Here is a 144,179-nt window from a genome sequence, read left to right on the forward strand (position 1 = left end):
GCTTACTTTAATATGACTGCTGTAACAAAAAACACATTTGGATGCAATTTTTCTTGATACACCATGTCGAGTTTTCTTTCTTAGCTTCACAGGTATACTTTAACGAAGCTTCTGAAATCCTTCAAGGGGGAAAAATGATCACTCCTTCACATTTATTGTTTCTTGTAAATGTAAATACAAGAAAAATATTTTATAACAGAGGCCATTCCCTCCTCATCAAGCCTATTACAAAGTTGTCATGCTCAGCCGGCCACGGTTCCATACCGTTGTTTCGCATGCATATGTTGGAAGCTCCCGAGGGAGTTTTCTCAGAGGAGTTTAATTAAAGCAAGAGGCTTATCGGTGCCTGGGTGAAATGTTTTCCGCGTATCAGTATCTGCAAATTACGTTGCTCTAAACACCTTCTGAATAATTAGAATTGTTACTTAAAAAAGCAAGTGTTGGTTAAACCACATTGCAGCCATGTGAAACCTCATTCCAATTAGATGCAACTCATTAAATGTTCTCACGCATCGCAGCAAAAAGAATCACCTTTTGTTAGCAGCTGTTTGCTTCAATTATACAACAATGCAAGTTTGACTTGACAGGTATCGCTTGAATCAGCGATAAAGAGTTGAATTGAGGCGCAGCGAGGAAAAAGGTGTGCAATTGTGAAAGACTATCAAGTAATTATATTAACATTATATTAATAGCCACTATAATATACATTCTAAATAGACTATGTAAATAAATGTAACTATCTAACTGAAATTTCGTTAAATTGTCTACTTTAAATATTTCAGCATATATTCCAGATTAATTTTCAGACTTGCTCTGCGAACCAACCAAAATTTGACTAAGAAAAGTTTAATTCAGTTTGAAATTCCTCTATCATGTTGAAAACCCATTTAAAGGCCTCTGTGATGCTAGTTGGCTCTTTTCGCTGTTAAATTGTGCTATTTTGTTTTATCTCCTTGCCTGTGGAAACAATGTAGCAATTGGACTACACAAATACAAAAACTGATAACGCAGTCAGAATAGAAAGTGTGGCATAATCGCAATTATATGATACTGGAAAGAGTGGAGTGCTTTCAATAATCAAGCGGTGTCTTTGTGTGGGAGGTAGCTCTTATTAGGAGATACGATTGGGTAATCACACGTTGAAAAAGCCAATGCACGCACAATTTCATGTGGTTTGAAATCCCCGCTGTCGCTGGCTGAGTCCCCCGTGATGCCGCCTCAAGGATTTAATATTCTGTTGGCATAATGGCAAGAGAATATTTTTGTATTGGCGCCGAGATTGCCTCTCTTTTTAAATATACGTAAGATGTACTGACCCTAGAGAGTGAAAAGACTGATTGACTGCTGCCGTTTCAGCTGGATAGCTTCAATCATTGTAAATGGATTTTCTTAATGCCCAAGTAGCTAGTTCATAGATTTGGCTTCCGAGAAGGCGCAGCAATCCCATTTAGCCGAAATGTTGCTGACTGCCAAGACACCTCCATGCATTAACACGCAATTTCCTCTCGCCTATGAACCGGCAATCTTTGACATATTATTTCAGAGCCGCGTTGCTGCAGCTCAATTACCATCATTGTAAACGTATTCGTGGTTTCCCTGAACTTCAACGCGCCACCTTTCTCATGTAGAGGGAAAGGTGATTGCGCCACATGTTGCATTTTGATTTCATGCAGCTCACCACAATGGATGGCAGTAGAGTATAATTTACTCATTCCATATATTTTCTAACTAGTTCCTTTGCTATCCATGTTTTCATCCGTCCATTCATCAATGCAACCCTTCAACCAACTAATCTTAGGCATTCATTCAAACATTTGACTGTGTCACGAGTTTGAATAGGCCCTAAATGACAGTACCGTATTTTCCGCACTATAAGGCGCACCTAAAAACCTCCAATTTTCTTAAAAGCCGACAGTGCGCCTTATAATCAGGTGTGCCTTATATATGGACCAATATGGATTCGTGGATGAGGACTAACTCATTAACGTAAGCTTTACGTGTTTATTTTGTGTGTTGTGTGATATTAACATTCGAGCAACGTTGAGTTATTGATATATTGTTATTGTTTTCACTATTTCGAGTGTTACTATATTGTGATTGCATTAGCGTTTGAGCAACGTTGCGTTATTTATTCTATGCGCCTTATAATCCGGTGCGCTTTATGTATGAACAAAGTTTTAAAATGGGCCATTCATTGAAGGTGCACCTTATAATCCGGCGCGCTTTATATTGCGGAAAATACGGTAATCGTTGGCGATAAGTTTTAGCTTTCTAGTTTCGTATTCTATTTTTGCTTTATTTTGTATTTCAGCGCATGCTGTATCTTGATTTTTTTCATGCAGGTGCAACACTTGCTGCGCCTCTTTTTCAATTTGGCAGAGTGCTCTTCGCCATGCTGTGCGTTCCGGAGTAGTTTGATTTTGTCCTTGAAGACGTATCTGGCAAAATGACAATTTGGTGGCAGAAAGTCAGTCTATGTACCATGTTTAAATAGTAGCGCAGCTGATCTGAGTTGATTTTTGGGGTGGATTTATTCAGATTATGAGATAGCACACTGTACATGTATTATTGTATTTTATTCATGGCCATGACAACAGCAAGAACCAAACATCTGAATTATTGTAGGAATTCATTCACTGAACGCAGAGGGTGGACATTGACTTGCGCATGTGCAAGAGAGGAAAAAAAACAAAAACGCAGTGTGACAATGCACACACGGTACTTTATCATTATTTAATGGCAATGACCGTGGGTCCGCATGGACCTTGACTGGGTCTGGACTCAGACAGTACGTGTTCCGCCATTTGAAGATAGGTGATCGAGCCATTAAGTGTCTGACCGTTTATCCAGCTATACTTCATCCAACAGTACGTGTCTGTTCATCTGCAATAATACAAAGGAAGAAATAGAAAAATAAATTGTCTAAATTACAGTGTGTCGTGTGTTGGTAAAGTGTACGGGTGGCATGGGCAATTTTTTTTTTTTAAAAGGGACTAATGGTCTTTAATGCTCCTCAAGTGTTTGCTCCTCTACTGTGATGTATGATTTGTCTATTATGCATTTAACACAATTAAATTGCATCTTTGGCAGCTCCAAAGTGGAAAATAATGCTTTAGTAAGGTTAATATGTCTTCTTTATTAGGCACTAAAGAATTTGCTGCAGACCACCCACCAGCATCGCCTTGTGTGATTTATCGCGGTGTGATGCAACCCGTACATTTTTCTTCTGATGTTCTCTTATTTTTGGCACAATTAGTTTTCATTGTTCCGAAGACAAACATGAGAGTCAATTGCATCACATTATTTTTTTCTCTTGTCATAAGTCAAGGCTAGGCAGGACCCTGTAAACATGAATAATAAAATGACTTAGATTGTCAAGCAGCGTTCCTTTTTACGTTTCCAAACAATCTTTGTTAGTGCACTCAGCTTTATTGATTAAAATGTTAGCGAGAGTCTACCTTTCCCACTCTGGGCGGATTGGTGACAAACTAGCTGCACTCATGAATTGGTCGGCCCATTTTCTCCATCCATTAAGAATGATGGCGGCATGTGTTTGCACAATATGTTTGAGCCAGAAACAACAAACCTTGTGCGACTCTCAGGAAGCACTCGCAACGCAGCCATTTCTCAAGTGCAATTTCCTCTTAATAGCGTCAGCCTCTCTGATATCTGGGGAGAGGCAAACATCATTTTAGGGCAGCTCAGTTACACTTGATTAATTGTTATGGGAAGGGGTAGTGATATGACAATCTCCCAGTGCGGGAACAGGCGAGGTTTATTTTTAGAGCAGGCAGCTGCCAGGAGTCACATTTTACAGAGACTCAGCGACTAGGTGGCAGATGTTGTCAATGATATATTTTAATCCAGCGCACCTCCAGAGTCGCACAAGCCTGTTGAGGAAGGGTCAGCGGATGCGGCGGGCTCTCATTAATACACAATCAGAAGTATCGCCTTATAATGACGGTATCCAGACAATTAGATACCAATATGGTAAGTGCCAATAGGAGATTCTCAAATTATGTAAATAAGCCTGACGGGTTGAAAGTTTTTTTTCTGCAGTTTGCCCACTAAATGACTCCTGGGACAGAATTTCACGTCGCAGTAGGTATTAAATGCAAACGTACCGATTTGTTCTGACACTTTTGATAGATGTTAACTGCAGCAGATTAAACACCTAAAACAGCCGAATAGATCATTGGATAGACATCGATGAGATACAAGAGCTATAGTATATCTTTCGTTCCCTACAAAATGTAGCTCTGGCTCAGCGGAATGTTGTCTGCAAGTGAGACATTTCCACACGGGTGCTTCACTTTAGATTGGGATCATCAAAACAATGCAAATTAAACACAAATGAACACATCTTTGACAAAATTAGGACACAATCCAGACACACACACACCTCCAAAAAATCTTCAACAGATACATTTTTTTTTTTTGCCAGGCCTGTGTGCAATGTTTATTTTGACACATTTTTAAATTCTCATCTGTGGTGCCTCCTCAATGCTCCTTCTTTATCCCCGAAATGAGGTTTGGACTTTTTCTTTTCCCGTTTGGGCTTTTTGGAATATGGGATGTCGCTAGTCATTGTCAACTGCCTGTCTGTAAAGCCTCTTGAGGCTCTTTTGTGAGAAAGGGCAATACAAATAAAATGAAGTGATTTAACTTTCTTCTTGTATTTGCTGTAGCCTTTAGCTCCTATATAGCTTTGCTCTGTAACAAACACAAACCCATGTGAATTAATCTTTCATATACAATATCTACGGCTGCACATCTGCATAAACTATCTGTGCAAGAGCACAGCTTTAAATATCGCCATGGCAACAAAAGTTTTTCTTTTTTTTAAAAACATTTGTTTTTATTTCAATTTTTCCTTCTTTAGTTTTGAGTAAAATGCACAAAACTATAATAACCTCGCTCCACTCTGCTTCTTGGCTGGCCTTGTAGCCAAAGCATGTAGTTACATTACGAAACGGTACATTATCGTAATTGCTTTTAACGTCTGTTAAAGTAGGTTGCGACCTACAATATAGGAAAATGCAAGTCTCCATGTGACGACAATTGAGAACCGGCGATGTACAGTGTAGCCATGAATTATAGACCCTCTTTCACACGGGCCCATCACTATATTGAGATACCCCCCCCTCAAGGGCATACATTCATGGTGACAGATGAAAGCTGGTCATGATTAGGCGCGTGTTGTTTAGAGGCCTTCGGAGCTCCCGGCAGGCCGTCAAGATGTGAGCTGCGTCTTGTCTGGTGCCAGCCACATGCAGCCCATCGGCCATCAGGCCCGTCTTTTTACGAGGGCTCCTCCTTTTCTTCCTCCTTAGGCTCATGAAGGAGGAGTACATTTGTGCTGCAGTCACTATTGTTGGCTCTTTCAATTGAATGGAGAGGCGAACAGTTATTATATCTCTCCGGCTTGATACATTCAAGTGTTTTTCAAAGGAAGACAAGTAGACTATATTTAAGCAATTTCTGAGCCAAGATGGACAAATTTAAAAGTCAAACATTACAAAGTTTCTTGTCAGTGCTGTTCTCCGCTTAACCAATATTCCTTAAACTCCATGTTTAATTTTTCTTTCATTTGCTTAATTATAGAATTTCAATTGTTTTTGGTTTAACCCTAATAATCAGCTGAGTGAGTTGCGGGCATTTATTTATTTATTTATTTATTTATTTATTTATTTATTTATTTATTTATTTATTTGGGGGTGTGAAATGCCACCCGTGCATTGTATTGCTACTTTGTCCATTTGCCTTTTATAACGCATTGTATGGACTTTTGTTTGGGTTTTTTTTTGCAGGCTTTATTTATAAAGCTCAAGTGCAAATAGAATAATTCTATCTGTGTGCACAATAAATGCCCTTTGACCAAATAGACAATGACTTCATAATAATAACACGCTGCTGCTTTGTTTTTGCCACCAGCCTTAAAAAAATATCTACTCAAAGTGCACTTATATGCAAAATTAATTTTCATTTAAATTGTTTTTTGTTGTTGTTGTTGCAAAAGAATATACTTCGCAAGCAAATAGAGCTTATTTAGTCCAAATGATGTAGTTTAAACATCGGAAATAACATTAACGGCATATCAGCCTGTAGCTTTTCTGTGGTCAAATGTAGCCATGTATTTTTTTCTCTCCTAATCTCCTAATGCTACATTTTGTTTTGTGTTTCCTTTGTGCTGGCATATCGGATTTTCATGCTGGGTTTGAGTCACTGAGAGTGAAGTGGTTCAATTGCCTGACTTCTATGTAGTCAGCATGAGTTCTGTACCCACGCATTGTTGTGTGTGCGTGTTGTCTGTCGCTCCACTGTATCTGCCCAATGATTGACAAGCAGCCAATCGTGGGCGCAGTGTGCCTTTTGCCCCAAGTCAATCGGGATAAGCGCTATAGAAAATCAATAGAAAGATGCAGGTTGGTTTTTTTTTGTCATGCAAAAATATTTATTTCATTTCAAGCCAGGTGTTCGGTTTTATGAAATATTCTCAGAAAAATCTAACTTTTTTTTTTTTTTGCATGTGATTTCTGTCATTGCCTAAAACGTTTTCTGTTAGTTAGTTAGTTAGTTAGTTAGTTAGTTAGTTAGTTAGTTAGTTAGTTCGTTCGTTCGTTCGTTTGTTCGTTGCTTGATCTCGCTGATTGTTCCTGATTTGCATGTGTGTGATGTTTATTTTATTATTATTATTATTATTATTATTATTATTATTATTATTATTATATTTTTTATTATTATTTTATTTATGATTTTATTTTCTTGTTTATTTTATTATTTTATTTTATTTTATTTTCCCTGTCGGTCACTTTAGTGCACAGTGATCTGTATTAGGTCTCTTCTCCTCCACATTTTTTCGGGGTAGAAAAGCAAGGAGTCAATGCAATTCCATGTCACCCATTCACCATAGATTTTTTTCAGCAAAGAAAAGAATTTTAAATTAAACTCTTAATGCACTCGAATCCAGCAGAGCCCGGCAGAATATGTGATGTCAGTCTCTTTCTTTTCCCGTTTTGCCGCGGCCGACGTCTCAAAGGGTGTTTCATCAAGAGCGAGCATGAATAATGTATTCATTGGGTACAATTGACGCCGCTGATTGGAGTGAAGGCATGAACCATTTTTTGCATTCTTCCTGGTCACTGAAGGTCAAAGCGTATGAAAGCCAAGCATTTTGTTTCGTCATTTGGCTGATGAGCTCGGCAAAGTCAAATGAACTGACAGATTATGTCGCTTTTCATGGCAAACAAAAGCATTTTTTTTTTCACGCTCGTCTTCCCGCCACAAATTGCTTTTCCGATAATAATGAAGTATGAACGCCAGCCGAAAAACCATCAATAGGGCGATGGAAAGTGGCAAATTTGCGTTGAGTTATCGGGGCTGATAATTGCTCACTTTGAGTTTTATTACTCTCGGACCCGATTCATTTGTATTTGTCACAATATTTGCTGGCCCAATGCAAAAGTTCTTATTTGCTAGTCAAGTCAAGTCAAGTCAAGTTTATTTGTATAGCCCTAAATCACAAACAGTCTCAAAGGGCTTCACATAGCCAAAATTGACAATTATTCTCAACGCATCCCCTGATCATAAGCTCCCAAAAGGGCAAGGAAAAACTCAAAAAACCCCTACCAGGGGAAAATGAGAAACCTTGAGAAGGGACCACAGATGGAAGGATCCCCCTTTCAGGATCACCAGGTTATAATGGATGCAGAGAGTACACAAGTAATACATGATATGAAAATCAATGAAAAAAAAAATGGATGTCGGAGGTGTCCTCGATTGTCCTGGCAGTGTCCTCAAGGGGGCCGAGCCGCAGCTCCCCCATCCCGAACTGGTCCCCGAGAATCCAGCCAGCCGCTAACCGCTTTCGAGCCACCTAACCCCCTCCCCAGCCGGGGAGGAGGTGGGCAGAGAGAACAGAACAAACTCCGGCCAAATCGGCCATCACAAGTTAGTTAAAGGCCATCTCATAGAAATGTGTCTTTAAACGTGTCTTAAATGTTTCTACTGAGGTAGTAGTTCTAATATCCATTGGTAGGGCATTCCAAAGCTCTGGAGCCCGAATAGAGAATGCTCTAGACCCTGCAGACATTTTCTTGGCCCTCGGTATAACTAAAAGACTAGCGTTTTGCGAACGAAGGTTACGAGACGGAACATAAGGAACGACTAGGTCGACGAGATATGAAGGCGCTAAGCCATGCAGTGCTTTATAGGTTAGTAGAAGAACCTTGAAGTCACATCTTAAATGGACCGGGAGCCAATGTAATTCGGCTAATATTGGGGTAATGTGATCAAATTTTCTTGACCGTGAGAGCAGCCTCGCAGCGGCATTTTGGACTAACTGTAGACTTTTAATACTGGATTTAGGAAGACCAGAGAACAATACATTACAGTAGTCCAGGCGCGACGTGACGAACGCATGTATAATAGTTTCCGCATCCCCAGTCGAGAGGATAGGACGAATCTTAGCAATATTACGAAGGTGAAAAAACGCAATCCTGGTTATATTCTTAATGTGTTTTTGAAAGGAGAGCGTTTGGTCAAATATTACCCCGAGATTAGTTGCTGTATCACTCTGAGTGATAGTACGGTTATCTATAGTTATAGTGGTTTGCTTAAATAAATGTTGATAACGAGTAGGACCAATTATCAACATCTCAGTTTTATCCGGGTTAAGACGAAGGAAATTGAGAGACATCCATTGCTTAATCTCCGCAAGGCACGCCTCGAGATTACAGCAGTCCTGTGGATCTGTCATCGATAACGGCATATATAATTGGGTGTCATCCGCGTAGCATTGAAAACTAATATTATATTTACGTATTATGCCCCCAAGCGGAATCATATAAATATTAAATAAAATCGGTCCGAGTACCGATCCCTGTGGGACACCACAAGTAACATTATAAAGCTCAGAGGACGTATTACCATGGACCACTCGGTGCGTCCTGCCTGATAGATAGGAATTGAACCAGCTTAGTGCTGACCCTGAGATACCAACACAACTTTTAAGACGCCCTAATAAAATATCGAAGTCTACAGTGTCAAAGGCAGCACTAAGATCAAGTAGTAACAATACAGACGCCGTATTTGAATCCATAGCTATGAGGAGATCATTAGTCACTTTAGCAAGTGCTGTCTCTGTAGAATGATTGGCTCTAAAACCAGACTGAAAAGAGTCATATCGATTATTATCGACCATGTAATCAATAAGCTGCTGTGCTACTACTTTTTCGAGAAGTTTTGCTATGAATGGGAGGTTTGAAACTGGCCTATAATTACTGAGACAGTCCGGGTCAAGATTTGCTCGCTTAAGTAGTGGTTTAATAATAGCGGTTTTAAAGGCCATTGGCACTATCCCAGAGGAAACAGACAGATTGATTATATTTAAGATGGACGGTCCTAAAATTGGAAATAATTCTTTAAGTAGTTTGGCTGGAAGCGGGTCGAGTAAACATGTTGTTTGTTTAGCCGTACTAACCAATTTTGTAAGCATTTCAAGGGACACGCTTTTAAAATTTGAGAGGGTTATTGCATGATCCCCAGCGCTAGTAACCGGCGGAGCGATTGGCATGGTATTCTTGATCTCGTCCCTAATGGACTCAATCTTTTGAGCAAAAAATTTCATAAACTCGTCAGCTGAGTGGAAGGAGCTATCGGGGGTCGGCTGGCGCAGAGTTAGCTTTGCCACTGTATCAAATAAGTATTTAGGATTATTTTTATTAAGATTAATGACTTGCGAAAAATAACGAGTTTTTGCTAAAATAAGCGCATCTTTATATTTCAGGAGGCTGTCCTTCCATGCCTGATGGAAAACCTCAAGTTTGGTTAAACGCCATCTGCGCTCATGCTTTCTACATAATTGTTTAAACGTACGTGTTTCATCTGTGAACCACGGAGTTGGCCATCTACGGCGAGTTTTCAGACGTAGCGGTGCCACAGAGTCGATGGCTTTTAATAATGTCGCATTGAATTCATTTGTAAGATTATTTGCTACAAATTGACAATACGAATTTGGGCAGAAAGTGTTGATGGACTGAGTCCACTTTGACATATAATGGGTTTCCATGGAAACCAGTCATCCAATTATTTGCAAATGAAATCGTATTTCCATGATGCCCTGATATATCACTTGCCCTTTTTGCCTTTGTGAAGTGTTTGGTAGTAATGAATGGAGAAATGTTAGATTCAAATATAACCCCACAAGTTTTACAAATAATTTCAACAACATATTTTATTTTTATGATATATTTACCACTTTTGTCAGAAAATTGTATTTTGCTGTTGCTCTTGTCAACGCGCACTCATCTATTATCTGATCTCAAGTTTGAATCGTCTGCTTGACTGAGACTTGTTATAAATCCAAGGATGTTTTGCTACTTTGCTACCAAAGAAACCCATTCTCGGCCTTCAGCTCATTCGAGCAGCTCTTCAAATTAATAGATCAACTTGCAGCTATCCACCAAAGTACATTTATCTTGACCTCGGCACAAGTCTGGACATGAGCAGGGTGTGCAAAAGTCGTGCGCAGGTGTACATGTACATTAAGAATATTAAAAGCATTCAGGGGTGTCAATCTATTTTTTCTTTTTCATGAACAGAGTAGGCAAAGCTACGTCGTTTGCTTTATGGGCTTCTCTGGATCGCTGCGCAGCGGCGAAGATGGTGGTACTTCAAAATATGTTAGTCCATTGTGTTAAAAAGAATGGGGACTGCTGAGCTAGAGAACTGTGCCGTATCAGCTGAACGTGCAGTCCAATATGATAAGTCTGGGCTAGGCGCACATAGATTTGGGGTAGACCTTGTTTTGCTCCTTTTCTAGTCACGTGCAAGTGGCAGATTGTTAAAAAAAAAAAAAGGATGTTTGCGCCATTGTGGGCGTTAACACAGTTCTCTTTATTGGCTGCAAATTGAAGCTACTCCTCTCATAGGCACAGTAGACATTGACAAGAGAGAAGATTCTGATTTGCTTGGCAAGTCAAAGTGCACAAAGGAATTGAAAAGCAATCTGTCGGATAGCACCACTTTCAATTGGCCGTGAGAACACTCGATGTGTGTCTTCATTCTAACCAGTCAGCATCCAGCACCTCAGTCACTTACGTAAGAGAGACTGTAACAAATCCACCAGGAGCTGACTCTGAGGTGCAGTCACCATCTGGCTCCATCAGGAAACTGTTGGGTTAAGCCAGGAAGTGACCTTCACGTGTGAAGCTCTACTGCACTTGAATCCGGTGGTGGCTCCTGGATGTCAGCCAGAGAAGTCTTGTCAGCCTCCAGCGGCTCCATCATGGCCGTTGGGCGGGTCGTCCTGTCATGTCCCCCATGGCGGCATGTCTGCTAGCATCAGAGGGCGGGGTCAGCTGCCTCTCTGACCCTCCCACTCAACTCAGGGGAGAAAATGACAGTGAATATGGCAAAGACCCTGCACACGATATGTGCTTCATTGCGGGTCACATTTAACTCAAATGGTGGCCTCTGCTCCGCGGCTGGAATGGGACTCATTTTTAGCATTGAAGTGTCATGGCTCAGACTAGCCCAGTTTAGTTCACAGCGCACCTCCAACAAATGTTCAAACTTTTTCTATCTCTGAGTTACTTTAGCGCTACAAATATGTTGCACCGAAAATATACAAATATATACAAATGTACATATATCTTGGGGAGCTGGAGCTGATTAATTGCCTTTCTATTCATTTTAATAGCTAATATTGATTTGCTATACAAGTACATTGAGTTACGAGCTTGGTAGCTGAAAGAAATTAAAAGATGTAAATCAAGGTACTGAAAGGAAATATTAAACTGAGCAGTCGTATGTCACCTTTGCTTGTCGTCTTGTCATAATCCCACTTTTCCTCTTCGCCATCACGGTTACTCTTCTGTAGTGGCATCATCAAATAAATAAATAAATAAATAAATAAATAAATAAATAAATAAAATAAATAAAATAAAAATAAGTTTTAATCCTTTAGGACCTATTTTCCTGATAATACTGGTTGATGAAAAGTATCATTTTTAATTTTGCAACCTTAATAAAATAAATGTCCACACCCACCCTCTGCATTTAAAACAAACAACCCTAACCATTTGAGCAAAAATATGTAAAACAATGCATGCAAAATACAATAAATGATTCAAAGTTAAGCATAATTTAACTGTGGAATCAGCACAACTATCGCCCATCCCAGAGTTTTTTTTTTTTTTTTTGGGGTAATTTGCAGGGACAAGCCTGCAGTTAAAAGAGCATTAATCATAGCCAAAGCCTAACTCGCTTCAAGTCCAATCAGGCTCAACCAAACCTTCCTTGTACGATTACATAATAAAATTGCATATTTAATTCAATTTCAGCTTCAGATGACAACAGATCGCATCAAAACTCAGTTTGGTTCGATCTTCGTCAATATTCAAGCTAATTAGCATTGCATATGTTCCCCGTCACCTCTTTGCTCCACACGATCACAAAAGAAAGAGAACATAATTTCGAGATCATATATCTCCTTGAAAAGTCCGACATGGCTCGAATGGGCAACCAGGCTGAACGGGGTGTACTTGAAGTTGCCAAAAGTGCCCACGGGTGTGTGCTCCAATTATTGCTGTTGCTAAAATAGTTTTGTCCAATTAGTTCAAGAGGAAACACTGCTTACTTGCATTACTGCAATATATGTTATAATATACTTGGAACCTGTTAGATGAAATATTTATATTTACTTGTATGGAGAAGGAACATCATGAGTCTTCTTCAAGGCTTTGGTGTTTTCATCTGTAAATATAGCCCATACAAAAATGTGCAGTGATTATTTTGCATTCAATGTCACATTCTGCATACGAGCGTTTTGATTGTGTCAAAAGCATGTCAAACTCTTCATGAAAATATGCAATGTGCCTATAGGCTGCTCCATTTACAAAGAAAAAACTGATTTGTCTGTTTTTCCTTATACAACATCTCAACTTATTGTAGTTAGACATAGCTTATAAGAGACATCATTTTTTCTGAGGTCAGGACTTTCATTTTCCAAAACATGCCAGGTCAAGCTGTTTTTTCCATCTCAAGCGATTGATGTCACACAGTCACACAACACATAGAGGGGTTCATTCAGGTGTTGTTTGTTCACACTTCTGGAAGTGAACACTTGCAGTGCAGTGATACACCCAACATACAAAAAAATATCTGTGGACTTAGCGTCACATGACCCCTGGAGTACCTTGGAGTTGGGACAAGTCGCAATCAAACTATGAGTGGCCAAACAAAAGTGTTGTCCCGATGTTGTAATTTTCACAGTTAAGCTTTTTTATTTTTCTTGGCACTCTTACTCATCTCCTTCTCTTGGCGTGAACTCTTATGCTTGGCTGCCTGGGGAAAGTAAGCGAGGAGAAGTTGAAGGGAATTAGAATATATTTTAGCAAGAACGAGGCAATGCACACTTGGAGCAAACCTGGCAATCCGGACAAAGCAGACTGGAGCCGCCGTGCCAAGTGGGAGGGCACAGCCTCATACACAGACACACAGAGTTGCATCTTTAAAGGTTTAAAGGACCGATGAGCTTGCCAAAGTCGACCGAAAGACAAATTCCATTTTTAAATGGAGTGAGGGGAGAGATTGCCATAGAAACAACGTATTGGCCGCAGGGAATAGAATGGCATAATTCACGTTTAAAAACGACTCCATTTCTGAAGTACTTTTTAGCACTCTGATCACGAAAACTTTACCAAATCCAAGGAGCATTTTCTACCAGTCACCTCTTTCACATTGACAACCTATATGTTTTTTTGATTTTTTTTTTTCTGCTTTGTTACATGTGCCAAAATTTCAATTATAAGTGAGATTCAGCGCTTTATGATTGTAAAAAATAGTTTTAGCTGATGTTCAATTCCCAAATGCTTTGTGTTTGCGATAGTGTTGCCGTTGTCTCTGGGCTATGTCTACATGAATATAAAACATTACAAAAGATAAAAAATATTCTTTTCTCTTTTTTTTTTCTCTAAACATGTAATTGTTTTGGCAGCATGGTGGTCGACTGGTTAACACATCTGTCCCACAGGTCAGGGTTTGATTTCGGCTCCAGCCTCTTGCATGTTCTCCTTGCTCCTGCGATGGCTTCCTCCCACATTCCAAAATGTGCACGGTAGGCCAATTAACCGCTCCAAACTGTCCGTAGGTGTGAGTGTGGTACAAATGGTTGTTCATTTGAGAACCCCTGTGATTGGCTGTCAACCAGTTCAAGGTGTCTTCCGCCTACTGCCCGAAGTTAGCTGAGATAGGCTCCAGCACGCCTACGACCCTGGTGAGGAAAAGCGGTTCGGAAAATGGATGGATGTAATTGTTTTAAGAAATGTATGTGTCCAAACAAACAGTGAGGAGACACAGAAAGTCACCAAAAACAGAGAAGAACAAATCCGTGTGATGTAAATGCACTCAAAACTGGGACTACCATGTCATCATCTCTGTGCAGATTCGTTGACCACACAGAAATGCAAATGTCTTCACTCAGGAACCCAAGTCCACAAATGATAGCATGGCTTCCAAATTTTATAAATTGCTGAACAGATGTATGATGAGGGGCCACTGGGTGTTGCGTTGGCTTGCCGGTGGACTATAGATGGTTGTTTTCACGAATGTTGTGCTGCTAATATGAAGATGCTGGAGGGGCTAGCACCTGGAGGGGCTAACAGCTGGAGGGCCCAACAGCTCGGGAGCTACAGTATTACACCACAACACACATGGAATGGATCACAGCCTTTTGTCATCACCAACTGCCTTTCTTGAGCAGTGCGGTGTAAACTTTAGTAGTCACAGATTGGATGTTTTTTTTTTCTCCATCTTTCCATTCATAGCAGACGAGAACAATAACAAGCGCCTGCAACATTATAATCACCTGAATAGTACGAACTGTCACTTCCTGAGCTTATTTGAAGTAAAAGATTTCAGTGAGTTTGACAGCACAGTTGTTCACTCATCAAAACGCTAACTTAGCTTCGGGTGCAATAAAATGACGCACAGCAAGTACACACATAGAACTAATATCACACACACAAACGCAAACGGCAATAACAAAGATGATTAGCTACAACTGCTGCATTTACAAATGCCATTAAGCATCAACTTCCCCAAGCTGCACTTATCAGTATGCCTCGCAGCATTCCGCAAAATATTTGATCACATTAGCTGTTGTTTATTATTGCCCTGTGGAAGTAGCAATTGCGTGTTTCACCTGATACATGTGCTGTCCTTTTTTTTTTTTTTTTTTACCCTGTGGCAAATGTAGGAACCACTCATCACATTCTCTCATAAACTGAGGCGACGCCGCACCAAGTATGGAAACAGACGACGTCGACACAAAGAGCTATAAACTCCTCAAACAGGTACAGGTAGTGCCATTTTGACAGGTCATCATAATCTTGCCAACATCAGCACATTTTGGGGGAAACATAAAAACAGGAAAAAGCATTGGGGGATATATTTCATGATGCACATGAAACCCACGGGACAGGGGTGAAACAATTACATTAATACCAAAAATAATTAATAAATACTATAAATACTAAAATTAGAACATCTTACATTAGGATTTTTTTTTTAAATAAACTACAATTTAAATAATTAATTGCACATTTCGTAGCCTATACAATTTCACATTAGCCTTTCGTGCCCATGTTCAAGTACTCACTGTTAGGTAGCAAAAAATGATTAACTATCGAATAAGAATTTTAAAGTACAATTGATGAACATGTCTATTACATTCTTAAATTGTATTTCACCAAGCAGACGGCAACCTAATTTTGTACCTGAAAGCACAATGGCTTATGACCAGCTTGAAAATGACCAGAGAAACTTGCCAGCTGTGTTGAAAATGTGGTTTTCTTCTGTTTCACAGCCAACCATCTTGTGTATAAATTATTTAAAGAGTACAGACAAACAGTACGAAACAACCACAAAGACTACGATGTGATCTTGTGTTGTAAAAAGACAGAAACACCAACACATGCACACACGCATGTATATATATTTTGTGTATTCAACTTTTAGTGACTTTGGTGTCACCCTTAGGAACAAAATGTATAAATAGCAGTCAGTGCTATAGGTGCCAGTAGAGCGAGGTTTAATGAAAGCATTTATGAAATGAACTTGTGGGCTATAAGAATTGGCTTCTGGGCCCCCGAGCAGTCCATAAAGCAGACAACCGGGATTTCTTCCGGTGATCCGGATTGGCCACTCCATGCCTATCAACCAAAGTCATTGTGCTTCTGTTTATGTTAGTCCATATATCACATTTCAATGCCCTGCAGAATTGATCATTTTTTGTAATCTGTGTTGGGATGGTTTTTTTTAATACTATACAGAGATTGTTGTCTGGTGTCACGCTTGTGCATTAATCCTCGGTGTTAATCCATGAACGTATCCACCGTAAATTTTTGATACAGTATTGATAAACTAGGATCAAATATTGATCTATGGTCACTAACTCGATGATAAACGTGGTAGCTATCGAGCAGTCACTCAACCTTATCACGCAATGATCTGTTATGATACTGTATTTGTGGATGTATTGCATTCTTGCGGTTGATATTAATGATATTGATCGTGATATATGTCCCGTATGAAATATAGTGCATATCAAAAATGCAATATGATTGATCTGATATGGACGGCGGTACTAAACTAACTATCTACAGTATCCATCTATATGAGGGTCTTCAAAAAAAGTATGTGCTGCAGCCAGGCATCGCCCCCTCCTCCTGGTGGGCGGGTGTGTTTCATGGTGGGAGGAGGCAGGAGGAGGATGGAGGGAGGAGAGGAATGCAGGGATGCTGCCGAGTGAGTGAGTGAGTGGGTGAGTGAGTGAGTGAGTGAGAGCGGATGTTGGCTGCCTCGCATCGCCGTCGTTGTTGTGGAGGAAGAGGGAGGAGGAGGGCGCAGCCTGTCGTCGTCGTGGGAGCGGTTTGCTCTCTAACGTCACACTCCTTCTCTCCGTAGACAGAGGAAGATGAGGAGCTTCTCTGCTCTTCCTTGCCAATCGCTCGTCAACTTGCAGAGGATAAAATAACATTTCAAAAAAGAGGAAAGGACAACAGAAGAACAAGGAAAGATGACCGGGCTGGCGCACATGCTTGCCTTCTGCGTGACTTTCTGCGCCTTGCGCGGAGCGTCTGCCGCCAACAACTGTGAGTAATTGACTGCTTTTAAAAAGGGAGGGAGGGAGGGAAGAGTTCACCTGTGAGTTACAGCGCATTGCCAAGTCTCCCAAAAAGGGGGTCTTTGATGTGGGATATAGTGTCATTGTGGTGAGAGCATCATCCGGAATGCAGCCTGATGCTGCAGCAGCAGGAGATCAACTTTAAAAAGGAGCACATGAATAAGTTATTTTAATCTTGCTGGGAGAGATGTTGATTAAGATGAGGAGGAGGGAACAGGTGGAAGATAAAATACGGCCATGCATGTTGCTTTGCAATACATGTGTTAAGATGGCCTGGGGGAGTTTCTTTGTGTGTGGGTGGGTGGGTGGGGGTCATTAAGGCTGCATGTGAGAGTCAATGTGTGCAGGGCTCATGTTGAGGAACTGCTGAGTGGCCACAAACCCTGCAGAAGGTTACCGTTATTGGTCGGGCTAATGATGCTCCCGCGGCAATGCCCCATTGTTTCCCGCTTTTATTTATCCCGTCTGCATGACTATGTCCTTTTTTTCCCCCCTGTCGCCGAGACCAAGCTCAATTTCATTTCGAAGCCACTTTTTTTTCCTCATTTACACATAGATCCAGGTGTAATGAATCCCACAGAGCCAGGTGAACACTTCCTTGCCATTAATAAAGAGTGTGCAGATGCATCATAGAACACAGTGCCAAATTTTAATCAAGCATTACCTTGGTGTGAGAAATTGGATCAATAAATAAACAGCACAGTAAAGTACAAGCCCTAAAACATCCTATAAAAATGAATCCGCTCCTCTATACAATGGCTGCAAAAAACAATAAAACCTTTATTACTTCTGTCCAAAAAGATTATATTTATGGTGTGCGCGTGGAGCTGTCAGACTTGCTGCAAAACACTCCAAAATTAAGAATCTTCAAAAATCAGACATTGCATCTGTATTCATCCATTTATTTCAGGGTCATTTCATTTTAACATGTGTACAGGTGTAAAAATAAGTTAATCGTTGTTATTGATAAAATGTTTTAAAATAGAGAACAATGGTGAATGCATAATGAGTCAAACATCTTTGTAGAAGCTTCATGGTCACGCACTTCAACCATCTATCTATCTATCTATCTATCTATCTATCTATCTATCTATCTATCTATCTATCTATCTATCTATCTATCTATCTATCTATCTATCTATCTATCTATCTATCTATCTATCTATCTATCTATCTATCTATCTATCTATCTATCTATCTATCTATCTATCTATCTATCTATCTATCTATCTATCTATCTATCTATCTATCTATCTATCTATCTATCTATCTATCTATCTATCTATCTATCTATCTATCTATCTATCTATCTATCCATCTCCATTTCAAAAATATATAATTCAACAAAAAATATTCACCTAATTTAATTTGACCTGTTTGTTTCTTTCTTATTTCATTCTCACACGTTCAAAATTAAGAAGCACCACATTGTAGCGTCCCATCATCGCATCACCTTGTAGCACCACCTTCTCACTTGACCTTGTCATGTCAGCTGTTAGTGGCACTTTGTGTGAATATTCTTCTGTAAAAAAAAAAAAAAAAAAGCTAAAGAAAAGAAATGCACAATTGCAGTTGATCTCGTGATGCTTGCTGGACTGATGAGCCATGAGGCAGTTTTGTCTGTCTTAATTGGCCTGTTTTTTTTTCCATGTAATCTTGGCTGAATAATTAAATATGACCTGGATTTAGATCTTCTGCACTTTACATTTTGGAAGCACTCACGTCATACATATTAGTGCCAGCAGGGGCACTGTTGTTGAACGCGAGAAAAAAAAAAAAAAATACACTGGCTTTACCTTACTTGTGATTCAGATAAGTTGACTTCGCTGCATTTAGGACAACCTGCAAATGTGTAACTCACTTGAAAGCAATAAGGCAACTGAGGCAAATTTCTTTGAAATGAGATTTAGGGTGACCAATTTATGACATAAGAGCACTCATAAACACAGCACGGGCATATGAAGCTATTCATCCACTTTCTGGACTGCTTAGCCTTCTTTGTGTCACGGATGTGCTGGAGCCCATCTGAACAAAATGGTAAATGGCCTTTCACTGTCACTTGTACAGCACTTTTCTACCTTCAAGGCTTCAATACTTTCTCCTCATGTCTCCCCTGATGATGCAGCATCAGGAGCAACTGGGGGTTCTGTAACTTGCCCAAGGACACGTTGACATGGTCACAAGAGTTGATGATCAAACTCACAACTTTAGATTGTGGAGACACTGAGACATGCCATCTTTGGGCTGTATTTGAGCGAGACATTTTTGGATTGGCTGCAAGCAAATTGTGGAAGAGAACCACCTCTCCAGCTCATCCGCGACCTAACAGATGGATAGATATTGGGAAGAATCAACGTTGTCAAACAAATATTATTTCCGATGATGCATTTGTGTGGGTGGAAGTCGGAAAAGAGCAATCAGCACAGTTATATAAGCGTATATTTTCATCAAAGGCTGCAACTTTGACCATGAAAACTTAGTGAGGCTAAGATGACTTTAAAATACCATGATATAAATATTCTTGGCGAGAGTCACTCTCACTGAAAACAGTTACAAACGGACGTTTGCGCCATTGTGGGTGTGAACACAGTCGATTTGCTTCCCAGTCAATGAAAGCGGCTCTTTTCATTTCTTTTAAATTCAGCACAGGGGAGAAGCACGGTCTACATGGCAGGAACAGAAACTAACTCGCTGGAGTCCATGTAGGAGCGTGACAACGTTTCTAAGGAACTACAAGAAAATCTCCACTTGATGCACTGAGTGACCAGCAGTTTGTCACCATGGCATAAAAGAGCAATAGTGCCACCTAGGTGGTCATTGTCCATGCTTAATTTTTAAATTTCTATGCATTTATACATAAACTCACTTCTACATGAGCTATATTCTTAAAATATATTGTTTTAACCAACATGTTTAGAATGACTTTGTGATGAAACTGATCTTTCACAAACAAAAAGACCCCTAAAAATAGTTGGTTTCCATTTCTTGTCCAGATCCCTCTGCAGCATATATGATCTTAAGTTATGTGAAGCGGATGCTTTCTTTTAGTCACATTTAACAAGATGGTCACTCCACAATTTCACGTGTGCATCCATGCTTATATTACAGTACGTGACTTGCTCGTTCCACCCAGTCTGCCTCCACCAGACAAGTCTGGAACGATCCGATGATTTGCATTTGTTTGTTTCCTGAAAACAATCCCTTGTTTCCCACAATTCCCCGGTGTCATTAGTTTCCATACGTAGAAGCATCCTGTTGGAGGGAACAATGGCCCTCCAGACGACAAATGGCGTGGCCACATATTGCATTTATAGAGGATATTTTCATACAAAATCTGCAATAATATGATGGATGGATTGCCAATTTTCCTAAGGTCATTTTCTCAGAGTAGAATCACGCTTCACACCATTTCTAACAAGCTCTGTGTTTGTGAAAAATACCAACACAACGCCCACGATGTAATCTAATTTGGAATTGTAATCTTGTCATTGGCAGCTTCTTGCATGATACCCGGGGCAGAGATTCTCCAACCGAGGTGCATGAGTGAATTCCAGGGGACGTGCGAGATTAAAAGCGTAATGGCGGTGGAGGATAACAAAAAGGGTTGGCCATTGGGAACCGGGAATCGAGTGGAACCAGGACCATTATTCCGTTGGTGATAATGAAAAAATGAGTAGGGTCTGCAATCCTGCTTCAGCCGTCATCTAGTTATTGATCGACTAAGTACGTTTATTTGCAACATTGAGTTAAGTTAAACTAAAACAGTGAGTTGATCGAGGCCTTGCTTGCTTTTCGCTCAAGTTCAGGAGAGGATCTTGAACAAAGCTAGTCAATTTGGCGAGCGGCGGTATTACTTTGACGAATGCTAAATGCTATCTCGTTCGACAAGTCACCATTACCCACCATTACCCAACTTTTTTGTTCTGACAAAAAGACGGGAGATTGTTGCCAGTACTTGTCAGTTAATGTTGTTGTTAGCCTCTTGGCAGTCTTCCTGACCAATTTTATTCTCATCTTTTCATCCATTTTGGAGGGACATCAAGTTTTTGGTTATGTCACTGTAGTTTGTCCATTATCTTGCACTGCGCTTTGGAAATTCTTTTGTACCCTTCCTCTCGCTGATAGCTTTGAAAGCTGAAATCCCTCTGATGCTGCGAAAGCTTTCTGTAGATCATAGTTTGTGCCGTAAGATGTGACTGCAAAGCTGTCAGGGAAAGAAAAAAAAAAAAAAACTTCTAGAAAAGCTGGAATTTCTTTCGGGTTAACTTGAAATGATGGCAGGTGTTCTGACTTCCATTTAATCCGATTTTGAATGCGACTGGTTCATTCTAAGCACAGCAACATCACATCGCATACTTGCGCCGCCATCTTATCAAAGTTGTTCATTTTGTCTTCCCTCGCTAAAAGATTTCTTTTTCATTGAGTTGCAAAGGTTTAAGGTCACATTAATGGTGGAAAAAGTTTTAAAAGCATTTACCTTGGTTTCTGTTTACATTTCACAAAGCCTGACATTTGAATGGATGTGCGTAGCCTTTTTTTATTCGCTGTACATGGATCTAGTGAGTTGATACTAAATTGTGTTGGTGTGTGCTTCACATTTCACACTAGCTTTTTTTTTTTTTTTTTTTTTTAACACTCAGGGCCCTGAGCTCTTCAACATGATAATGTAAGTTATACTGAGCATTAGCCTCAGTATATAGAGGTTGAGGTGAGAAAGGGTTCATTTACCTGTTCTGTTCTTGATATTTTGACAAAAAAAACACATTGCACAAATTTAATTAATACACCAGGGAACTGCTTTAAATTATGGCGCGGAAATGACATATTATGGCTTCTTGAATTCATCTGATGAACTGTTCACTTGCTTTAATGTCTCTGAAAAGACATGGCAATTATTTCTCCCGAGTTGAAAATAAGAAGGCAGAGACAAAAAAGTGAAATTCTGCATAGTGGCTAGAATAAACAAACCAAAAATAAGGTTGCTTTGGCTTTTTTTTTTGGTGACCTTTCTTGTCACTGGCAAATCCCAAAGGTCCATCTATGAATACTCCCAATGTGACAGCACATGTTATGTGATATGACATCAGTGATATGTTGAACCATCGCTGATGTGTGGACAGGAACATGACTCCTGCTAAGGAGTGCGAATTTGGCAAGGAACTGACCGCTACTCGCTCATTTCTGACAGCCGGCTGCTTCTCAAATGTGACTCGTGATGGCGTCTGACACGACACCGCCGTGATGAATCGCTACAATGCCTCAAAGAGGTGGCGTGCCCTCAGAGTTGCCGGGCTGCAAAACAACATAGGAAGGAGCAGCGAGGTGTGGAAGATGGGTCGGAGGCTTAGACATGCGTCACGTCCTATCCGTGCCGTCTCTCCGATATTTCGGCCTTTACAAAAATTGCAGCTAAAAGAAAGCAGCAGTGCATACATCAGCATCTGACAGAGGAGCAGATCATTAACACCCTACTGGACTGACCTTTACTGTAATTGACGAGGAGCCAGAGAGTTATTAGACTATGTAGTCAATCAATAATTTCTCCCGTTACTGTCCGCTAAAGTGGAAATTGATTTCTGTTAGTGGGGCGGAACGTCGTCAAGACATGATGTTTTAAGTTAACACTTTGAGCAAACACTTTGAGCTAGGACCGTAGTACAGACTGTTTATTATTCTTCAAAACAGACATCTGTTTCAATATTATTTACAGATCTGTTTAGATTGTTGCTAAACAAATCTCGTACAGGTAGGATAATTATTTTCCCATGCGAGCCTAATTAAAAAAGCAAAATGACTTACTTTGCACGTTAATTAGGCACAAGGAGGGAAAAGGAAGCTACAAAGCGTTGAGTAAATACAATGCCTTGTAAAAAGGATTTAAAAATGGACATTTAAAAAAAAATACATCAAACTATTACAACCATTTAAGACCAATCATTTTTAAAAAGTCAGGAACAAGATTTTGTGCCAGAAAAATCCATGGTGTTGGAAGAACAGCACTTTCAAGCCACAGATGAGTAGCAAGCAAGTATTTGAAGCTGCCGGTGTCGCTGGAGTCTCAGAACCTCTCAATGCACGAACCTCCAAAGGCATGCAGTCATGCTTTAAGCTTTTTCAACCACCCCTAACTAATCCCGGGGTTGGGCTGGAATAATAGCGAGTAAAATGATGGGCCCACTTCGAGCAATAATGCAAAGTTTCTAATTGAACATTTTATGCCATTATAAAAAAAAAATGAATAATCAACAAGCGCTAACATTATTTGATACTATTCATATTCTTACATCAAAAGACACCCACCCAATTCCGCAGTTGAGGATTAACTAAACCCGTCCCTCGTCATTATTCGTGGAAATATGATGGATTAAATGCGTTGTTAATCTTACTTTCCAGAAGTGAAGATGTAACATATGGCACATGGACAAAAGTAGTGCACCTTTTTTCTCTTTTGCATCACAATGAAACCGTTAGAACAGAAGGCGTAATGGAATGTGAACAAGATAAATTCAAGTCAGACAAATTTCGGAGAGGATCTGATTGATTTCGTACCTGGAAAGGTTAAATGTGACTTTTACAAGGCTGCTTACTGCGGATCTACTGCCATCCATAATTCAAATTTAATTTAATGCATCCCTGATTTAATTTTCACTGGGTGCATCCCTAATTTAATATCCACAGCAAAGTCATTGTTGTGAAAATCTCAGGCTACCGCGTCATTTACACATGATTGGTCTTTTTGTACGCTCCCTCTTTTGAGCACGCATTATCATTCTTTGCACAAATTAGCCAGTTATTTTTACTTGAAAGAAAACTTCCAGGTCAAGTTTATGGATATGATTTCCGTGTGGCAGAAATGTGTGGCATATTTACACACTTGAAGTCCTGTTTTTCATAATTGCATTAATTTTTGATGAGTGTGATTTGTTTGGAAGAATAATTGGTCTAACAATCAGCCCACACGAGGAGGATGTGACAAGCGCAAGCAACATCAACTGTTAAAAAATGAATCAACATTAGCATATTGAGTAACTTGTCGTGTTTAATGAGGAAAAAGACAGCAGGTTGAGCTATTTTCTTCCTATTGATTTCACACTTGCGTCGATATTTTAGTGGCATTTGAGCTAGCGAAGAATTCCTTACGTGATTCTTGGTGTTTAAAAAGTTTGAGAACCACCGTGGCGTTCTTGTTAGGTGCGTCGACACACTTCTTGGTTGGACTTAAAAATTGACCAGTGCATCTTTTTCTCATTTGTAGCCTCATTAAAATGTGTGTAGCGTGAAATCAGACGCTTCAACTCGTGCAACATCTGTTTTTATTGCTGCTAATCGTCAGCTTGTTATCCCCCAGCAGACCTCCCTTCCTCACTGCAATTTGTCAAAAATATCACAAGATGTGCGGAACATCCTGGAAGTCTTTTGGCAGACGCACTCGGTCGCTTATAAGCTCTTTGGTACTTCAGTCAAATATCCCACAGGCTTCCCAGAACGCTCAGTGTCAGAAGAGGGATCGGCTGTGGGAGATAAATGAGTCGCGACAGTTGAATGGGCGGCATTTCTCAAATAAGCTGTATTGACGTGGAAGTGCTTCCTTGAATTCTGCCGCTAATTGTCAGCCGATACCTCGGTTGGCTCGCTCGAGCAGAGGTCACCCAACAACGAAGCTTGATAGTTCACGCAAAGTAGGCTCGTATCAGTTGCACGTGAGGGTCCGGGGGCTGCCGTGTTACGTGATACTGTTGCTGTGTCCTTTGATATTATCGATGCTGCGGTTGGGAGGCCCACGGAGCGCGTGCACGCCGATGCTTGCTTGTTGTAGTTGAGATGGTGACGTTGTTATTTTGATTAGCACAAGTGAGGTCAGATAATCAAAGCTGGAGAGTTGTGACATTTTGTGGATTCTGGTGGTTTGCAAATAAAGAATCCTTTCAAGCGTTATTTGCGATTTTCAAATGTAGCGGGCATCGTGACGCTTACTTTGCATGATCAAAAGTATTTTTTTTCCGACGGATAATTTGTTGCTTTCTTTGTGCAAAGCGGCAGCTGCCACATTGATTCTATGATGCATAGCGTACATTTTGTGCCTATTCCATGACTCTGTGGATCGTTTCCTTTTTTTTTTTTCTTATTTCTATTATGCCAATTGATTGCTATCATTCATAACTGCCAAGGGGAGCCTTTGTATTGATTATATGAAACGTACAAATCCATTAAGTTCCTGATAGTAATCTGTATCCTGTGCAGGTATACAATAGTTGTACAGCCTTGACAGACATCTGCACCCCATGGTCATTCGTAATTATTTTTCCTCAATTATTCACAAGTCCACAGCGCCTCACAGTGCAGAGGCCGTGGGTTCGATTCCGGCTCTGGCCTTCCTGTTGGGATGTTCTCCCCGTGCCTGCGTGGGTTTTCTCTCATTAGCCCAAAAAGTGCATGGTAGGCTGACTGAGCACTCCAAATAGTCCGTAGGTGTGATTGTGAGTGTAAACGGTTGTACCCCGCCTCCTGCTCAGAGACCGCTGAGATAACCTCCAGCACAACAGCGACGTTTGTGAGAATGAAGGGTTCAGAAAAGGGATGGATAGATATACACAACCTTAAAGAACATGGTGTTCAGACAGTTGTTGGTAATGGATTAAGTGACAAGGTCTTATGTGGACTGAAAGCACACAAAAGGTTGAGAAAAACAGTCCATTTAATCTAGTTGCTACACAAAAGGCTGCTCAGCAAAGCGAATGAAACCAAGAAACCAAAGAAAAGAATCCCAGAGAGCATGACAGGAACAGAAAAGCTATAGTACATCTGTGTCTTTTTATATATATATATAATTTGGTTTCATTCTATCAATAGTTGAATAAAGCAAGACAAAATAACACCTGAAGTCACAGCATCAACATGAAATGTAACTAACAATCCCAAAAAGTCAATGACCATTAGAATTTACTCATGCGTGAACTGACATTTTTAGCAGCGGCAATCTGCCACATTGTAAAAGTATACTGTCACAAGTCATTCACATTTAAAAGAAACATACTTCCATATATAAGCACGCTGCAAGGAGACGGTAAGGGGCCGTAATTATGAGAAACGATCATTTTCATGTGCTTTAGAGAAAAGTATGCCCGATAAAACCTTGACTGAAACCATTATGAGAAGATGTAAAACGTCTCCGATTCAAGCGGTGTTTGTTTTCCTCACATTGAATGTCTCCCGGGTTGTGTAATTCGATGCACAAAGAAGTGAGGGGGAAAAAAAGAGAAAAGGGAAAAGCATATCTTTGGGTCACTTAGAGGTTATTGTTATTTTCTTGGTTCAATAAAGGACTGCGCTGAAAAATGGCTTGAAGCGAACTTTATGGGCGCACCTGTGCATTTAAGACACAAAATTGATCCGTAGGATTAGCCAGCTCCTCGCTTGTAGACCGTCTCTATTTTTAGTTATTTTTTCATACAATAAAAGTAAGTTTCTGGAGACTTAATATCTATGTGGAAACAAACGCTTCCTTCTATCTGGCAAAGTATAAGCGTGTTTATCTGATTGCTAGCCTGGCTTTAAATATTCATTCTATGTGGGCAACGAGAAGCGTGCACTTGGGGCAATGCGGTGGCGAGAGCGTTCAAGATGAATATCCACGCTCTGTGACTGACTGACTGCTCACAAACTCATCATGCCTGCCACAATTAAGGGAAATGAGTGGGTCGTCTCTTAAAAGCCCGAGAATATTTCTGCACATAGCTGCTGCCAAGAAGAAAAAAAAAAACATTAGCCGAATGCACAGAAATGCAAACGCCGGCCGAGGCTTTATTAATTGCAAAACCATCCAGTCAATATCTACCATAACAAGATCTCAGGAGTTCGGGTTAACAATTTTATTTGATTGCGTGGAATTGAATGTTGATCAATTTTATCTTGAAGGAAGCTGCCGTTGATTCAACTACATTTCTAAATTTTTTTTATTTGGGGAAGTTATTAATAGGTTTTTGAAAAGTATTTTGATTAGTTTTTCTTGAATACAATTTAAATATGCAATGATGAAAAAGATTTTTCTGCTGTTGGTTGAGTGCTATAGTAATTCAAATTTTGGATATTTCAGGAAAATTATCATGATGATTAAATATACATATAAATATAAACTTGGATATGGATGGAGTTTTTAAATGGTTGATGTCTGGACAACAACACACCATCCAACACCGCAAAAGATACAATTTCTGCTATGGCTATGAAAGGAGCAGAACGTATGGGTCCATCATCCGCTCATCTCAGTCCAATTGAGAATCTGTAGCTCATCCCTAAAAGAAATATAAATAACAGTGCAGCAATTCTCAGGAAGGCAATTCTTCCATCCTCAAATGAGATACAGGCAGGAAACTATCCATGGACTTGGAAGTAGAATGGATGAGAGATTTGCTCAGGTGCAATCGAAGAGAGGCCGCATTTTGATGGTTAAAATTGTTGTTTTTGTTTGTTTTTAATCTCGAGGCACTGACAGAAATATAAGAGATGTTTTTTTTCCTCTGAGTTCTTTACAGTTGAGCATTTGGAACACTCGATTTGAAGTAATATTGCACCCAAAAACACCATCAACGGTTGCACAACAATCATCAGAGAATAATCTCATGCTGGAAAGAATATCATCTTTGGTTGCTGTGGACATAAAAGGAAAGATGCTCATGTTGTAGCCCCCCCCCCATTCCTCCCTTGACCTCAACCCTGTTTAGAACCTTGGGAATATCCTCAAGCAAGATATCAAAGAGGGTGGGAGCCACATTCATATGAAAACAGCAGCTCTGGGAGGCAATTCAAACAAGAAATTCAAACAGAAACAACTGAAAACTGCAGCTCATAAGATTACTGGATGCAAGAATTGTGAAGCTCCTATCAAGACGTTCAAATGTAACTTGAAGTATTAAAATGTTTTGGATTGAAATAACCTTTGAAAATGCTGCAAATTCAACAAATATCTATTTTTAATCCATTAAAACAAATGTTTTCAAAGTAGGTCGCCTGTATGATATATTTTGTCGGAATATATTTAACTCAACGACTGAATCTTCTTTGCTGTCAGTCACATATTTTGTCGGTCACATTGTGTGCTGTAAACCAAAAAGCAACTGTATTTCTCTCAGAGACGCTAACTCACTGATTTTTTTTTTTTTTAATGAAGCTTCATTTGGCCCGATCTTGAATGCAGTCAGGAAAAAATGCGTTTTTCCAAAAGCAACTGCAGATATAAAAGCCAGTATAGTGAATTTTGCAGCATTTGGAGTCGTCCGTACATTTATGCTAGGTTTCACTTGGTTACAAGATTTGAAGAAAATGTGGGGGTCAGCCTCAGAGGATTTTCTGTTATCCCCGAGGCTGAAGAGCAGCTTTGCAGGCAAATCGCCTTCATTTGAGCCATGTTTGGCATACCACCATGTCTGCAGATTGGAATGGTCTTTGATCCACACAAATGTCCACTCGGTGACTTGTGCTTCAATATAGTTCGAAGTTCGACCGCAATACCGTTCTTGAAGTCAGATGATAGTCCTTAAACGCGTAAAATAGAAGTCACCATACTGTGTGGACTCCACTTTTTAAGTCTACTCACTGACTTTCAGTTAGTTAAACAATACATCTTAAAGTGCTAATACGAGTCCACCAATCACTAAATGGTTTAGGCCCTGGAGACGTCACTAGTATGTGTAAAGAATATAAACAAAGAAAGAGCTATTGACTAGGCTGGCCGAGAGAGCCCCGAGTGCAAACTAAACATGTTGAAGTGGTATTTATTAGACTTGATACAGCACACGAATTAAGAATCAACTGCCGATGCATGCTGCATTTCAGGCTGCTACGCTGGAGCTTGACTTCAAAGCCTTCCAGCCAAGCGTAAACAACAAAACATGGCTGCCGACTATGATAAGCTACTATTTGTTTTGTTGGTGACCTTTTTTAGGAATGATCAAAAAGGAGTTTTCATCATATTTTTATATAGACTATTTTGTGGAACCAACACAGCAATCTCCATGAAGAGCCTCTTGAGATGAATGATGATTTGTTGTATAACTAAAAATACTGATAAATATAGTGTGTATAAGTCTTTTCATGTTCAGCGGCAATCCAATGCTGTTTTCTCGGTCAGAAGTTGAATTTCAATTTTCTGGAATACAACGCAAGCTTTGCTTAACCAAAGAATGTAGATAATTGTTCTTTCATGATTGAACTTTTATTCTCATTGTGCCAAAAGTTTATTCATATTTTATAATAATAGTCTTTATTGAAATTTTCCCCCATTCCATATTTTTTATTTATTTCCCGTGTACGTGAGTTAATTATGTATCATTATATTAAATATTTAATTTCATTTTTCTTATTTTGCTCTTTTATTTCATTTGTGTAAAGCACACAGAGTTGCCTTTGAAATTGAAATGTGCTATGCAAATAACCTTGCCTATAGCACTCCCTGCCAGTGCCCTACGTGGACGAAAGTATTGGAACAGGAAGTAGAAAATGCAGAGGTATTCTCCGTTTTGATGTTGTCCTTTCAAGGATAAAGAATAATCAAACATCAAAACATTCACAATGTGAAACTCTAAATCACCTGTGATTGTTATCTTAGATCAATTGTGCAGCCCTGTTATGCAAAATTATATGTACGCTAATATGGACAAACATGGAGTAAGTAGGTCAACCGTTCAAGTTAACCTTTCTCTCCTTAACATCCTTGTTTTCAAAATGCCAACATGTGAAAACAAACCAACAGAGACTTTCTAAATACCAAAGACCGCACACAATAGTTTACATGAATATTGACCATGAAAGAAGAAATCAACCTTAATAAATGCGCAGAGAAATTGTTAATTAAAAAAAAAAAAAAACTTTTGGAGAAGGTAACTAGATCAGGGTCATGTAAACATTTGCGTTGCTCAATTTTTATCCAGTCTTCATGATTGTGTTTGCTTTAAAGCTGTGCACATGAATTTCATGTGAACGTCTTATAAGAAGAGGTTCAACAAAGTTTCTTGAACCTTGGGTTATTTTAATCAAAGCATGTCACACAGAGCAGCGGCTCATTTTGGTGGGCTGTAAAAAAAGTGAAAAAGTGTGTATCAGCCAGGACAGACCTCCAAATACCATCTGTTGGCTGCAATGTCATTTTTGATCCTTGGGTTATTTTATTTCACACACAGAGCGGTGGCTCATTTGCATGACTACCCCCCTGCGTGCCACTGCACGCCTCTAAAAATTATTTATCCTCCATTCTATTAGGCCGTGTGGATAAGTATTAATAGTGCAAATACCACAAGCATCTGATTTTTGGGATTACAGGAAATGGCCCAAAATGTCCAATATGGCGTTGTACAGTGTATGACAGTATTTTAATACTTAATCGTCTTAAAAAAAATCACACGGCATTGATATTTGCACTATTAATGTTGATGCACACTGCCAAATAGAATGACGGTCTCCTGCAAAAACAAAAAATGGGAAAACACTGCAGCTGCAGGTTACAAAAACATTTTGAACTCCGATGCTTCGTTGACGGTTTCTTTTAGATAAAAGGGTCAATGTCCTTGTGAATCCTCCACGTATTCATCTAAATTATTTCCCAAACTGCTGCTCGGTCATCATATTGCTGTCGAGCATGCGCTCAGCTGTTGAATCCAAAGAGACGATTTCACGTCCTATATGTTCCCCTTTTTAAGGTATTAGCCATAGCAGCACAGACATGAAGCTCAGCCAAGACTTTAGGAAGAGTTGAAAACAAATGGAAAGCGAGATAAGACAGAGAGGCTATTCCAGCAGGAGGATCAAAAGTGGGACCCAGGATACTTTTGACAGATTACCAGCCCAGCGCTTGCATAATAACCCCGGCTGTGCTGTGTCAAGATGCCATGCCAGCGTTCTCATTTCTCCCCCTCGCCAATGAACATCTGCGAGTGCGCTTGCCGCCCCGCCAACAATTTGAGTCCTGGGATAAGACGGCTTGATCCACTTTAGTCACACTTGGAAATCAGGATTAGCGGTAAAATCTCTCGGCGAGCGCGCGCAATCAAACCGGGTCAGCCGGAATGCGGCAGGACGCTCCAAAATGCAACGGAGCCACACGCTGTCCACGTTGTTCATCAGATGGACGGCCTGTTGCTGGGAAGGAAATAAAAAAAATGAAATGAACTTGACCAAGACTAATACGGCTTTTTGTAGCCCAGAGGCAAAGGCCTCTCAGGCACGCTGTGATGGAGCGATGATTGTAATCAAACTGGCGCCAGTTTTCATTACACTCTGCCAGTCTGGGCTTGAATGCAACAACTCAGTTAATCCGAGCTGGGAAGTGGCTGCTGTTGTTCGACTGGCTCCTCTCATCATGATGGGAGGTTGGGTGGGGGGGTTGGGGTAGGAAGCATCATGAGGGCGGTAAATGCGGGTGGGATTGACAGGTTTGAATGGCCAGACTGAAACAGCTCCCCGCCTGTTGCATTGCAACATGGGACGCTAATGTGCACACTCGCGCGCACACACGTATACTCAGAGGGAGCGTTCTGTGTCTCGTTTGAAGGGTCACTGCATGGGTTAATAGACTGTTTGAAGCATCTGAGAGCTGGATAAGTGAGGCAGCCTTGTCATTTTCTCTAATCCTCGCTTTCAAAGCTGCAATGCCGACAGGTAAAGACGCACTTTGCACCGACGTGTTCCAGCGCTCGCAACTTCCTGCATTTTCTACCCTCAAGCTCCAAAGTGGAGGAATCTGCAGTCAGGGGGAAAAATGGCAGGGAAAACAGTGCGGCTCGACACGGAGGGAGGACTGATGCATGGATGCAAAAATCAATAACAGTGGAAGCTGTAACATTGAACTCTGTGTTTTCCGGAATGCTGGTTTGGAAAGTTTTTTTTTCCCCCCTTCATGACCTAAGGAAAATCTGTCACCGTTGTTAACTTTTTTTGTTGTACAAGTCAAGATGTGAGCGTGTTCGCCATTGTTGGGGGATGTTGACAAAAAACAGAGCAAAGTTGCTCGTCTCACGTAATAAGGGCATCATTGTCATGAGCGTGATTAAAATCTCAGTGTTGTGCAGTCCATATATGGAAATGGGCCAGGAAAAAAATAAATCAAAGCTTTATTCTAATACAGCCAAATTGGGAAGTTTTTTTGCATCTCATTAGTTCCATCCCAGCTCATTTGCATTGTTTACATGTGACTAAAAATAAAAGTCACTGTTGTCACTCTCTTGTTGTTGTTCCCCGGCAGATAATTGCAACGGCCCTTTGGTGTCCGCACTCCCGCGCTCATCCTTTCAGAGCTCATCGCAGTCGTCAGTCAGCTACGCCGCCCATCACGCCAAGTTGCACAGGAGAGACGGTGAGTGGCTGTGCTGTGACCAGATGTTAGAAAAAAAAAAAATCAGCTGTTTAAACACAAAATTGTCACTTTATCTCTCTATCCCTTTCTTCATGCGAAAATGTTTTCTGTGAAGGCATGCATTGACTTGAACGTCGCTCCATCAAGCTTTCATTACAGAAGAGCAGGCGTGTCAAACTCATTTTCGTCACGGACCACTTTGTAATTACGGCTTCCCTCATTGGGCAGTTATGACTGTGAACCCAAATAAATGTTTAATTGTCCCATGGTATTAAATTGTTGGCCACATAGCACAAGTTCCTAACTCGTGTTTGGGGAAACAACATTTTTAGAACACAAATTGATATTGTAACAAAAAAGTATACCCATAATGTGGTCATGTTTTGAACGGCTCGCTGCTTTCTTATATCAAACCATTTGAAAGTTCCATCTGATTTCCCACACGTGAGGACGTGAAACAACTGCAACACAATGCGAGCAGTGACTCAGCTTAAAACCACAAGAGTTGACCAAATCAATGTTTCCATTGATTTTTACCGTCAGGGGCCGGCGGCTGGTCTCCAATGGCGAGCGACAAGGAACCGTGGCTCCAGCTGGACCTCAGGGAGCAGATGGAGGTGACAGCGGTGGCCACGCAAGGATGCTATGACAGTTGGGACTGGGTCCGAACGTACATGCTCTTCTATAGCGACACGGGGCGAGCGTGGAGGCGCTATCGCTATGACGATGGCACTGAGGTCAGTGATTGGAAAATGATCTTGCATATTGTTATCTGTTCTCATACAGCATTAAATAGCGTTATTAGCTCTGTTTGCTAATGATAATAAGAATAGATTTATTTACATTGGAAGGCAAATCTCAAAGTGTCCATTACAGCAATAAAAGTCAACAAAATATCAATAGAAATAAAATTGTGAGAATTATATGACACCAGAGGGTCAGAGGATATTAGCTTTTAAGATTACGCCTACGTGTCTCAGGGTACATTTTAAGGTTCCATTAGTAGGTTTTTTTTTAATGTCTTAAGATCATCTGACATACTTCTTTCATATCAAGCCTCGCGGGTACTGAGGTCCTCTGGCACCGGCCTTTTAATCGTTCCTAGAGCTAGAAAAAAACAACAACTTGCATCTGGAACAAATGCCAGAGGGCATTGGAAACATAGAGACAGCTTTTAAAGGAAAGCTCAAGATTCACTTCTTTGGTTAGCTTTTAACAGATTTATTTATTTATGTATGTATGTTTTTATTTATTCATTTATTTCCAGCTTTTAACTGATTTCTGTTTTATTTATTTGGACATGTCTCTGTTCATTTATTTATTCATATTTCTATTATTTCATTTATTCATTTTTTAAATCCAATTTTATTGTATTTTTTATTGCCTTTTAGTCTTTCTAATTTTAACTCCAGCGTTTCCTTTTTGGAGCTTCGCTGAGAGGTTTGGTCTGCCCGTGGGGATGTCATGTTGCAGTTACCCCAGAAGCGGGGATCTGGCGGGTGTCCCCGGTCCACCTCAGTGGTGGTGGTCTCTGTGGCAGCATGTGTGGACGGCTCCCAAAAGTTGTGTATGTGTGTGTGTGTGTTAATCAAAACACATTTGAAATGGTTATTTATGTAATTTATAATTGAATATGGTTATTTATGTTTTATCAAACAAAAAAGTGTATTAACGCCTGTGCCAGTGTGAAACTAAATCAATCCGTTGCGGGTTTTGTTGGCAAACGAAAGAAAGATGACATTTAGATAGCAAGCCTATTTTAGTTGCTAACCTAAATCAAGCTACTTTTAATCCATAAACACTTGGAAAATAATCCTTTGTGCTAACGACGCCATGTGGCACAGCTAATTGAGAGTCACCATTATGAGAGGCGTTACAATCACTCCAAATCAGTTCCACAAAACGTATTGACAAGATCGAAAAATCAAACCCTGATCTGTCTGACAAAGGAGAGAGGTCTTGGCTAATTTCGCCATGGCGCCATTGGGCAATTACACACTCTGATAATTAGATTGACAGGTAGAAAAAAAGTCACAGGAGAACAATTTACCAGCCTGTTAACAGCTTTTGACATAACTGGGACGAATACAATGAAGACTGGATGACATATGCCAACAGTCGGGCTATTTTCTGAGGCCATTTACACCATTCAGAGCAGCACCACGAAACCTGCGAAAAAAAGGGACATGCATAAAGCCGCTTTGCACATATCTGTAAATAGCTGTTGCATCATCAGCCAGACAATGACAGGATTTTACAAGTTTTCCTACGACTTTTTCCTCACGTGTGGGTAGTATGCTAATTGGTCGTTTGCAAGGCACAACAATCAACCAACGTAACATAATCATATTTTATGAAAATATTTGTAGGTAAGAATTTTAGCGTTTTCAGAACAAATCGTATGGATGGAGTGGAATGGGATCAGCCCTACTAAGTCAGAAAATGTCCATAATTGTCTTGTCAACTGTTCATTCTCTTGCCTTAGTTCTAAATTGACACCAGGGAATGGTAACTGTCAATCAAATGTGGCTATCCAAACACTCGATAAATCCCAGAATAGAACAGTGCATCGGCTTCCGATGCGTTTCGTCACGGGAAAACTCTCTGTGTGTTACATCACAGCACGATCACAGCAGAGCTGCCTACCTCGCTATCTCTTTTATGAGAGGTGATAGCGGGTCATGACGGCCGTAACCATGCAACACGTCAGGCTTCTTTTGCCGTTAGCGCCACTAATGATATGAGATGCGACAATGTGGCCAAGAAGCTGTGACTGCTCACGACGATTTCTCAGCGTGTCGCTCATCGGGGCACCAAAAGCCTTGCCAGCCTTGCCAACATGAATCGTACGCACAGGCTTCTTTCCGTCACGGTCTCACTTTGAGGGAACAGACTGAAAAGTGGTTAAGCGGATTAGATGTTTTTTTTTGTGTGTGTTTTCGAGCCCTCCTCTGATAGAATCACTTTAGAGAACAAACTGTGACAAATGAACATGTAAATTTGTGGATCAGTCATTCTTTCCGTTTTCAATTGGCCATTAAAAAGTCAAAATGTTACTGCAAGCCACAAAATTGAAAAAGAGCAGACGGATGGATGTAATGGAAATGGATGTTTGCGCACGAGTCTTGTTAAATGTTTGTGTAATGCGTGTGAAAAATGAACAACACATCGTTTGCTACCTAAAATCCATTCAACACCCACGCTGGACTTCTCGGAGACCTTTTTGGCCGACGCCAACTCGTGTCTGTCCATCTGGCATTTTAAGCAAGGCGCTCAAAGGTAAAGAGGCTGCCAGCCAGAAAGTGAACGGCAGGGCACTAATGAGAGCGCCCGAGCTTATCAATTATTCTACGCTAATGCCGAGCCAAATTATCTCTGTGGAAAATTAGCTCCATAAAAAGGCTAAAGGTCGAACCTTCTGCATGCGTCGCCGGCACATTTTAAAAACTGAAAGCAAGGACATGGAAAATTTGCTATTTCACTGCTTGATTGATTGATTAAGTTTGTCCTGAGGGGGGCACCAGAGAGAAAAAGTCAAGGCGCTTAATATGATCCATCCTCCTGAGTGCACAAAAGTTGATGAATAATCTATTTTGCTTCACACACAAAAAAATCATATGTAGGTGACACATTCAGGGCAGATTTGACAAGTTATTGAAATATATTATATATATAAGTTGAGTATCCATCCGTATCTTTTTTGTTTAAGTTATATATTTTGAATTCCAAATAGTTCAAGAGAGACCACTATGCAAACATAATTCCAAAGTTTAATCAACCAGACAATAATGGCACAGCATTTTGTTTTAAGTCTTTTTTTTTTCCTCAACCGAAATCGTGTATCGTGAATAGCGTTTCTGTGAAACATGCTAATATTTTGGAATTCATAAAAAATGAATTTAACAGAGGCTAAGGAAGAATAGAATGACTTCAGTCGTAAACTTGTTTTTATGGAACACACTCAAAGAGAAGAACATTTTTTTTCCTAATAGCAAAACATTAAGCAGCAATTGCAATTTCGGTGAAAAAAAAACCCAAAACAAAAACATAAAAGCAATTAAAGAGAATAAGCGTGATGTCAGGTAGGTAGGCTGAATGTTTCCCTCCTCCTCTGTGTCTTCTTATTATTGGAGTAATTATTAAGCCTGTCTTTTCCACTCTTCTCCCCAATGGGAAATGTAAAAAACCTAATGAACCACTCTGTTGGAATAACTGCAATGCAGGCACCAAACTATTGCACTTAACAACAATGAGTCATTAGCATTTTACTGCAACACAAGCACACCCCAGACAAGTCCATCTGAGTATAAGTCGCCTCTTTTTTTTTGGTGTAAAATGCTGGTAACATTTTAAATTTAACAGCATCTTTATTTTTACTAAACTGTCTAATTATGTAGAACAATAATTCCCCAATTAGCAGATGTTTAATGTACAACATCCATCTTTTTGGCCACTTCCTGTCGGCACTAGGTGGCGCTGCAACCGATAATAGAAGTTGTTTGAAGCGTAAAAGAGTTTTGATTGATATGAAATTGACCATATTCGAAGTTATTAACATATTATATTATTATAGTATCAAATTTACGGTTATTTGTACATGTTAGCTAAATTGGATAATAATAATTTAACTCTCTTTATGAAGATCAAATATTGCAGGTAATTTTGCATTGATAGCTGATTTGGAACTTTAGTTGACAATTTGGTTTAGGTATGATGCCCGGAACCAAAATCTGTAGTGTACGTTTCACAAATAGCATTTTTATGAATCCTGTAATAATGAATATATGCCGGATTTTAAATCGGTCAAACTTATGGCCAAAGACAAATATTTCTGCCCTTAATAAAACATACTTGCCCGAATACAATACATGTTCTTCCCAAATTTGTATTGTTTCAAAGCCAGACAAAAGGGAACAAAGCTGTTTTCACAGAATGGGTTCCTGATGCCTCCATACATGCAGTCTGGTTGCTGCGGCCAAGTGTGAAAAAATACAAAACGGAAGACGGCCAAATATTTTTCCACAGAATTGGGGTGCATAAACAGACGTAACCCCGCAGTGACTTCATTATTTCTATTTGTGCGTGTGTCACTGTGGGACAGCTTCCATCCTCATTAACAGCCCCCTTCTCTCCCTCTCTGGAGATGAGCTCTCAAGTGTCCCGTTTTCCAGTTTTTATTTATTTGGACAAATTCTTCCGGGAGCGAACCCCGTCTGCGGGCTGTGATTGACGCCAGACTATGTTCCAACACGTCACTGGCCACTTAAAAGAGCCGGAGGGAGCTCGAGAGCTGGGATTTCACGACCTTGCCGAGAGTCAAATCACTACGTGCACACATTTCCCTAGAGAACCTCTATACAGTAGCTAACACTAAACCACCATTAGAGTGAAAACTTCAAATAAGGCTTTTGAAATATACTGTGCTGTTTCCAATGCATTGCTGGAGGGAAATAAGCCACAGCAGAGGATTTAAGGTCAAACACAATCCATTTCATTTGTGTAGATTCCGAAGCTTTATTTCCCATTGGAAATATAATTAAAAAAGGAAATCGAAGTAATCAATTTGAAGGTCAAACTTCCCTTTATGAAATGTAGAAGCAATGTATTCAAATATACAAGTGTAAAAGGAAGTTAACCGTTCCGACGGAGAAGTCAAGACCAAAATGCTCTTTACAATATATTCTGTACGCCTTTGTTCGTCTAAAAACAACATTTTAATTAATAGTGCGCATGTGGAATATGAATTGAGGTAAAAAATCCACCCGTTTTTATTCATATACGGGGGCGGCCATTTTGCAATTTGTTGACTAAAAATGGCATCACTGCGCCTATGATCAGGATAACTGTCACTGTTTTCTGGGTTTGGTCTTGTTATGCTCGCAAACTGAGCCCTTAGGCACTGTGATGTATTTTTTAAACTAAATCCCAAACTGGTCGCCAGCCAGTCACCTTTTAAAAACAACTAACCAGTCTTAATTGAATGACAAAGGTCACACGTGGAGCACAGGTCTAAAAAGAACTTAACTACTGCAAATGGTCGCACTGAAAACAATAAATCAGCCTGTCGCAACTTGTGATAAATTACTAAGACGATAGTAATGCATCACGTCAGTACCATGATGTGACCTGAATAGGAAAGAATGGAGCACAAAATAAAATCCAGGGGGGCACATAATAACATTAGTCATAACATAAGTCGTAATTGGCTATCACCAGCGGTACCCGGGCGGCGGTGTGTGATTTCACACGTTCTTTGTGTTCTCAAAAAGGAATCTACTGAAAAGACACCCACACGCAAGGCGACCACTTGCAGGAACAGATGGCGCTATCACTGCGAAATGACAAATATAGCATAACACATTGAAGCGAATCATTAAAGTTGGTTGAATGTGCGCATCGTCGGAAAGCGAGATATTTTCAACATTGGTCGGAAAAAAATAGTTACAGCGTGGTCTGTATATTTGTCTGTTGAATTCATGCATCACCAAACTTTTTCTCCCCATTGAACTCTTCAACTGCCTTTTATCTTTCTCATTGTTTCACACCTACACCAGAGACACAATAAACAATTCAATATGGACCCAACACACTCAGGCTCCCCTTGGAACAAAAAAAGGTTATGAGGTTGTTTATTGCCTTGCTGTCGTCCGACATATGACTTCGGACCCCAAGGACAAATGCTAACTGCTGCAACAATGATTTTTCCACACTAGCTTGGTCTTTTTCTTCAGTGGTTTTCAGTCTGGCTTGGGTCTTAGATTGCTTAGCCAATGGCGAGAACTCATCTTGATTTTCCAGAGGCAAGGGCCTAGATTGTTTCTCAAGCAGGCTTTCTAGACGTTAGACTTCAGATGTTTTGTTCAGTGGCATGACCTTTGTATGCTGCTTGAGGGGTCCCACTTCAAATGGTTGAGTTGGTTCCAAGGGAGGGCCTGGCTTGGTAGCTTTGCTGTTAGTTTTTGTTCAGAAAACCTGCCTTGGTTTTACAAAGATTAAGGCTAGTGAGGTTTTCTTCTTAGTAAGGGTCTTGCTTTCTCCAGTGTAGGTCCTTGGTCTCTTCATGACGCAACCCTTCATGGTTTTCTATTGAGGTTAAGATTTGCCTTTGTGGTACAGGATACAACCATTGTTGGTTATGTTCTGAATTTTCAATTTTGGGATGTTTGGCTATGCCGTCCTTGTTTAGTGACTCTCATTATGATTTTGTATCCACATGTTCTTGGTCCCTTATGTCCTCCAATCAGCTCCATCAGCGACTTGTCTCTTGGCTTGTATTTAGTTCACTGCTTTCGTTCAGTCATTGTCCTCCAGCAGCTTTTGAGATAGGCACGAAAGTACACTGCTGATTTTCATCTGACATATAATGATAAAAAGAGGAGGATCGTTAGAAGTAGAGAAGCCAGACAATCAACCTTTCCCGAGATCAATTTGCCTGCCAATGCATCCAGTGAGTGCTGCCAAATAACATAGTATTTGGGTCTATTATTGCAAATATAAGCAGTCTATAGGCAGTGTCGGAAACTGTACCGTCAAGCAAATACATTTTGCCGTGAGTGTAGGATGTGCTCGTATTTGTCAAGAGCTCACTCTATAGTATTTTATGTGTTTTTATATGCTGCCCAGCTGTAGTGTTGTTATGAGCAAGGAAATAGCAGAAAACTCCAAGTGGTTTATAATGACAGCACGAGGCTGTTACAGAAATCCTCGAGAAGCTCCAGTGCAAGTCACATGTTTGTTAGTGTCGTCATGCCTACCTGCTCCACTGCTTTTTGTAATTTGATGCTTAGATTTATGTGCAGTGCATCTGGATCAGAGAATGACTTGATCAATGTTTCAGTTAATCCAGTGCGCACTTCTGTCAGATGGATTCCAGAGACTGATCATATGTTGGACATCACTATTAAAGGCTTGTTATTCTTCTTCCTCTTTTTTCATTATTTTTATTTATTTATTGACTTATTTATTTTTTTATTCATTTTATTGATGTTTTTATTTTTTTTTACTTTGCCGTTCTGTCTTAAAACAATTGTACAATGCATATTGAGTATTTCTGCTACCCTTTAGCGCTTTACTATACTGAAGTGAACCTGCTGGGGTTGATACGCTCTCACCTGTTTTCAAGCAGACTTATTATACGCTGACTTATTCCCTGTCATAAATGTAATGGTGCCGGGGGCTGCGGGAAAAAAGATAAGCGCTATGAAAGTGTTTGTGTTTTGACAGAGGATGAAATGAGCAGCCAAGCTTTTCGGAGCATTTTGCCAAATTAAACGACAGTGTAGCGGTACAAATCAACACATTAGGTCTCCGTTTTAAGAAAAGACTTATTCCTCCTTGGCCAAAGTGCCAGTCTCACCCTTAACGGATGCACACGGGCCCAAGATTATCTTCCGAGAAGCAGCCGTCGAGTTTAATGATGCAGCGTCCCGCAGGCGGCCTGCGTCTGTGTTTGCAAACCAAGCCAACATTTCTGGCCATATCTTGACTGTGAACTCGTTACAAATGCCACGAGTAAAGATCTATCCTTTGCGACTCTTTGCTTTGCGGCATGATTCCTTTTTGATTGAATATGTCACCTGGCTAGAATCACTTAGCAGCATCATTAGTCTTTGGAGAGACTCCATTGTTTCTCTCTCTCTCAGTCGCTCTCTGTTTGCCAGTCTACCGCATCTCCCTTTGGCTTTGTTGGGAGCTGAAAATGAAAATGACAAATGATGCTTCACAAATACGCTCTGACGTGTTTCGCTACCCAATGTGAGAATGCCTTTTTTTTTTTTTTTCCGGTGGACACACATGATAAGCTATTTCCGTCCACATGATGATTCTTATGTTTTTATGTCGTTCAAAGACAGGAGGAAAGACCTCTTCCTCTGGTTAGTCTCGGTGTCTGTTAATATTTGAGCTTTATTTAACATATTCATCCTCTGCTGCCTCGTCGCCGATACATGATGTGATTAGTGACACATTTAGAATTTTGTATATAAACATTAAATATGGTGTAAATATGCTACGGCTTTAAAGACCGTTAAATATTATGTGTACATGGCAAATGAGAACATTAAATACGATGTTAATATGGAATATAAAATATGATGTAAATATGCTACATTGAAGTTGCATAGATGATTAAATATCGTAAAATGTTTAACACTAGAAGTGTATTGAACATTAAATGTGTAGGTATATTAGTTGTGTAAAAACAAGAAATATTATGTATAAATAATATCAATTATAAATGTGTGGATCACTACACTGGAGGTGTCAAATGTTATTTATTGTACATTACAATGATTGCCATCTTTAATATTGATAATTTGTCACATCTTGTTTCTGATTCCCACAGACATTTGTCGGGAATATCAATTCGGAAGGTGTCATCCAGAACAAACTCTCCCACGCTGTAAGAGCCCGTTTCCTTCGATTCGTCCCCCTCGACTGGAATCCGAGCGGCTGGATAGGCCTCAGAGTGGAAGTCTATGGCTGTTCCTATAGTAAGTACCATTTGCTGTTGATCTGTCTGCATACCAAAAACAACATTTCCTTGCCCAGCCAAAACACCCAGCATGGCACAGAGCCATCTGCCAATTCTGCAAACACACGAAACGATTCCTTTTTAATCAATTATTAGGCACATTTAATCAATCCGCCTAATGCCCTCCAGTGAGATGTTCTCCGACGCTGAAATCCGCTGCTCAACCAGCAACTATGCTAATGCTTGCCTTTTAATTCTGTATTTTAAAACTCTCATCTTATCTTTGCTGGAAGTTACAAGATAGCAAGGAACTGGAAACAACGCAATTAACGCCTCACCCTGAAATCATCTTGAGAGTTCCTTCAGCCTGCATTGCGTCAGGCGCCACATACTATTGACATACCTGACACGCTTTAAACAAATGAGGTCTGCTGTGTGACAGGAGATTGATAAACTCCTCGAGGAAGTGCACTGTGCATGTTAACTTCAGCCTGCTGTGCTATGCAACGGATTATTTAATATTTTACTTCCTTTGTTTATGTACAATGAAAAGCCTTCAGCGTGATGCAGCATAACCATAAACTCCGACCGATGATGTTAAATTAGTATCTAAAATTTGCCATTAGAATCCCAGTGAAGGCATTTCTGCCTGTTATGAATGCAGGTATACTTAATGAAGTATCCCATGAGTTCACATGATAACAGTTTTCCACAGTTGTTAAAAAAAACACTTCCTAGGGATTCACTCGAAAATGGGGCAATTAAAAGCAGTGAGCGTGGCGGACAATGTCACAATGAGCAGTTTTATGGCGTCCGGCTGCTTCGCACACACATCGCCGTCAGTGTTAGACAAACATAAACGCTGTCTCGCCATTGTTGCCGCCGCCGTCGTATTCTTCAGATGATCAGGTTCAGCCTTCAAAGGAAAATAAGAACGGTCGGTTTAGCAGAGCTCATCCGCAGTCACATTGTCATGCGTGGCTCGCGTTGCCACGTTAGAGCGTGACGTTTCTCATAAGAAGGATTATGTAAAGGTGACGGCCAAAATGCTGCTTCGCCACCAATCGATTGTACACTCTATGAACGATGAGGCGTACAAATGATGAGAGAGGATGAGATGCTCTTCTCACCCGACACGACGTGAGGGAAGACATTTGTGAATTGAAATGTCATTTTCATCGTGAGCGCTTTGCTTTTTTTGTGTGGAGCGATCACACTTATTGTTGTTATTATTGAACACCCCGCGGTGGGCTCAACTGCAGAGACCGTTATCAAACAAAGACCAACAGCGGTTGGCATCAGATTACCTGTAAAGGGAACAAAAAAAAATAAAAAAAGAGACTTCAATTGCTTGTATACAAACAGTTGGGCCTCCTGAAAACAAACCCATCAAGTGTGATATTAAACAACCAAGTCAAACTGTTGTTATAAGACCTGTTTCTGAAAATGTTTCAAGGAATGTGTTGTAATTGCTTCCACAAGGAAAAATAGAATCCAGGTTGTCGTGTGTGCTCGTTTGAAGATTTGGGGCAGTCCCTCCTGTGCCCCCTCTACTCGTCAGAGTAATGAAATTTGTCTTTTTGTAATTGAAATATGGTGTGTACAGAGTAGAATAATGAATAATTATATTTGAATGAATTTATTCCACAAATGGAGATGTTATAAAATTATGTGCAAATGCATAATAACTCCTTCAGGTAAAATGAAGGATTATTTTTTTTTTCAAATTTTGATCTTTTTCATTATAGATTGTAAATGTAATTACTCCAAGACTTTGAAAGTACCAACTGAATATTTTGGAAATACTAACATTAGAGATGCATAAAGTTGCTTTTTAAATGCAGACGTGTCAACTTCAAGTCCATAAAGTAGAAACCCTGACACAGTTTGGCTGTTTCTAGTGTTTCCCCCTCTGCTTAAATAACAGCAATATTAAAAAAAATAAAAATACTGTGCTATATTCAATAAAAAAAATCTGCTGACCATCAGGAAGGCTGGTATTCCCAATGCATATACTTTTTTAAAAAACTGTTGAAAGAGAAAAAAAAGATGAAAAATGAGTTACCCCGATTTATCATCATTACTGTAGCAAGTAAACATAAACACTCAAACTCATTAAAAATTGTTCACACCGGATTTTAGAAACTACAAACACTACAATCGCAAGCCCCCAATGTATTTTGGTGACCAATCTCACAATCCTTCGGGCTGTACTCCAGCTTCGCTGCAACCCTGAACAGAATAAATGAAATAAAATTGACGTTTATATTGCACTATTAATATTTCGTCCCTGGCTACACTACACAAGTGGGCTAAAATGGCGCATCTACTTTTTGGCCTGGCAATCAATCCGGAATGTTGTCCGCCCACAGTCATCTGGGATAGACTCCAGTTTTCCCGCAACACTGAGCAGCATAAACAGTAGAAACTTGATGTCTGTATCAAGATATTGATGTTAGGTGTACCTGTGCAGTCATGCGGTCCTGTTTTTTATTTGATTCATCGTAATTGTTGTAATTAGGACTCCCCTGGAAGCGGGACTAACTTCATCCAAGCCAGTTACTCTGATTAGTTCCTTTGGACGTGTGAAGAAACAGCTTGTTAGAAAATATAATGTTTGTTGCATTTTTTTGAGTGTATGTTTTTACTCTCGCGCCTCTGCGGAGAAAGCCGACTGTGGCGAGCTACAGGCGCAGTCGCTTGCATAGCATTAGTTTGTATTTATGGAGCACACCGTAGTGCTCCGGGCAACACAAAGTGCTTCACAGATCACAAAACAAACAGGAGTGGTATAAAACAAACAAGGGGCCTGCAGAGTTAAAGCACACGGTTGAGGAACAAGTTGTGCTTTTTCGCTATGTGTGTCATGTTGCTTTCCGCGCCATTGTGCCCCTTCAGGAGATAAGCGGCGGGTCCTGCGACTGCATGCCCCCCGCCTCAAGGGAGACATGAACATTAACGCAGATAATGACCGATTCGTTTGCCCCACAGCCACTGCATATTGGAATCATTTTTCACAGGCCACACTGTAGTGGACCATGCGGGCATTCTGACACTAAAATAGATTTTTTTTTTCTCTGAGACAATAGGAAAGTTTTGCACAGATAACACAACTATTTTCCACCCTGTTAAGACTAAACGCCATAAAAATGGGCCTTCTCATATTGAATTCTTAAAATTGTTAATGAGCTTTAAAAATAATGTCTGGATGAATTTCCAACTGAGATCATTTTGACTGCAGGCGCAGTCCACATCTCATTGTCATGTTTTTGTGAGCCGTCACACTGATGCAAGCATTGCTCTGTTCTCCCCCATCTCTCAGAATCCTACGTGGCTGACTTTGATGGCAGAAGCTCCTTGCTGTATCGATTTAACCAAAAGTCCATGTCCACCGTGAAAGATGTCATCTCGCTGCTGTTTAAGAGTCAGCAGGCTAACGGGGTTTTGCTGCACGGAGAGGGCCAGAGAGGCGACTACATCACTCTGGAGCTCCATCGGGGGAAACTGGACCTCTACCTCAACTTAGGTGATGCATGTTTTGTGCTTTAAACTGAAAGAAAGACTTGAATACCATTTGCCACCTGCTGTATGGAGACATATTCTGTTTTTTACATTTCGTTAGCAAAGTGGAAGTTTTGTGTTTTCCTTGGGGAGCTTCCAATGTGAAGTAAAAAAATGTTGATTGGAAAATACGTTCCAACATACTCGAAAACACATTAAAACATATTTAAATACGCTCGAATGTACTCTGATGGAATGGTAACCCATACCGAAACATTAACTCATCCCCAGCACAAATCTTTCTACTCTCGTCAATGGGAGTGAATGATTTACTAATAACCGTGCATTTGCTTATTGCTAATGCTGTTGACTTAAATCACTGGATCAATTTGTTAAGCACTATATGTATTCTGTCTTTTTATAAAGCTCCATAAGGCAAAAGTGGCATATTTGTGATATGAGAATTGCAAGGTAACTCTGGATATGATATTGTCATGATGTTTTGACCAGCGGCGACAGCACTATCCTGTCTCATCTGGAAGGATTTGCGCTTTGGAACCGTAGGGTTTAAGTCGAGTCTCACTGCGGTCCAAAAAAATTGCACCTATATGTTTGATAGATGGGAGTGTGCTTCCTAGATATTGCCGAGGTGCCCTTGAGCAAGGCACTGTTTGTGCACCTCTTCATTCTGATATTCCCCCTCGCATGCTTGCATGTCAGATTTGATTCTCTGAGTGGAGTGCAACACAAATTAAACAGCAGCGTATATTGGATTAAATTGGATTAATATTTCTACATCAATTTATATATTTACATATATACTTCATTAATTGATATAGACTGCAATAGGCTGGCAAACTGTTTTGCCCAAATTCAACTGGGATAAGCTCCAACTCACCAATCATTTTCGAAATTGGCTTGATGGCTTAATCAATGCGTATCGTACAGTGCAATTTGTCAAGTTAACATTTTTTGGGATGGGCCAAATAAACATCGCGTTGATAGGGCTATGTCCCAAACACAGACACTATTGATCCATCACAATTTTGACAATTTGTCTCACATCACAGCAGGCAAGTGTACAATTAACATTTTTTTGTTCTCATCCATATACTTGGATGAACACACTATTAAGAAATGAAATAAAATCAAAAAAAAAAAAAAACAATTGGACAGTAAGTGTCTCACCGCAGGGAGCTTTCTCTGTAAAACCAGAAATAATTTGTAACCCTAATTAATACCAACACTGTACGTCCTACCACCTGTGAAAAAGGTCATTAAAACAACAAATCTTTTAGAATGTTTGTTTCTACATGATCTAATTGCTCACGTATAGTTCTCGAGTTGGTGTCATGGGGGCTCCCGACCTCACTCGCACATTTTGGACTTACCCCCTGCCGTTTTCCCAGACGACAGCCGTCCGAGGTTGAGCGCCCCCCGCATTGCCGTCACGGTGGGCAGTCTTTTGGATGACCAGCATTGGCACGCCGTGCACGTGGAGCGCTTCAACAAGCACGTCAACCTCACAGTGGACGCCCACACTCACCACTTCCAAACCCAAGGGGAGGCCTACTCGCTGGAGGTGGACTATGAGGTGAGCAAATTAGCATCAAGTGGCCCGAATCGGTTTGTAAAATGGAGTGCACTTGATGCATTTATCCCGTAAGCAGAGCAGTGGAAACACCACGCATGTGAGAAGTGCTTGGTCTTACCTCTCTAGCACCGCAGAGGCAAAAAAAAAACATTTAATAGTGGAGGAAATGTATAAAGTATGGATTGAACACCTCCATGCTCCTTCTGCATTATGCATGCGGCCGGCCGAGTGCATATTCAGGATCCCTTTAAAGCCTCCTCCTTTTAAAAGTAGTCAGCCGGACATAATGCTTTCAACTCGTGCAGCTAGCATTAATTAGCGGGCCAAAGCTGATAAAATCTCAACTGTTAAAAAGAGACGTTTCAACCGGGCACGCCGCGCAAGAACTGGCGGGCATAAGTAATGGCTCAATTCCTGAAAACCTTACCTTTTAATGACCACATACTCCATCCCATTAATAATCAGACGCTGGAACGGGAACAGCCTTCCCGGAAAGCCTTTGCCAAACGGCCGTGGGATTTGTTTTGCAAGGAGCCGCAACGTCTAAGTGAGCTTGGCTTGCATTCCGCAGTTTTAGAGATATGAGTTCGGAAGTGTTGAGCTTTCAGTTAAGTTCTTGGAAAGCCTTTTCGGGTGTTCTCTTTGGGGGAAAGCGACTTGTAATAACTCGGAAAATCTTAAAAGTGAGTTTTTAAACATGCATGTGATCAGTCTGAGGATCCTCCGCCTCTTCTGTGAAACCCTTCTCTCCAGTTTTGCCCTCAACCCCAGAGGCCCGAATGAAAGCATTTCTTTACCATATCTTTGTCACAGCTGAGCTTCGGTGGAATCCCGCTTCCTGGAAAACCCGGCACGTTCCTCAGGAAGAACTTCCATGGATGCATGGAGAACCTTTACTACAATGGTATCAATATCATCGATCTGGCCAAACGACGCAAACCACAGATACACACCGTGGTAAGTTTGGGAAAAAAATTTTCCTGCAAATATTTTGTTGTTTTTGTTGTTCCCATTATTATTGTCATCATTATTATTATTATTATTATTATTATTACAAACTCATTTGCCAAACATCGATTTGTGATGGTGAAGATTTGTCATTAAAGAAATTCTAGGAAGAAAATTGGATGGAGGAATCCATAAAGCGGCCATCATTTCCAACACGATGAAGAGATTTGGAGTGTCCGATAATCAGACAGTAACCCCTGCAAACCTTCGCACAGCATCTCGCCCTCACCAACCCTCGCCCTTTAAAGTGTGATTGGGGCATTAAAAGTCCTTTACTGACAACAAAAGCAGGGAGGCGGAGAGAGAGAGAGAGCAGCTGCCATGATGGGAGCTGTAATGGAATTTCAATGGGACAATCTCCCTGAGGTTGATGGAGGGGAATCTCATTGCGAGTCAAGGAGCTGTGATTGCTCTGCACTGCCCTGCGGGCGCCGATAAGGCCTCGGCCCACTCCACGGCCGCCGCTCGCCCTGTCCCGAACATGATGCCTTTCCTGCACTGTGCAGGTTGAACCCCAGTTTAAATTTAACTCATTTGACTCCATGGGCAATAAATGAAGTCATTTCTGGCCCATCTGGAGGGATTTTAGAGTCACTTCTGCCAGGTTTTTCATGAAATTGTCTAGAGTTTTACTGATATCATTCAGGTGACTTTCTGGGAAGTGCTAATCAGAATGCAACCTTGACGCCACTTGACATGTGAGTGTGCATTTAATATCACTTTTTTTTTTTTTATTACAAAAATTCTTGAAAAACAAGGATAAACCACCAACAAGCGTTTTCCTGGTTTAACTCCACCCACACACTCAAAGATGTAAAAAATTGGAAGAGTTTGAGTATCTTGGGATTTTTATCACAAGTGATGGATTGATTGGTGGGTTGCTGCAGCATCTGCAGTGATGTGGATTCTGTATCAGATTGTCATGATGAAAAAGGAGCTGAAAGGCGAGTTTCTGCATTTACTGGTTGATCTTTGTTCCTACCCTCACCAGTCTTTACGAGCTGGTGGCCATGGCCGAAAGAACAAGATCACTGATACAAGCAGCCGAAATGAGTTTCCTCCACGGGGTTACCGCGCTCTCCCTTAGGGATAGGTTGAGACGCTTGATCACGTGGGCGGGGCTTTGAGTTGTACCGCTGCTCTTCCATATCAACGTGAGCTGGATATGGTGGCTTGGTCACCCAGTCACCCTAACCCAAGGATGCATTGGAGAATTTGTACTTGTGTGTTACAGGCTTTACATCACGCTGTTAAAAAAAAACTTATTTTGGTGTGTTAGTAATTAATACTCAACATGCATTGCTGTTATCGCAATTATCACTTTTGGCTTTTTGCTATCCATGTCTCATGTGTCATTGAAAACTGCTAATTGCAGAGCTTGGCTTGATTCGTTCAAACATGTTTAGTGGGTTGATTTCATGCTATTTATCTTTTTTTTTTACGTAGAGGCGTGAAAATTGCGTAGAGGCCTCTGGACCGGGAATTTGACATGCTATAGATCCTTGGAATGTTTTGACCAAAATGTTACACGGGAACTGTTTAAAATTGGAATTGCAAAAACACATCTTTTTAGAAGTTACCTGCTGAGGAGCATTTCAATTCTTGCTAGCCAAAACAGCAGCACCTACAGGTTGGGTTTTATATTAATCAAAAAAAAACTCTCCATATTCTTATTTTCAGAAGGGAAAAAAAACAAAACAGACAAATATAATTTTCTCACTTTTATAGATGCTATTGTTAATACATGGTCATTAGAGATTGTTCTGATGAGTCCATTAAACACAACAGCAGCAGGCTAGGGAAAAAAAAGAAAATCTCTGAGATGAATCAAAGTGTGGAGACTCACTTGGTGCTGTAAACGACTTCCCTGAACAGCATTACAGATGATCTTACGTTATGTGAAGATGGCTTCTTTGATGATGATTACCGTTTCAGTAGACTGACGTTGCGATGTTATGTGCGTCCATGTTTATGCTCCGGGGAACTATGTGACTTTTACGTCTCTCCCAGTTGACTCGTTTCTCTGTATGGCCAAAAATATAGTTTTATTTGTATTTTACAATTGAAGGCTTCTTCCTGACGCCCAATACGCAGTTGAGTAAAGGAAGTTCCCCGGCCGCAATGTAATGATAGCTAGAATGTCACTCTGAACAAAAATATCATGTCTCGGTGTATTTGTGTGTTTTTTTTTTTTTTTGTCTATCTAGCTAGTAGACAACTTTCCGGTTCATCAACAAAGAGTGCTCTTATGATTTCAATACGAGGTTACTTGGTTTGTGTTCTGCTCCGTTAGCAGCAATTATATAGAGGCCTCTGCTTACCGTGAAATTATTTGCTAGATATTTTCCACCCCAACTTGGAGGATAATATTGGCTCCAATTAGCACGTTCTGAGAATAACAAAGGTGTTGTGGTTGTGAGTGTTGCGCCTGGACAAACCATTTTGACAAAATTAGCGGGAGATGTGACAGCTTTAAATGAGATGGTGTTACCGGAAAAGATCAGAGTTGGATTAGTCAAACCAATTAACTACATTAGAGAACAAGAGATGTGTCAAAATGTCAGCTTTTACAAAGATAATCATGCTTCAGTCTTGATGGACAATTAAAATGAATTCTTCATAAAGTTCTTTAATTTCATTTGAATGTTTTATCCATCACTTGGGAAATGAGTTAGTACCATCAGAGCCTTTTATCTATATTTGGTAGCTATAAAAAAAAAAAAAATGTACCTGTTCTTTGGATGGCGGAAAAACATCACATTGGGAGGTGAACAAATGTTGAAAAAAAATATTTCAAGCAAATTTTGTGTCATTTTTGAGTATATGAAATGTCGACCTGGCTGCTGTAGCACTAGCATGCAGTGAATACAGCCCACTGAGTACGCTGCGTATCCACCAGACTTGACAAAAGGGAATAATAATATTCCACAATAAGTCTTAGATTTATGATGACATAAAAGTGTCACGATTTTCCATCAAAGGCGTACAACTCTACGATCCGCTATTGCACCGCAACAGTTGGATCTTAATTATATGGAGAGTGAGAGAAATCCAACTGACTTCCCAAATGGGAATAAGACTACCCCGGCAAAAGTCTTGGATTCATGATGTTTCAAATGTGTCAGACCTTGTATCAAAGCTGATTCACTGAAACGGTTGGAGTTTAATTATTTTGGTCCGGGTGAGAGAAAGGTTTCACAGGCGGTTCTTTAGCCATATGTTCCGTGCCTGAGCATGTCAACTTGATTTCCATACAAATAGAATTCATTCTCACATGAGACACGCTGTCCTAAAAAGCGGCGTAAATTGGTGCCTGTGTCACACTCCAGGGCAACGTGACCTTCTCGTGCTCACAGCCCCAGCTGGCGGCTTGTACCTTCCTGAGCGCCAACAGCAGCTTCCTGACACTTCCGTCAGCGGCAACGGGGGCGTCTGCCACCGGGGGCTTCTCCGCCCGCTTCCACTTCCGCACGTGGAACACCGAGGGGCTGCTGCTGTCGGCGCCGCTCGGCTCGAGGCCCCGGAGATCAGAGTTGCGGATCCACGATGGCCGGCTGCAGCTGACCCTGCACGACTCCGGGCGCGAGTCAGAGGAGGTCTCGCCAGGTGAGCGGAAAGGTGACACGCAAACAGAATTTAATCAGCTTGTAAAAGAGAGCCCTGGAAATAACATCAATTGCCGTACGCTCGTTGCCGCCTTGAGGAGCGGAAAGACAGAACAAATAACTCTTTGGCTGTCATCTCATTGGTTCCCTTGCAGATTACACAGTCAATGATGGATTGTGGCATTCCGTGAGTCTGGAGACGAGCAATTTCCTCATTCGTCTGACGGTGGACAGCGAGCCGCCGTCTGAGATCGAACTGTCGGCCGCGCTTGAATCCAGAGGCAACTTTTACTTTGGAGGTTGGTGTGCATGAGGCTTTTTTTTTAACCCCCCCTCTGCATAGACCTTTTCAAAACATTAGTCAACAAAAAGCTCCAAGGTACCTTTGTTGTGAGTGACTGCTACTGACCTTGGGGCTCTTAGAGCAAAATAAGAGTCAGAAAAATGGAACAAAAGATCATTGGAGGCAAACTAGTATGGAGCACATGCAGCATTACAAAAACTGACAAAAAATTGTAGGCAGTGGTGAGTCAAAGTCAGAGGAGTTGACTTGGAGCTTCGCCAGTGGTTAGCGGTTTACGTTTATCATGAAAAAAGACAACTGCCATTAATCCCAGCTAAAAATCAATTTACCTGCTGAAATGTAAATTAAAGCTTCCATTCCAAGAAAGTTGTATCTCATCTGACATGTCACATTCAAAGTAACATGAGAGAGAAGAAAGCTAAAATCATTCAAGGCTCCATCTTCTACTACCCGGAAGTAGGCCTCCATGTGATATTATGATGAAAATGTCTTTTCCTTCCAGGCTGTCCCACTGCCGACTGTCCGTCTCCGAACTTCCAGGGCTGCATGCAGCTCATCTTCATCAACGGCCAGCCAGTGAACCTCAGCCATGTGCAGCAAGGCATGCTGGGAAACTTCAACCACCTTCACTTTGACACGTGTGCCATCACAGACAGGTAGGGGACTCGTTTTAATTTCTCAAATAATGACCTCCACTCGCCATCCACTTGGAACAAATAAACATAGGCACCTCCTCCTTTTCCCCACAGGAACGTGAAAACGAGTCTTTAGTCTAATTACCGATTTTTCACACACTGTTAACTAAGCCCATTTCCACTCCAATCAAAACACCCGCACCTACTGAGGAACCTAAACAGACCCTGACATGAGTATTATCTTGCCACATGTTGCGGATTGAGTTAAATGTACACTATTATTACTTAGGATCTGCCTTCATGTCGAGACAGCTTCTTAAACGAGAATCAGCATTCCATTAGACTTTAATGTGTGGTTGTGCAGTCATGTTGTGTGTGTCCGTGTTTATGTCCTGGGGAATCTGCCCCTGGCCAGTGCAGAGTCTTGCTGGGTTTTTTTTTTTAACTTTGGTCTTGTGTAATAAATAGGATGGGCACTGCAATGTTTTCTCTATGATTAAGATCATTTGACTTTAATCCTACAGTATCTTTGGTTCATTTTTTTTCAGGCCTATAATTGTCTAAAAAAAAGAGTTTGATGCTAAATGTTGCTTTGGCATACATGTTTGGTACCTGATCCTTCAGTGGGGATTTTCCTGATTGAATCCACCTTAAACCACCACTAACATGTTGCAATTATGAAATATATCATATAACCACAAGCAACCATGTCCAGTACATCAGGAGCAGTTGACAATCAATAAACCAACATGAGATGAATACAAGAAATATAAATTCTTCATAGGCAACAGAAATATTGATTGATGTGTACAAGATCGCTACAGACGTGTTTTGCGAGTCAAAGTTGACTCGAAGCTTTCTGAACAACCAAACAGAAGATCAAAAAATGGCCCTGGTTGGCACTGTAGGGGTTAATTGGTCATCTGATTGGTGAAAGAAAACGAACCCATGGCCAATAGAGTTTAAATTACATTGGTCAGCACTACAGGTTCTGAAGGGCAAATGAGACTGACAGGGCAGCACATACTGAAATAAATAAATAAATAAATAAATATACAAATAGTGTTGCGCCTCAACACACCTCCCCAAAATCATGTTCCAACGGCTAATTTAATCCACTGAAAACGTGCAAATGTAATTAATTTTGCTCTCATTGATTAGATGGCACAGACATAAACGTCCCCGCTGCCAGCGGTGCCCATCAAACCGTATGACGCCAGTGTTCGTAGACACTGTTCCCCCTAAATGAGTTACTGCAGCCACCCTAACTGCCCCTGATCCCTGCGGGGTAGCATTTCCGTGCCAAATGTCATTATTTTTTTTTAGATCTACGAGTAAAGACACTCACAGTGCGCTTAAAGTTCGAAAATACATACTGTCACATCCTTTGTTGTTTAAGTAACACTCTCCTGTGCACTCACTTTTGAACTTGGCCTACTACTCACCGTTTCCACTACAACGTGCAAGAATAGATGGTCCATTTCAAGACAAATGCTCAAAGTGTTCAAATAACTGTGGATTTAAACAAATGGTACAATGCAATATGGCAGCAAATGTATGCCAAGTGCAGTGTGGGAGTCGACGAGCAAACCACTGCCCGATGGCGGCGGCGGCGGCGGCAAGCGCAGTGACAGGAACATCCAATTAAGCAGCAACAAAAAGCGGGCGGCAGTCTTCCCTGGCAGAGGTCTATGCTAACGAGCTTGCTACTCACCGCCCGGCGTGTGCTGCGTCATCGCTCATTAGCTCGCTCAGCTGCAGGGCTGCTGAAACAGGTGCGACGGGCCGACCACCTTTCGTGAAGGTCCGGATATGGCTGGGAATATTCGTAAAGCTGCTGTTTTTCCTCCTCATTAATTCTCTGGGGAATGTTGCTCCTTTCCAGCTTTTTTCCCTTTGGACATAGTGACTACCAACAGATAGAAATGCACGCATACTGATTTCAAACTGTCTTTGTTTTCTCAGCCATACCTTTGATTTACTGAGAAATTTGAATACAAGGTTTCAAAATATCGGCCCCATTAAAATTGAAGATTATAATGGTATATACACAGTTGGGTTCAGAATAATTTAAGTGCACTTTAAAGTTGCCTATTGTGTGTGTGTGTGTCTCTCTGTCCGTCTGTCTGTGTGTCTGCGTGTGTTTTGAGATAACCTTTTCAGTAGCTGCGCTATTATTAGCTTCAACAACGCAATCTTTTCATTTAATAATGTTGCATTCATTCTTTCAATTTTTCTCGAAAGCATTTATGTTTTTAAATGTCACCTGGAATTCACTTGGAAGAGTTGAGTAGATTAATGTGTTTTTTTTTTAAACTGTGCATCTTTTATTAACCTAGAATTTGAAATGAACAATAGAATTGAATTTAATTTACTTGAAGTTTTTATTTCCATCCAAACAAATGGATACTGCGCATGTTATTCCAAACTAAGGACATAAAGAAAGTTCTTATAATATTGAAATATTTCTTATTCAATGGTACTAAGCCTATTCATGCCAGACAATTTTAGTTTGAATACATGGGACTACTTGACAAGGTCATGTTGCCTTATGCTGAAAAGAAAATTGCCTCTGAAATGGGCCTTTCAACAAGACAGTGGCACAGATTCACCATTTCGTAATGCATCCAGCCTCATTATTAAAAAGTATTGTTATCGCCGATACTGGCCCTTTACTTTGGCCTACCACAGTTCAAATAATCCAAATCGAGGACTCATACGTTTTCATTTTTTTTCTTCATGTGTTGATTTGGACGAGATGTGCAGTGTTTCCAGTTCATGCATGGAAATATCTTTTTTTTTTAATCCCTCTCTGCTATTTTTCTGAACCTTGGTGGGAGATGCACAATATATTTTAGCCGACCAGGCAGGACATGTGCCGTCCTTCACAACAATGAACGTGTACCTTTTAACGACGGAAAAGTGGAGAGATAATCAAATTTAATAACAGCAAGCGCGCGCTTTACAGCTTTTAAGGCTATTGCAAAGTTTACGGCCCATTATGCAGCAAGAAACCGAGGGCCAAAAGTAGCACTTAACATAAATAACTATTATGTCGTCTTCCATTAAGGCTTATTTTTAGCTACGGCTGAGGCTACCTGTGGGGTCGGACCGCACTGCAGGTGTTCCTAATGATTTGGTGAACTTATTGCGCAGCATAAAACAATAGAAACAACTGTCAGCAGGATGCAGTGCAGTTCTATCCAGCGATAATGGAGGCAATGTGTCTTGCAGGAGATAAAACACGTAGCATTAATCAAGCCTGGCTGCTAATGTAATGCTAATATTTCCGCTGCGGATAAGATATCCTTTGTTAATCATGTATGGGAATTTAATGAAAAACGATTTGGTTCCTCTGGGGATTGAACCCACTACCTTGTGTGTGTAGTAAACCTGCACACATACCGTGTTAATGTATAATTTGGGGAAAAGATTATGGGCGGCAACTGGTTAGCACAGAATCCTTGGAGTTCAGAGGTCATGGGTTCTTACCCGCTTTCCTGTGTGGGTTTTGCATGTTCTCCCCATGCTTGAATCATGAGTGTTCCAAATTTTCCTTAACGTGTGTGAATTGTTGATATCTATATATGTCATGTGATGGATGGATGGACGGGCGGATAGATGGAAAAGTTGAGTGGACTACTTGAAAAACAATTTATCTGAATTTGTTTTTAAATGTTGAAAAAAAAAAGAAATGTTTTATTCTATTGGCTACCAAAGACACGACTTCCAAATTCCAAACAAAGGTATTGTCACTTTGAGCATTTCGATGGAAGAAAATAGTTTTTTAGTCTTATAAGTCTTATCATGACCCAGAGATTTGAAAGAACATTAAGGAGCAGATGTGACCCTTTGAGAAATGTTGGTCCACCATCGGGCGTCTGAATAGGGGAAAACGGTGCCTCAACATCAGCACCGTGTATACTCGAGTTGGGGACGCTGCTGACCTCGACTCGGTATGTTGTGAATTGGTCACAAGAATTCTTTGAATACCTACTTAATCCCACTAACACACCATGAGGACTCACAGTCTGGAGCCTCTGAGATAGGCTCTTCTATCTCTTGGGTTGAGGTTGCTATGGTGGTCAGAAAGCTCCTCTGTGGCACATCCCTGAGGGTGGATAAGATCAGTCTGTGGTTCTTAAAGTTCTGAATGTTGTGAGCGCTGTCTTGGTTGATATGGCTTTTCAACATCTGGGTCAGTCCCTCTGGATTGGCAGATCAGCATCTGCACTGAAGTAGACTCTCCGTTGATGTGAAGAGGGAGTTTGTCCAACGTGACAGGACCCGAAAAACGATTCAGAGTAATTATGTTGATTTTTCCGATTCAGTCGCGGAATGGATCATTTATGTAGCGTGTAAAATATGTCATCATTTTTCTATCTTTAAAACACTTCGGCGGTCAGAGGAAGTTCTGTTATTAATTTGGTATGTTCACGAAACATTGTGATCTACAATGCATGTTGGGTTTTGCAGAGAATAGCACACTCAATCCATCTGCGTCTCCCGAGAAAAGGACATGAATAGCCCGTGATTAAGCCGCAATTGGATAGCCACGTCGTTTCTGACGCCTCACTCAATGGAAAGTGGCTGAAAAGTGTTTGAAATTACAGATGTGGGATTTAAAATCAAAGATGGTGTCAATGAAGATGATATGTGACTTCTTTGTGCTGAAATCCAATAAGCGGCTGTCGTGGTGTCAAAGCGAGAGGAATTCCTTCAACAAGCCTCAACCTTTTACCAGAACCGGACAAGGACACTGTGAATTATTTTTTCAGAAGGGGTGGCTATGAGAGAATAATGAATGATAGTCAAGAGTGATCCAGTGGATTTGGTTCCAGGGCCAATTTTTATTTCCAGTAATTATACAGGTGTCAAACTCAAGGCCCGGGGGGCAGATTACAGCCTGCCACATCATTTTATGTGGCCCGCGAAGACAAATTGTGCATCAAATTTGTGTGTCATTACTAGAATTGCAAATTGTCTTCACTTTTGATAATATATATGTATATTTTTTTAAATATTTGACCAGTTTTTAGTCATCTGATTTGAAAACGAGTTAATTGTCAGTTTGTTTTGTAGCTTTTACTGTATATAATATGAGGTGCTCATACATTTATTTGTGTTGACAGTCATAATGGCCCTCCGAAAGAAGCTATGACTACAATGCGGCCCGCCAAAAAATTTAGTTTGACACCCCTGAGTTATAATATTGTTTTGTGGACTGTATCATTGAGACAAAAGGTGTTGGCCCAATTCAAAATAATCAAATAATTACGATGTAAGCGATTTAAGTAACAACTAGCAGCCTGCAATTGAGGTTATTCACTATTGTTGTGTTTATTTGTACTAGTTTTAATGTTATGTGAGTCAAAAGTTGAATATTATACTGAAAGAGGTGTTCTGGATTGTCTGAGAATGAATAATACATTTTATGCGATCTGTAATTGCCCTGAGCAACTTTACATCATCCATAAGTGGACATCTGCATGTAGCTCCTTACAAACATAATTTGTGCTCGTTAATCTCCTGCAAGAACTTCACCCAGCTAAACTATGCACCTCTCTCATGTGCTGAATGTAAAGGGGATGAAAGGAGCCGCCTCCAAACAAGTTGGCTGTGATTTTGCCCACAACGTTGCCAAAGCCTGATTCTAACTTTGTGTGTCTGCAAAAATAGAAAAAGGGAAGGAAACTCAAAGGAAAGAAAACTCTCCCTCGTGCATAGCTAGACCGTGGCGCTGTGCCCCCTGTGACTACGCCCCCGTAACATATGGGATTACGTCAAGGCAAACTTAGTTTTTTTTATACACCAGAATGCCTTATATTAGTAGAAGTGTCAAAATGAATATCTGGGTGACCTCAAACTTTTGAATGGTAGTGTGTGTGTAAGTAGAAATATTTTCAAAGAAACATAACTAATGCAAAAAAATGTAGGACTTAAGAATTGCTGACATTTTAAAAGCCATTGTGATTGTGCTCCATATGAATCAAAACCATATTTACTTTGAATTAGGAGATGTATTATGAACTTCACATTCTACCTTAATGTCAAGTGCTCATTTTAATCCAAACTGTAAAGTACTTGAGCAAGTGTTTAATCTGAAGATGAATTATTCATAAAGGATAAAACATGAGGCGCATAATAATAGTGATGATCTGTATTTTTGTTTACATTTAGGATATGATGGCAATAATATGTTGCTTTCATATTATGTGCTATCTATTCATGCAATGTTTTCATCACATTCACATGAAGTTACATACTTTGTGGTTTTATGTATCTAAATTTAATTAACTTGAGTAGCTAAAAAGAATAACTAAAATCACTCACCCTTAAGTCATGGACAGTAAAAAGACATGTCATCTTGCCTTCTGCTTTTTATGTCAGCTTCTGCTTTACAAGTATAAACTGTTAGTCTTCAAATACGTTAACCGCTGTTAATTGTAAAATGCTTTCACACTCATAAATAGCGCCTAACCCGGCAATAAATCTTGTTGCCGATACACTTTTTTTTAATTTACATGAATAATTCTCGTATGTTATGAGGTGTATTTTTCAGAAAAGCTGCTCAAATTCCCAAATGTTGTGTGTTAGGTGTTATCAACATTTGCCAATGTGTTGCTGTGATATTGTGTGGCAGATGTGTCCCCAACAAGTGCGAGCATGGCGGCCTTTGTTCGCAGACGTGGAGCACCTTTTCTTGCGACTGCTCCGGAACAGGTTACTCGGGAGCGACCTGTCACGATTGTGAGTTATTTTTGATTTTTTTTCCCCTTCATAGCTGTCTGCTCATGCTGACATTCCCCTTAATAAATATAAATAATATAAATATAAGGGGAAACAAGTTTTGATTGTACCTGATGATCATGCGGGCAATAAACAGCATGGACATATTTTTTAACATTATTTATATATTAATATCCTGTATCATCACCTTGACATTTGCCATGCAAATGTCTCTATCTCTTTCACCGGAATACTGATTTACTTATTTTCTATGCTGGCAAACTCAAACCTCTTTTTGTGTGTGTGTGTGTGTGTAAGATAGAACATGACAGACGGGAGCATCCCTTGAATTAAAAATAGGCAGAAATGAGTATGTATTAAAAGCACGGCCGCCGTAGATGACAGGGTAGAAGAAGGATCTTACTTTGAGGCACATATAGTTTACATTTTTCAAATCTTGATACTTCCACTCTTATCTACTGCTGACTTAGGAAGTGTAAACTCAAGTAACCCCTAAAAGCACAACTTTTCCCACACTAGTCAGGAACATTGCTAAATTAATGCGGGGGCAAAATAATTACATTTGAAAAATCCCACACAAGTGTCATAAGGTTATACTTTAATAATATTTTACGCTCTTAACCAGTACATTGAAGCATGTTTTACCCACGAAGTTTGAACGTTATCAATTTATATAAATTACGTTCAAAACAAACAACAAAGAGACAATAAACAGCGTTATTTTGTGAAACCTACCATCTCTCATCTTGGAGTAAAACCAAAAAAAACTCCTGGATCAACATCAAAAATCACCTCAAGTGTTCCCTGGCTCAATGCCACAGGCTTTCATCCTAATCCGCTCAGAACTTTGTGGATATATCTTGTTCAAACAACAAACAAAAAGCTCATTGCCAAAGAAATATGAATGTAAAATGCTTTTTTGATGTTGAAGCTTCCCAGCAGAGCCATCACAAGTGAACATCAACATTATCCATGACAGGGCTCCTATTTTCCATTAGTATGATCATTCTCCAGAAGGAATGAGAACGCATTTAAGTGGCAGTAGCAGCATTAGGTAGTGAATGGGTGAGGCGGCCGTGTAAAAATACGAAAAATGGCTCTCAGAATGGTGCAATGTATTTCTACACCACAGCGATCTTCAATTGAAATGGATGGATGGATGGATGGATGGATGGATGGATGGATGGATGGATGGATGGATGGATGGATGGATGGATGGATGGATGGATGGATGGATGGATGGATGGATGGATGGATGGATGGATGGATGGATGGATGGATGGATGGATGGATGGATGGAGTACAGTATCTAAAAGCCATCTTCTGGCCCTGCCCTCTTTAAACCTGCTGCACAAAGACAGAGGTCAGCCACAAAGTAGCTGCGGAAAAAATAGATAAGGAAACGGTCGATGAAATCTCATCAGGGTCATAAAGTCCTTGTATTATTTTTCATTTCGAGTTAATGGGACTATTAGAGTTGAAAATTGTTCTTCCCCCTTTGCAGCCATCTACGAGTCATCCTGCGAAGCCTACAAGCTGACCGGCGGCTCCTCGGGCTTTTATTCCATTGACCCAGATGGCAGCGGCCCCCTAGGGGCCACGCAGGTGTACTGTAACATGACAGGTGAGCCCATGATTTCGCTTCGTGGTATACTAAACCGAGGCCAAATATGCGCAGTTATCAATATTTGAATCGATCCTTTGAACACACAAATGCTTGCTTTTGACGCCGCCCAGAAAAATTTCAACTTTGCAAAGTTAGACGCACCACAGGAGGTGGGACGCTATTGTCTATTGTGTTTTTTTTTTTTTTATCTGTTTTTTTTTTTTCCCGCCTTAGCTTTACATAAAGATCCCACGACTTGACCTCAATTACAAAATACATCCGAGATGCAAATAGCTCTCAGCATGACGACCTGTCATGCATAATCATGACGTGAGCGGGGATTTTCTCAAAGGAAGTGTAAACATGAAGACACGGTGTACTGCAAGCTCAGTTAAGATAGAGTCCTCATCTAATTTCACTTGACAAACAAAGGATCAGCTAGTTGGAAATATTGTTTGTTTGCTATTTTCTTTCTTCGTTTTCGTGCGGAGGGGGTGGCTGGCAGGTGCAGAGGGGAATTAATTAGGTTTTGCACGGATGGTAAATGTCAGCGAATGCACAGATGGGCCTCGTCTGTGATGTTGAGATATGTCTGCATTACAAGCGAGTGTCATCCTCCAGCCTGGAGAGCAAACCACTTTATGGTGACATTCACTAAATATATCCAGGGTGATTTACAGATTTGTATTTATTATTGCAAAACACATAATTCAATCCTGTACATGAATGAGAAAAGGAGCACAAGGGTGCATTTTCATTTTTTTTTAAATTGGAAAATAAAGATGCCAGGTTCTTTTGTTTGGAGATAACCAACCTGTGCAATGTAATATGCACCCCAGCTGTCAGTTCACTCCACACCTCTCTCTGCCGGCAGTCGTTTCAAGATTCATGACCAATTAATTTATGAGCGGACTGCAGAATTAGATGGTGCAACTGAGCCGAGTAATCACATTTGAAGCGTAGCATTATAAAACACACAGCTGCACTGAGCGCAGGTTTAACTAACACTGGATGGGAAGGTTAATTATTTAATAGAAGTGACTTGGTGAGTCAGACCTGCAGCAGTAATTTAATTGTTGTTCCGGAACACAAACCTGCTTGCAAATGTATCTTTTTATGTGTGGGTAAATTGGGGGAAGTTGTTTGAAATAGGTTGGTGAAGTCAGATGAACTTGTTTTTTGGTAGAAGAGAAAGTTTGGACCGTGTTGAGCCACAACAGCACCGCTCCGGTCCAAGTCCAGGCTTCATCACTGCAGAGGCCTCACATCATGGTGCTTGACTACGGCGCCTCGCCGGAACAACTCCAAACGATTGTGTCAAGGTCAGAGCACTGCCAGCAAGAAGTGGTTTACAACTGCAAGAGGTCCCGTCTCTTCAACACAAAAGGTGATGCCTGTTTTGTTAATCTCATTATTATACTGCACGAACAACCTAACCTACTTCTTTTAACACCATCCGGCAGTACATTACTTCCTTTATCCCAATCGGGAAGCACCTTACTTAGTCTAACCCAGTGGTTCCCAAACTTTTTCAGACTAGCGCCCGCTTGGCTCCCCAGTGAATTCCTAGCGCCTTATAGTGCGGAAAATACGGTAACTGAATCAGTAGCATTTACCTTTCTGTATTACTGTCCAAAACCAATCAAGTAGTACTTGCTCTTTCACCAGGCCAATCAGGCAGCGATTTGTTCAAGAATAGCTTGAATCAAGCATGTATTGAAATCGAAACCAATCCTTCCTAGTTTTGATTGTGAGCTATGGGGCTTGAATCAGAAGAGAAAGTTCTAGCTCCGTCAAAACAGTCGCTTAGTTGTAAGTAAAGATGTTTTGCTTCAAAATCTCCCGTGCAGCGATTCCAGAATGTGTTATTGTGTTTTGCTTGATTGAAACTTAAAGACACAAAGAACATTTGTGTGCCAGGTAAACACTCTCCCGACGACAGCATCAAGCGACTTTATGGACATTTATCGTGTTAATTTACAGGAAAGACAATCAACGACAGCTGTTGCAACCAGCCTGCCGGGTTTACAGATGCCTTCTTGTGCCAACAACAGATGAGCTCGCATCCAGGAAAACTCGCCTTGCCTAGTCGAGGAGGCTGGATTACGTGACCTCCTTCTGCCAGCTTTCCCGTCAGCCTCTGCTGTTCACTTAAGATGCAGATGTTGTTCAGGCATTTAATGTCCGTGTTGCGTGTTGCGATGCTCGACCGTAGATGATTCGAGTAGCAGGTGTTCCTCGCTTCGTCTGACTGATGTTCGTCGCCATGCGGTCGTCATTAAGACAACAGTGAAGAAGTAATTACGTTCCAGAATTCCGCCAACGTCCTGCTGCTATATTTAGAGTTATTGTGCAAATGCAAGAGAGTCAAGTATTCACCCTAATGATATTGTGAGGCACGAACACATTTTTCTTCTACTTATCGTGCAAATCCCAAATTGCCATTGCGTATACGAACATTTATTATTCTTCCACTTAATAGCTGCTCCCTTTTGCGTTCTTTGGCTATGTTGTTCAAACGCTTTTTGCAAGTTTATCCAAAATCAAGGCGATAAAAGGAAAGGTACCAGCGCACTGCGTCAGATTTTTTTTTCTTGTTTATTTTCAATAGAAGATTTAAAATTGAAGGGATAAAAGCAATTTTTCCAGACTAAGTAAGCAGTCCAATTGCTGTAATGACATCCTTTCTACTTAAAGGACTAGAATCAGAGGATTATTTTATTATTATTATCTCAATTTGTTTATTCCTTTGGCATTTCGGCTGGACCTTTTTGAATAGCAAGCAATTTCACATTTCTTATCACCTGCATCGATTTTTACGACCTGATTGGAAGGCTATGGGCATTCATTTGTCTTATTTTTGCTAGTGGTAAGCATTTTATTTAGTAAGCAGCAAAGCGGGCTTTCCAGTCCTCCACCAAAAGTTTGACATTTTCGCTGCAAATCCAATAAAACAACGGGCATGAAACTGATTAGTTTGCAGTTTGTATTTTCAGTATTTTCTAAGTGTCTAACACCCAGATTGTGTCGTGATAAACACCAAAGGGCTCTGCTATCGGACCTCGGAGCAGCACCTGCTCAACAAAATCAAGCTACTCATTCATTAATTTGCAGTCTCGCCAAGGTTATCGCGACATCTCAAACAGAAAGTATCGATTGTCGCCTTTTCTTATTTTCGGGGGGCTGATTAGTGTTTTTAAAATAATCGGCACAGAAATCAAACCAATCAAGGATGGCAGCTAATGCTAAAGTTTTATTTTCAACCTTGGTAGCACAAGTCAAGTCAAGTCAAGTCAAGTTTATTTGTATAGCCCTAAATCACAGACAGTCTCAAAGGGCTTCACATAGCCAAAATTGACAATTATTCTCAAAGCATCCCCTGATCATAAGCTCCTAAAAGGGTAAGGAAAAACTCAAAAAAAACCCTGCCAGGGGAAAATGAGAAACCTTGAGAAGGGACCACAGATGGAAGGATCCCCCTTTCAGGATCACCAGGTTAATCAGTACAAACATTAGCTTGCATGCTAATGTTGCCATCACCCACATTGCTTTTCCTTGTCTGCTTTTTTGTCGTTGCTTACAAAGGAACTTTTTCTCATTTTGGTTTTAATAAGGCATTGGACTGTTAGTCATAGGTCATTGCATCCCATTCAGAGGTGATTTCAGAGAGAATTGCTGGTGTCTGAGTCCCGCTGTGTGACTTAGACTAATATGACTTTTGTGGCCATACATAAATGCGCTGCTTAATGCGGCCCTAATGCATGCTGGATGGGCAGAGAGCACTGCAGCATGTGACACTTGATTATGTTTAGTGACAAGAGGCTTAATGTGCTTTTCCCTGCAAACCGGCTTCATTTGCAATGCAGGCTTACGTGTCTGTGCGATGATTGAGGCCGCCGTGCTTAACCCCGCAGAGGAGGTGACGAAAGGTCATTTTTTTTACGCCGTGGCATTCCGTTACATTCGCGGGGGGCTTGTTAGGCATCGCTAGCTGTTGTAGCAGCTCCAACATAAGCGTTCTTGAAGCACAACCTTTGCGTTTGTGGAGTTGTCAAGTCACTTTGGATTTCAAGGCCCCAAATGCTAAGATAAAACATATTTTCTTCTCAAAGCCTTGCAGCTGCATTTAAGTATCAATATTTTACAAGAAAATGAACCTAGTGAAGGACTTTAAAGTTTAAAAGAGTTCCAGATCTCATAGCTTCTGTCCAAATGCATTGGTATAAACCCCCTGCGCATGCATGCTGAGTACTGTGCAGATGTTAAAAGCATCTATCTGCTCCTCTAAATTTAAACCATGTGAAAAAGAAACTTGAGATGGACAAAACATAGAAAATACAGCTGAAGGTCAAAGTAACTCATTAGTGACTTTGAGTATCCTCTCGGGTCTTTGTGGCAACAAAAACAAGGGACCGACTCACAATGGTGAAAGAAACGACAATTCTGATCAAGTGTAACAATATGCCAGATGGTGTCTGAATTCTGGCTCGCCATGATGATCTTTGGCCCATTGCCCAAACTTATAAGGTCGAAACCGTCGTTTTGTCCTTGCGAAAGAAACAACTGGGTCGTGCTCGGGGAAGTCTTCTGGGAATCAGTGAACAGCGTAGCCGCAACTTAACGGATAACCTTCTCCTTTTCACGTCAGGCATACCTTGTTGTCATAGTAGTGGTTTGTAGCTATGCGATATTTTTTATACACTACTTAATGCTTAAAACCATGTTAACACCAAAGCAATCTGCTTCCCTTATCGTTGGCGCCCTGATCGGATCACTGATCAAGATCACACAGTCAGGGATGACCTAATTTTTAGGATACCAGCAAAACATCTGCTACGAAACCGGTTGGAAGTGGCCATGCGTTCCTCGTTTGACCATGTCCACTTTGCAAACCTTGAATCGTCTCCAAATCAAACGTCAGTCGGCTGATCGGGGTTAAGACTGACGTAATTTTTATTTCGGATGCTGAAATAGGTGAATTTCAGTGTCGATTTATAGGGAAGAATTATTCACGGATTTTCGCTATTCACGATCTTGGTATTAATGCTAGATTTTGCCAGATTATTAGTGATTATCTGAACATCTGGTCAGTTGCTGTTGATGGTAGTAGTCTGTTATTCTGACAACGCTCCTACTGGGGACACTTAATTCGCACATTGTATGTTTTGGAAGCCCTGCCAAGGACAAACTGTTGGCATGCATTCCCGTGTTGATACTTGAAAGACTGTCGGATTTTCTCCTTTGTATAAAACTTGGCATAGCGGCTGGATTTTGCCTTACAACTCGATGATCGCTATCTGGTCCATCGCTGTAAATTGAACTCTTGTCAGATGTCCTGTTTTAGGGTTCACGTCAAGGATGAATTCTTGGCATGCATCCATAGAAGAGAATAGGCACCTTGGTATAACTTCAATTTTGCTGAAGTAGACGATTTCTGCTTTTCTTTCATGGTAGATGGCAGTCCAATGTCTTGGTGGCTGGACCGGCACGGCGAGAAGCGGAGCTACTGGGGTGGATTTCTGCCGGGAATCCAGCAGTGCTCCTGCAGCCTGGAGGAGAACTGCGTGGACATGAACTACTTCTGCAATTGCGATGCCGACGCTGACATGTGGTACGTCGCAGTGATCTCGACATTTGTTTTCGTCCATGATGTTGTTCTGTACGTTTTAAAACAATGTCAGAAAATGCTTACGATATGTGGGATGATTCAATTTTAAAGCTGAACCCCCATCCAGTATATTCCATTTTGAAGATATAGATAAAATGAAAAGTATTTGAAATTTTGTGAGAAGCAGCTAAACCTTCATTTGAATTTTGCTGTATTAAACGCTTGGAGTGTCTGCATTTTGTGCGTTAATCCACTCCAAACTCCAAATCCAGCCCGGCTTCAGCTCTGTTTGCATATTTCCAAAGGCGCTTGTCTCCCTCGTGATGAATTGCTTTAATGTCTTTACTCTGCCTTCTGCACTAATGTAGAAGAATGGGAGCCTTTATCTCGATACCCGTCGAGGCGCCCGGGCCCTGAGGGACACCCCCCTCTGTTTGTGTTTGCTTATTCACTCATTTGTTCGATGTCTGTCACAGGGCCAACGACACGGGCGTCCTCTCCTACAAAGACCACCTACCAGTGAGCCAGATAGTGATCGGAGATATCGGCAGAGCCGGCTCGCAGGCCGTCTACCGCATCGGCTATCTGCGTTGTTATGGAGACAGTAGGTGATCACTCATATCCTGGATGAAGACCTTGGCCAGAGGCAGAAAAATGACTCTTAGAGAAACTTGACTTGGCCATCAGTTTAGAGACTGGAGTAGAATTGACTCATTTGTTCAAGTTTCTATCAGGGATTTAGACTATAATGCAATGTCAAGGGGTACAGTTCGGTTTGCAAATAACCATTTGAGAAATCAATTTGGAGAATAAAAAAGTTTCTTGTAATGTAGAATATATGTATATAAATGCTCTTCAGGGGAAAAGGGGACTTCATTGTTATCGTGTTGAGGCTTAAAAATTAACTGTGCATGTGAATTTCTTATCATTTTTAAAATACAGTAAATCTTTTCATAATAGTGCAACTCTTTCCTCCTCCTTCAGGGGCCATGTGGAATGCAGCCACTTTCTACCAAGAGTCGTCTTACCTCTATTTTCCCACCTCAGCGGCCGAGCCTGCCTCAGACATCTCCTTCTACTTCAAAACCAGCGCTCCCTCTGGAGTTTTTGTGGAGAGCTTGGGCCTCAAAGACTTTGTCAGAGTGGAGCTCAGCTGTGAGTCAACAGTCATGCGCCATAGAGTGTGCAACAATGCACATAAGCACCACAGCATTCAAACTATATAAATATTGGCTACGCTGCATGAATAAAATTTCAGCTATTATGGCTTTATAAACAACAAACTAAACATTATTTTCCAATATTTGTGGTAATGCAATTTGGGCACACAAGTTTAAAATTCTTGATATTTTTCTTAACGCTACATTTGAAAATGATTTGAAAATAGTGCAAATTTTCTCATTCAATTTAATTTGCAAACATTGTCATTATTATTACTATGGTTATTTGTTATTTATTATTATTTTATATTTATTTTTCCCATCAAAAAAAGTAAACTTTGAAAAGATGAAAAAGTATATTTAATAAAAAGTAGTAAGTGTGGATCCACTGTATAGGAAAACAGACAAAAAGAACTATTTATAAAAAAAGAACCAGTTCCTTTTTTTCTATGACAATACAAATGCTGTGCAAAGCAACATACTATGGGTATAAATATATAATAGACTTTCGCAGTATAGGGCAAAGAATGTTGAAAGAGCTTGAATTTGACCTCAATAATACAAAGCTATTGAGAGCGTTGAAATATTAGAAACTTCCATTGAGGCTAATGCAATCTGCTATGAAAATGTATGTAAATAATGAAAGAATGCACTCTGTGAAGCTTGTACTTGTCTGGCAGCATGACGAATGCACAGAGAATTTCTATTCACAAGCAAATGCGGCCGTGGATTGTAGTCGAGGTGATGGTGGTGTTATTTGCTGTTGATTACAGGGGAGCTTTGCCGACAAATCTGAGCAGGGAGGGGGGGGTTGTGCCATTATTTGCGTTGAGGGATAGAATACTCATCCGAGTCAGATTCATCCTATAATGTGTGTCTCCAATCAGCGCCGTCCATGGTGTCCTTTTCCTTTGACGTCGGAAGCGGTGCGGTGGTCCTGTCCGTCAAATCGCACATGCCCCTGAATGACCGCCAGTGGCACTATGTAAAGGCGGAGCACAACGTCAAGGAGGCCTCGCTACAGGTCGACCAGCTTCCTGCACGCTTCCTTTCTGCTCCCGTGGACCGTCAACTACCCTTGAAGCTAAGCAGTCAACTTTTTGTGGGTAAGATGGAGTCTTGTTTATTCCAGCATGCTCTTTATTGACTTTATTGACAAGTTGTCTGTATATGCTGAAGTGTCCGCTGCATGCATCACAATCACAGATTATCACACGATATTATTAAAAGTGAAGACAATTTGCAATTCTAGTAACGACACACGAATTTGATGCACAATTTGTCTTCGCGGGCCACATAAAATGATGTGGCGGGCCGTATCTGGCCCCCGGGCCTTGAGTTTGACACCCGTGCTTTAGATGCTCGTATGAGGTTTACCATAGCTTGGGCAAAATTGTAAATTTTCTATTTGTCAGAGTGAGAAGAAGATAATGAGATAACATTTCAAAAGAACCAGTATAATTTGATTCGTTCTCTTACGGTTAATTACGAATCCAAAACAAGCATAAAATAAAGTCAATCAAGCCGTTAATTCATCATGACACACGGCGAAATCTCTGTCGTCGCAGGCGGAACGACGTCTCTGCAGCGGGGATTCCTGGGCTGCATGAGGAGCCTGATTGTAAATGGGCGAAGCCTGGACCTGGAGGAGCGGGCCAAGGTGACGCCGGGCGTGAGCGCTGGTTGCCCCGGGTACTGCAGTGGCTCCAGCAGCCTGTGCCACAACAGGGGGCGCTGCATCGAGAAAAGCAACGGCTACGCGTGTGACTGCTCCCAGTCGGCTTATGCCGGGTCCTCTTGTAACCAAGGTAACGGGCCGTTCACTGCATTCTGGTCAGGGATATTGTGTTGCAGTCTTCCGTATCGCCTGTTATAATTAGAAATGCATCAGGTAGCAATACTATTGCACCATATTCTCACTTGATAATCCCAGTTGTCCCTTAAAAAAAAAAAAAACACACACACAGCTCCAATGTTGTTTATTTTCAGTCGGTAAAAAAAATAAAAAATGTGACGCTTGTAATAACCAAACAGAAAGCTGTTTCCCTACATCAGACTATTTTTTCATTTTAAAATGAAGAGAGCAACATACGCTGTCATCCCTTCAATATTGTTGCTGTCGGATGGAACACAAGTTGGTGGATCAATATTTTCCCCCATGTTCTGTCAATGCTGTACATCGTTACTGTCCAGTGGAAGGCAACCATTTTCTCTTCCGCTAGTCCTCATTAGGGTCGCCGGGGAGGGCATTTATCCCGGCTGTCTTCACGCTCGAAACAGGTCACACCTTACGTAGACTCCATGTGGCTGATGAGTGTTCCGGTTTGGCCATATTCGCGTATGGGTAGCTCCCATCTGGTCCACTGTTGCGCAGAGGTCGAAAAATGTTCCAGAGAGGACAAGATGACTTGCGCGGTAGATTAACTCAGAGTTTGAGTGAGTCTATAATATCGTGACCTGTGATTGGCTGAGTAGCCCTCTACTAACTAATCATGGAAATCTTTTTTGCATTTTTTTCTGTGCACAAAACTGGCTGATTCATTTATGACGTTCATTCGGGCATTCTCGTAACCGCGTATAAAAAAAAAAGCAATTATTTTTCAGATGAAAACGTTTTGGGGGGGATCAACAAAATATATCAAGCACTAAGGGGGCTCCAAAGGACTTTGATTCTAATTTGATTCTGTGTGATTGCTGTCGTGCATTTAAATCCATTAGAGACAGATTTTTTTTTTTTTTAAACCATTGAATAAATATTAAGACTGCTATGTTACCTTCTCAGCTAGTCACTGCGGACTCCCACTTAAACCTTATTCCCACACGTGTTTCGTGACTAATTAGTATATCCAATCCTCTGACCCTAAATTAGGGATCCATGTTATATAAATGGCCTTCTTTAATAAAGCGGCCAGTCAGACAACAACGAGGGATTCTAATCCTCTTACTGGACACAAAGTAGTGACAGCTAACATTTGCACCTACTTATTACTGAAATGATTTCAACAAAGTCCAGCTGTCACCTTGACGAAACATTCAGTGTCATATTTGTGTCCTCTCTTGCCACCGTCCTCTGCAAGGATTAAGGCAAGCTTCTTATTTCTCTGGAAGGCCGAGTCCAATCATTTGTTCCCCTTTTTCCCTGTAGTGTGAAGATTTCACTCGGCCATTTTTTTTATTTTTTTAACGGCCCTGTTGGGCTCCATTTATTTTATCTACCGCGACGCGCTTCTTTTATCTTGGCGATTCGGTCGGTAGGTTCGCCTAAACGACTTACTGTTTCGGATCATTGGTTTTTTTAGTCCCTACCATCCCTTGCAGGAGAAGACTCTGGAGAGAGGCACATGTTTGCTTTCTTGTGACCACATTGTTACCAGGAACAATTTCTGCTATAAACACCCTGATGGCACTCTATCAGATTTAGGGTACAGAGTGTCGGCAAGTAGAAGCTCAGAAAAACATTGTCACACCTAAGACATTCACACCTATGGGCTATTTAGTCTTCAATGAACATTTATATGCATGTTTTGGGAATGTGAAAGAATAGACAGAAAATGTACACAATCACAGAAAAAACATGTCAACTCCATCCAGCGAATTCATAACAGAGTAAAAGTCACAAAAGATCCCAAAGGAGTCGTTTAATTTGTCCAATTATAGTCTTTTTCTTCTCCCCACCATCATCCTGTCAGAATTATGAAAAAGGCTAAATAGGTATGCAGTTCCTTTGACGTTGAATAAAATGAGTTCTAGTTACCACGGTGCAATTTCTTATTCCAAGTGTAGTAGCCTCAAATGCTACATTTAGCTGTGGTAGTATAATTACAGTTACTAGCTTGAGTTAGACGTTTGGACATGCACCCTTATTTCAAACAGTACAAGATCTTGAAATCTCAGTCCACTCGCCCGTCCGGCAAAGAAATATGGCAGCCAAACCAATGATGTCTGTATGTAGAAAGAAAGATGCCACGTGGTGCGATGGTAGGAAGATATAAATCAAGTGTGACTTCACAGCGTGACGACAGTTGTTCGATTCTCATTTGCAGGCGCTGTCGTTGACGGCAAACAAATTGTTTTTTTGGGGGGCCACATCGGGAACAAAAGAACATTATGTGCTCTTGGCGAGGACGTTTCACGATGAGGCTATACAACATACGCTTAGTACATTTAATACGGAGCATGAGAGCGAGCACTTTAATAGGGTGGGGTCATCGATGTTTTTTTTTTTTCCATACCTAAGGAAGTCTGGTTGAAGTCCAATAAACATGTAAAGCCGCCAAACCTTTTTTTTTTTAAATATTTGACAAGTTTTTACTCATCTGATTTGAAAACGAGTTATTTGTCAGTTTGTTTTGTAGCTTTTACTGTATATAATATGAGGTGCTCATACATTTATTTGAGTTGACAGTCATAATGGCCCTCCGAAAGAAGCTATGACTACAATGCGGCCCGTGAAAAAAATGAGCTCGACACCCCTGTAATAAGAAAAGACCACTTTATGAGGAAAATGTACGCCACGACCGCAGCTTAGCTTGTCGTTTTTGTGATGTTAGTTTGGCACAGGAAAAATCCCGACAGCTCGTGTGTAGCTTCGAAGAGGACCTTGCGCTTTAGGTAGATAGTGTTCACCCTGGAAAATACAAAATGTAATTCAGCCCAGGGTTTGATAAATTCAGCTATTTCCATACACTCCAATACATCCAAAATAATGAAATGATTTTCCAGAAAGTGTAAAAATGAGAACAGGGAGTTACTTTGAGTCTTTTTCATTTTCATGTCCAATCGCTTTTTTGAATTGTGATTGTGGTGTTTGCGCAGAGGTGTCGGTGTCCTTCGACAAAGAGTCATCGCTGACCTACACACTTCAGGAGCCTTTCTCTGTGATGCTGAACAAAAGCTTGCAGGCGGAGAGCAGCAGCAGCAGTCGGGCCAGAGAGGACTTTTCCTTCAGCTTCATCACCTCGCAGAGTCCCGCCTTGCTGCTATCTGTCAGCACCCTCAGCCGCCAGTACATTGCTGTAATTGTGGCCAGGAACGGTGCGTTCACACAACCCTTCCAAAATTTGGGGTCACTAAGAAACATCCTTATTTTTCAAATAGAATCACTATTTTTCAGTGAGGATAACATTGAACTTATCAGGAATACACTGTTAATGTGGTAAATGAGTATTCTAGCTGCAAATGTCTGGTTTTTATCTATATAGGCGTATAAAGGCCAATTTCCAGCAACCACCCTTGTTCTCATTGTGTTTGCTAATTTTCTTAGAAGGCTAATGGATAGTTACAAAATTCTTGAAAACCCTTGTGCAAATTTGTTAGCGTTTATGAAAAACACAAAATTGCCTGGGTGACCTCACCGGAAGTGTACCTCTGTTATGTTGAATAAGCCAAATGGTTTTCAGTGTTTACAAAAATGCTCATGTTGGTTTAATTGAGCATAAAATTGTTTTCACTGATGTTTTTAGAAGAAACACACTTTTGAATGTTTAGTAGACTCATTCACGAAAGACTGTTAATGGTCCTCCAGTTCTCGGAAAACAAGACATCTTACATTTGTTCAATTGTTGTCAACGTTCTCAAAAAGACAAAGTAGCATCTACTTTAGAGACTGAAATCCAGATTTCACAGAAAAACCTTGTTAGGGTTGTTGATGATGTCTTCAGTGATATAGATTTTTTCAAGACTAAATTGTTTTTAGGATTTAGAAAAACTAAACCTACTACTTGTCTTCAGTATTTACAAAAACAAGCTAAAAATCGAAATTGTCTATTTGTTTTGACACATACATGCTCGGTTTACTAAGGACTAAATTGTCTCCAAAGCTGATGATAAGAATAAGTTTTGATGACTCTAAATTCTTTATTCACAAAAACCCTTTTTAAGTTCTTTGAAAAACAAAGTGTGATAAATATTTATAAAGCATTTTATATATTTTTTTTAGCCCAGTCTCATAAATGTTTATAGAAACAATAGCTTCTACAAAAATGATTATGTTTGGTTCTTTCAAGACTTACATGACTTTATTTTGAACAACAACAAAAAAAACACGTTAGATACTTTGAAGACCGACTTGTCAGCTTTTACAAAAACACCTACGTGTCTGCAAAGCAGGGCATCCTTTTTTTTTCCTCATGCCATTTGTTTTCCACACTTGTCAGTCCCATCAGGCAAACGCAACTGTGAGTTAAATAAAGAGAAAAGGGGGGCCACGCGGTTCACATTTGTGCTGTTCGTGCTTTGCATCCAGGGAGCCTGCAGATCTGGTATCACCTGCAGACAGACAGGAAGCCAGACGTCTTCTGCCCCGCCGCCACTAACCTGGCAGATGGACGACTCCACCGAGTACGAATCCACAGAGTGGAGGAGAAAATCTACGTACAGGTGAGGCAGGCGCAGGTGGATGGACCCGTGTTCAAATGTCGTCCAGTAGCAATGTGCTGTCTGTCAGAATGCATTAGCATTCATTAATTACTTTATTATGCAAATTGAGACTTTTTCACAAAGGGCTCGTGGCCTGGTATTAATGAAGCTGGCCGGGTTGTGGGGGAAAAAAAACCCCTCCCCTGGGAAGAACTTTTCATGTGTTTAAAAAGTGCTGTGGGGTGTGTGGAGCCAAACACTTTGAAAAGACTTAATGACAAATAGAGGATGTAATGTGTCCTGCTGACTAAGGGCAACAGCATGGACGGCCAGTTTAGTTTATAACTTTGAAGAGTAGCCAAACATCATGGAGCTGTTACAGCTTCAAAAGGTGCCAAGGATAACATGAGTTATTTCCACGGTGGTCCTCGTAAAGATGGTCTGGCTCCAAACGCCAAGTCAGCGCCAAGGGTTAGACGCTAATGCTGTAAGCTAGCTAAGCTTCCGCTGTTTTATTGTCGTCCATAAGCCAGCTATTATAGTCGGATAGGACGCTTTGGACAAGCATTCAATTTTCTTCTTCCGGACGTGTGAGATGCATTTGGTTGTGGTGGGCTAACAGTTGTTTACAGAAACACTTGGGTGATCAAGAGAATACATTTGAAGTTGTTTTCAATCAGATTTATTGAAGTCTGTGTTGTCGGCAGTGTTTACTAAAACAATTGTTAGGTTCAATGCCTTGCTTCAAAGCTTCCGCTGCTTGATTACTATCCAAGAAAATCAAATCATTCATCATCTCAGTATTCACAATATGGATTTTGTATTATTTATAAGTTTTTGTTGATTTACTTTCTCTTCGAACAGGTGGACCAGGACATCCACAGAAAATATACCCTATCCTTTGACGGAGAACTAGTCTTGATCAGAACTTTGTCGCTGGGTAAAGTTATCAGTAAGTCGTCCATTTTGTTAAAAGTGCCAACAAAAAGCGAGAATCGGGTACGACCCGACCATATTTAAACTATCTGTATCTCCACAGGGTTGGACACATTCCACGAGGAGGTAGCTGAGGCAGCTTCGAAGGGTTTTGTAGGCTGCCTTTCGTTGGTGCAATTCAACAATGTGGCACTGCTCAAGGCGGCGCTTACCAACCCCGGAAGCTCGTTGGTTACAGTTCGTGGTCCATTGGTCCAATCGAACTGCGGTGCACTGGCAGACTCCTCCTCGCGATCTTCGCAAGGTGCGCTGCAGGTTGACATTGAAATTTGGTGTTTGACCTCTCAACTAGGGCTAAAACTGATATCGCGATGATATCACTTTTTTGACACTAGTGAGTGAGTTTACATTGAACTTACTGGAACACACTAACTGGAACTGAAAGACTAATCAGAGAAAAAGAAGAATGCAGCAATGTCCAGACACCCCCCTCAATGAAAACCTGCTCTTGAACGTTCTTGACATGGCGGAGAAACTTAATCTTCCAGCAGGACATCGACCCTAAGCACACAGCCAAGATATCAAAGGAGTGTCTTCAAGACAACTCCGAATGTCCTTGAGTGGCCTAGCCAGAGCCCAGATTTACAGTAAATCCGACCAAAAATCTCTGGAGACATCTGGAAACGGTCGCGCATCCAATCTGATGGAGTAAAGGAACGAGCAAATTCAAAAAGACTTCCGCCTGCTATTGCTACCAAAGGCGCGTCAACAAAATTTTGAGCAAGGGTTGTAAATACTTACATGTTGAAAATAACACTTACGGACTAGACAGTGTTAAAATGCTCTCTTGTGTCCAAATGGATGCATGGAGAGTCAGCTTCTAGCATCAGCTAGCAGAAGGCTACTAATTTCATTCACGTCATGTTGATTTATGAACATGGGACCTGGCTGAGATGCAATCGCAGCATGAGTGAGTCTTGGTGTACTGGCATAGCCCACATAAACAACATCCAAATATCCTATTGCCACCTTTTACAATAATATTAAGGCTCCATTCAGGAAATGTGTTTTGTGTTTTTCCAGATCAAACTTTGACAACAAATAATGGAAAGAAGAAGTACGAACGTGATACACAAAATGATGTGGCTGTCATAGCAGGTATGTCAATAATGGGATCAGTATTGTGCGGTCTACTGACCATACAATGTCTAAGTTTACATGGACAATTGTTTTTAAATCCAATTATGATCAGGCACACTGATTTTATGGACAAGTTGAGCCTCAGTGTCCGGCCATGACTCGCCGATTTACAATGCACCCAACTCACATTAGTGCAGATGGTACATTTTCCTGGAGCAAATTATGCAGTGAATTCACAAATGACTCCAGCCTTTTTTCTCTCAAAACATTTATGCACTCTTGCTTGCAGTTTTTTCTTTTTTTTTTTTTAAACCACACTGATGGCGGAGCAAAGCGCAAATGATGCACAACTGAACCTTCCGCAACAAGTTTAAGCGAACTGAAAATAATGCGTAAAGTGAAGCAGTATGTTCATACATTAGTCTGGATAGTGAATTGTTCCCAAGCTGAGGCATTCCTGAACTGAGTTTCCACTGAATTGATTAATTACTGGCCCATTCATTGTGTTTATTATTTTTTGCTGAGATTGGGAGTGCTTGAGCATCATGTGCGTTGTGTCACTGCAAATGTCAACAGAGAAATCTTTCTTGTTTGAGAGGGCGGGGAAATTCAAGAGAATCGATGACTAACCAAGGCTACTACAACACAAATATGGATTTTTGCGCCGGTAAATAGATGGGGTGCCACAGTGTTTCGGTTGCTTGGGCCCACTTCAAAATACTCAATAAAGTGATGATGTTTAATATGGAGCACAAATTGGTTTCTCTACCTCTAACATCCTCCAACATTATGATAATTTGACTGATTTTATTTGTAGATATTTTGTATAGTGTGACATACAAAAATAAAGATCCAATGTGAGATGTATCAAAAAAATCTCAGTAACAAAATATTGAGAGGTGGATTCAAAAATCTTGTGTATTTCTTCACTCTGGTTCTAATAGTCGTCCTTCTATTGGCAGCAAAGAGGTCCACCACTTATTATTTCAAAATATAATTTTTCTCCAAGGTATAAATCAAAATTGCATTCATTGATTTTCTTAACTCATATGCAGTGTAAGTTATTAAACACCGCTTTTGGAAAATAAGAGTATTACATCAAATTGCTCCCTTTTAAAAAAAAAAAATGCGGTTTTGTGACTTTCAGTTGGCCATGACAGTAAAAGAACTGAAGTCTCAAATAACAAAATCATTTTGTAACCCCCCCCCCCCCCCCCAGCCTTGAGATATTTTATTACATTTCCATTCCCTCAATTCAAATGACTCCAATAAAGCAAACGAAATGGTCGCAAATGGCCAGAATGGAGCTTGAAGGATTGATATTGTGTTGATTAGAAAACATATTACAATATATATATGCAATCGATGCAAACTACAACCACAATAATGAACATTCCTGAGTGAGTTGTTGTTGAAACGGAAAAATCTATACAATGTCCGGCTTAGCAAATGAGAATCTGTTCTCAGTTGCCTTAGCTGGATAAATACATGTTGAATAAAAACATTTAAAAAAAAAAAAAAAAACTCTTGTGTTTGATGATATCAATGTGCCAATGTTTAATTTTAACCGCGAAGGTAATAATAGCATGACACGCATCAGTCGTACGCACGTTGTGTGAAATGAGTTGATCCGTGACGACCTCTCAAGCGGCGCAATAATCAATAATCAGCCAAGCATTTCCAAATCATTTTCATCATCGTCAGCGTTGGCAACATTTGCTCGCTCTCCCATTACATCCCCGACGCCGCTGCCGCCATTAGAGCCCTCACATCCTGGCCTTTTGTGCAGCTTATCAGCGTGCCATCCTAATTGACTTTCCACACTAGCATTTGCGGGGGCGACAGTCATTTCACGCAAGCCTTTATTTATGAGATTGTTAGCAAAAGTTACCTCGCAAATGCTGATTTAATGATCTTTTCTATTGTCTTAATGGATCCTCCCCCGCTGTCTCTTAGGAGTGGTCACAGCGGCGGCCTTCATCGGGGCATGCGCGCTAGCTGCCGCTACTCGCCTCCTTTACCAGCGCCGGCAGGCCCAGCGTGACGACGTTGTCAAGCGTGAGGGCGCCCACGCTGTATACATGGACTACAGGACTGAGACACGTCCCCACGTTTCGGTTCGGGAGAACATCAAGGAATATTACATCTGATCTTCACCTGACACCGAAGCCTGTTGTACCCGAGCGTCCCTCACGAGAAACACTTTTGACGCTCGCTTCGGAAGTCCCTCAGATACATCCCCGGATTAGAAAAAAAAAAAAAAAAAAGTCAAACTAAAGCCTGCAAGCTGGAAAAAAGACCACCTTGAATGTGTTTCAGCGTACAATGGCTTTATTTGATGTGGGTGGAAGTGCAATTGCAGTTCCTCTTTTTTACACAGCAGAAGATGAATGTTAGCCTTGAGGGGACAACGCCGGTGCAAAATAGGCGCATTAGAAGCTTTCCGACGCGCCGGATCTTCTCGCATTTCCACGGGAACTCCAGAGGGAACGTGCACGTGGCTGCCGTCGGAAAAGAAATAAGGTCAACGCTGACCTAAAGTGTTCGAGTGCCTCGTTTAAATACCAACCTTTTAGAAAAGGAACATTTGAGTTTTTCCTGCCCCCGTGACGCTCGCCCTCGCTGTTTGGACATTATAACGAGCACAGGACGCCAATTAAATCCAGGAAGTTCAGCTCTTTAGCTGACCTTGTGCACGGATCTAAACCCCTTCATGCTTGGGAGTGTTTCTGGGTTTCATGTGGGCTCTCTCGGTATTCCTTAACGCACCCTCCGGGCTGCATATGTTTAGTTGTAGGTTGGCAACTCCTGAAAGTGTGTCCTTCTTCTCCTTATGTATTCTTATTTTTCCAGTGTAAGAAAGAGATGTATATTATATCCTGAGGGAAACAGTGAGGCAGATCATATAAGCGGAGTAATAAAAGGATTAAAGTATGTGAATAAAAATGAACAGTGAATCGTGACACATGAGAAAATGTGCGTTTTCTGAGTGTGGTCGCTTTCGATTAGGATGCCGTCCTACTGGGCAAGATGGTGCCTTGGAATTTCCGGAAAGGTGGCTGATGGGGATACGCTAATGGGATATGGCAGAGTTGAAATGTGGCGCCAGATGGTGGAACCAAGGCTTCCACATCTGGTCAGGCGTCAGACCTTACCTCGACATCTGACAAGGCCTAAATATTTGACCAGGTCTTGACATCTGATTTGGCATAAAACATCTGAACAGCCCTCAACATCTGACCAAAGCTAAACAGATGACATCCGACGAAGCTTACAACATCTTATGAGATCTCGTTAATGGACCAGACTTCAAGACCTTGAAATCGGACTCGGCCTAAAACATCCAACATTTTTTAACATATGTCCAAACCTAAACATTTTATTAGCCCTAAACATTTAAATATCCAACCAAAACAAATCTGACCAGGCTATGGACTTCAAAAAGACCTTGATCTCAACGTAGCACTTCAGAACAAACTATACTGAAATATTGTATTAAATATATGCCAAAGCATATTTGACCTGTCCTAAGGAAGTGGATTTTCAGTCCTATCCCACTCCCACATGAAAAAAATCCCATCACACACCACAGTTAAAAAAAAAAACAGTCCCGCATCGCTCCCATTTTGGAGGTCAGCTACAGAAAAACAACAGCAACAACTAAAGTTGCATTTTACCATTTAACAAGGTTGGATGACACTGGACCTGACAATGGCAAAAATATATTCCACTCCATGGTTCCATTTTCCAGTCACTGACGATGTTATGGTTCATTTGACAGATTTTGGCCCAGACAGCATGGCTCCAATTCCAGTGTGAATGTTTTTCCTCCAAGTCAACTTACCTGAGATGGGCTCTAACGGCCCGTGATCTCAAAAAGGTCAAGCTGGATCGGAAATGAGATGGTCCAATTTTTTGATGTTGTAGATTCATGAAATTGAATGCGTTTTGCAACATCTCGAATTTGGAGTGTCTTGAAATACAAACTGGGATTGTCTTTTTCCAAAATGTGACCATGTCCAGTTAAAACCCTGATTCCTCAGTCATCTTAAGAAGTCCTTGGAGGAGACTTTGATGAATTGCCCCATGATGCCAATTAGGTAATTGATTCCAGTTACCAGCAAACGTGCGGAAACATCATTACGCTTTGGAGTGTATAATTTAGCATGTTTATCAGAGTAAATTTATTTGCCCGGGAAATGAGCTCCCTCTGTCAGTTTAATGGTAAATATACCGTTGACGCGAGCAATTACGATAGGGAACGGGGAAGTCTGAAAGGAAAAAAAGTTGCCATGGAAACAGATGATATTGAGGTAGATAAGTTCACGTAGGCTTTAATAGACAATCAATTCGGTTGCTTGATTGAAGAACTTGACATGACATGGGAGAACAAGTGAAAATCAAGGCAGAAAAGGTGCCAGGCTTTAACGTGGATGATTTGTAAGCCTCCAGGCACAAAATATATCACAAGGGTCAAATTTGGGAAAGTGTCATTCGTTAAAAAAAATGAGATATCGATTGTGGAAATTGGGTAATATTTGGTTGAAAACTGTCAAGCTGCTGATCAGGAATTGAGATCGATAAAAGTTAGTTTATTTATCTTTCAGGATAACAACAACCCGAAAGCTGGTACGGCTATGAATCTTTCCCACTGGAAATATGTCATGTCCATATAGTCCATAAAATGTGTCATAAAAAAAAATTCATAAAATGTATGTCATAAGAATCCCAAGTGTGTTCTTTCCATACACACCAAACAAGATTATTAAAATCAAAAGTATGGGAACACACATGGCGCACAAACACTACGGTAATATATTTACATCAATTCCAACTCGAAAGTGATTTTGACTTCTCTTCCTGGCATTTGACATTTGATCATTTGAACATATTCATCTCTTTTCGAGCTTCAGCTCAAAACACAGCTGTGCGACATTTGACTGCTTACTCGACAGTCACATTGATGTTTTGGAATTATTTTCCACCAATGAAATGCACCAAATAGTCTTTCGAAAGGAATGAAAACAGCGGGTGTTTTATGAAAATCATCCTACTGTCAAATGACTTGTGTTTGACAGACAGAATAAAAGAGGTTTTCCGATAAAGGGATATTAATGAAGGCGACAGATGAAAGCGACACTACTAGGCAGGAAGACGTTATTAGAAGCTGCTAGTGTCTCGGGAGTGTCAACAATCCCTTCATGCAGGATTCCCTCAAAGATTTCCAATCAAGCTGTATTTCAGCTACAAATTCCAAAAATATTAAAGCTATGACTTGTTTCCCATGTGTACTATTCTGTGTGAGAGGTAAAGACAACGGATGAGACCCAAAGGCATCTTGGCAATTTCCTGCCTTCCGTGACAGACTCCGAAACGGGACACTTGATCATTGTCCCTGTCCAATAACTTTTTCAGAACGGGCCTTTTTTTTTTTTTAGACACGGTTGTGGTTAGGCAATTTTCTCTGAACTCTGTGTAAAAGAGGCTCCGGCTGGTTAGGTCCATTGACTACTAATTCATTCCAAGTCATTGTACAGAAAGAAGCACGATGTGAAGAATCCACACTTGTGTGCTTTCCCAGGAATATTCCATTAGCTATTCATGGGTTGGGGTTAGCCTAGACGGCACGATTGTCGAGTTTGATAATTGAATACATTTCTAGAGCGTTGACTTTGAAATGTGACTTTGAAAGATGTCGCAATGTACTTCAGTCCATAAAGGTCTAAATCATTGGAGACCACAATGAAGGGGCCCGGAGAGGAGTCAACCTTGAATTGGGGATTGACGTGTTAGCTTCAGGCTATCTCAGCAGGATGATCCCTTGTGTCCAGCAGGTTTGGTGAGGAAGTGTCGCAGCGGCTGCCATGTCAGCGTCAGCTTGCGCGGCAGATGGTCTAGTTATCGGCGTAATGGCCGTTTTTCATGTGCTCCTTTGACTTGAATTCCTTCATTTAGCCTCCTGCGTGCTAGAGGCGACGCAACTCACGCTTCCATCTCCATCTGTGGTCATGAGGGATGCGATGCCTAATTCCTCGTAATGGTCTCCGGTAAATTGGCTGAAAATCGACTGCACCTCTGTAGGATGACGATTATGACCAGTAACAAGCGCGCAGCTGGTACTCGTGAAAAACGACTCACGTGTAGCCAGTCCGCAGTTATGTATGCAAACACGGCAAAGCAAAGAAGCACGAGGTGGATAAAACCCTCTCGGTGGTTTTGATGCCATCTGTTTTGACTCGGAGGGGGGGCAGGCGGACGCCCCCACTCAAGAACTCCGGAGAGAAGCGACGCTGTTTTTAGCTTTTAGACAACTCACAGGCAACAAACACACACACACAAATACACAAGTCCTCCCTTCATGACACCTCTGAGTTAATGAGCTGTGGCGTGCAGGATGCACTTTCAAGCCACTTCCTGCAAGAAAGGAGAGAGCTAAAATAGCAGAGGAACCGACGTCAAAACAGGGCCCCATGCTCGGCAGGTGGAAGATCAAAATGAGAAGGCAAGCTTGCGACTTGTGACTGTACGCCTTACAATGACTTGTCTTTGCTTTACACGTGCTCGTCTAGAAATGCCGGCGCTGATGAAAAGATTCCGACGCAGTGCATGTGAATCAAACGACTCCCACGCGACGGCTCATCTATCTTTCCGTGTGGCCAAATAAGGAAGTTTCTCTTGATTTTAGTGGTACAGGAGATATTGTACAGTGTGATTGACTTCTGTTTTCAATAACCTTTTATTTTGGGTGTAATTTATTGTTTTTCGAAACATGCCTCATTAGTTTCTGCTGGGTTCGTCAACTTTTTCTCACCGTGTCAGTCAGTCGGCTCCCGGCATACTGTTATGAATTGTGGGAGAGAAAAACATTTTTTTTTCATTTCCAAGTTCAAAAGGTAGCCTGGGGAAGACAATTAAGAAGATTGGGTTGGAATCCAAGCTCGTCAAAGGCTGCTCATTTTATTCTATGAAATTTTTGGATGTCATTTTTCAATATACAGACACAAAATAGTAGCTAGTGGTGTTTTAGCGAAGGCTAACACATAAGTTGTTGTTTTTTTGTGAAAATCACGAACAAAAAAGAGAAAGGGGCCTCTCCATAAAGTCAAATCTAACCTTTACACTATCTTTCTTTAACCTTTGTAGAAAATGCCATCTGTCCAAGAGGAGATGAAAAAGTGCTTCTTTTTAAACTTAAGAATAGACACCACTGGTTGAAATAAATTCCACCTGCGATAAGTGAAATTCGCGAAGTACGGTCACCAACAAGAAGTACTGGGCAGGCTAACGAGTTAGCGGAAATATGCTAATTCGCGATCATGCTAACACGCGAAAACAAACTTCTACAATAATGTAAACGAACATTTGGACCAATACTACATTGTCCTAAAGGTTAGACACATGTTTCCTCAATTTAGAAGTTTTATCTTGACTTTTAAATGCTTTTTTTAATTTGGAAAAAAAAATCTGCGAGGTAGTGAAGCCGCGATAGACGAAACGCGAAGTAGCGGGGGATCACTGTATTACTCCTGCAAAGGATTATGGGTAACCGCTTTGTGAAGTTTGGGCAGGAGTAGCAAATGCTACCTTGGGTGAAAGGTCGGATCATATCGCTCAGAAAGGAAAGCTCCTAAGAAAAACTGAGAATCTAAGACAATTCCTTAACTTTGCTTTATTCTTGTAGTTGGCCTGATACAATTTCATTTAGGTTTTCCATGCATGAAAGTGCTTTTGATAATGTTTAAGCCACCAGAAAAGGCTTTAGAGTGCAGTGCACCCATCCAACTGTTTTTTATGACACAAACATCATAAGCTTGTGCTTACGTTAGCAGTTCTCAATCATAAAAGGGGGTTGCATGGTAATCATGACACGTCGTAGGTCGACAACTTTTACAGGAGTACTTAATTTGACCTTCTCTAAACTTTCAAATGCACACGTCCATCTCCTCAGTATTTCAGTACTTTGTGCAAAAGTTGCATGCTGTTCTCTAAAAAAAGAAACTAAAGACAATTCATGGCAGGAGTTTCATGCATAAATCCACCAATACATGGCATAAAAGCGGATGTCCTTGACAAAGTATTGGTAAAGTGTATCGTTCAGCTCCTATTTAAAGAATAGTACTTTGTGCAAAAAGCACTGAAACAGTAAACTGTGAGCTTTGAACATTCAAACGTTTGGGAAAGGTTGAATTAAGTATCAGTAATCATTATAGTGCAATGCAGGTTCATTAAGTAATTTCACCCAAAATAATTAAGTGTAATCTTTTGTGTTCATGTTAGCAGTTTTTCTTTTAATCATCCATTTTCCTTCCAAACGTTGTTTTTAATTAGATTTGAATTTACTGAGTAAATGGAGATATTGTTCCATTTGAAGCTACTGATACTGGAAAACACCAAGATTGCCTCTAAAGTTGTCTTTTGTTATTCATCTTGTTACAGCTTACTAACTTTTATTGAACAGCCACTTTTGATTGGACTTTCGTGTCGTTTATAGCTGCTGCACAGGTTCCCCCGTGGAATCAATTAGATCTGATTTAGTTGACGCTCCGCAGTATAGCCATTTAAATACCAGCTTGTAGTCATTGCCAAGCATACGCAAAAAAATGCAGACTACACTAAGCACAGCTGTTAGGACGTAAATAACTCAATGATTAGTTGTCTTTGAGGGAATTTTCAAATTTGGTGTCTGACATGGCCATCTGTTATAATTACACATTTACATTATTGGGGTTTTTTTGCAAGGGAGGGGGTTGATGATGGATGCATATCTATCTTGTAACCATTTTAAATTACATTTCTCACATGTTGTGCATGCCTATTTGCACATGGACTTTCTTTTGACTTTTATTGTGTGAAATCTTACTCCGTCGGAATGTTTAAATCAGCGCGTGGTTTAAAACCTTTAGCAAAGACTGATGGAGCTTGTTTTCTGGGACGCGCCTTCACGGGTGCCTTCAGGCTACACCAGAGAACAACATTGCCATCTAGCGGTGACATGGTGAAATACACGCCCGATGCAGTGTGGTGAACACAAGCATCATCTGTTATCTTTGTCAGCATCAGCAGCAGTCGTAAAATGCGTTCACCTGTTCTAGCTTGTGACGACTCGGCCCAAAAAGGTTGTGGCAGGAGCATTCGCGCCTCAGACTGATTAACGGAGCGCCGGCATTGCTAATCCGCCTTCAGATTAATCTCAGCACGGAGTAAGACACCGTGGGCGACAATTTGTAGCGTTAAATTAGTTTTTAGACTTTTTTCCAATGAAAAAGTCAACTTTGGGCGAAAGGCCTTACCAGACTTTTAATAATGGCTGAGACGAGTAGCTAAAAAAACTTTTGTTGTTATTCAATGTCACTATTGTGGGTTATTCAATTCTTTTTGTATTGTGGTGGATGCCGGATAGAAATGGTGGAGCCTGTACAATGTGTGGTAAATCACAGTCGCGTCCCCAGATAGATTTCACCCGGGCACTTGACCCAGTATTGATCAGATAATAAAAAATGGATAATAAAAAAAAATGTTAGTTTTAAGTCTACATAGCATAGACTCCAGCGTGCATACTACTTATATAGTAAATCTTTACTCCTGTATTCATTCCACGTAAATAATATGCACGTGGCTAATTAATATGGTAATTTATTCACGTGAAGTGACGTCAGCTGATATTACTTCCGTGTCATTAGACGTCTTGAGAGCTGCAATGGATATAAGAAAGTTCCTCGCCCGCAGCAGGGATACAGCAGCGAGGAATGAGAGAGGTAAGTGAAGTTTTAGGCAACATAAATCTGTTTTAATGCAAAGTTAGCTGATGTTATTTTTTGTATTAAGACAAACATATTAATTTTCTGTTTGAGCTGTCAGGGGAAATTCCAGTGAGTTTCAGTATGAAACATAATGTTGGTTATGGTCTGCTCAGAACCTCCGCATAAATGATCATTTTGAGTAAGCTTGTGTTAGTTGATAGATACACCCTAGTGGTTCTTAAATGGTCTATCTTCAGGAAGAAAAAACTTTTTCCCTATTGTCAAGTCCGTGAGCTAGATTCAAGTTTATTTCACAGAAAAGTAGTCTTGTTAATCGCTTTGTCTTTGACTAAAATATTTTTTTCCCACCAGAAAATGGCTACAGCTAAAGCATCTGGTATTGTTGCCGGATTTTTTTTTTAAATGTTTATATTTGTCACCAGAAACATGGCTAAATAAAATTGTCCTTTTTGCTTTTATTAGTACTGGTTTAGAAGTTTAAATGCACAAGTTGACCAAATGCATCACTGCAGGACATTTCAGGTGGTCAATAAAAGATCTAGACAACAGCATAGTCTGATATGATTGAGTAGTTTAAAGAACTAGTAATGATTTTTATGATAATCTCAGATAACTTTCTGCTTGTTTCACCCCCCCCCCCCCCCCCCAAAAAAAAGTGAAGATTCTTCCTGAAGTCTTCTAGCATGATAATGAACCAAATTAAGTCCTTTGTATTTACATTTGGCCAAATAGAACATAAGTGTATTATAAATGCATAAATTATGCATATTGTGACTTTCATTTTATTTCATTATTTTAAATTGCATTATATTTTAAATTGCGTGACATTATCTTAAACATTAAGACAATGGTAAAACCAATGGTATTTGTCTTTTGTAAGCTTGACTTGACTTGACTTAAGCGTACGCCAATGAAAGCGGCTGCCATATATAAAGTCTCGCCTCAGGCGCCACATTGATGACAATCAATAGCTGTAGCTATAATTGTTTATGACCTCAACGAACACGTCACAAAATGTCAGTAAGATGTACAACCACAATATTATACATTGATTATTCTGAAAATGAGTATTATCATCTTTACAAAGGCATATATTGGATCTAATTATATAGTTAAGGTGTCCCTAATGGATTGGCCAGTGTGTGTAAGTACCCTCCAACATCACATCATGGGTGTGTATGAGAAATTTTATTCTTTTTAATACATACATAATAAGATGTACAAGTGGAAACCATGTATCTCTCACACTGCGAGTTGATTGGTCACTGGTAAGGCCAGAAGTCATTCTCCCTTACTTGAGCCAAATGTATTTATCTCCGGCGTCTGCATTATAACCCTTAGCGTATTTCTTGCCAGGAAGCTAAAAGAATACATCAGAATTCAGTGAGACTGTTAGTAGTCAAAACAACATAATTGTACAATTCATACCGATTTATAGGCATAGTATTTTTCATCAAAGTCGTGCGCCCCAACGGTGATCTCTGGCAGAAATTTGGGTATGTGGGTCAACGATGCCACTCTCTGTTTGTCTTCAACACTGAAAACGACAAACATGCTTAAAATTGCAACGCCTCATTTTTTTTTGTATACAGTGAACCCCTGTCAATTCGTGATAATTCTGTACAACTTAGAAGATACACTGGAAAAGGCAACTCTTTCCCTTCCTGTTGCATCATAAAAATCCTGCTCCTTCCAAAGTGTCATCAGGTTGGGGTACCGACCGAGTGTTTGCCATCAGCTTTAACGCAATGGTAGATTCCACTGATGTACGAATTTTGGCCCCGAGCCTCACGAATGAGACGGGTTCACTGTATTTGCATTTCAACGACAGAGCTCTCACAGGATTCTCATGTGATGGTAGGTGACGTCATCCTGTTCTAGCCATGGGCCTTTTTCAAACTTCAGATATTCTATGTCTTCGGCCACCTGATGGGATGAAAAGATGTCAGTTAATTGTACCACGGAAAAAAAAAGTTTGTGACTTTGTAACTCTTACCCTCTCCACATCTTGGATTTGGGTCGCATCATAAGCAAGCAGCTCAGACTTTTCCCTGAAAGCCAAAACGCAATGCTTGTAGTAAGACATTAATCCACAACTTAAGCAAAATCGTGTTTATAAAATGTGATTTACAGCATCTTAGTTTTTTTTTTAAACATGCATTACCCACCCGATTTCTGGCAGGAAGGACTTCTTGTAGCTGTCCTCAATGCTCTTCAGATACGGCAACGGCACATTCTGAAAATACGGCTTAGAGGTTACAAATAAAGCGAAACCATTTCACGGCAATATATTTAAAACATCAGAATAATTAATTGTTGTATTGTCATCTTGACTAATTCATGACTCTCTTTGTGCATACTGCCACCTATAGTAAATGTATAGTCAATGCAGTCGACTCGAGCAAGTATGTTTTATAACAAACACGCGAAACAGGCGGCGCTTGTTTCCATCAGTGCTTAGTCTGTCATTTTTAAATTTGACGTCACTCAGCAATCGTCAGAAAATCGGACCCCCGTCAGAGACAGACAGATGGACATGCACGGCAAAATGCAACTGAATGATTCCCATGACTTTCGGGAGCGCTAAAGTTAGTCAATCTTACCTTGCCACTTTGTTGCAGCTTCTTGTGCACCTCCTCAGCGGGCACATCCACGTAGACGACGAGGTGCGGCGGCAGGAACTCGCAGATGCTGATTCCTTTGATTTCGTTGTAGTGCTGTACACCTGCGAGTGGAAATCCAGCATTGGCGTGCGTACTATACATTTGAAAGTGGCGTGTCTATGACAAAGCCACACTCACACTCTTTCCTGATGTAGCCCTGTTTAAACATGGCGTCCAGGAACACCATATCGCTGAAGGGCGAACGCTCCAGGATCACACCTTGGCCTTTGACATAATCATAATTTCAATGAGTATGAAAGTACAAAAGCAAGTTTGCGATGGGTGTTCATGGTACCTGTGGTGAGCAGATGTTCGATGGCTTCCGAGTACTGCAGCAAGCGCATGTTATACATCCATAGCTGCAGTCTGTAGCTGTTCCCGTCTGCAGCTTTCGGGTCTGCGTAGAACTTCTCCAGGCTGCACATCCCATTGAAGTCGATAGAGAGGGGCTCTTTCTCTCCCGTCATCTTGTCCAAGTAGAAGGTGTCAGGTTCGGGCATGTAGAGCATCCCTGGGGAAACACAAAATGCAAAGCTCTATAGTATGAAATGTTTTCACATGTATTCACAGCTCATCCTTGGTGACTGTCTGCAATTGACCATTATGGCATTGCTAAAACAACAAATGTTATGGTGGCCTAAGACCTTTGTACTGTAGTGTAAATTATATTATTGGCCACATAATCAGAGAGGGATGATTTTTTTGAGGGGGTGGGCAGAAGTGTAACTCCATGCACATAGACGACTTACCTAGTTTGTCGGCCAGGTTCTGTGCTAGTGCTCCTTTGCCTGACGCTAAATTGCCATCCACTGAAATAATCTTGCTGAACTGCTTTAAACGCGGCGTGGTCCTTTCGCCCAGTGCGTACGCCCACCAGCCGTACTGCAGCTTCCTTGCCGCTGTCATATGCACAGATGCCTTGGATGACAAAAGCAAATATTGTCTTTAAGAGTGGGAGGAAAGTGTTTATGATTAAGTTTACTTCGACAGGACTTCATTAAAAGGACACGTTTAACACACTATGACTCGATCGCCACTTGAATATCACTAAACCTTTGCCATAGACGATTTAGGGACAGCGCTAGTGGCTACATGGGTAGCTAGTCTGCTAAATTTAGCATGTCCTTGTAGAAGTGGGGAGTACCAAAAGGACTAGCGTTTGTGCATTTTGTGCCCTTACCTTCTGAACAACATTCGCGGTTTTGACACCGGTTGCCACCGATGGGAAGACCAACCGGATCGCCCTCAGGGCCATGATCAACTGTCCTCCAAAACCCCTCCGATCTGACCTAAGAAAAAAGAAAAACACAGCTAACTCGTCGCTGAAATTCTACGTCACACGACGGGGCCTTACACAATGTCGTCTCAGTCAAAGTACGTAAGAAAGGTGGCTAAACGCTGCCTGATTAATATTACCCCGTTTAGAAAATTATTTCACAAGCTGTTTTTGAAAACATATTCATGATTAATTTGAATTTTAGAATATAATTAATTATGTAGCATAGAAATGTAACACTATTTTTATTATTGATGGGCGCTCCTTCCTTTTTACCAATAGAGGGTAGTGTATATATATTATATTAAAGAGAGTCCAACCAGAAAGCTTTTATAGAAATCCATAGAACGAGAAAGGAAAATGCAACTTTATTAGGATTTCATAGAGCAGTATTGAGATAAAAAAAAGGGTTTTGTACAATTGATAGTTGTGTAAATGGTTTTGGTTGTGTAAACAAACTTTTTTCATCTGACTGCAGTAATGCACAGAATATGAGCAGAAGCACCATGTGCACTATGACTACATTTGCCACATCTGAATTATGGAAAAGCAAATTTTGAATATCGAACTGTAAAAGTTGGCACTGCAGGTAAATAAAAAATAAAAATAAAAAAAAGCAGGGGCGGTAATTCGAGTCGGGCTGTGCTGTTTCTGTGAAGAGGAGGGCTTTACGGAGGCTCTACCCCCTTCACTTTCCTCCTCCTTCTCCTCTACTTTAGTCACACAGCCATTCCGCTTCAGCCCCCACCACAGCACCGTCGATCAAGGCCAGCCGGCCACACTAACCGACCGGGGAACCTGTCAACACCGCATCAAACCATTGCGGGGTCAGGTTCTGTTGTGTTCATTTCCCACCACCGTCGGGATTTGCATGGCGGGTGGATACCGTAGGGAGTGACTTTATTTTTACACGCTGAAGAGACCAGCGTGTCCTCGCTCGGGAGGAGAAAAGGTCGCCTCGGAAGACAAACTTTAGGTGAAGTTTGCGTGGCAAGCGGCGCACAAATGTTGGCCACCTCTGGGACTTACGCCAATAAGAAGAGGAAGAAACCCGTCCTCAAACAGTAGGTCCAAACCCGATTGAGAGACATTGTTGCTGGAAAGTTGCGAAACTATGGGCAGACATTTTAAAAGCCTAGCGGTCATATCTGCGCATAACGCACAAGTGAAAGTTGACGAAGTGCAGAATACTGCATATTGCAATTGTTTGCATTCATTAACTTGCAATATTTAGTAACAATATTTAGATTGAAAAGTTTCTTCCGAAGAACTGTCTTAAGTTGGACCTGTGCGTTCTGTCAATTTGCGCGTGAGCAGAAATGATTATCGGTGAGCGATCGAAAAATCTCGTGTGACTATTCGAATTCATAAAATGAGGAAATAAATGATATTGGGTGGATTTCTTTGAAGACGCGGTGGATTGTTGTTGCAGATCGTTTTAAGAATGTGCGACTTTGGCGCTGGTGCGTTGCCCTGGCGCATTAATCACAATCAAGTTAGAGAGAGTCGACTGCGGCTCTCACGCGATGCATTGGGGAAGGCGGGGCAGTCTCGCGCGCCTGGCTCTGTTATTGTAATCTGATATCTTGCTTTCCTTCCTTCCCCCTCTCTCCATGCTTCAACTTTCTTCCAGCATGTCCTGTTTCCTCTTTGGCTTTTTAAAGTACTACATGAAAGTTTGATATTGTTGAATGCTTTTGCACTTGTGTACTTACTTGCTTTAGTTGTGATCCCTCGCTACTTCGCGTTTCGGTTATCGCGGCTTCACTACATCGCGGATTTTTTTTTTTCCAAATTAAAAAACATTCAAAATAAAACTTCTAAATTGAGGAAACATGTGTCTAACCTTTAGGGTAATGTAGTATTGCTCCAAATGTTTGTTTACATTCCTTCACAAGTCCGTTTTCGCGTGTTAGCACGATCGCGAATTAGCATATTTCTGCTAACTCGTTAGCCTGCCCAGTACTTCTTGTTGGTGACCGTACTTTGCGGATTTCACTTATCGCGGGTGGTTTTTTGGAACCAATTATCCGCGATAAACGATCGATTACTGTATTTGAATATTGTTGCTAGTCCAAACGCATTTCATGCTAAATATTTACTGTCACACTCTTTGCAGCCCTATTTGTTTGTCATTCAAAGTTTGTCTTAAAATTTGTCAACTGGATCTTAAACAAATCACTATTATACACCAATTACATTTTTCCCCCCTCAATGAACATGACACCGCATTTTCAAGTAAAAAGTTCTTAATGTTGGCCATAGCATTTAGCTGAGGCAGTTTAGTGTTTTCTCAAATGAGACTCAAAGACAAGCGTTGAATGTGATTTATGTAAAACATCTGTATGTGGAGTCGTGAACAGCTGTATTAGGCCCAGAGAGGCTAATGGATGATGTTGTTTCCAGCGCAAGCGTGACGAATAGGAGAATCATAGAGTTGGGAGCCTGTCCAGGTTCTCCTCTGTGGTTTCCTCCTGTATGTGCTAACAAGCATTCCCAGTAACTGAGCGCCTGATTATATAAACAAAGTTTGGGAGTCCCACTTGTGTAAGTTGTTTGTGGTGGCATGCATGCACATGTTTTGTAGTACGACTCCTCTCTACTTGACAATTTTCGTGGCTTATTGTACTTTGGACGTTGGTGCTTCATTGGGCTTCTCCTGTACGTGTTGTTAAAGTGGAAGTCAACCACAAAATAGTCTTTGCAATGATATGTTCTATGTAGCCCAACTAGTCGAAACACGGTGTTCTGATTAATCTTTTGTCTTTGGAATATGAATTAAACAGACAACATCCATTTGTTTTTATCCATCTCAGAGGGCGGCCATTTTGCCACTTGTATTCGACTGAAAATGACATCACACTTGCCAGTCTAGGAAGATAATACGATCGTGTGTGGTGCCACAACAAATGAATAAATCCCTTAGGTGTGTTTCGAGAGAGAAAGGCTTGTGAATCAACGTGTACATTTGTTCTCAGAACAGCCGAGAGTTGCTTTTCAAACGAGAATGAAGGGACATAGCTCACATTCGGTGGCATGTATTGTTAAAATTGATTGATTGATTGATATATCTTTATTTCGAACATATTTAAAACGTGAAAAATAGGGAAAAAATAAATAAAACCATTAACACTTTAAAGTGCCATATCTAAGTCATGAAACAAACAAACAAAACAACAGCTTTTTAGATTGCTAGCCCTTTCTCACTTAAACCATTAAACTAATAATTCAGCATCTAAATCAATAAATCAAAATGATGGATTGATACTGAGCATTCACGTCCAGCCTGATTGATGAGGTGAATTATGAACTTATGTCTTAGTATTTGTGTCTTTATACTAGTATATGCCTTTGAATAATGGCCAAACTACTCTGACAGTGTCGGATTGTCTGATATCAGATACTCAGGGTCATGCCTGCTCAGTACTTGGATGAGAGACAATACCAGGTTCTGCCATAAATTTATCTAGCTTCTGGGGGAAAGCAAGCCAGTCCAATTTAGTGCCTGTCCCAAGCTCGGATAAATAGGTCAGAAGGGGGAAAAACATTTAATAATTGGTGACCCCAAATACAGAAAAACATGGGAGTCTATGTATTTCAGTTGAAGAATAAACAGAACATGGTGGCTTGCACGGTAAACTATGCTTATGGCCATGTCACTTAAAATGCCCATGATCCAATTTTAACTCATTCTGTCAGAAGAATTATAGCATGCGTGTGTCTGTCCTGGTTTATGCTGTTGACATTGCATGTTTGCAGCACTCGCCTGGCAAATTGCATACAGCCAGACAGCTCCCAATGTTTGTATCCCAAAATAAAAAGGTGGCTTGTGTCTAAAGATGTGGACATTGATTTCCCCCTGGATGGCCAGCTTGACTTGGGGCGCACAAAGGCACCATTGAGCAGACGCTATAAAACGTCCGCGGTCGCCACCCGGGAGCATTCCTACACAGATAGGCTCATCCAGATTGTCTTTTATGAGCCTTATGCATTTTCTCTTGACTGGCTTTTTATGATGTTATTGAAAAAAACCTTATGGCCATGCTATAATTCTCAGTCGCACCAGTCAGAATCCATTAGCCAATGCACACTGGTGTACTTCATCCAAAAATTCCATTATTTAGGACACAATTTCATGTCTCGACCCGAAGAGGGGTAGTAGTTCAATGATTTCCTTGTAAAAAGAATTTTTCTGGACAGCAGTATTTCGCTAGTACCGTATTTTCCGCACTATAAGGCGCACCGGATTAAAGGCACACCTTCAATGAATGGCCCATTTTAAAACTTTGTCCATATATAAGATATATACATTTGGCCCGCGAGCCGGACTTTGGACACACCTGCTGTAGTGGCTCAATATTGGTCCATGTATAAGGCGCACCTGATTATAAGGCGCACTGTCGGCTTTTGCGAAAATTGGAGGTTTGAAGGTGCGCATTATAGTGCGGAAAATACGGTATCTTGTATCTGTAGGGGGCACCAACTTGGATATTAGTCAGATAGTGATCTGAATGTTTTGAAGCACAAACTAAATACACCAAAAAAAAACAAAAAAAAAACAGCAACACAAAGATGTTTGAAGCAATCCTTGTGGTAGATGAAAACATGTTAGCATTGCAAAATCCCATGTAGTTCAACTGGTTTGATGTTCAAAACAAATTTAAATTGTGTTGCCATATTAAAATATTTTTCAGGACAGTGAAGAATAAATATTGGAATGTGGGAGGTAGTGATGATCCTATACAAATAAATGTAAAAAGAGGTTACATTTTCCTCTAAGATTTGAAACATATGGTTCTTTTAAAATGGCGAACTGTATATTTGTTTTGTTGAGTCATACACATTCATTACTTACTAAAATGCAACCTTTATCACGCTCCACATACACACACACACACACACACACTCGCTCAAACACAACGGTGTGGCGATTAGCCAAGTAAAACAACTCCCAGTCAGGGTTAACAGTGGCCTTTTGTCCTCTACTCTTTGTTTCACTGTGAGCATGCTCATACACACCTGACACCTGGCTCTCCAATTTTTCGAGATGATGTTTCACTATTAATCGTAATTTTAAAAAAAGAGTGAATAATTTATAGTCTCAAATGTTTGATGTTTCCCCCCCCCCCCCCCCACCTTCCTGATGTTTCCATGACTTGACTACAGAGCTCTTTTTTTCATGTTCACTTTTTTTTTTTTTTTAATCGCCTATAAATCTCTCTGTAAACCACAGCAGGCTTTTATAAACCGTCCCTCTTCCAACTCGGTGTTGGTCAGCAGCCAAAAAAAGCAAAAAAACCTGCATCGCTGAGTCATTCTACTAAGACTGGTCGGCGCTGCGTTTGTGTCAAAGTAAACAACCGTCTTTTATTGCAAAACTGGGCTATTGCGGTGCATTGTGCATTTGCCATAGTGACAACAATTTATATATATATATATATATATACATATATATATACATACACACGTATACATGTACATAATTATTTATATATATAAAATTATGTATGTATAATTAGGTATATGTATACGTGTGTCACTCACTACTAGAATATAGCAGTCGTTTTCCTCCTTGCTCCAAAAGTGTGCTGCTGTGCTGCACGTGGCTGCGTGTGAGTTTCGCCATGTTTGTTTACCTCTGCTTGTATATTTCTGGAGTTACGTGCCAGTTACATGAACATATTTACATATGCATGTGTGTCTGTGTACAAAGTGTCATTTTCACCATGGAGACAGAAAATAATGTGAAAACTTTAGTAATTGTGTCGAAGTCAGGCTTTTTTGTAGCAACTAAGCGAAATGGCCGTGCTTGAAAAAAAACTTCTTGGACTCAAAAGACTATGATTCCTTGCGGAGCATGCGCAGAACACAGACCACAAACCAATGCCCCGTTCAAAGGAGGTAACCTGATCGCATGACCAAAATATTGGGTTAGAAAAGAGGTAACACAGGGGTAAGAGCATATTTAGCTTTTACACGGCTTTTCAAAATCCAAATATATGTAGGAGACTTTTTTTTTTTCCATTGTTGTTGGTTGTTGGCCCATCTCATTGAGGCTAATAAGTTCAATGCAGTTTGCTTTTCACACTTCCTCACACAAAGTATTTTGAAATGAGTTAAGCCAAGACGGTAGTTTGCAGTAGCAGAGTGTTTTAAATTCCCTTTACGTCTTAATTAGTCATCTTAACAAGGAACAATTGTGTTTACTACGCACTAAACGTTCAACTTTGTGAACGTGCTGTTTTCGTAGCTTTTTAATAATAATAGTAATAATGGCAGTAGTCGCTATCCAAGACGTTTCTGTCATTCTTCACCCGGAGCATGTGTGTCCGATTTCAGAGTCATGTGCGAGCATTAGGCACTTGGACGCCTCTTCGTAAACGACAGCCGAGCGAGCAGTCGAGTGAGTGCAGCTTTAAATAGGTCAGATGTGACTGCTGTTTTAGTAACTGGCGGAATGAGGAATGGCCTTGGCAAGGAAGGAAGGAAGGAGAGAGCTGCTGTACCATAAAACAAACCGCAATTCGCAATGTTCATTAGAGATTGTTTCCTTGGGTAATCATTCTGAAATATCAAACTAACTTGACTCCGGTTTCTATTGAAAAAACATTCTTTCCTTTATACAGATTCAGACCACATGAGCAACCACCACCCTTTTCATTCTGGGTATCTTGTCAGGGACATTTAGAACCACCAGATATTATAATTTTTTATTCTAGTTGTAGTTTTGAGTGACAGTTTATGTTTTCAAGTCCAGGCAGACTTCAAGTCATGCAGGAGTGATAATTCTGTCTCCTTTCACGATCAAAAGCATCTTTCCTTTTATGCATTTAAGAAGTGTGCCTCATATGATCCATTTTTTCTCCTTTCTTGATCCCCAGAAAAAAAATTAACGATGGGAGAGAAGTCATCAAATCCAACCCGTCCAAGCGCCATCGGGACCGGCTGAACGGGGAGCTGGACCGGCTGACGGACCTGCTCCCCTTTTCGGAGGACATTCGCTCATGTCTGGACAAATTGTCTGTCCTTCGCCTCAGTGTCGGTTACCTGCGAGTCAAGAGTTATTTCAAAGGTGAGTTCTTGTTCTTAAACCCTTTGCAAAGAGAACACAAATGATTAAATTAATATTATATGAAATACCCAAGGGACTGTTTTGATGTGTGAAGACCTACATGGCCTTAGCTAAGACCCACATCCATGCAGAAACACAGTCGATTGATTGTTGAGAATGAAAGATGAACCAAACGACTGAAACTTTCGACTATAGCCAAGCCTTTTTACTCGTCATAGGTGTTGTGACATTCCGGTGCCACCTGTTCCCTCAGCCTGCTTTGTTGTTACAGTTGCATCATCCGTCTTTCTCATTGCTGTCTTACCAGGGTCCGACATTAAGTCGTTTTTTTTTTTTTTTTTCTTTCTTTCAACACCAACCCTGCCCTGATAGTGGCCAAAATTCATAACTATGCATGTGGGCCGGCTGAAATGCACATAAAAAATGGGATCAAGGCAGCTGCTTGAAAAAAATATCCTCCAGGTTATGGATAATTTGATTTAAAACATTTAATGGAACTCAAAATTACACACCAGTGGATGAAGTAATGTCTGAAAATGATGGTGCTCTCATTCTGTATATGTGTCTTTTAGATTTTCAATTAATAATGTGCTCCTTGACCTCATGCATGGCATTGCATTACTTTACCATGAACCATTTTTCATTTGGTTCAGTATATCTGAAGCTCACTTGGAACTCTACCTTTTTGTCGCAACACTAAACCAAAACCTAATGGCAATGGCTTATAATTAGAAAAAGAAAAAAGTTGGGGCGCCCATGAGTCAAGCTCCCAAAGTATTGTATATGCAAGAACAGCCTACACAAGCAGTCTGATAAATATTTACTCTCGCCAAAAAGAATATGTTCTCTTGGCAGGATTATACAAATGACCTTTTCGAGACACTCGAGGTCGAGGAAAAACACATTAACGAAGCTGATGGATCTGACTCGCAGTGTGGTTGTTTGTTCCCTTTTGCTAACATCCCCATTCTTGGTAAATTCACATCTCCATTTACTTAGATTACTCTCTTTGCCCCTAAGTTTCGGGACAAAAAGCAGCAGTCACGTTGGAGCGTAAATAAATCAAATCCTTAATCAAGTTTTACGGTGAATGCAGCACAGTTTTCATGCTCTGTGACACTGTGGGAAAGGAAAACAATTTGAGAGGGGGAAAAAAAAAAAGGAAATGCAATGGCTCCAAGAATCTTTCATAATGTTCTATTTCTACTGTTTACGTGACGGTGTCATTTGACCAAAATAATTCAATCTCTGCTCTTCACTGTGCTCAAAAAGACTTGTCTTTACCTCGAACATGGCAGCATGGAGGACACGCTGCGTCCAAATCACATGCCTCATCACGCCAGTCATTTGCAAGCCAACACCTGCCGATCTTCACCCGTTCTCCGTCATCACAAATGTATTGCTTATTGCGGTCGTGCAAAGAAATTAAAGATACTTTGAGCGCAACCAGAGGTTTATTCTAATTAAATATGTGTATCAAATAGTATTGACTTAATATGGTGGCTGGTCTTCTGTGGTTTTGTCTAAAAATAGAAGATTAAACTAGTGAACCACATTTAATTCATTGCAAAATGATCAATATCAGATGCAAGACTGTTGCATTCCGTCGCTCCCTTTCTTTTTTTTTCTTTTTCAAAGATGTGGACATGGACTATTTTTTGTAATTCACTTTCCATTTTAAAAAGAAGAAGATATGCCTTAAATTGCATTTTAAGATATTTTTCCTTCATGGTTTAGGTTGACTATTAGACGTTATCCTGTCTTATATTACTCATATAATTCATAAAATCTATATGATCATATTTGACATTTTAAGATTGATTTAAAAAAAATAGGCTGATGCCTTAGCCTGTCCGATTAAACGAATAAATCATACCGCCATACCACATTTTTGGAAATTGTGTGAATTATATGCACGTCCAATATCAAGTGCGATTCCTAGGAACTATTTCAGTTGTGCACTTTATTACACTTTTGTTTTCAACACAATCACAGTGGTAACTCTTCCTCTGAGCTGGAATGATTTAAACACAGCCATACTTGTAATTATATCAACTTTCTTTGCATATAGCGATTATACACGAGTCAAGACACAATGTCTCGCCACATTCTTTTGTTGTGTGTCTGCGTGAGATCACTTGGGCTGCCTTGGCAGGGTACTCCTGGTCACAACACCATTCGTGGATGTCCGCTCAAGTGGGGACATGTCGGAACTTCAGACAAAGATCTTACGAAATCGCCGAGTGGCAAATGCGGCCGCCGCTACGCGGGAGATTTAAAGAGCCGATAGTGTGCGACAAGCTATTTATGGCTTTGGACTTTGTAGCGTGACTTTATGAGGCCTAGCTGGATCTTTTTCAAAGCCTTGTGGCTCGCTGCTGCTGACATATTTGTGTTAAAAGAAAGAAGAGAGTGAAAAAATAAAAAAACGACTCATTGAAAACATCCAAGGCCTGTTAACAATCAGGGGCGATGTGGTAACACAGCCTCGTCTGCTAGTGTTTGGGATATCTGAAGCATGTACGCACATCCCCAAACACATGACACAAATGGAACAGAAATAAAGAGTGGCTTGTTGTGTCCTGGCGGCTCCCCGGAGGTAGTGCGTACAGGGGGAAGCCCGCTCTGGTGGAGACTCAGCTCGTGGATAAGACTTAGCTTCTTGATTCATGACTCCATGTTTAAGGATGCCGTGAGAATGCAAGTAACCACTTTTAATCATGTTTTCATTGTTACCATACACCCGTTCCGCAGAGGTTTGGGCCTCCCAAGTACTACATGGCGTATGTGTATGGGAATCCAGCTCACCCCGCAATGCCTTTGGCCTCAATTTGAGGGTTCAACAAGTTTTCCAAGACGACAATCTTTCATTTCTATCGATTCTCAAGTCATATTCAGATTATTGTTGTGCCAAAGCAGAAAACACAATAGTGTAACCCCCTTGAATCAAATGTGATCCTTTCCGAGATATTTGTTAATTTCCAATTTGGTTGGAATTTTCACCTCTCATTAAAGTGTGAATACAGTGTTAAAGTGCTGCAATATCTATAAAGTTTTGAATTCCCTATAAGGGAAAATCATTTTTTTCTAAATTTAATACACCGCACAGGAGAGTATTGTTAACAACCCTGACAAACTTGAATGTTTTAAAAACAATCAACAATTATAGCAAATGAGGCCTCAAAATAGCAACAAAAAATCAAGATTTATTTGGCTTATTTGCTTTGTATGGTAATATAAAGTGGGTGTTACTGTTTGAAAGATTGACCATGATGTTTGTTTAAAGAGTGACATTTATTAGTCCATCTTATTTTAAATATTGTTAAAAATTGTTTTAACATGAAACTATGTTCATGTATCTGTAGTGTTGTTGAAGATGATTCACATTTGCAAGTGGCGAGATTGTTAACATGTTTAAAATTACAGTGCCCACATTTTAAGGCATCTGATTTAGATATTGCCAACGACAGCAAGTTTCACTTTTTTTTTTTTTCCTCAATGTTTTTTTTTTTTTTAAGTAGGAAATTGATAAGAATCATCACGTTGATGCAAGTTGGTTTTTCCTCTGGCAGAGACAAAGAGCACAGAGAGCAGGTCAGTTTGTTTACCCAAAGGCCAGATGTTTGTTGCCATACGCCGGTCGCCACCTCCACCTTCATGTGACCCGAATAGCGTGTAATCATGTAGATTTCCCTTCTCGAGGCTAACCCGACCCTAGAGCACGTTCTTCCCTTAAATCCAAAGTTTTTACAGAGTTTTTATTTTTTCAGATAAGTAAAGCATACTTGCTAAAGTGCCAACACGATCGCAGGAATCAGGAAACTTCACTCTCCATAAAGAAAAGGTCCAGTTCAACTTCCCCTCCCTTTCCCCGAAACATCGCCATGACACTGTTGTTGAATCACCTAAATAAGTTCGTTTCCTGTATGGAAATCCTGAAAGTAATCTGTGTGATTTGTCACACAACTGAAGGGGAGGAGGATTGAACCTCTGGAGCAAGCAAACCCAGAAACTGTGCTGGCTGCCATTTGCAGCCTTTTCCCTTGCACATATGCGTGAGAACAGCAATCTCTGTACAGGATCAACTGGAACTAAATGTTTTCAAATCAAGATAATATCCCCCTTTGCATTGCCGGCATGCTTTATACTCGCTCGCAGTCTGGCAGATCTCCAAGCCGTGACTGCATTTCCTGGCCCCGCCCCTCCCCACTTCTTCCCCTTCTGACTCTCCCTTTTGCCCCAGTGACAGACAACAAGTTAGCACTCTCAAGAAGACTGCACAAGTTTTACTCAAATTCCCAGCAATGGATTTAACGTAAGAATGATGGTTGGCGTCGGACCCAGCTCGTTTCCAGTGCGACGGCAATGTTTGTCTGCAGTCAAACGCGTTTAGTTCTCCAATCCCATAATGGCCCATCTGCAAAGAGGAAGCTCCAGAAAAGAGGGCCTCTCGTGGTGTCATGTTACACTTGGTTTAAAAAAAGACAAAGTACTGGAAGGAGCTTTCTGGATGCATTTTAAGTTTGAGATTATAGTTAAATATGATGTAGGCTTTTTTGTTGTTGTTGGTCAAAGGCTTTCTTCTTAAGGAGGAATGGACTGTTTTAAAATACTCCTTATTTTTGGTTTTCACAGAACCCTATGAAGCAAGATATTGCCTGAGGTCAGGTCACTAAATCGAGTTAGACCCACAAGGCTAATTTTAAATCTTGGGACTTGTTGCGCTTTCACTTCATGATTTGACAAGCTTGCCTGTTTACGCTTACGGTTATATTTTCAATATGTCATGCTAAGTCATCAGTCTGTGAATGAAGAGTTCACTGTAAAGAGCTTTGTGGAACACCACTTTATTATTTAATAAATACAAGTTCCTCCTGAGTACAAATAACAGGCAGGACAGGAAAAACTATGAAAAAAAGTTTGGGGCCACAAAAAGTGCTACTCAAAACGTGACTTGACTCTGGCAGGGTGCAAAAAAAACAAATGTAATCGATCTGTATGTTGGACTCCACATGTGACTTGACTTGGTTGAAATCAAATTTGGCATCTACTCAATTGACTCATTTTTTACTACAGCAACTTGGAACGTGCTTGACGTTCATAAGCTTAACTTGATTTCCACATAGTATGAGTCTTACTCTGTGGCAACAGTGTGTTTTCCCAAAAGCTGCATGGCATTCTGTAATTGGGCAGAATGGCAACAATGGAAAACAAATTTCATTGTTATACTAATCTCGTTTGTTGTTTCCCGATAACAAAGTCAGGCAGGACTGCAACTCTGACTTGTGCTTCCTAAGAGCAAAAAAGCAGGAAATGATCAATTAAAACATGTTCTTGTCTGCGAGAGATGCTGGCAAGGATCCACGAGGCATCAAGCCCATCTTGCGAGGAATTCCTGTTGGACGTTTGCACGGAGCGGCACCAGAAATTGTCAGGCGGGTTAATAATGGAAAGAGATGGAAGAGAAGGTTCACCGCTGGGGAAGAGAACGCCAATGAAAACAAACATGAGGCCCCTGAGAGGCCCACTTACTCACGCGAGGTCTGAATGGAGGGAGGGGGAAAACAGTTGACGGACTCTTGGTGCTTTTTCCAGATATGGAATAGGAGCGGCCTGGCTGCATTCATTTTTTTGGGAGGTTTTGTTAGAACTGAACTATGAAAGTGATATACTTGTTATTTCTGATGACATTATACTGGAACTCGTGGTTACATTCAAGGGTTGTATTTCAAATTTGTTTGTGTGGGGTGGGGTGGGGTGGGGTGGGGGGGTAGCGTGACTGGACTGGATGGTCCATTTGGAAAAGACCATTTCCTGGGATGTTCCCGTAGTGGCCATCAGGGAAGTTCTCCTGTAAGCGATTGCTTACAAAAGGACAACAAAAGCTTCACACAGATGCAGGAAGGGAGATTTTTTTTTTTTTTTTATTGTTATGCATGTGAGAAATTTCAACTAAACACCAGTGAGAGGTCTCAATAGCCTCGTGTTAGCGCTGGACAAACACAAGTCAATGAAACTAAAACGTTTTAATGACATGACCTCCATAGATCACGCGACACCCTACCCTACTGCATCTGCAGTTGAGGGAAACGAACCCGTCAAACAAAATATCGTGCTTGGAGTAGGTCATAAAATGATCTTCATGTTTTCCAAAAGCTACAATAGTCCTTTGAATTGCAGTCTGATGCACACTGATAAGCAGCTCCGCCCATAACAGTGATGTGCTTACACAATAGTGGCACAAGATGCCAAAGTAAATATGCAGCTGTGAACCTGGCTAGTCTTTGGACTCGACCATTGTAGCACGTACACGCAAACCAGGTTTAGAGTTTTGCTTTTGTGGTATGGAAAATATGCAAGTGGTCAAATATTACCTCTTGTTCTTTCCCGTCTTGTTAAAGAAGGCGAGTTTTTGCCTCGAACAAGCCAAGGCACATTTTTTTGCTCTCCTGCCACTGAGTGGATAAACACAGCAGCTGTACAAGCAAACTTCTTCAAACTGAGCAAGTGCTAAGGCCACAAAGTATCCCACTTGAGATGTTTACCTTTATCACTCTTGCAGCGACAATAAAGAACAGCAGCAGCTGTGGATTTACTGGAGCCAACGTGTCCAATGGCAACAACTTGGCGACCAAAGGCTTCTCTGAGGGGGATCTGCTGCTTCAGGTAATAGCCAAGTCCAATTATGCTGGGAAACCAGAATTTCTTCCATGTTGGCAAATAGAAAAAGTGACACTATGACGTTGCAGGCACTGAACGGCTTCGTAGTGGTGGTCACGTCTGAGGGGTCCGTGTTCTACGTGTCGCCCACCATTAAAGAGTACCTCGGCTTCCAGCAGGTGAATATTTGTTTTGAATTTTTTTTTTTAGCCCACTACTGTCGGCTGAATTTTTTTTTCCCCCGCGTAGTCGGACGTGGTCCACCAGAGTGTCTTTGAGCTCATCCACACGGACGATCGTGCTACGTTCAAGCAGAACCTCAACTTTGCTCTGAATTCACCTGCTATAGATGGACAAGGTATGTGGTCTTGGATCTTTTAACATCAAGTCATTGACAAAGCCATCCAAAGCAAAAATCAGGAAAAATTGCAGTCCAGTCATTGTTAAGATTTTTTTTTTAGCTTTACTATTCTTGAACGCTATTATGAAGGACTCATGCTGGTGCGTTCTTCTCGCCTTGTCAGACTTGGAGGAATGCATGAACACGGAGTTCTACAATCCCGCTCACCTTCCTCCGGAGAACTCGTCCTTCCTGGAGAGAAGTTTTGTGTGTCGCTTCCGTTGCCTCCTGGACAACTCATCTGGCTTTTTAGTGAGCGTCACCATCAACAATGTTCAAATGTCCTCACGAGTCACCTGCTTTAATTGTGCTGTCATATTTGCGCCAGGCTCTCAAGTTCCAGGGACGTCTCAAGTACCTTCATGGCCAAAACGTCTACAGAGAGAACGGGTCACATGGCCACCCTCAGCTTGCGCTCTTTGCCATCGCCATGCCCGTCCAGTCTTCGTCCATCGTGGAGATCCGCTCCAAAATGTTGCTCTTTCAGACCAAGCACAAGCTGGACTTCACTCCGATGGGCGTTGACAGCAGGTGACACACAACACTTCCATCCCTCATTTCTTCCAGGAAAATGAGTGACCCGGTTTCTTTCCTGTAGGGGGAAGATTATTTTGGGCTACTCGGAGACAGAGCTTTGCATGAAAGGCTCCGGTTACCAGTTTATCCACGCCGCCGACATGATGTACTGTGCCGACAACCACCTTCGAAGTATGTCGGACGATTTGATCATTTGCGAGGTGGATTGAAAGACTCGCCTGCTAATTACAGAACACCATGTGTATGTTTTTACAGTGATGAAAACTGGAGAAAGCGGCTTGACAACTTTCCGTCTCCTGAGTAAGTCAGGAAGCTGGGTTTGGGTCAAAGCCAATGCCAAGCTGATCTACAAAGGAGGGAGACCTGACTTCATCATCGCCTATCAGCGAGCTGTAGTGTGAGTGTAAAATATATCAATCACAAAGTCTGGTTTTAATCATCTCTGTCTTTACTCAACTAACCCGACCTCCGCTTTGCGTGTTGCAGCAACGCTGAGGGTGAGGACTACCTCCTCAAGAGGAGGATGCAGCTGCCCTTCAGCTTCACCACGGGCGAGGCTGTGCTTTATAACACCGGCCCGACCATGGACCTCACGCAGACACAGTTCAACAAAATTTTCAACAATAATGATGACATGGGCACCACCAAGGAGAAGCAGTTACCCCGCTCACTACTGGACTGCTTCCTCAGTCAGGACGAGTCTGCCTACAAGCACACGCCAGAGGTGGCTTTTCCTCTGGATCAAATCTTCATGGACAGTCGAGCGCTGGTGAGCGTGTCCAGTAACGCTTGGAAGGAAACGGGAGCGGGGGGCTCTTTCAGCAGCCCCGTCGTGGTGAAGGAGGAGACTAAGCAGTCGGTGATGGCTGTGATTGACAACCTGCAGGAGATGGCGCAGAAGGGCGACTTCTGCGGCGCCCTGGAGAACCTGGAGGTGGACGATTCCGAGCTAATGCAGTGGGAGGAGTCGCTCAAGCGCTTGGGTCAGGAGGGAGACCAGCAGGACAACGTGCGGTCCGAGTTGGACAATGTCCTCATCAACGAGATTTTCGACCAAATCGATTCTGTTTTGTTCAAAGAGAATGGTGACCCGTGCCCCGCCACTTGCCTGAAGCAGGACGCATTTGTGCAACCACAGCAGCAGTTCCCCACGACGTCCCAGGGTGGGGTTTTCCCTCAGTCCGACAACTTCCACTCAGCGGGAACTGCTTCGGATTTCGTCGTCGGCCAGAAGCTTTCCCACTGCGGACCCCTACCGGGACCCGCAAATAAGCACCGGGCTGATCTTCAGCAGCTGCAACTTCCAGACATTTTCAGCCCAGAAATAGAACTCCCAGAACTTGTTGTGCCTGATTCTTCTTCTGGTGGTGCTCCGGTTTGCGTTCCAGACTTTGGACAGCAGCAGCGGCGGCAGCAGCCCATTCAACATCATCAGAATAACATCTACTCTGTGACGCCGTCCTCGGTTCCTTGCAATGACTTTAACAACCACAATAGCGCCATGCCTGATCCAACAACTTGCCCTCCTCCATGGTCCCAGGACCAGTATAAACTGCCCAATGCACCCGTTACGCACAAAGCCCCGGTTTCGGAAAACCAAACATTCCCATGTACCGGCCCCTGGCCAAGGGCCGTCAACGGGCTTGAACACTCTCAGCAGGGCACGCTGCTGTGCGGCCAGGTGGCCAATCACAGCAGCTGCATGTACGCAGAGTCCTCCTGCCAGAGGGAAACGTGCCTGAACCAGAGTCCCCTGAAGGGCGACTGCTTCATCCAGTGGGGTCGCGGTCAGCCTGTGGTGGGCACCTCGTCCATCAGCCAGGAAAACCCCAACATCAATCCCATGATGCCGCTGTCCAACAAGTCAACGTCGGAGCTAGTCTTTAACCTTCAGTGCTACCAAGAATGATATGTGCAGGTACAAACACATGTTCAGGCTCATCTTGTTCGTTGATTTGACCAAATTGCAAGAATTTCCAGGAAAACTGAGTCAGTTTTTCCGTGAGCAAAATGTTTAAGCCTTTATAAGCACTATCCCGTTAGCCCAGCCCCAAAACAAGATACTTTGCGATGACGCTACATCAATTCATATTTTGCATCGTGGCTGACATTGTGAAATTTTACAACACGCTGCAAGTGTGAATAATGCAACGCAAGCTTGATTACAGTTGATCTATCTACCAATCTGGCTGTTGTGATGGAAACTCATTGGAGGCCCTGTGGGGCGGAGCTGGGCATAGTGTAGTGGTGTCGGGCTTTTTGCAACTAATAGGACAGCAGCATAAGTCTTATTTTATCATCCAATAAGACTACTAGCTATAAAGACTGCTAGCTAAAAAGCAAATCGCTTAAAAAAAAAGTCAATTTGTTGTATTTCATGACTGACTACAAATGTATCTTTTAGTCAGACTCTTCATCACAGATGAAGGTCTTAAAAAGTAGAATACTTAAATGTTATGAGCCGGCACACTAAGCTCAAATGCGGAGTATACAGCTTGCATATATTTTCCTTTGCATCGTCTTACGTTTCATTTGTGTTTTTCCACTTAGGCTTCTTCGCTCGTCAATCATGCGCCTGCAAGTGTTGCTGGCAGCAGAACCCCGACCCCCCCCACCCCCGCATATGCAGTATCAGCGCTTATAAGCCAACCCTCGCACATACTTTTCACATATATGCTCTCTTGTGTCTGCCATATTTACTCGCATTAAATTTCCATATAATACGAATGAAGTATGAAGACGTGAATGGAAACAGCCAAAGATTCGTTTTGTTTCATAACAAAGGCTATACATATACAGTGTGTACGTGCGTGTATAAACACACACACACACACTGGCCCACCCTAGACAAAGTCTAAAATTTACATACATTTGGGAAATGAATCAAGCATATCATTTTAAATTATCTAAAATAAATATTTAATGATTAAAAAATAGTTAAAAACTATTAGTCCATCCAGTAATTTTCTGTCACCTTTTTTTTTTTTACAGTTTATACTCATAAATACATACTCAACATACAAAGATAAAGTACATATGACATTTTTTTTTCTTCCTATGTATGGGAAGACTTTCAGCCAGCTGTGTATGGTGCACATCTGTAGCAATGTGATGCCGCAGCCAAACGGATAAAATAATCACGAGGTAGCACTGCTTTCGTGCACTTGAAACAATGATATAGCTCAAGATGGACTTGAATTTTTTCCATGGGCCTGAGCTACTCTCTCTGAAAGGACAATAATGCGTGTAAAGGATGTCCCCTTCAGGCGAGATAAAGTACTTGTACCTGCTTTCACACTGCCTGGCATTTTCCTGGCTTTCTCGAAACCATGCTGCTGCGTAGAGCATCTGTGTAGAACAGCAGGTGGGCATTGATATCTACGTACGCTCTTTGGACTGTGTGTACTAGTGCATGGATTTTGTTGCAAGGCTTGCAAGCTAGCATCATTATTACTTGACATGCTGTACTGCCTTCCCTTGCTTTTACCTTTACGTTATTGGAAAAAAAAAAAAGTGTCCAATCGGTGGCCTTGATAAGAACTTGTGTTTTTGTATCCTTCGTTAAGGGAACATTTTCTTCAGTGGCTTTTCCGTTCGCAAGAAGTGCACTTAATAAAATGCCAGGAATCCCAATCAGCATACGTATCTCACTGTGAACACCCTCCTCAGACATTGTGGCAGCTTTGACCAGTATTGATCTCTATTCATCAATCTATCTTGTCTACAGTATCTATCTCAATGGGTAAGTGAAAGATGGAGGAAAAAAAAGTTGATGTGATCACTCAGTTTGAACTAAAACCAAGCCTTAGGGACTTCCTGTTTCGAGACTGGAGCCACTTAAGCCACCTCAGCCAAATTCATGTATCAGTAACTTGCTTCACTTGCATGTAACCCAGTTATTTTAGTCATTATTATGTTGTGTCAGTTATCTTTTTTGTCTACTGTATAATATTTTTTAATAAATATGAATATATGCATATAATTTTAAAATGGAGCAGTGTGACTTTTGATTTATATATAATATGGTATTTTTATGTATCGTTTACTAATTTTCTACACGGGATTTAAATATTCTCTTTGAATAAATTAATTAAAACGTGCCTGTTGTCAATACAGACGGTAATGTCTGTATTTAGCCGCTAGAGGGCGCTATAGTCACATGTTTGTGCTCGAGTCAACCTTTGTTTATATCCAACAAGTCATTTCTTTCGCCCCTGTCATTGGAATTTGAGGGTGATCTGAAGCCTTCCCAAGCTGCTTTTTGGCAAGTTTCTGCACACTCGTAGGACAGCTTGGGCGTGCTAAATGGATAACTACATCTTATTTGTTGGTCAAATCTAATAATGGCATTTTTTCAGGTTTAATTGTGCAGTAACATTGTCCAAAAGAGTCACTAATAGTAAAAAAACAAAACAAAAATAAGACAGTTGTTCTATTGGTGGGCCATTCTACTAGTGTGCTGTATTGTCTTACTAGTGAGGACAATAAAGATACTAGTACATTGACCCCAAACTGGATTTTTTTTTTTTTAAATATTGGTTAAAATGCTCAAGCGACTTTCCATAGATGTGGGAACCTATGCTCCTGTTCAACACATCCAAAATATTGTATCGTTATTATGGGACCCAAACTTTGGTGGTCACTGAGGAAACAGTTTAAGGCATGTGAGGAGTTCAATATAGACATGGATAGTTACTTCCGGGCAGCTTTGAGAAATTCTGGTTCACCATCCAGCATCTGAAGAGGTGGAAGCAGTGTGCAGCAATGCTGTGTAGTGGCTATGGCCGCTGCTGACATCAACTTGGGATGTGGTAAATCTGATTTTCCATACATATTTCGTCCTTGCTCTCCTCTCAACCTTTATCACCATCATCTGTGTGTGCATGTGTGTGTGTGCGTGAGTGTGTGTGTGTTTGTGAAAGAGAGCAGATCTGTTGACAGTGAACCTTTCACACTAACAACACAACCCTTTGGCTCACTGGCCTAGTTTAGTGTGCACGTTTGTGTTTCTTTGCGTGTGTGTGTGTGTGCACCCTAAAGGGGTGTGTAAAGCGGTCATGTGACCCCAATGTTTGCATTTGAGCACAGAGACGCATCTTGTGTGTCTTTGTGTCCTGTCAAAACACACGCGTGTCATATGGCCGCATGGACACGCTCACTCACTATGACAGTGTAGCCACCATTTTACTGAGGCCCCTGGACCTTATGTTTTATGCATTGATTTGCTCGCAAATCCATTGAGTCAAAATTTTATATGGACACATTTAAGGCTGTTGTTCAATGTTCGATGGCAATATGTTTCTCGTGTTTTATTAAGCCAAGGCACATGCAGTATAAGAAAATCTCAGGATGGATGGATGGATGGATGGATGGATGGATGGATGGATGGATGGATGGATGGATGGATGGATGGATGGATGGATGGATGGATGGATGGATGGATGGATGGATGGATGGATGGATGGATGGATGGATGGATGGATGGATGGATGGATGGATGGATGGTTCGATGGATGGATGGATGGATGGATGGATGGTTCGATGGATGGATGGATGGATGGTTCGATGGATGGTTCGATGGATGGTTCGATGGATGGATGGTTCGATGGATGGTTCGATGGATGGTTCGATGGATGGTTCGATGGATGGTTCGATGGATGGATGGATGGTTCGATGGATGGATGGATGGTTCGATGGATGGATGGATGGTTCGATGGATGGATGGATGGTTCGATGGATGGATGGATGGTTCGATGGATGGATGGATGGTTCGATGGATGGATGGATGGTTCGATGGATGGATGGATGGTTCGATGGATGGATGGATGGATGGATGGATGGATGGATGGATGGTTGGATGGATGGTTGGATGGATGGTTCGATGGATGGTTGGATGGATGGTTCGATGGATGGTTCGATGGATGGTTCGATGGATGGTTCGATGGATGGTTCGATGGATGGATGGATGGATGGTTCGATGGATGGTTCGATGGATGGTTCGATGGATGGTTCGATGGATGGATGGATGGATGGTTCGATGGATGGTTCGATGGATCGATGGATGGTTCGATGGATGGTTTGATGGTTCGATGGATGGTTCGATGTATGGTTTGATGGATCGATGGATGGTTCGATGGATCGATGGATATGTCTAATTGTCGCCACCACAAATGGCTTATGGCTAAAATATAGAAAAACACTGCACAATTAATTTTAAGTCCATCCATCCATCCATGGATGGATTTTAAATAAATTGTGCACTATTTACCTTAATTTTTAGCCATAAGCCATTTGTGGTGGTGGCAATTAAACATATTGGTGGATAAATTACCACTCAAATATTTTTAAATAAGACGACATATTAATTATTCATACGGAAATTACAATCAAGTGAGGATAATGGACACGTCATGTAAGAGCCTCACCCCTGACCCATATTCACATATAAAACCTTCATCGCTCCTGCTTCGCGCTCATTGGTCCTGGAGGGTCGCTGGTGCGCGCTCACGTGTACCCACACGGCCCATGTTTCCAGGAGACTCTCCCGCATGCGCGCGCACGCACACGCCGGCCGCTATAGCGTTTATAAGTTTCTCTCTGAGCGAGCGAGATCGCGAGCACGTCGTCAATCTGTGCTGGGCGTACCCGCCGGTGGAATGCGCGCCACCGCGGACCTTCCCAACGCCCCCCTCCCCCTGCCTCCACTGCAGTTTGCATCGGGGCCGCTAATTTTTCAGCACAGCGCCGATGTTATCGTATAACATGTTAATTGTTTTCATATTTGTTTCCGTTTCTGGAGCGAATTTAATGTTTTTTACCATCTTTAACGCTGATGGGGCGCGCGTGCGTGCACCTGGCGCATCTTTTGTGACGGCCGTAACCTCGCATGGACGTGACAAATTGAGCGTGCCTACTTGGAACAAGTGCATCTATGGGACAACTATTGTGGATTATTCCAGCAATTCTGAAGCATTTTGGTGAATTTTAAAGGAGCGAAATCCGTCCAGTTGGAAGCTTTCTTCAACAACCAGGCCTGTGGTTTCTTTCGATTGTTTTGATTTCAAAAGAAAATGTTTTTGTAGCGTTGAGTTGCTGTAATAAAAGAGGAATATTTGCGCTGGTCGTCCATGTAGCGCAAGAAAGAGGCGCAGAGTGTTTGCGGCTCATCAGGCTTACATAAGCAGGAGCGTCATGTACGCAGGGCGCAAGAGGAGAAAACCGGTACAGAGAGCGTAAGTTGTTTCTATTTTTTTCTAATTAGATTTATTGTTTGTTACATGAAGAAAAATAAAACTAGTCCAAAAATGTTTTTTTTAAACAGAAGAAATATCAAATATATGCAAGTTCGCATGTTTCAAATAATCTTTCTGATTTAATCGGGGGAAAAAAATCATTAACAATACAGTCCAGTCCATATGATCTAAATTTTATCGAAAGTGTTTGTTTACAATTAAGATGAGCTTTGCGGTCAATGTTGTGCACCATGTCTTCTTTAATGCCTGAGGATTATGTTGCTGGCCCGCTATTTCCAAGGCCGGATTTTGACCTTCAAAACAAACATGTATCAAAAAATAAATCCATATACAATTTTAACGCTGCAAGCTGCCCTCCACATTTTACCACTGCAAATAAATAAAAACGAACAATGAACAATATCGTTTAACACTTTAGATTGCTTTATTCTGGTTCTTTAAATTTGGTAGGAGGTTTTCTCATACGTGTTTTCATGCACGTGCGAGTTTATACGTAACATCAAAACAAATGTATTTAAAAATAAAGTAAAAATATTTGAAAAAAAAAAGGGTGATGCGCATATACATATAGATTGACACAAATGCTATTGGACGAGTTTAATCACGTGATTTAATCGAAGGGTATATTTAAAGTAGAAATTCGTTACAAACATCAAATACATTATTTAAAAAACACTTATAGGGGGATATTGTTCACTTTTACGAAATAATTTAAAACAAAATTGGCGAATGTCAGTTGTGTTTCTCATATTTGGAAATGTTTTGGGTATTTGAAAACATACACTTAAGTGAGCATATGTGACATGACGTGTGCGTTGAAAACAAACAAAACAAGCACAAATATGGAGGCCAGCAGAGCAAAGCAGGCCAAGTATGCTGACATTCTTCAAAGATGCAGTCCAAACACTCACATCTCCTAGTCACCGATAAAAGAACATTTTATTTGAAAAGCAAAAATAGGGCTTCATTCCCTGTGTTTTGTTCAGGACAATATTAATTATACAATGCCCTAAGGAATCCGTATTAATAAAGGCCTTGGACACAAAATACAAGAGCTGTAAAAAAACATTAGAAATTTAATGTCATAAATGTTTGCAGGATAATTTCTGCTACACTTGCTGTTTGATTATGCTACAATGGTTTTCTATCGTGCTGCATTGTAGTTTCTAATTTTGGCCAACTGTCACGCCCGTGCCACTTCGCTCAGCCACACCCCTTTCGTTACCGTAATGTCTGTCACCTGCTTCCTCTTGTTACCCTGTGTATTTAAGCCCTGCCCGTGTGTTTCTCCCTGTCGGTGTCTACTGTTGTGTCCATTCCTGTTCGTGCCCAGTGTTCCTGTTCGTGTCATCTGGTTTTCCCTCGGTCTGTCTGAAGGCTCACGGTCAGAATTTTAATCTTGTCCAAGGGGACTTCATGTCGGTCTGTCTGTTTTGCTGGCCGTGAGTCTTCCTCCCGTCTGTGGCGTTCGTTCCCCACCTGCCTCCCTTCCAACTCCTTTTCCCTGCAATAAATCCTGGTTCAAGCTGCATTTGGTCGCCCTGGCTCAACTCATTCCTGACACCAACTTTATTAATATTTTGTCCCCAGAAGCAAACCAAACAAATCCCGCACACAAACACACACACACCCCCAAAAGACGTGGGGAGGGGCCTAAAAGACTCAGTATGATGAAAATTCACCCATTGCTGGGCATTTTGTTATCCACAGGGTGCAAACTGTCCAGTACTAAAATGACTAGTTGTTAATCATCCAGCAATATCTTCAAATTACATGCTTTTATATTTAGGATGCTTACTGAAAGTCATACCAACAATTTAGTGTGTACTATAATTTAATGCCCAGTAGAAAATGTACTGCAACCCCTGGCAAAAAAAAATATGTAATCATCAGTCTCGGATTATGGTCATTCAGTTTAATTTTTTAGAAAAAAAAAAAACAGGTCAAAGACATAAAACTAAAGTTCTTTTATGTGGCAACTGTAAGGCTTTTAGAAACATTAAAATAAATTTGGTGAAAAATTTGGTGGTCAACAGTTGCATTTTTAGACAAAGTAATGTAAAAACAAATATGAAATCACCATGATAATTTCCATAAGACCGCACCAGATCGCCGAAGGCAAGCATTGATCAAGGAAGGCATGAAAGCACAAGACAGAAATCTTAAAGGTGTCGTGAAAGCGGAAAATGCACCGTAAAACAAACGAGGAACAAAAAGGAGCAAACTGGACTTTCATAACCGAATCAACCTAAACAAAAGCTATCATTAACACTTCAACAGCAAAAAACAAGGTTAAAATGGGCTAAGGAAAAGCAGTCATGCAGTCAGCAGTCAGTGATAAATCACAAATGTATTATTTTAATCAATCTGGTTTTTGAACATCTTGGTAATTCCATAATTTTTGCCATGGCTTGTATACAATCAAGAAGAAAAAATAATTGTGCTCGGATGATTAACAATAGTTTCATATTGTGTGGTAGGGTGAAACAACCGTCCAACGAGGGGGCAAAGTCCAACCCGTCTAAGCGGCACCGGGATCGCCTCAATGGGGAGCTGGAGAGGTTGGCCAGCCTCCTTCCATTTCCAGAGGAGGTCACGGCCAGTCTGGACAAGCTGTCCATCCTTCGACTAAGTGTCAGCTACCTCCGAGCCAAGAACTTCTTCTCTGGTATGTTCCGTCCCAATGACGCGGCAATGTCTATACCCAAATCGGTCCAGTTTGCTGCCTTGACGTATTTCTGTAGTTTTGAAAGAGAAAGCGGACGAGAACAGGACATGGGATAGGACAGTAGATGAGAAAAGAAGCTTAAAGCAAGTAATTAAGAATATTTTGCCTCTTGTTAGCAACCGTTTAGGTTCAACAGGTTTGCTGCCTAAACTTGTTGACATGGGAAGTGTGTGATAATCGTGATGCCAACTGTGGAGTTGTTACGTTTATCGCATTAAGATAAGTGAGGCTTTAAATACTCAGATGAGATCAACAATGGGTTGTTTACTTTGTCTTTTATTCTGGTGTTAGATGTTCTTGTTGACCAACATCTTCCAGTTGATCAGAGTTCCCATGATGAGTAAAATGCAAGCAGCCACCGCCTTATTCCGCCGATTTTATCGCAGGGGAGGGAAGTAGCCCTCAATATTTAATCGAGACAGCACGTCTACGCGCGGCGGTGACGTCAAGCGATTTGAAGGTGAGGATGGAGAGCCACCATTAAAAGTCGCACGCCAACCGCGTACGCTTTCCGGTTTACTATTTGTAGGGACGGCGAAGGCGCCTTTATTTCAGGCAATAATCTTTCAAGAGGGAAAAGCTGCAATGCGGCCATCATCTGCTCTTGAGGGATGAATAATTCAACGGAACTTTTGATGTTTAAAGAATTTATGAAATGGAAGCAGAGCAGTGTTTGTTTAAGGCAAAGGCTAGGGCAGGACAGAGGTGGGCCGAACGAATCCTTCGATACAGACGTGTTCGTTGGGTGTTGGCTTTGAGAATCCTCTGAACAGAAACCAGGGTCTTCATTTTTGAATATTTCATGAGCTTTTTTAAATTTCCCCTCCAACAACATATGGACATTTTCAGCCTCGTCCGACTGAATTATTGATTATGGGTTTTTCCATAGCAATAGGTCAAAATGTCTTATTAGACACAGAGACCCGTCCTCTTGTCTAAATGCATTAGCCTACTTCTTGTACACGATTGCAAAGTAATTAACAAGCTCAGGGGTACTTTCGTTAAGCAAGAAGCTCCACTTGAGGGCTTTGTCGCTTTGGGCTACCTTTGCGGTCAGCCGTAATTTGTTGTATGTAAACACACTAAATCTTGCTTGTCAGAGGCATCCCAGTTCAGACACTCTGAGGAGAGGAAGGGGATTGTGGGTCTTCTTCAGATGGTGTTCACATTGAGACTGTTGGTATGAAAACGTAAATGCTCGGTTGTTTTTAAAACTATTCACATGGCGATTCGGCTGTGTGATGCATGATATTGAACAAAGCCTCGGCCGTTAAGCTGGCATTATCCAGACCGTCGGCCATCTTGGTTGTTGTCAGGGGCTATAATGGATTGCCAATTCTCGACCAGGCTGAGGAAGGGAAAAACCGCCGTGTTTGGTGGTGCGTGGAGGTGGGGGCGGTAAACACGTCCAAGCATGCAAGGCAACTTTTTGGGTCATCCCAGCTCAAGCAGCAGCAAGGCAAAGAAGATGATGAGACCTTAGCTAAACAACAGCTAGACTGTTTGCTTGGCTCCATTTATTAAATTCTTCTGCAATTGTGACACGGATGGTTGGTTACAAACATCAGACAAGCCACATGTGTCATTTTATAATGAGGCCATCGCATAATTTCCTGTTCGGCATGTTAGGAAAAGCTCTATGTATTGATTGATACCTATGCCATTTTTTATATGTGTTGCGAAAATTTATTTCTATATATATAATCATAATAAATAGCCCCGTAGATTTTTGTACAAAGTAAACTGTTGTTTATGGTTTTCACAGACAAGTGTGGTATGGTTGACAGATTAGGATTATAGCGAAACAAAGACGAAAGAGGTCTAAAATCCATTTTGCTGACTAATGTGCAGCATTATCCAATGTGACAGATGGCTCGCTTGTCAGAGTTTGTAGTTTGCCTAGCACCTCGCTTGTTACTGGCTACTACCTGATATTTTTGGTCTGATTTAAATTAATCTGGTTTGGACTTCTTTTCCTTTGGGATATTTAAAGAGGACAACATGCATAGTCAGCAGAGGTAGACTATATGTGTTTGCCAAAACCTTTTACACAACGCAATCAGACAATGTGGATCAGTATTTCTGTTTCTACCGCCAAGGTCCTGATGAGATCCAGGATGACACAAGTAAGCCAATAAGGGCTTTCCTAGAAGTACCCCCATCCCTTGCCACTCCTCCTTGCCTTAAAGCCATGGTCACATGACCACCACCACGTAACTATCATTCTTTCTGGTGCATGTCACATGACAATTACTATGTGCCTACTTGGGTGGAGCCTGAAGGATCAGATCCCCAGGTTCAGTGCAAATGCTTCAATCTCCTCCAAAATACAAAGGAGTGAGGTGTCTGCAGATGCAACCAATATTCGTGCCATGACTATCATGTTTTTTTAATGATTTTTGTAAATTGTAATATATGCACCACATACAGTAGATACAAAAACCAATGGAGCCAAGAATTAATATTTAACATGTATCCTTAAGGTAGAGCATTATATTGCTTATAAAATGCATTCCATTAATAGAGCCATGTTGTTGTGCACACAGTCCTACTGGAAGTAGCCATAAATACGAACAACGAATTATGCACATCAACTTCAATCATCCATGATTTGGCGGCGCATTTAACGAATTAAACAAACGACCCGTGTCAACGTAATGAGCATCTGTTGTTAGCCTAATAGCAAAATTCACCAAGTCTTTTGAATGTTCAGAAAACAAGAAAAAAAATAATCAAATAAGAATGTAGTTGACCTGACCTGGATGTGTGAGAAGCATAAAAACAGTGAGCAGGCTGGCTGGGATTTTTAAAAATAAATTTTTCAAATGCATTACATATTATTTTGACAGTAAGTTAAAAATGACTTGGCAGTTATGCTATTAGGCTAATACTAGGTTGATTTGGTGGAATCGCTCGGCATATAACTGTAAACCATATGGGCATAGGCATCTTTATGGAGTACGTGGAACAGCTCGCCACCGTCACTGCAATCATCCCGCGTCCCCCCCTCCAGCAGGGTTGCTTACGTAAGCTGTAAAGTCCTAATGTGTCATGACATTTGTTTGTTTTGATGTCATGTATAAAGCGACCATCCCCCATGTCTTCCTGCAGGGAGCAGCTATGTGGGCTACATAATCAGCAGTGGGTCATCCCTTCAGAACCGACCCCCATCCTGCCCTTCCGCACGTCCTTCCCCCACCCTCCCGTCGACATAAATTGCCACTGCGAGGAATGCAGGCCAACGAAAGGGAGAACCTGTTAATCACCAATGACCCCGCCCAAATCCCATCAATCCCGCCCTCTTTTACTCCATAAGCAAATATGCAAGCATGTGATGGCGAAAACCTCGGGAGACACGAAAGCAGCAAAGGGTGTGCGTGCCCACCCCACCAGCCTTGCATTAGCGACTGTGTTCCTGTTCCTGTGTGTTTCGTGCAACCATGTGTACGCGTGTAGTGAGGGCAGCAGGGGTGGTACGTGTACATCGCGTGTTCACTCTGCAATGTTGGAGGGGTGAAGGAGTTGAAACGTTCTATATTTTACTCGCTATTGACACTGTTGGAATAATTAGCACACAAACACACGTGCAAATGCATGCATGGATTGCTTGCGCTTCATGCTGATACAAATATTTACAAGAGTAATCCGCAATTGGTTTGATAGTAGTGGAAGCATCTCAAATTTGTGAAATTGGGAAAAAAATAGCATGATAGCATTAGAAAATAGCATAGTATTGGCCATGTCAGTGTGACAGGCGAAATGCTTGCCGCCTCACCCTCCGAATTCTATGCCAGCGTCCAGTCACAATTAGCTTTGCGTCTAAGCAGCATGGAAGCTGAAGGCAGCTTAAGCATGTTTAGTTTCGACTCTGGGAACAGCCAGTAATCCCAAATCAGCCGACCTCCGAGAGGTCTGTAATGTTTCGTAATGGGTCAGGAGATCCGATAAGTCTTTGGGACCACAATCGTTTGCTGGTTTGAAGTTTTGTGGTTGATTCTGTGAGAAACTGGCTTTACTAGCTTCAGTTCCAGCAAATTTCACACATGGACACATATAAAATTTGCATTCGTGTGTTTCATTATCTCTGTTGTTGATCAAACGTGACTTATGTGTACAGAAAGGAAATAACTATTATATCTCAAAAACAAGAAAATATTTATAAGTGTTGGTGTGTTGGGATAAATGAAAAATTTAACAAGATTTATGTGATTAATTTAATGAAAATCACTGGTGTTTTGGTTCAAAAGAAAGGCAAAATTCCCCCAAACAAATTCATATTTATTTTCCACCTGTTTTGAAAAAAATTAAATATATACATTTGGAGGTATAGACACAAATATCTGCTTAAATTCCAGTAGTCTGAAGTCTGGAGATTTCAAACAAATCAGCCTTGGGGCTGTTTTTGGCATGCATTTTATGGCCATAAAACGACAACAAACTTCTGCATAATGATGCCTGCTTTGTCCCGTGGCCTACATTTTCAAATCTGGCTTGCAGCCACGGCCGATTGCAGTCAACTTTGCCGAACTCACAGATTTATTTTTAATTTTGGCACACATTCCGACATAGTACGTCTCGGGACGACGGATTTGGATCATGTACCATAATTCTCTGAATGTCGCTCAGTTTTTTTTTTACCCCAGAAATTCTCCTTCTTAGCGTATTTTATTTTTCAAAAACATTGTGGCCACACAGTCTCTCTATTTCCATCCATTACACAATTGCTTTGGTCGTTGTGGGCGGGGCTATTCTTGTAATGGCCCCTGTCACTGTTCATTGCCAGTCCAGCCTTTATTGAGCTTAATACAGCGGGTTAATGCTGTCCAAATATAGCAGCATTTCATGATTCAGAGCACTCCTATTATCTCATGTGACCTGACAGTAAAAACATGCAAGATGCAATATAAACAAGTTAGCTCTCCACAAAGAGAAGAGTGTTTGACTTATGTATTCCCTTTTAGCATTTAAAGGCACAGAGGCCGCAATCTTGTCCGTCGTGCTAATGTCGGCGTAATCCATCCACCTAAAAATAGTTTCTTAATGACCATGAAGTGAAAGTGTAGCTATCTGGATTCTGAAACAGCAGTCTTGTGTGGCTGTGTGTTTTTGTGTGTCATCAAGCGGCATGCTGGAACGACGCCAAGATGACATGTAGGGATTGGGAAGGGAATTGAAGCAGCACAAGCCCCGAACATCCCCCGCTAATCCGTTTGTAAATAGCATGATGGGACAAATTGAAAAAGCTCAAATATTTGGTAAATATTTGCTTAATGTTTTTATTTTGATATTAACGGCTAACCGAGGTCAGTGCTGGCTCTGCGTGAAGCCATACCACTAAGCTTCATGCTGGACACTGGATGACCAAATCCAAGATGTCCTTTAGGCCAAAAAATAATATTCAGATGCTTCGGCCTTTGTTTTTCAAGCAGGATTTGCTTACTATTTGTTTGATCACGACAATGCAGTTACTATAAAAAGAAGACCGGATTATGTGTGAGAAAAATTAAATAACACTTCTTAATGCAGTCAAAAGAACCAGGAGTTAATTAAAAAAAAAAAAAAGCTCCTGAATGCAGCTTTGATGAACCGTCAAATTTTCAGGGTCATTGCTCATCTGTCAGCTTTCATTTGATCAATCATCATTCATCAGGGCATACGTCAAAGCTCTTCTGTGTCCTCTGAAGTCTTCTGTCGTTAAACATCTTATTGCATTCGTTTTATGAATGTTTGATAGTTGCGTGCACAGAAGTATAGCCTCAAAACGTCGCCGCTTATCCGGAGCAGTGGCAAGAGTTTCTCAAGGAATATGGCCAATAAAAATTCAGTAATATTCAGTAACTCATCATATTTTTTAAGAACTAGGTCGCCATTGTGCGGAAAGTAATCATAAATGTCTCTAATAACTAATTAACTCTGGAAATAGTATGAGACCATTTTTTTTGTTCAGCTTTCCCTTTGCGTCTTTTATTGTTGTCTACTTACTACACTGTAAAGTGTGACTAGAAGGTCCCTATTTATTTTTTTATCCATGTACGTTCTTTGTTTTCATAGCACCCCATTATGCTAAAATAAGCCCATTTGGGAACGGCAAGATGTTCCATGCAGTTGACTGGAAACGCCTGTGGGTGACTGCAGCAGCGCTAGCTATTATTCCACATGTATGTTATGGCAGCGAGGAATGTAAATTTTTCATCGCCTACACTTCTGCCCACTGAAGCTTGCTAACGAGATCTGCTCTTTGTCCTCCTCTGGCCATTCAAGACGCTTTGTGTTGGCCCACTTTTAACCGCAGTATTCAACGACGAGCCAAGCTGGAGCTACTCGCCATGCATAACTGCAATTTATGTCGTGTTGGGTAAATCAAGAAAAGATGGCAAATGTTAGGCGATTGATTGCCAGAATATTTCAAGATTAAAAGATATAATTGGCATATAGTATTTTTTTATAAGTGCCCAGAATTACAGCACACACTTCTGCTTTTAGCTCGACTGAACTCACCCCTATATATCCCTAGACATTTTTTTCTGATTAAAAAAAATATGTATTTTCTTTTTGGGATATAATACAATAAAAATAACCGAGATGCTTATGAATGAGGTCTCCACATTGTATGCAGCAGGACAAGTTAAACAAAGTGATGTCATGAGAAAGAGAGCAACGGGCTAGCACATTAATCTCTGACCCCTGCAGGAGCACCGTGCCACGACCCATGATGACCGCTGACCTAAACGGTTTAGCGGTGAAGCCGTATGACGTGATGGTGCAACGCAGTTTTGGGTCAACTCCTGTTGTTGTCTGCAAAGGAGGGTTAACAAAGAGTCTGTGTGTGAATTTCCAACTATCATATGGACTTGCTCAGACCTTCACACGGGACACGGCTTTGGTCTGACACCCCTGACCTTAATGTCAAACAAACTACATGTGATATAATCCGACACACTTATCAGCCAATGGCGTGGGGGGGTGTTACTCATATTAACTTGTTGCTGCGATTGTCTTGTTATGACTTGCGGAAGCTAGTGGCAAGAAACCCGTAAGCCCTCAGCCAATCAGGGTCCTGAAGAAAGTAAAAAGCACAATGAGGGAAATTTGGACAGATAATAAACACACAGGACTAAACAATATATGTACCCCTGCCACCCTTTTCCAAGCCAGCTTCATATCATATGTCTCCTCTCTCCGCAGTGGCCCTCACCAACAGGGACAGAGTCACTCCAGTCAGCGTCAACAATGTCGAGGGAAAAACAGCAGGAGCTGTGGAAGCCAAAATACCTGAAGGAGAACTTTTGCTGCAGGTCAGTAAAGACATCAAGTGATCAAACTCTTAACAAGTTTTTTTTTTGTTCTATATTAGTGCCTTTTGCACAAATAGCCCGTTGATCGGAGGACAAAGGCAACCTTGCAATTTGCCGGCTTTGGCGACATCACAGGCGGGAGGGTGACGCCAAACTCCTGCCAATTATTTCTTTCACCTTGTTGTGTCGGAACTTGAGAATTATTTTAGACATCTCGCCAGACACTGACTTTATCAGACGTTGAATTATCTGGTTGCAAAATTCCATTGAAATCACACAACGCAGTCGAGGAAATATTTACGGATGCTGTTCTTATACTTCAAATGGTTTTGATCTCGCTTTATTGAGGTTCTATGAGCTATTTTCCACGTGGCCGAATATTTTGTGATACATCTGGCAGATCAGGTTAATTAAATTTGTCTGAACATCTGCTGGAAGTCTGGCCTCAACTTTGGCCCAAAATTAAATATTTATCGCTCTACTGAATACTCTGATCTTATCATCGCACAAGCATTTCATATTGTACAACTATTGATTCATTCAATTTGGCCTCACTATAATATTGATACTTTACAAAAAGGCTAAACAGTCCATCCAGCCTCGATTCATGGCAGTTTTGTACTCTATGTGTGATTGGATGGAGAAAAAACTCATTGGCTGCCAGATCGCTTTTGATCTGCTGGAGTCATTGATTTTCCAGTCCAATTCCTCCCAATGTGCACCACACTGGGATTCCAGGAGGGGAAGGAGACGCCAACCCATCTAGCGCAACCCGATCCTACCGGGGAGGTTTCGTTATGTCGTCGGAGTCTGCAGTTCTTTGGGCTCGCTCGTAATGAAACATGAAAGCTCATATGGAGGAATGGGCTCGCTCAGGAGTAGACCGTTCCAAAAAAGGGGGCCTCTTCCTGCTTGCTTCTGGTTGCTTTGTGCAAAAAATCTTTTTCTTTCCGGCATATGTCATTTTTTTTTCCTGAAATGTGGAATACCGCCGTTAATTCAAAACATAAGTTATGATTATGTCAAGTGGTAATAAATATTTGGATTGGCAAATTCTGAAATATTTTCTGTAGCAGCTATGTTCATAGCATTGATGGAAATAATTAAAAATGTCCAAATTCGACAGACTCCAGTCCACTAGGTGGTAGTACAGCAGGCTTACTGCTACAAGTCAAAAGAGCCTTAAATGATGGGATCAAAATCCACAACTAACAAAGACAAATGAAATATCATGAATTCTAATATAATAATCAATTATTACTTCAATAATACGTAGTAAAGCCACCTGCGGTAGTCCAGCTAGTTTGCCCCCTTGCAAAAATGTTGGTAACAAGACGTCTGAGCTTCTCGGCATGTTGACATTTTTGTACGTTTGTTGTGATCTGTTTGTTTACGGCATGTTGGTAAATGCAGAAAGGGCATGTGCGCATAGGTCACCTGGAAATATCAGCGCTCCTATTCATCTTGGTGTTTTTTTCTTTCCTCCTTTTTTGGGCATCCTTTTGCATGTCAGGTTTAGCCTTATGCCATTGAGAAGATCCCACTCTTAAAAAGCATCCGTTCATGTTGAGATGGGCCAAATGTGTACATTATTGCTTGCCATGCTAATTTCATTCATGCTAAACATTATATAACAATCCTACATGACTAAAATTAGCGGCATGACTGAACACTAACTCTGTGTTTCCTCTTTAAGGCTCTCAATGGGTTTGTCCTGGTCATCACTGCCAGTGGTACCATCTTCTTCTCCTCTCACACCATCCAGGATTACTTGGGCTTCCACCAGGTCACTAATTTTAATTAAATTGTGTGCGATTTGAATTTTTGACTATCGCCTCACCTTTGGATGGAAAGATTGCGTGCAACATCTGGCGAAAGCTGCACAATATCCTGGGGTTCAGTCCCTGCATGGAACAGACAACCTCCCCCCCCCCCCCCCCCCCCCACACACACACACACACACACACCTCTGAAAATAAAAATACGAATGACCTTATCAGTTTTGGCCTTTTGCGGGAAGAGCACAGTTTCAGCCAAAGACCACATCAATCACCTATGTAGCCTATCTAGGTCAATGTTTTCCAAACCTTATTGAGCAAGAGCAATCAGTTTACAAACCAAAATACCGAAATAAAGATCTTGTCTCAATTCACTTGACTTAGTGTGAAATCCTGGCCTGTTAAATTGAGCATAAAGCTATTGTGCTCGCAGATTTGTTCTGTTCTATTTCATCTTCTGCTATCTACTGGAAGAGCATTTCATTGTTTTGTTATGTCTATATATTATTTAGAATCAATAAAAAAAAATTGCATAAATGATGTGACATTGGATAACATCAGGCAGCACTCATGGCTCAGACTTCGACTTCTCACTTGTTTTTTCTCTAGACCGACGTCATGCACCAGAGTGTGTATGAGCTGGTCCATACGGAAGACCAGCAGGAGCTCAGGAGAAACTTACACTGGGCGTTGAATCCGCCTCCTCCTGCAGCACCATCAACCATCAGCCAGGACTCACCTCAAGGTTGTTTGTTTTTTCTGACACAATACACAATGTATTTGATTAACTATTTTTTTGGTAAATATTCAGTCACATGCAGCTCATTATAAAATCAAACATAGGTTAAAAAGGATTTGCAAATGAATAAATTTGCTTTTATTTACATTTTACACAATGTTACAACATCATTGGAATCGAGGTATATAATTAAATCCAATTTTCCAACCATAACTTAACTTCAACAAAGAGCCAGTGTTGGCATACAAACATTGGGAATTCCAAGTCAGACGGTTAAGTACACACAGTTTAGGCAGTAAGCCATAAAACCGTCCCTCAGGTCAGGTCACATGACCTTGTAATCTTCAGCGGGCTTATGAGGTGAAGTGGTCCCCATCTGTATTTTAGTTGTAAGATGCTTATGTCTGTGTCTTTGGATTTTAGCAATGCGTTCAAGATAAGTCCCGTAGCTCCGACACAAAGTCTTGAACCCGTTTTTCACAAATGAAACCTAAGGTTGAATACCATGCCGACATTATGGCAGCAAAATTGCTTTTTCTTATGTAGTTCTTTTGTGATTTGCTCGCGTTCATAGAGCTGGAGCCAGAAAGCAACTCATCCTTGGTCACGTACAACCCCGAGCAGCTTCCTCCAGAGAACTCGTCATTCCTGGAGAGGAGCTTTGTGTGTCGTTTTCGCTGCCTCCTGGACAATTCCTCCGGCTTCTTGGTAGCTTTGACATACTCTACTCTAATCACAGCAAAATGACATCATCAGACACACTCATCTTATTCACTGTTCATCTCTTGCAGGCTCTGAACTTCCAGGGCAGGCTCAAATTTCTACACGGCCAGAACCAGAGGCAGGAAAACGGAGGAAAGGCGCCTCCACAACTTGCACTTTTTGCCATCGCAACTCCTCTGCAACCTCCATCTATCTTGGAGATAAGGACCAAGAATATGATCTTCAGAACCAAGCATAAGCTGGACTTTACACCGTTGGCTTGTGATGCAAAGTAGGAAAATTACCCCCAAAATTTGATTGCATTGCAGGAAATGTAACATTAAAAGTGTGCTAAGATCTGGATTGTATGTCTCGCTTCAGGGGGAAGATAGTCCTGGGTTACACAGAGGCTGAGCTGCGGGTACGAGGATCCGGTTATCAGTTCATCCATGCTGCAGATATGTTGTACTGTGCAGAAAATCATGTCAGAAGTAAGTTTCTTTTTTTTTCTTTACCAACACAAATTTTGTCTTAAGTGATGTAAATCAGCTTCTCCCAACTTGATTTGTGCCACAGACCATTTTCACACGAAGCATTTTTTTTTTCATGCACCATCATATATTCGTTTTTTTTTTTTTTTTTTTTGCTGGTGAGACATTCACAATAGGTGAATTTCCACAAAGTAGGTGCAACAACAACAATTGCATGTGTTTGTGTTATAGTGATGAAGACTGGCGAGAGCGGACTGACGGTCTTCAGGCTGCTCACCAAGGAAAATCGCTGGAAATGGGTGCAGGCCAACGCTCGTCTGGTTTACAAAAATGGCAAACCTGACTACATTATCGCCACCCAGAGGCCCCTTTTGTACGTTTCCTTACTGGTAAACTAAAACTGAAAACGGCGTTGGAGCCATGATTGGAACACTCGGTTTACAATTTTAAATCCTCGCCTTGTATAATATTTAAACCATAGAATTTCCACTTACTAATCCTGTTTTATGTTTGGCAGAGATGAAGAGGGAGGAGAACACTTGCGGAAACGCTCCATGCATTTACCCTTTACGTACGCAACAGGTGAGGCCTTGCTTTACCAGTCCAACCATCCCATCGCAGGCTTCAGAGACGGCCTTTCTGAGAAGAACAGCAGTAAGTCAAAGAAGAGCCGGACTGACAGGCTGTTGAGGGATGGTCTGGACCCTGGCTCACTTCTCGGGGCCCTCATGAGCCAGGATGAATCGGTGTATGTTTGCCAGCCAGCCCTGGAGCCCAAAATTTCCTTTCACAGCAGCTTATTTGGAGACCAAATTGGCTTCTCTGACTCCAAGTCTGGTTTGAACAGAAGCTGGGACACACAGAGCAATGGGGATGTGGATCAAAGTATCACAGAACCGGGAACCAGCTTTGACCCACTCCTTGCGACTCTGGACTCCCTCTCGCTGGAGGGACAAGGCGTCCTGGATTCGGAGGACGGCGGCTGTTCAAACGGGGAGTTGTTTGGCGCTCTGGAGGGTTTGGGGCTGAGCGCCGAGGATCTCGAGCTTCTCCTGTTGGACGAGCGGATGATTCGAGTAGAGATAGACCCAGAACGCGTGCCCACCTTGGATGACCTACTAACGAATGATGAAATTCTGTCGTACATCTATGACTCCATTGAAGGAAAGACTGATTGCGCAGACCAGGGAGGGCAGGTGCCAACCTGTAATCCCTCAGCGAGCGCAACAACCGGGTCAGTTTCGGAAAGCACTCTCACCTCTGACACAAATGTGAAAATGCAGTTTCCTCACCATAAGCCTCTCGTGGCCGGGAAGGCTCCCATCCTCCAGTTGTCCCAGCAGATGCAAAAGCACCTCAGCATGTGCTCAAGCAAAGGGGCACAAAACTGGGGCCATCAGAGTGACCTGATAGGGCATGCTGAAGCTGCCCCTAACGGACAATGGTCAGCTCAAGACATTCTCGTGAATGCAGGCATCCAATTGGAACACATGAACTCCCAACAAACTGTTTTCAATGGCAAGACATCAGAACTAGATGAGGAGCTTCTTCAACAACATCAAACCTACCTTCAGCAGCCGCAACAGCAGCCCCTGATACAGAACCAACTCTCACAGCAGTGCCATACCAATCCCAAGGCCGCCATCCTAAATGGACTCTGTGGCGTCTCCAACACGGAGCAATCGGCAGTAAAATCACAGTGGCAGGACTTTGGCTTCGGAGAGAGTCTGGGCCCGTGCCACAATAACTGCCAAAAAACTCTTGCGGACACCTCGATAAATTCCTGCATGGATTACAGCATCCCCAACATTGACCAATCGGATTACTCCGTTAACGGCGGCGGGTTGTTCGGGAGCAGTGCGCTTCAACACAGGCCCGAGTCTACAATTTCATCATTCCAGGGGATTACCCAGAAGCGGAAACAGGAGCCAATTCCAGTTCCTTTAGTTCAGGTAATCTCCAGCCTGTCGCAGTGTCCGCCTCCGAATGCCTCGCTGGAACAAATCCTGGCGGTCGGCAAACCTTGTCGACAGTTGGACCATTACAACATGGTGGCCTCGGACATTCCTCATGAGCCCAATCACGGCAAGGTAAGAAACAATGCACTTGGATCTTAAAAGCACATTTAAGATGATGATCAGGAAGCTTTCCCCAATACAACACCAAATTGGTTCATTTATTCGTTATTATAGATGAAAACCTTTAGAAAGATTCCGATTTTATGATATTGTGTTTAAAATAATACCATTTGTTCTTACCTTTTGGACCGTGCAGATGGAGAATGGCAGCATCCTGACCGCAGCATACCCAACAATGCCCAATGGGAATGGCGCAGCGCCCTCTGCTGGCCAGATACCCTGCACGGAGGCTCTGCCAGGCCTCCCGGATCCACCAGCCACTGGCTTCTACCTCTGACCAGCTGGCCCGTACACTGAAAATGGCACAGATGCATACATAACATACATTGACACACTAACTGGACCAGCCTTATAACACGCAGATAAGACAACAAACAAAACTCATCAATGCTGTCCTATTTTTTTTTAATTTTCTTTTTTTTTGGCCCAGACGGGTTGAGCGATCATCGTATTATTTTTCAAGTCATATTATCATAAGAGTCCTTTGTTTACAATAATGCAGTTAGAGAGTTAAGTGAATGATGCGACAGACGATTCAGGGTTTTCTTTTAGCAAAGGAGTTGCAGATGAGCAAACGGGTTTGGAGTTGGAGGGTGTTTGTCTGCGCTTCATGAATGTACAGACACAAGCGGGGAAAAAGGGAGGGAGGCTTTAGCACTAAATGCAACTTTTACTTTCTACATAGTCCCATTAAATATCTGCGGATCTTCCTGATGATAACACATGTTCACCAGCCAGTTCCTTAGATACACCTGAACAATCAAATCCAATATAAAATCTAGTTTTGCATATTCACGATTACTAACAGGCCTCAAAGGAAACATCTTAATGGATGATGTCATACTTGCTCTTGGTCAAGAAGGCAGACATTGGATTGTGCAGGTGTACCTAATGAAATGTCCAGGGGTTATTTGCTTCACTTTACATCTCAAAGCTCCAAAAAAAAAGCACAAAAGCAAACAAAACAGTTGTCCGTCATGCAACAGGAATGTAGTGCTTCATTTCTTGATTGAGTTGTCCCTGTCATCAATGAGATTAAATGTTTGAAAGGAAGTAGAGAAAATGATGCTTGGATGATATCCTGCACTTTATTTCAAGCAGCCATATAACGCAGCAGCTCTGCAGTCAGGTCAAAACAAAGCCTGATTTGTTTTGGTTGTATTTTATTTTTTACTGATTTAGGGAAGTGACTAATGCTAACTAGCCGTTTTCAGACGACACCCTCACAAGCACAAACATTTCTGTACAATTGTTCGTGTTCTCTTTGTATTGCTCAAGTTGAATTATACAGTATATATAGAGTTTCTTTTTTTTTTTTAATTGTTGACTATGTTGCTCAACGTTAACTTTTGGGGTGTAAATGCATTGAACTGACCTGAAAGTGTTTTAAATTCTTGGCATTTGTTTGAAGTATTTTGTCAGTGAAAAAAAAAAAAAGACAGTAGGAATTATCTAATTGCTAGTTGGTGCAATGACAGACAGGGACTCTTAAATGGGTGAGGTAGCTCTGCAGAAAGGTGGAGTGAGACAGAAGGTCTGAAATTCTGATTTTTTTTAATTTTTCCAAACCATTTTTAATTATCGGTTGACAGATGGTTGAGATAAAAAAAAAGAGTAAATCCCATAAATGATTCCAAATGAAATAGACAAACTGTTGCCATCATAAACATTCATTAAAATCACAAGAAATGAAACAATAATTACATCTTTGTGGCCAGATATGGGAAAAAATTGAATCAATAGTAATATTTTGTTACCACACGCTTTGATAATCAATGATGATTAGTAGCCTCACACTTTTCACAGAGGTCAAACACAATAAAACAAAAACACTCTACATTTAACATAAACCAACAAGAGCAGATAACCAAGTGACGTAAGTTTAATACTTATATGATTATTTATTTAAAAGTTGTTTTGATTCCCTGAAAACAAATTTCAATACATTATTTGCACCATTCATTGACCCTCGCTGAGCTACGCCACTTTGCTTTTGTAATGCTTCGTTTAGGGATTGCATTCAACTGGAATAGTCCATTTATCGATTCTTAAGAATATGGGCGATCATATGGAATTGACTATTAGCAGGAACCAGAAAAGGCAATGTCGAGTCACTCAACTAGTTTGTAGTCTGAAGAATGTCAACCCAGAATTCCATCTCACAAATGAATACTTAAATGATCATCTCTAATACCCACAAATGAGCCCAAGGAGGCATAAGAACTGAAGACGCACAGGAATAAAAAGATTGTATCAATCTTGTCACCTTGATTCTCAAGATAGCACACTTTTTGAAGAGATACTTTTGTGGCAAAAAGCAGCAACTGTTGAAAACTAATACGAGTTTTGGGAGCAGTTAACAAGCAGTTACGAGCAAAACCAAATGTAAGGATTCAGTGGAGATCCTTACAGAAAGGACACAGTTGTGAAGAATGTTTCTTATCCGTAGTTTAAAAAAAAAAATCAATTTTTACAAAAGGAGTAATGGATGGAGTTGAGCAGCGGAGGAGCGATGCTGAAACGAGATTTTAAATGTTGAGATAATGTCAGTACTAGTGGTATTAATATTATTGTTCTCTGTTTTATGTTAAAATGTGATTCACGCGTGGTTACATGTCATTCAGATTGACTCATTTCCTTCCCGTTTATTTTTTTTCTTATTTTTTCTACAGCAGAACATTTTTTTGCTATATTTAATATGATTGATGTGACTTATTAAAGATGTGAAGACAAATATGTGATCTGTAAATATATTAAAAAAATACTGGCGTGTACATAGTTCGGCCTCACTAGTTTCATACACTGTTTTTGCGACACTTGCTCCTTTGTCCATTTTTTTTCTTTTTGATTTATTGTTCTTTTTTTTTTTTAAAGACGTGTAAATAGTGCAGCTCACACGATGAGAACAAAACACTATGACAGCCTGGAAATGGTGCCATACTGCTGAGTCTTTTAACGTAGGAGTTATAACGTGAAGTCCAACATGCTAAGATGGGACAAGATTATGTGCGTGTTGTCTTCTGTTCTTTCTTACAAAAAAAAAAAAAAAAAAATCTCAGTGATCACATTGTTGGACAAATAATACATTTGCAAGCCTGTTTGACTGACATCCTCCGACAATAAGGGGGCGCCCAACATTCTCTGTCAGTGACAATTTCCTGTGTGGCGTCCGAACATGTAAAGGTGCTTTGTGCAGCATTTTAACATCAATAAATCATCATTGCCACATTAAGCTTGGGGAGTGTGCATTTTTGTGCATTTGGCATAGGCACTTCTCAAGTAACAAATTTGCTCAAATCATTTGGGGGTAATTAATTCAACCCTCCAACTGTTGTTTCTCCTGATAGCTTTTTTCTACAAACGAATTGACCATGCACTACAAAGCTGATCGACCTTTGACCAATATATATATACATACGTATATATATATATTTTTTTTTAAATTTTGCTATTAGCAAATTACACCAGTGCAAGAGTGATTTAAAAAGAACAACGCAAAACCACGGCTTACTGGTAAGTGGAGATTTTATTATTATTGTTATTTTAAAATCAATTGTGCATGCTCACGGACGCGCGACTGTCATGTATACTTTGTCCCGCTAGAGGGCAGCAGCTCATAAAGAAAAATAGATCATCAGCTAAACACAGCGGGAGTAAATGAACAAAATGATGTTTAGATTTTTTTATTTGATATATTTTTTAGGATTATGGAGCGGGTTTTGAACATGCAGAAGTAAATTACCTGCATTACGGTAAAATGCAGACTAAAAATCATGCAATCAGCCATAATAAAAACATAAAATTACAAAGAACCAAATTTACTTACTCAATTTTTAAATATATTGGTATAATGTAGGCCAAATGCTTAAAACACGTTAAAACGGATTTGCAAGTACGTTTGAACATATTTAGCAGTCAAATTTACTCCACATTGGCAGTGCCATGCTTTTATTCAACATGACCTTATTCTTAGATAAGTGATAGGGCGCTGCATACCGATGTTTGTTCCTCAGTCAAAGGAGCCACGGGACCATTTCTTTCTTTATTTCTTCACATGTCACAGTCAATGCTTGTCAAACTTGTAGATGTGTCGGTAGCCTGCCGGCTGGCGGGCAGACGTGAGTGTTATGTCGGCTGTAAGTCTTTCTTGGTATTTTTTTTTTTGTTTTAGTGCTCACTCTGGTCAAAACTATGCAGAGCAGAGCAGATGAATCATGATGTGGGTAACAGCTGAACTCTCTTGAGTCTTTGGTGGTTTGCTTTTCATGAAGGTGCAGTTATATTTCAGGTTGTGGCGCACGCAATGATGCTCATGCATTTAAATGTGTGCATATATCAAGCTCTGCTCTTTCAGCTAGTTGATTCATTCCTAAAATGGCTTAGAGTATGTTTACATGTGTTTTGGACAAGTTTTACACACAATTCAAAGAATCCTATCTTTTTTCATTAAGCAAGCATTGGACATGTTTCTTCAGTCTTGCATCAATTTCAAAGTGAGTGCTGTACGACAAATTTAGAATGCCAAAAAGCGGATTACTTATTATGGTTCTGCTGAGAACGTTTGCCACAGGAAATACAAACAAAGGAGTGAAACAACATTTAAAAGGACTCATGGGCAAATGAAGTAGAAGACAGGAAACTAACCAGATTGGATGCAAATCTTGTCGCTGCCTGACATAAAAAAGGACACGCTACATTATGAAACAACCACGTCAGTCCACTTGAGCGCTGTTTGTCAATAAAGTCTCTGTCTCGGCACCGCTTTAATACTGCTAAGGGAGTTCATTTACAATAGCTGGTAAGATTCCACTGCTCATTTGCTTATTTGCATGTGGTGACAGATTGCTGTTTGGCGTCTTCTTGAAAGCATTGTTTTTGTTGCAGTCAACTTGAATCTGTGGCTTCGTTTAGGACTCTGAGCTATGTTTTGTTTCGTTCCATGATTCACATAACGATAACAGTTTTGTCACAAATAATCACAGATCTGCCAAAAAATGCAAATATAGTCATATTTAGGACTATGCCATGGCGGTAGGCGGGGGGGGGTCACCTTGAAGTGGCTGTCAGTCAATCGCAGGTCACACAGACAAACAACCCTCGCATTCACAATCAGAGTGGTCAATCGGCTTACCATGCATGTTTTTCAGAATGTGGGAGTAAACCAGAGTACCCAGAAAAAAAACATGCAGGCACGGGGAGAACATGCAAACTTCACATAGGAAGGCCGGAGCCGTAATCAAACCCTGCTCCTCTGAACTGTGAGGCGGACGTTCTCGCCATGCATCCCCACTATAGTATATAATATTAATTTTTGTTTACATATGAATATAAATGATTGACATTCAGCTTCCACTCAAGATGACGAAACAAAGTTTCCGAACACACAAACGCATTACGTCGGTATCTCAACATTGATTCACAGATTCACACAATCAGCAACCATCCAAGGTCTTCTTTGTCTGTATTTGGTCAGAGTCGAACTCTAACTAACACATATGATGCTAATAAAGGTCAGTGGATTGAACGGAGGGAGGGGATGGAAGGAGGGGAGGGGAGGGAGGGAGGGAGGAGGCGGGCGGCTGGAAGGAGGGAGGGGGAGGCAGAGAGACCCTGGCGGAGCAGCGGGGAGGTTGGACGGGGAACAATAGAGAGGAGCGCCGCCAGCCTTCAGGCTCCAAACAAACGCAGAAGGCGACAGAAAGCAAGCCTGGGAGCGTGATGGAGCCCACCTAAAGTGTACCTTGGACATGTGAGGACTAACACCGAGTGGATTGATTTTTTTCTACCTTTGCGTCTCTTTTGTTTTGACTCATTTGGCGGTGGGGTTGTGTCGAACCGGAATCCGGCATGAACCCCGTAGAAGCGGCCGAGGAGGCGCCCAGCGACCCCGACACTGATGCATTCTTCAAAACAGGTATGAAGACCGGGGTGGAGTGGAGGGAGGGAAGGGCACGACTAAAAATGGATCAGATATGGGACCTTAATGTTTTATCTCGGCGTGAGGAGGGAGGCTCGTTTGTTGCACATCAGCCCGGTGTCGCTCTGCAGTTTTTAACATCTCCTCCCCCGTGTGTGCTTCTTTGCATGTGTGCACGTTCATTGTGACTTTCTGTCAGTATCTGTGTGTGTGTGCACATATAAAAAAAGCAAGAAGACTCCCATGCTCGAATCAGCTGCTCCAAGAAGCCAGTGTTCCCTAATGTGCAACTCAATGACGTTATCGCAATGATGTTCAAGCCTCTGCAGACGGCGCGTGCGTGTGCGCGCGCGCTCGTCGTCTGTGTTGATGTCTCCTGTGTTCACGGAGACATCACGTGACTGTATGCACATTTTAAATACATTATTGCCATTTTAAAAAGCCCAAGTGTCAGATTTTTTTTGTATTACTGGAGTGTCAATCAATCGATGGGCTTTGGCATCGATTGGTTTTGTGGGTCTGCGAACATTGCAGGAATTGGTGGTGGTCATATTCCTCAATAGAAGTTTCACTTCATGTTACTGCTGAATCTAGAGCATTTTGTGAGTTTTGCAATTTTTGACAAATGGGAAAGATGGATTATAGATTCAACTGCCCCCCCCCCCCCCTCCCCTTTCACTCACCACTCTTGACTAAACGCATTAAAAGCTTGACTTGAGACTTGTTGACTTGGTTAAAAGAGCAGTGATTTATTTATTGTAGTATTCGATGGTGCCCTGCAACCAAGCCATCATCTTTCAACTTGAGCGACACTGTGATGCTCTTATCAAAATACCGGCAAATGGCAGGGCCAAGTTGCCATGGCAACACACTGTGATCAAGTTAAAAGCATGGCTGTACTCCCTTGATGAGTGAATGATTTACATCAGCGAACCAAAGACCAGATTTAATTGAGTTGGATGGTTTCCATTTTGGCAGTAATGGGTTAGACTCGGGTAGGCAACTCCGGTCCTCGAGGGTCGGTGTCCTGCATGATTTTTATGTCTTCCTGTTCCAACACACCTTATTCAAATGATCAGGATTGTTACTCAGCGGACCTTGCTAATTATCCGACCATTTGAATCGGGTATTATTTTCCGCATTGATTGTGAATTACAGTAATCCCTCGTTTATCGCGGATAATTGTTTCCAAAAACGATCGTGCTAACACGCGAAAACGGACTTGTAAAGGAATGTAAACGAACATTTGGAGCAATATTACATTGTCCTGAAGGTTAGACACGTTTCCTCAATTTAGAAGTTTTATTTTGATTTTTAAATTGTTTTTTAATTTGAAAAAAATTCTGCGATGTAGTGAAGCCGCGATAAACGAAACGCGAAGTAGCGAGGGATCACTGTATACTTCCTTTGCTGTTTAAATGAATGTCTCCCTCGCTGATGCTTTCTGGAGGCAAAACACACAGCACTCCTAAACTTCTGATCCTATAATCACCCCTGCATATTTTTCCTCGAATTGAGATATTTATTCTTGGTGAAACTTTAGGGCCAGTGTTGACATTCAACTTTCCCCAAAAGGCAGATAAAAAAGAAATTACCTTCATAATGAAAACATTTGACAAACTTTAGTGTTGTTATTTTTCACTTTTGGGAGAAACTTCAAATGGCATTTGCCCATCTAAACTGTTTACTGTATGTACTGGGATGAACCTAAACAAGCCACTTTACAAGATTAGTCGCAGCACATCAACGGTGATGCCAAAGTGCTCAAGCATAGCGAAAGGCCTCGTCACTTCCTTGTTTGTGCGTCCACTTGTGCAAAACCCGTTAACAAGGCGCTTGCGTATCCATTTCCTTCAAGTTCCCGGCGAGGTCTCGTTAGTTGTCTATTATTCATCTGAAATGCATCTCGGCCCCGCTGCCGCCTTAATGGATACTCGCTGTCTGTCATGAGTCCATAAGATTTAATAATGTCTTCTCCGCGCCGCCATGTCTCTCCTTCACTTGACACTTTGGCGGGATCAGATTAGTGGCGGTAACGGTTTCGGGCAGTGACTCGGCTGATTCAACAACACGAAACCGGCCCTTGCTTTGATTTATAATGTTTTACAGATAGGTGCAATTCTAACTAGGCCACTTACTGGTATTGCCATCAGGACAGTAAAGTGTCTTTTTTTTTTTTTTATCTTTTCCGGCGATCATTGGTATACTTTTCATTTTTGTGTGAAAGTTACATATATTAAAATGTTAAAAATAGGCATCAGCGTGGTTCATAAATCTTTCCTGATAGTTTGACGGGTGTTGGATTCATTTCCATCATTTTTTATCTGAACTTTTTTTCTCCATATCCCTTTTCAATTATTTAGAATATTCAGATCTATCCCAGTAGTTCCACCCCTCCTTCAAATGTGTTTCAATGAGTCACATTTTCTGCTGAATGAATTGGCAAAAGCACACAAAAGAAGTTGATTGCGAGTGTGTACGCGTGCTAAGTATTCACGCAAGCAGAAAAATGCTGCATGTCAATTTTAATCAGCCATTTTATAAATAGTAACTAGAATTATCAGTTGGAGACAGGAAGTAAGTGATGCACGCGCACACACACACACACACACACACACACACACACACACACACACACACACACACACACACACGGCTTCATATTTACATCCATGCTCTTTAGACGCCATGCAGCTGCTACATGTGTTAGCATGTCAATACGGTACCTTCTGTTTTTCCAAATTAAGATTCACCTGGTGTTATTGTACTATGGGATTAACATATTGATTTACAAAGAAGCAAAGAACCGGGTTATAGTTGTCTCTTTGCTGACCATTTGTCTTCATCTTTTATGAGGGTACTGGCTTTTTAAAGATAAATATTTGGTAGCCCGGCTGTCAACGTTGAAAGAGAAACGCTGGACCTTATGTTGTCCGTCGATTGGCTAGTAAGACCAGCGATGGGGGGTGTGGCTGCTTCATCACGCTGAGTGTCTTCTTGTCGTCAGGGCTGAGATGAAGTCATTAGTCTTAAATTCACCTCAGATGGGACATTTTAACGATTGAGTGATCTATTTCATCATAGGTTATCAATAATCTACAACCGAATATCCATATCTGTATGACACAAGTGTTCTCATTGATTTATTTGGAACGTCCAATGTGATTTCAGTACTTGCTGCAAATGACACTTCAACATGATGCCGACATTGTTGCTCCGTTTACCTTAAGTTTATTCACATGCCAAAAAACAGTACCGCTTTGCAGTGCATATAAATTGTGTGCGCCTGGTGAACAGACACATTACACGGCCGAGTAATCAGTAATCCGTTCATTGACTTGGACTCACACACACATAAAGCATATTACGTTCCTCCATCTTTCAGCCAGATGAAAGTTCAATGTAAAGCGAATGGGGGAGGGAGTGTGTGACAATGTAATTTATTTGCGAAAAGGTTGCCGGGGATTCATGTTACTAATCAAACTCCCACTGAGGGCCCAATTGGTGGGGTCAATTTAATCAATTAGTAAGTTTATGTAAATGAATTCAAGCGTGCCGGCTATGACAAAGACTTTTGTTTCCACACACGGCTACGAGATCAGGTCAGGAATAGATAACTATAAATCAGTTTAAATAACAATATATTTTTGAAATATTTTCCCGGCTTCTACAGACGACGTAAAAGCCTCTGTTAGGTTTATGATACTTCCTTGAAGATAAATATCACTGCAATGATTTCCTGGAAAACCGCTCGCCTCCCTTCCCGTGTCGATGCCGTTTATGCTTGCCAGAGGAAAAACAGCGTCTTTTACAGACGGGGTCATGTGATCCAATCACTTCCTCTTCAGGGTCAAAATGTCCACTGGCAGGCCGCCGCCCTGATTCCTGAGTCATAGCGAGGACACTCACGGGGAGGTGCTACCGAACTGTGATTTATCTGTGTGCATGCGTGTGTGTTTGGTGTGTGCGTATGCTGTCATCACAAACAATGCGGTGGTGCTGAGGAGAGAGCAGGGAATCCCTCCCTCCATCATTCCCTTTGTCTCTCGCCTACTCATCCACTGGCAGATGGGTGTGAAGAAGTGTGTGTGTTTGTGTGAAGCAGACACAAGTGCTTCTTATTTGGATTAGCCCTTATTACCCACCGGGGGACGAGTGAGAGTGTTAAATAGATAAATACAAAGAGCTGACTTCCTCTTCCTCCCCCTCCTTCTTCTCTTTGTCTCCTGACGAGCCATAAAAGCTTCCTCCTCTCCACACACACACACACACATGCAGCCATATGGGGTGTACGCGTGGACTGGTGTGACGAGCATCTGTTTTCAATGTAATCGATCACAAAGAAATCCGGTGTGTGTGCATGTGTGTTTGTGCTTTACTAGCTGGTTAGCAGTGCTAGCTAATAGGAATTGATGATATTAACTGCGGTGAGCAGGTGTGCCCGCATGTGACCCGTGTCACAGGGTGCTTTTAGTTTGATTGACAGCTAATGGATAAAGCTTCACATGATTAAATCAACCTTCAACTCCAAAATAAACACAGCGGCGCCTTGGGATGCCACTGACCTGACCTACATTTTAGAGATAAGCGCCGTCTTTCGGCTGACTTTTCGTATTGACTTGCAAGACATGTCGTGTTGGTCTATCTTGACCACCGGTGTCAAACACAAGGCCCGGGGGCCGGATCCGACCCGCCACATCATTTTATGTGGCCCGCAAAGGCAACTCGTGTCAACTCCATGATTCTTGTTAATATACCAAAATTATAAATTGTCTTCCCTTATAATAACAGTGAGATATTGCAACATTATTTTAAAACCCCACTTTGAAAATAAAGTAGAAAATTATTAGATTTTTCGTCATTAATGGCCCCACAAGGGAAACCATAACTACAATGTGACCCGCAACAAAAAATGAGTTTGACACCCCGGATTCTAGGCCTTAAACGATTTTATCTTTCTATATTTTTGGAGCTACTGATGGATTAAGGAGAAATGAGCTTCCAGGATCAAACTAGCAAGGGAGCAAAGAGAGTGAAAAAAATACTGCTTTTTGATTCTTTAATGAATTTTGGATGAGCATCATTAAATCATCAAACGGTGAGACGACATTGCCAGAATATGTCGAAGATCACAGCGTAATTGCACTTTCCTCGACCTGCTCATAGCCCGTATTAATGTTTCCACTTGCGCTCGCTCTGTTCTATTAATACGCTACACCCAGCCAGGTTCTGTCCGCTCAATTACAGCCTGACACATATGTTCCTCTGCATGTGTATGTTGGCTCGGGGTGACAGTGCTTTCATTCCAAATCAAATGCAGGATTACAAAGAAATCAAGCCAAGAGAAAAAAGGTAGGAAAAGGCTGAGTTACATGACAACACAAAGGCAAACAGTCGAAAAGGAAATCGCTACGAGTGTTGAACTGATCCCAGATGATTCATTCATTCCACCAATAACTGTTGTTTTGAAAATGAATGAAAATGGATTTGTTTTAAAAGTGATGCTGCAAAATACTTTTATCATGGAGCGCTGGCCAGCCGTCACACACACACGCAGACACACACATATGAACTTCTATTACATCATATTGACATCACATTCTGTTCTGTACACCCCTAATGAGCCATATTCACATCTTATTTAATGGTCACTGCATCTCTAATGTGGCGTTTTCAACTCATATGTAATATCTATACAGCTATGTCAGTTACACAATATTAATCAAAATCATAACTGATGTCAAGCCATCTATTTTCTATACCATTAATCATCATAGGGCTGGCTCGGCAATCGGAGGCTTGTATAGAGATGAAAGAATTGACCTTTGTGTTCAGATTCTACTGCCACTAATGGTACGGAGGGGTATTACAACTCTCGCATGCGCAGAAGGTACCGTATTTTCCGCACTATAAGGTGCACCTAAGCGTGTCCAAAGTCCGGCCCGCGGGCCAAATGTATATATCTTATATATGGACAAAGTTTTAAAATGGGCCATTCATTGAAGGTGCGCCTTATAATCCGGTGCGCCTTATAGTGCGGAGAATACGGTACTTAATGGTCAACGTCATTGTCTGTTGTGGTGTGTTTTCGTCAGTCGCCGGTCACATTTGGCTGATGTCGCATAGGCTAAGTCATACTTTGTCAACTTGTTGCCCCATAACACACATATTTTTTGTAATATTTAACACCTAATCTGTAATATATACTGTAGAAAGTAGCAACAACAAAGTGTATGCAAAGGACAAGACACGGGTTGTGTAGTTGTGTACAGCTCTTTCATGTCAAACTTTTGGAAAGCACATACAACAATTTGGCAATCTGTGCTCTCCATGGTGGAATAAACCTGGAACGAATTCAATGTGCATCCAAGCGGAACGAGTGATTCAGCTGTATCTTTGACTTTGATTTTGCAGATTAAAACCATCTAGGAACTTTGAACGTCCGTCACCTCCGCATGCACCCTAAACTGTCCTTTATTCACACATCCACACGCGCACATTCCAGGTTTGACCACGGCGTCTATGTTTTTCCTCTCCATTGCCAGCTGCTGTCTGCTCACTGAAAGCGGATCTAGCGGGTGAGAGACATAGAAGCAAAAAGAGCGTGTGAGTACGAGCGAGAGAGGGAATTTCATCTGATAGCTGCAACACGTGTTCCATGTTTTAAAGTTTACTTCCTCGAGGAAGGCACCTATATAGCGTCCTCTTAACCTCTGACCTCGGCGCTTAATTAAGCCCACATGTGTGTACACAGTGAACACATTCTATGTGGAGAAGTCACATTCAAAAATGATTTTCTATTTTACGATATCACAGCATTTTTCTCGTTCATCTCAAGTATAAAACGTTGAATACTGACTGATCACTGTGGGAGCACTCTGATAGATTTGTGTGTGTGTGTTTTTGTGTTGTGCTGAGTCAGCAGCATCCAGATGGTATCTCTGTGTGTGGTTGGAGCATCGTACAAATGACTTCACCCTGCACCCTCAAAGCACCACACTCCCACCAACGGCTATTAACGCTTGATGTGATTGGCTCAAGCTGAATGACTCACTCGCTTGTCAACGATAAGAAGAATGGCGTGACGCACGCTTGATACAAAAAGACACACGGGGCCTTTGGGCGTTGTAGTGTTGTTTGTGGTCTGCAATTAGGGAAAGCGTGTCACTGCATGGATGCCAACCTTGAGGGTTTAATAGAAGGAAAAAAAGCATTGCAGTGAATCGATGGATAAAGAAGAAATAGCAGAAGTGCTAAGTGTTTGTCCTTCAGCCACAAGCTACTCTTAGCAAATACTTAGCTCAAATTCTAGCCAGTTTACGTCATCGCTAGCGATAAGTGCTTGGCTGTACGTCAAATTTGTTTGGAATGGAATTAGTTTAACATGAATACCAGTGCAGCGTGGAGAAAAAGGAGCGCAGTGCAAACGCAACTCCTCGCCTCTTCCAGGCTCTTCAGATCAAGGCGAATGATAACAAATTGTGTTTTATAGGATAATAACTCAGACTGCTTAAACTTTTACTGTTACGCTTTTGTAAAAGATTTAAGATGTTGTATAAAACATCACACACAAAAAGTAAGGACACTTGTGTTTGGTAGATTATTTCTTGGTTGTAACAGTGTTTCTTGGCAATCAATTAAAAAAGCCTGTTAATACCTTTTTGTGACGAACAGCAGAGGAATGTACCGTTACAGATACCTTAGATTGATACCAAAAATCAATATATCATTGATGCCAGACATCAGATACGTGCTGTATATCATTGTTACCATGGTTAAATAACATTGATTGACACCATCGACCAATGCTTTCCTTTGTTTCTGCAGTAAATTTGGGACCAGTGTGTGATGCAAGCACTTAAGTCTTACAAGCACTGTTTCGCTTTGTGTCATGTGTCCACATGCGTGTGTGTGTGTGAGATCAGTGTGTGGTTTGTGTTTTGAAGAAGAGTGATGGATGTGGTTTTCCTCTGCAGGGAAAACTGGAGCCAAGACCATTAAGTGTGTGTGTGTGGGGGGGTGGTATGTGTGTGTGTTTGTGTGGTGGGGGGGTGGTACGCGTGTGTGTGCATGCTTGTGTGTGTGGCAGGAAACTGTCACACTGAGCTTGAAGTATTAAAAATGCATGCACATTTGTAATATGTTATAATATTTAAGAAATGAATGATCCTGCATGGCGGTATCCATTTGGTTTCTTGGGACTAAGACCACTGTCATCACCATAGAGGAATTCTGATTCATTATCATGTAAAAATATACACAAAATACCTCCCATTACTTTGAATTTCACCACATGGAAAATTTTGTCAACTGTGACTTGATTTAGAGGCATTTTTGAAAAAAAAAAATATTAGAAACAGCTTGCAAACCATGCACAATAAGAGTTCTCAGTAAAGTGGAACCTCTAAAGCATAATGTCACCTTTGCGTTACACCTTCATCATTTAAAGTCAGGGCTGAATTCACAAAGAATGAACTGTGGCCATGGATAGCATCTTCAATTGCACTTCATTTACATTGGCAATTTGATCCATCTTATCCTATTCACAAAGGATATTGTAAGTAGGTCTAGTGTGTTCACCCCCACAATGGCGCAAACAACCTTTTCAACCGACAAAAATACGAACGTATAGAAAATTCCGTCCATTAGATTAAGAATTGTGTGTTTGATTTGCGTTGGGCTAGCAAATAGGGCCTTAAAAGCACAATACTGTAGACCTATTTTCCTTATTTTATTCCATTTATTTATTTTTTGTTTATTTTTTAATTTAAATCAGTAATATACAAACAACATGTCACATCACGAGCAATGATCACAAAATGTAAGGCACATAGTACCCAACAAATTTCACCCATCACCAATAGGTAAACCTTATTTTTATTTACAAATTACATTAAAAATTATTTAACAAAGGCTGAATAATAGATTATTGGCATTTGCATTTGTTTCAATATGATTTTTATTTTATTTTTATGAGCACGGTCACCAAATGAATTAAACTAATATTTTAAGACACGGCTGTACTGTTAAGTAACCGGTTTCCAATGTACTGATAAGAAGATGATACTGAAGGTATGTTAATGTTGTCTTTAATTATACACATCTACAATTGTGTTGTTATAAATAATTTACTTTTTTCCATACTCTGTGTCTGAGCTAAAGGACACTCGACAGGAGGCCAATGCCAGCTGTGCCGCAACATGTGCTATCGTCTGACTCTAGCACCTCAAATTATTATTATACTTGTATATACATATACTGTATATTTATGAATATGTATATTTGTATATAATAAAGATAGTAATTAGCAGCATAGAGTGACACGACATTTTAATTTTAATATACATATTGGTAAGTTTCCTGGTGAACATAATGACAGTTTTGCATTCTTGCACGTCAACAGAGTCTCTGATTCAGTAGGCCGCCTCCTGTCACCGTGGCAACACACAAGTTCTGGCAGCCGGTTGTCGTGGCAGCTGTTTCCAGGCTACGCGCTGCCTCACCTGTCGACCTCTAAAGACATGTAGACACTCACGCACCCACATGCACACACACACACACTTACAAACGCACATTATGATGCATTATGGTTGCGTACGCGTGTGTGTGCATGCGTGCTTGTGTGTGTGTGTCTGTGCCTGCGCGTGCTTGTAAGTGGTGAGGGGGTGTCAGTGTTAATGACTCTAGCAGGACTGCGTGTCAACCTTTAACATGGACATGTCTGGAAACATTAAGTGAGTGTGTGTATGTGTGTCTACTCGACTGTGGGTGCCTGTGTGAGTGGGTGTAGTAGTAGTAGTAGTAGCTACCGTGACCTTCACCCTGGAGTTTGTCATGTGACGAGCCAGCGATAACATAAATCCAACACACGCACAGTCACTTAAAGCACACACATATGCTGTATACTCTCTGCCACAATATTAGGTACACCAACACTGTCTTATGACCTTTTATGTGGTTAAGCTAATTCAAATAAAATGTTTCATCATGCTGGGGCAAACCGGGAAAGCAGAGGCCCATAAAAAAATTTTTTGCACAGGGTTGGTTCCTGTTTTTGACATCTGACCTTATGCTGACAGTTCAAACATACTTCAAAAATACACAAGAGTATGTATGTTAGTTTTGTATTCATGTATACTCATCAAAAATCCCACTTTGATCAACTTTTTCACTTTTTTTTTTTTTAGTTCCGTGACCCCAAACTGTCAGCATGTTTCAGTATTACTCCAAGGGAATCCTTAGTGACTGAGGGAAGATTGACACGTTCTTTGTTGTTGGCCCAATGGTAGCCATGGTAGCCATAACTTTAAATCTGCAAAATGTCAGTGGTTATTGATCAGTCAGTGCAATTGCAGTGCTGCTGCTGTTGAATTTAACTAATACGTCACACTTGACTGCAGTTAAGTCCAAGGTCAGATCACATTCGTTTTTTTCTGCCGGTCACAGTCCTGATGCTAATACTCCTTGACTGAAGCAGACCTAATTTGTATTCCCTCCCTTCCTGGCATGTAAATGAGGTGAGTGTGAATGTCTATTTGGACCAGTCATTCATTCACGCTTAT

General features: G+C 41.1%; 5 protein-coding genes across 8 annotated transcripts in view; 4 read left to right on the forward strand and 1 right to left on the reverse strand.

Annotated features, from left to right (window-relative positions):
• Nucleotides 1-15,275: 15,275 nt before the first annotated feature.
• LOC125973614 (contactin-associated protein-like 5) lies at nucleotides 15,276-79,170 on the forward strand. Of its 2 annotated transcripts, XM_049727990.2 has the most exons (25): nucleotides 15,276-15,356; nucleotides 16,969-17,156; nucleotides 32,421-32,531; nucleotides 33,075-33,268; nucleotides 41,875-42,022; nucleotides 45,326-45,529; nucleotides 46,914-47,098; nucleotides 47,912-48,055; nucleotides 51,436-51,712; nucleotides 51,867-52,010; nucleotides 52,518-52,671; nucleotides 59,294-59,400; nucleotides 60,905-61,024; nucleotides 62,193-62,393; nucleotides 66,461-66,617; nucleotides 67,091-67,218; nucleotides 67,599-67,769; nucleotides 68,662-68,880; nucleotides 69,343-69,582; nucleotides 72,590-72,808; nucleotides 74,019-74,152; nucleotides 74,996-75,083; nucleotides 75,171-75,371; nucleotides 76,151-76,225; nucleotides 78,164-79,170. In XM_049727990.2, exons 2-25 carry the CDS (start codon nucleotides 17,081-17,083, stop codon nucleotides 78,355-78,357), a joined length of 3,891 nt encoding a protein of 1,296 aa, XP_049583947.1. In that variant the 5' UTR covers nucleotides 15,276-15,356; nucleotides 16,969-17,080; the 3' UTR covers nucleotides 78,358-79,170. The 2 variants fall into 2 exon arrangements, with proteins under 2 accessions (XP_049583947.1, XP_049583946.1); XM_049727989.2 differs by lacking the exon at nucleotides 15,276-15,356 and having other exon boundaries at nucleotides 16,812-17,156.
• A 7,971-nt stretch (nucleotides 79,171-87,141) lies between these two features.
• Nucleotides 87,142-89,979, reverse strand: ndufa10 (NADH:ubiquinone oxidoreductase subunit A10). The gene is made up of 10 exons (XM_049727315.1): nucleotides 89,812-89,979; nucleotides 89,381-89,549; nucleotides 88,927-89,142; nucleotides 88,770-88,856; nucleotides 88,572-88,693; nucleotides 88,137-88,204; nucleotides 87,965-88,019; nucleotides 87,809-87,894; nucleotides 87,397-87,505; nucleotides 87,142-87,328 (listed from the first exon to the last, which is right to left on the reverse strand). Exons 1-10 carry the CDS (start codon nucleotides 89,884-89,886, stop codon nucleotides 87,260-87,262), a joined length of 1,056 nt encoding a protein of 351 aa, XP_049583272.1. The 5' UTR covers nucleotides 89,887-89,979; the 3' UTR covers nucleotides 87,142-87,259.
• Nucleotides 89,980-90,619: 640 nt separating this feature from the next.
• LOC125973303 (aryl hydrocarbon receptor-like) lies at nucleotides 90,620-108,566 on the forward strand. Its single transcript, XM_068651581.1, has 11 exons — nucleotides 90,620-90,971; nucleotides 96,789-96,979; nucleotides 103,542-103,645; nucleotides 103,729-103,818; nucleotides 103,889-103,997; nucleotides 104,164-104,291; nucleotides 104,368-104,570; nucleotides 104,638-104,747; nucleotides 104,832-104,973; nucleotides 105,063-106,494; nucleotides 107,127-108,566. The coding sequence occupies exons 1-10, from the start codon at nucleotides 90,913-90,915 to the stop codon at nucleotides 106,483-106,485; spliced, it is 2,559 nt and encodes an 852-aa protein (XP_068507682.1). The 5' UTR covers nucleotides 90,620-90,912; the 3' UTR covers nucleotides 106,486-106,494; nucleotides 107,127-108,566.
• A 2,065-nt stretch (nucleotides 108,567-110,631) lies between these two features.
• LOC125973302 (aryl hydrocarbon receptor) lies at nucleotides 110,632-130,932 on the forward strand. Its single transcript, XM_049727313.2, has 11 exons — nucleotides 110,632-111,808; nucleotides 114,310-114,497; nucleotides 121,743-121,852; nucleotides 123,549-123,638; nucleotides 124,240-124,375; nucleotides 124,944-125,077; nucleotides 125,161-125,363; nucleotides 125,453-125,562; nucleotides 125,794-125,935; nucleotides 126,080-127,652; nucleotides 127,837-130,932. The coding sequence occupies exons 1-11, from the start codon at nucleotides 111,768-111,770 to the stop codon at nucleotides 127,975-127,977; spliced, it is 2,868 nt and encodes a 955-aa protein (XP_049583270.1). The 5' UTR covers nucleotides 110,632-111,767; the 3' UTR covers nucleotides 127,978-130,932.
• A 2,378-nt stretch (nucleotides 130,933-133,310) lies between these two features.
• The window catches only part of kalrna (kalirin RhoGEF kinase a), a 57,128-nt gene continuing 46,259 nt past the window's right edge, over nucleotides 133,311-144,179 (forward strand). The window contains exon 1 of one of the 3 annotated variants that reach the window (XM_049727426.2): nucleotides 133,311-133,614. In XM_049727426.2, the coding sequence (XP_049583383.1) occupies nucleotides 133,548-133,614 (67 nt within the window). In that variant the 5' untranslated portion in view covers nucleotides 133,311-133,547. The remainder of the gene's footprint in view (nucleotides 133,615-144,179) is intronic. The other 2 variants (XM_049727425.1, XM_049727424.2) reach the window with 2 other exon arrangements.

Source organism: Syngnathus scovelli, chromosome 8, assembly GCF_024217435.2.
Source record: "Syngnathus scovelli strain Florida chromosome 8, RoL_Ssco_1.2, whole genome shotgun sequence".
In the NCBI taxonomy this organism is placed as follows: domain Eukaryota; kingdom Metazoa; phylum Chordata; class Actinopteri; order Syngnathiformes; family Syngnathidae; genus Syngnathus; species Syngnathus scovelli.

Coding starts and splice junctions, on each gene's coding strand:
- LOC125973614 (XM_049727990.2), top strand. CDS start 17,081: ATGACCGGGCTGGCGCACATGCTTGCCTTCTGCGTGACTTTCTGCGCC. Junction 62,394..66,460: donor CCGTCTCTTCAACACAAAAG/GTGATGCCTGTT, acceptor CTTTCATGGTAG/ATGGCAGTCCAATGTCTTGG. Junction 69,583..72,589: donor CGGGTCCTCTTGTAACCAAG/GTAACGGGCCGT, acceptor GTGTTTGCGCAG/AGGTGTCGGTGTCCTTCGAC.
- ndufa10 (XM_049727315.1), bottom strand. CDS start 89,886: ATGGCCCTGAGGGCGATCCGGTTGGTCTTCCCATCGGTGGCAACCGGT. Junction 88,857..88,926: donor CGAACATCTGCTCACCACAG/GTACCATGAACA, acceptor ATTATGTCAAAG/GCCAAGGTGTGATCCTGGAG. Junction 88,694..88,769: donor GGGCTACATCAGGAAAGAGT/GTGAGTGTGGCT, acceptor TTCCACTCGCAG/GTGTACAGCACTACAACGAA.
- LOC125973303 (XM_068651581.1), top strand. CDS start 90,913: ATGTTGGCCACCTCTGGGACTTACGCCAATAAGAAGAGGAAGAAACCC. Junction 103,819..103,888: donor AGTACCTCGGCTTCCAGCAG/GTGAATATTTGT, acceptor TCCCCCGCGTAG/TCGGACGTGGTCCACCAGAG. Junction 103,998..104,163: donor ACCTGCTATAGATGGACAAG/GTATGTGGTCTT, acceptor TCGCCTTGTCAG/ACTTGGAGGAATGCATGAAC.
- LOC125973302 (XM_049727313.2), top strand. CDS start 111,768: ATGTACGCAGGGCGCAAGAGGAGAAAACCGGTACAGAGAGC. Junction 121,853..123,548: donor AAGGAGAACTTTTGCTGCAG/GTCAGTAAAGAC, acceptor TTCCTCTTTAAG/GCTCTCAATGGGTTTGTCCT. Junction 125,936..126,079: donor GCCACCCAGAGGCCCCTTTT/GTACGTTTCCTT, acceptor TATGTTTGGCAG/AGATGAAGAGGGAGGAGAAC.